This window comes from Oryctolagus cuniculus, chromosome 12, assembly GCF_051225735.1.
Source record: "Oryctolagus cuniculus isolate XC-2025 breed Fujian yellow rabbit chromosome 12, ASM5122573v1, whole genome shotgun sequence".
Classification (NCBI taxonomy): domain Eukaryota; kingdom Metazoa; phylum Chordata; class Mammalia; order Lagomorpha; family Leporidae; genus Oryctolagus; species Oryctolagus cuniculus.
Window position 1 is genome coordinate 19,947,403 of NC_142878.1, and position 141,967 is coordinate 20,089,369.

At 49.3% G+C, this 141,967-nt stretch overlaps 1 protein-coding gene and 2 long non-coding RNA genes across 12 annotated transcripts; all 3 read left to right on the top strand.

Annotated features, from left to right (window-relative positions):
- The first annotated feature begins 4,413 nt into the window (after positions 1–4,413).
- OTX2 (orthodenticle homeobox 2) lies at positions 4,414–13,737 on the top strand. 6 transcript variants are annotated; one of them, XM_002718264.6, is made up of 5 exons: positions 4,414–4,456; positions 4,626–4,698; positions 8,926–9,141; positions 10,024–10,175; positions 12,084–13,737. In XM_002718264.6, exons 3-5 carry the CDS (start codon positions 9,045–9,047, stop codon positions 12,702–12,704), a joined length of 870 nt encoding a protein of 289 aa, XP_002718310.1. In that variant the 5' UTR covers positions 4,414–4,456; positions 4,626–4,698; positions 8,926–9,044; the 3' UTR covers positions 12,705–13,737. The 6 variants fall into 6 exon arrangements, with proteins under 6 accessions (XP_002718310.1, XP_089165379.1, XP_051678880.1 ...); XM_089309253.1 differs by lacking the exons at positions 4,414–4,456; positions 4,626–4,698 and adding an exon at positions 6,330–6,347 and having other exon boundaries at positions 10,000–10,175; XM_051822920.3 differs by lacking the exons at positions 4,414–4,456; positions 4,626–4,698 and adding an exon at positions 6,459–6,616 and having other exon boundaries at positions 10,000–10,175.
- Positions 13,738–19,072: 5,335 nt separating this feature from the next.
- On the top strand, positions 19,073–92,117 carry LOC103351261 (uncharacterized). Of its 2 annotated transcripts, none has more exons than XR_007910574.3 (3): positions 19,073–19,351; positions 70,752–70,856; positions 80,136–80,318. It is a non-coding gene; the product is annotated as an uncharacterized LOC103351261 (long non-coding RNA). The 2 variants fall into 2 exon arrangements; XR_011380445.2 differs by lacking the exon at positions 80,136–80,318 and adding an exon at positions 91,096–92,117 and having other exon boundaries at positions 19,074–19,351.
- Positions 92,118–117,048: 24,931 nt separating this feature from the next.
- LOC149122963 (uncharacterized) lies at positions 117,049–120,110 on the top strand. 4 transcript variants are annotated; one of them, XR_016217299.1, is made up of 5 exons: positions 117,049–117,289; positions 117,465–117,543; positions 118,358–118,426; positions 119,641–119,804; positions 119,888–120,110. It is a non-coding gene; the product is annotated as an uncharacterized LOC149122963 (long non-coding RNA). The 4 variants fall into 4 exon arrangements; XR_016217301.1 differs by having other exon boundaries at positions 117,049–117,278; XR_016217302.1 differs by having other exon boundaries at positions 117,049–117,251.
- Positions 120,111–141,967: the final 21,857 nt, after the last annotated feature.

Consider the following 141,967-nt stretch of genomic DNA (forward strand, 5'->3'; position numbering starts at 1 on the left):
GGAAATAAAGCTTGTAAAAGGTTACAAATAAAAGATTAGAGATTTATCCAAACTAGTTTAAAGCTTCACTGTGGTTTTCTTTTCTTCTTTTTTTCCTTTCTCACAAAACCATTCCTGGGTCTTTTTTCCTCCAGTTTTAAATGAAGTTTGCAAACAGGCAAGATATTGGACTGTAATGGTTGTTTTATATCAGCTCTGTAAGCTCAAGGCTGCTGCCTGCAGTAGAATTGATTTCAAGGAAACTTCAGTGCCAGGAGATGAAAATTATGTAAACTGACAGTTACCACCCTTCATCAATCCATCCACATTCCCGTCCACACCCTCCAACACCACACACACACACACACACACACACACACACTCGGGAATCTCTCCCTCTCACACTCACACATGCCCTTCCTGCCCCTCACCCTAACCTTGCTCAGTACACACCCTAGGTCCCCACACTCCCAGGGACAGACACAGAGTTCCCAGCTCACACTCAGCTCATAAATGTCTCCCAGCCCCACATCTTGCACTTGTCACACAATCTTAATCCATTTCATTCCGGAGCTACGTGGTCCTCTTTTTTTTTTTTTTTCTCCCCCATTTGGAGTTTGCCTCCTACTCTTCTATGAAGACAGTACAACCCTATCTTTGAAGTTGTTTCTCCCTCACTCTTTTCTGAGGCATCTGTGATGCCTGAGGAATGAGTGACCCAAGCTTTAATTCCTAGGTGATCTCCCGCCTCACATTCTCTCCCCACCCCAAGTCCTGCCTGCATTGCCAAGCATAGACCCTCGTTAAAAAGATTAATCAAAGTGAGTCTTGTCAAAGTTTGTAATAAAGACATATCTAAAAACCAAATGAAAAATGACTCCTTTCTAAAAATCGTGGCAGTTCTGGGCAAAGCGTGCTCCCCGGCTGTCCACCGAGAAGACTGGAAATTAATCTTTATATTTCTGAAGTGAGGGGCTCCTTCCCCCCCAGAGGCTGGAAATTCTCAAGGAACATGGGTTTTGTTCTTCTTTTTAATTAGTCTGGAAGAATCCTGAGATCGCTCCCCTTCCACTCCCCCTCCCCCACTCCCCACAACCATAGTTAATAAACTTGGATGAAAGTTTGGAATATGTTAAACTGGTCTGGCATGTCGGGTAGAGAAAGGAAGCCCACTTAGTGCCAGACATGCATCTAGATTTCAAAACATGAACATCAGTGATATTCTGGATGCCGTACAAAAGCTCTGACAAATCATTTGATTCCCCGTGTATATCAGTTTATATCTGAACATTTATATCTCCTCTGCATGGCAAAATAATTCTACACATGACAATTTAAAAAACTTCTACCTGTCAGTGAAAATTATTTACAAACACAACGCATGCTACCCATGAGTCGGATTTACAGAAAGCAAAATTCAAGACACGGGACATACACACAAACAAGAAGTTAAGCACGGACAAAAGACATGCAGTGAGCAGATAGTGAGTATATTGGAAGTTCAAGAACTTACTGGAAATCAAGAGTTAGACTTTTCATCCAAGGAGTCTTTTTCTCCCACCAAGCCCGCAAGGTTCTCAGCAGAACAGCCCAGCCCCCTCCCCCAAAGCCAGTGGCTTTTGTCCTGACCTAAAGAAGGGTTTGTGGAAACTGTACCTGCACCCGGCTGTCTGCAATTTCCAAATTGACAAGAAGAGACTGGAAGATAAAGAGCGTGTTCTTACAGGTGAAGAGCAATTTTGCAACTTTTCCAGGCGACACCCAGGAGAGAGCTTGCCTGCTACCAACTGCTGCACAGTCTGGGTAGAATTCCTCTAGAAAGAAAAAGAAAGTCTTTTTCCCCCCCCTGTCTGCATCTCTCTGTCTCTAGTTCTCTTTCTCCTCTCTGTCTCTCTCTCTCCCCTCGCTCGCTCGCTCTCTCTCTCTCCCTCAGATCCAATCTTTTAAGAGCTTCAGCACATTGCTAAGCTAAAGGGAAATTCTCTTTGATAAAGCGGTGTTTCCAGCTTCTGGGTTTTAAAAGCTAAATCTATATTCAAATCTGGCTGAAGGTGTGTTCTGGGATTTATGAAAGCCTCTTAAAGGGGTAAATTTACCAAACCGTGACAAAATCATCACAATCTTACTTTAGACATCTGAAGTGGATGAGAATTTTAAAGAGACCCTTGTTTATTTAACACTGTCCATTTCCAACTCGTGCTTTGCGGCCCCGCGTGTCTGCGAAGTTGGTAGAGAGGTCACAGGCAAGGCGGGAGCGGGCTGCGGCCGGTCCGCACCCCAACACGCAGAAATCTGCCTCTGTCCAGCGCTGCCCCGGGCCGTCCCCGCCACTCGAGAGCACACCGCACACCTCCACGGGCGGGACCCCACGCTCCACGGACCTCCCAGTGCGGGAGTTTTCACTCACGCCGAGGCGCTCGCCAGCGCGGGTTCTGATACTTCTCCTCCCTGCCCACCCCCACCGGCCCCAAGGCCTGGCTCCGACCCTTTCCCTCCGCCAGCCCCCACAAAACCCACTTTTCCTCCTCGCTCTTGGAAGCTTTAAACCGCAGAGTGATCAAACTTGGGGCGGGGTGGGGGTGGGCGCACACGGTCCTCCCTCGGGGTGGGAAGGCGAAGCCGCGGCGCGGGACCGCGGTGGGCTTGCCCTTCCTTCACCCCAAGCGTGGGGACCCAGAGGCGGCGCGCGCGAGAGGCGCCTGGACCGCCAGCGCCCCGCAGGCCGGACCGCCTGGGGCATTCGTCCCCCGCCACCACCACCCCCCACCCAGGAAAGGCCCCAGGGGCGGTCGCCAGGTGTTTCGGTGCAGTGGAGGCGGGGTGATCGCCAAAGGTCCGTACTCACCCTCCCCCCAGCCCGGCCCCTAGAAAGTCGTGACTCCTGGGGACGGGACTGCCAGCGGCTCTCTGGCGACTGGTGCAGCGGCGGCGGGAGCGGGAGGAGCCGCGCGGGGGTCTCGGCAGGCCGCGGGGGCCCCCAAAGCCCTCGGAGACACCCGCGAGGGGGGCGGCGGCCGCCGAGGGCCCGGCCCCGGGCCGAGCCGCAGGAGCCGGAGCCCAGCCCGGCTGCCGAGAGCTCGCCGCCTCGTGCGCACTCCCGTAATTCGTTAATTGCTGTAAATCCCAAGGACGGCCACATTTGATTACACATACAGTATAAGAACCGACAACAAAGCGACGAATTAATTACCGACTTCATTAACATAGGTCCCCAAATTAAAGGCAGCGAGCTGTTTCCTTGGGCCCACTCGCCGTGGCGGCTGGGGGAGGGGAGGGGGCTGCGGCGCCTTTTCCTGCTCTGGGAGCAGGGGGACCGAGGTGTCCCCGGCTCCCGCCACGCTCACCCCACCCCCACCCGCGCAGCCCCAGCAGCTCCACCCGGAGCTCCCCAGTACTCCGCCCCGTTGGCGTCTGCATTTCTAGAGACTCAAACGCGCTGGAAGCCGTCCGTGCCGGGCGGAACACTTGGGCTGGGGTCCACTGCCTCCGGCCGGGGTCCCCTGGCGCCCGCACTTCGCAGTCTCGGGTCTCCCGCCCGAGGAGCCGCAGGCCCGCGCCGCGCCAGGTCGCCCGCAGACGCTGGGTGTGCGGGGCCGCCGCCCGAGTGGCGCACGCTCGCACTCCCACCAGGCCTGGTCTGTGTCTGGAGCCGGCCCCTGGGCTTCTCCATCCCCCCCACTCCCACCCCGCCTCCCCAGCCGCTTGCGGAGGAAGGCAGCGCGCCCCGGGCGCCGGCGCGGGGACCCGACGCGGGGAGGGGGGGTCTTGACCAAGGGCGTACAGCAGAGAGAGATTTGCAGAACAGTTTGCCCTTGGGGTGTGCGGCTCCCTTCCCCGCGGGCCCTGCGCTCCCTCGGGGCTCCCTTCCTAACCCCCCAGCCCGTGGGAGGCTCGGCGGCCGCGGTGCCAGGCCCGGCCCGGCCCGGCTCGGCCCGCTCCGGCCTCGGCCGCACCCCGCCCCCTTCCGCCTCGACGTGGGCATTTTCATCTCTGGCCCTAACGTTGTGTGGGTTTCCTCTCTCCCCTCAAACAACAAGAGAGAGGACAGGGGCCGAGGGAAGGAGTGACGGAAGACGGAGGCGAAGGAGGCGCGGGCCCTGCCTGTCCGTCATGTTCTTTATACACTTGGTTCACACGCCCCGGCCCGCAACGTGTGTTTTAAGCGGAGCCCGGTGTCTTTCAAGAACATTCTGGTAATGTCGGAGGCCTGGATTTGTTGCCTGCTCGTCCCCCCGTGCAGCAGCGGCCTGTTTTCCTCCCCCTGTTGTGTGTGTTTTTATTATTTTCCCTCTGGCTTAGATGTGTCAATCATTCTCTCCCTGCCATTGGTTGGATAGTTTGCGTCAAAAAGTTGCCAGAGAGGCGCTTTCTCAGCAAATCTCCCTGAGAGCGGAACCGGCCTCAGCTCCGACTCAGCCTGCACTGTTATGAAAAATAAAAAATCGCCAGCGCAGCCCTCACTCGCCACGTCCACTTTGTACGTATCGCACGGGGGCCCACGCGTGTTCCCAGCCCCGGCCACTGTCCGCATTTTCCGCTCTTTAAAAAAATTTTTTTTTTTGCTTCTGTTTGACTTTTTTTTGTGTGTATGTGGAAAGGGAAGACTGCACGGTTTCTAACGCAATACTCTTATTAATTTCTTTTAGGATAGCTGGCTACTTGGGATTTTGAAGGATAATTCGATTGCCCCCACCCCCTAACCTCCAATGCGGCTGTGAGGTAAGTGTGTCCGTCACCACCTGCCGGACCGGCCGGCGCGCCTCGGTCAGCGCGGAGCCCTTCTGAGGCTGATGCGGCTGTGTTGTTTTGTTTTGTTTTGTTTTTCCCTTACCAGTCTTGAGGTGTTACTCGTGAAGTGTTAGATCGCTGGGAAGATTTCGCCATCTGGAGAGGAAGGCGGGAGGGGAGGGAGAGAGCGTGTTCGCGGGGGTCGCCGGGGAGCCCCCGGGTCCGGTGTGGGGGCCTTCGCAGGGGTTTTTGTCCCCGATTCGGTTTTTATGTCCACGCGGCTTTGGTCTCCGCGCGATTGGGCGTTTTGGGCCCCAGTTTCCGGCTGATCCCAAGGACGTGTGTAGAGTCCGAGACAAAAAAAAAAAAAAAAAAATGCAGATGTAGCTTGAGGAATGGATTCAAACGATCCTGAGGAAAAGGTAGGCGCCCCTGCGGGCTGCGCCCCGAGGCTCGGCTCGCTCGCCGGTCGGCCCCGGCCTGCGGCGCGGCCCCGGCGCCCGCCTGCTCCGCAGAGAACGCGAGCCGGGGAGCCGAGCGGATAACCGGGCAGGCGGGCGGCGCGGGCGTGCTCTCCGCCCGGCCCGGAGCTGCCCCGTTCTCGGCCTCCTCCCAAGGCCTCCTGGTCTCCCCTTCCTTTTTAATCCCCTTCCCCTCCCCCCCAAGTCCTGGGAGTGCCCCCCCGCCCCCCAACACTCCATCGGCGGTCGCGGTGCCAGACCCGGGCCCCCAGGCCGAACGGAGGTGCCAGCATCGGTTTTCAAGGCGGCTGAGCTCGGGCCGGTCCCGGGCCAGCCGCGCCGACCCTCGGCGCGCACCTGGGGCGGGCGGAAGCGCCGGCGAGTGGCCCCTGCTCCGCCCGAGGCCGCCCCGGGGCCGGGAATCCTCCCGCTCGCCGCTCCCTCCCCAGGCTCGAGGCCGAAGTGGGGCCGGGGGCCGGCTGGGGCCGAGGGGTGCGCCGAGGCCCTCGCCGCCTCTGCTCGCGGGCTGCGGGGGAAAGATCCGCGGTCAGGGGGCGCCGCCAACTCCGACGAAGTCTTGGAGCGGATGGGTGGAGGGGCCGTCCCTTTTGGGGGGACCCTGCGTTGGAGCCCCAGGCTCCCTCCTCGGCGTGCGGGACTAGTGCGCTCTGCCGGGTGGGTGGCCGGGCAGTTGCCCCGTCCAGGCCGGAGCTGCGGGGCTCTGGGTTTCTGGTGCTCGCCCCGGGACTTTGTTGCAGGCACGGGAGAGGCACTGGCGAGGAAAGCCCTCCCTCCGCTCGCCGAGCCGCCCGGGGCTGGCTCCCAACCTCCGCGAATAGTCAAGGCCAAGCCCGCCGGCGCGCGGCTTCCCCTCCCTCGCGGGGGCAGCGTCGCTCGATTCCCTCAGGCCACAAACTTTCCCTCGAGTTGGCCCGGGAGAGGCGCGCGGCGCTGCCGTCTGCGCCGCCCGCTCCCGCCGCGTCCACGCGGGCCCCCCAGCCGCAGGCCACGGTGGCCCCGTCCGCCTGGTGGTGTCGCCCCTCCGTCAGGCAGGAAATTAATCAGCCCGGACGAGCCGCGGCGCTGAGCACGGCGGCCTGTAATTAAGGGACGTGTGCCCCTCGGATTATCTCGTTAGTTTATCAAGAAAACATTTATTATAATTAATTCTCGGACGAGGTAATTATTATTGAGCGAGGACACAGCAACTGGTAGACGGGCTTCTTGGAAGGAGAAAAAAAAAAACATACACACCCGAGGGGGGGAGGGAGAGGGGGGAGGCGACAGATTGCACGAATTGACCGTTAGATATAAGGCTGCGCGGCCCGGCGCGGGCAGTGGAGCGGGACCTCGGCGCCAGCGCTGCGGGCCAGGGACCCGGGACCCAGCCGCTCGCGCCTTGGAGGTGTGGGCGCCACCGGCGACGGGGACTCGGCGCGCGCTCCTAGGTACGCGTTCTGCAGAGGCCGCGGCGTCTCGGGAGCAGGAGGAGGGGGCTTGTGCTTTTGAACAGGGGCTTTTCTCCCACCCCGGCCTGGACTGGATCGGGAGGGGAAGGGATGGAGAGGCGTCCCTGCTGGTCTCCTAAGTTAGACGCGGGAGGCCCTCGGCCCCGTCCCTGGAGCAGTGCATCCCTGGCAGGCTGTGAGGGGACGTCGGGGTTTTGTGTTTGCTTTTCTTTCTCCCCTTTTCCTTTGAAAGGCGCATCCACGTGTAAAAGAGAACAGAGCCTATCCTGGGAATTTTAGCCATTTTGCCGGGGTTCTGGGCAAAGGAAGCCCAAGAAGGATCTTAGTGCTGTTGTTTACTGCTTGCTGTAGCTTTTTTTTTTTTTTTTTAATGTTGCATGTGCTACTTTATCGTAAAATGGCTCAGACATTTCTAATCGGGTAAGGGCTAAGGTGTCAGAGCGCTTCCACCTCTCTCGTGGGTACCGTCTGATGGGATTTTAGGTTTCTCTGTAGTACTTTGGAACTTTCCAAGGTTAGTAAGATTTTTATCCAACAAAAAGGGAACTCCGGCATAGAGGCTATTTAAATAAATAAATGACTATTTTAAAGCGATATTATTTTCTAAGGCTCCAAATCACGGCATCTTGAGAGGAAAACACAATATAATACCTTTGTTATAGGAGCAACTAGTTTTACCGATGAATAAACACGCACCCGCCCAAGAATGACATGTCTAAAATTACATTAATTAGATCCTAGGGTGGGGAAACATGACTTTTGTGCTCAGATTTAAATCAGGAAAAAGTTGTGGTTACCGAGCTCCATTTGTAGAACTCTGGGCCTTGATGTCTCCGGCTACGTAAATGGGAAAACCTGGGGTCCTTAAAACTCAGCAAGACCTTGGTAAAAAGTAAGAGAGAACCCCTAATCTTGTATCCGCCATTTTGAAGCAATCTCTCACAGTGTCAAAGTTCCAAAGTTAGAGATCCTTGCAGGCTGGGGCCACGGTTTTTTAGGAATATAAAGGCCAGGCTTGCAAACCACCAGCCTGCAGGAACATCTATTTTGGATCTCGGATCTCTTTGCTGAACAGGAGGGCGGGAGAACTCAGTGGAGGAAAGTCACTTTCTTTTTCTTCCTTTGTTTCCCTTGGAGTTCTTTTTCTTAATACAATTGTAGGAAACTTGGAAGGGAGGGAGAAAGCCTATCAGCTTTGCAACTTTGGGTGTTTGCGGGTAGGTACTTTCTTCTGAATTAAAACCTGCGGAGGACAGAGTTAACAGGGAACTGCGGCAGCTGCTGAGGACCCAAATGTCCGAAATGCTGCCCTCCTGCAGGAGCCCCCCCCCCCATCAAGCTCAACGTGGAAGCGGCGTGCAGCACAGATGCAAGTCCTTTCTACTTGCAAATGTGGGGTCCTGTCATTATCTGATTGGTGGGATTCTAACTTTACTTGAGAATTTCTGCCAATCTTGGAGACGTTTTTGCTGTACGTTTAAATATTTGAGGGGTGTCGATTAAAAGTCAAATACTTGTTTGTTTAGCTCTAGTTCTTTAGACACATATAATCAAGGTTCTCCAAAACCCTAATAAATCTGTTACTTACCTCGAAATCTAATTACCCACACTACTAATTAGGTGAAAATGATTACTGGAAATGACTTCCAATGTGGAATAATAGTGGTTGAGCAGTTTTCTCAAGTTTGTTGCTTAAGCAAGTTGGTATTTTAGATGTTAAATGCACTGACATTTTAGGTTCGCAGCAGTGGAAAGTGGTAAAAAGCTAAGATAATTAAAATCTCTGCCACGGAAAGGCAACAGTCTGGGGAGAGGTGGATTTCTTGAATTGTTTCTTTGTTTCTCACCAATGGGCTTTGTTATCAGCATTATTTATTTAGCCAAAGAGTTCTTTGTCTCTGCAAATGGCCCCAATCAAGTTTTGTTTGAGACAATTAGCTAGTGCCAGCCAACGAGTCCTATGCAAATGTTGGGGGTCGGAATGCAGCGAGTGCGTTTGAAGGCTGGGGTTTTGTTCCTGGGGAAGGCAGATTGTAATTGCTTTCCTCGCGTACTTTTTTTTTTTTTTTTTTTTTTGTAAGTTTAGGCTGGGGGTGGGGAAGACAGGTTTATCTGGTCTTCCTCCATCCCCTCTAGTTCCAGAGCAGCTGAGAGTGAGCGGGTGGGGGCTGCCTCTGCTGTGCCTGCCCCGGGTTCTTTCCAAGTTATTGGTGGTGAACGCAGGAGAGCTGCGGCCGCCAAAGGAGTAAACCAGCAACCTCTGTTTGTTTGTTTTGCTTTGCTCTTAGTTCCATCACTGCAAACCCACCCACTGAGGACCCTGAACCTGTCCTCCCCCGGCGAATCTAGACCTTCCGGCTGGGTGCCCCCGATCTGGGCCGACTTTGTGCCACCAAACAACCTTAGCATGATGTCTTATCTCAAGCAACCGCCTTACGCAGTCAATGGGCTGAGTCTGACCACTTCGGGAATGGATTTGCTGCACCCCTCCGTGGGCTACCCGGGTAAGTGCGCCCTGCGTCACGCCTGCTCTCCCCACCCCAGCTCCACGCGACGTCCCCTCTGGGTTTATTCTTCCGAAGCAGCAGCTTAGAGCCACCGGGCATTTGCTGACCCGGGAGAGAACAGGACTGGGGAAGAAGCGAATAGGTGGGACAGCAACAGTTACAGGAAAACACACCGTTCCCCTCTTACTTCGAATGAATGGGGAAAAGGCACGGAGATGGAGCAAGGAGGGGTTCTAGCCTTATCTCCCTGCCGGGTTCCTCCGCCGCGCGCTCCTGGAGGGGCCGGGTTTTCTCGCCCCCAGGCCTTTGCGGTTCTCCCCGCCGCGCCCAGGGATTCCCATCTGACATCCAGGCCCTGAGCCTTTAATCCCAGGGGGTGTGACTTTGCCCCGGTGCGGTGCTTTCCCTTCCGCCCAGATTTGTTTTTCTAAAATCCTCGTATCCGTAAGAACTATGTCCCCATTGTAAAGATGGAGGGAAGAGCCCTTGGAACGTTAAGAGCCTTGGGAGCCGGATGGAGGCGCGCGGTCATTCCCGGAATGACATTTTTGTTTGTGCTATGGGTTGGGGGTTGATTTTGGAGCTTGGGTTGGTTCGTGTCCCTTTGATTTCGTTGGTTTTGTAAGCTTTCGAAGTGAGGGTCTGCCGGGGGCGATTTCCAAAGTCAGGCGGAGAAGAGGCCGCTCCTGGAAGGGGCAGCGTGTCAAGGGCCTGGGGTGCCGAGGCCCGGCCAGGGCGGTGGAGAGCGTTGGTGGGCTCGGGGTTGACCGACTGGGAGGAGCGGGCGCTGGGGGCTGGGGGAGTCGGAGGGCCCCGCAGCCCCAGTGACTGAGAAACTGCTCCCCCACCCTAAAGGGCCCTGGGCTTCTTGTCCCGCAGCCACCCCCCGGAAGCAGCGCCGCGAGCGGACCACGTTCACCCGCGCGCAGCTGGATGTGCTGGAAGCGCTCTTCGCCAAGACTCGGTACCCAGACATCTTCATGCGCGAGGAGGTGGCGCTGAAAATCAACCTGCCCGAGTCCAGGGTACAGGTAGGGCAGATGCTGACGGCTCCCCTTCCTGCCCGCGCCGCCCCTCCCCCAAGCCTGGTGTGAGTGGAGGACCCAGGAGAGCCCCAGGTCTGGGCCTCGACAAAGGAAGGCTTGAAACACTAAACAGCCCGGGGAGGAGGGCGGGGCCTGGAGGCCTTTTTACCTTCCCTCCCACCCCCACCTAATCCTGTCAGCAAGGGTCTCCTGGCCCAGGTGGCCAGCAAGGTAAGAGGGGGCGATTTAGCTACAGAGATAAAGTCCCAGCGCCTCTGCTCTTCAGTTGACAGAGTCCCAGCCCTGGGCAGATTTCAAGGGTGGTCACAGGGTATTTAACTCTTGCCTTTCCCTAAGTGGAAATCTCCCCTATTCTCATGGACTTTTAAGGGTTGGAAAAATTTACCCCTAAATATTTTCACAGGTGGGAAATATTTTCATAGATGAAGAAATAGAGTGACTAGCTTGCTCAAGGTCAGACCTAGGTTTGGAAGCAGAGCCAGACTGTAGAAGTAGCTGGTGCTTTCCCAAATAAATGAACACCCTAAGAGTGTGTTTCCTTTGACTCCTTAGGGATTGAATAGAATTTGCTAGCTCTAGGTCATTTAACAGATGAAATAGCTACATAATATCCTTGGTGACATTCCACACCCGTTCTCTCCCAGTCAGTCTTCCTAAACTTTGACCCTAAGCTGGAGAGGAAAAGTCAATTCCAACTTGCCTCCGGAGCAAGTCCCACATGGAGTTCTTTTGAAAGAGCATTTAGCACCTAAGCCACATACACACCTGGGACACTTCTTCAGCTAGGACGTGTTGTTGGAAGTGTCAGAAGTGACAGACGCTGGTGTGAACTGTGAATCAGGAGAGAGGCTCTGGTAAAGTGGGCTGGAAGGAGTTTAGCACCTGTGAGGTTGAAGCAACATCCTCACTGGAAGAAAACACTTGGTTCTGAATGGTTGGCGTTGAACTTGGCCTTGGTGGCACGTCTTTTCCCATGGCCATGGCACCCATGTGGAGAGTTCATTCAGGAGTACAACTAAGGACCAGAAAATGCCAGAAGTTACTCCCATCAGCCCCCTCACCACCGAGCACAGCCTCTTCACAGAGCATGTAGATGGCTGCTCAAGAGAATTTTCCAAGTCACAGGCAGAGGAATCAGTTGACAAGCCGTCGAGCATAGGTCAGGGTACAGTCTACGTCCTGAGTGGCATGGTGTTGAAGGCACAGACTCATGTCTGGGAGACAGTAAAGAGGTCTGACTCCAGCCCAATGCAGGGGATGCGTACGCTATGCCATTTGCCACCAAGCAGCCTTTAGCAAATGATGGCTCCCAGACCTCTTAGCTCAGCGGGATCCTGTCTTCTCCTTGGTGCTTTCTGCTGTGAATCTTTCTAGAAGAGACGAAAAGTGGGGTGAGGGGATCAGCCTTGGTTTTGCCAGTTGCTCCCTGGAGGGTGGACTGTGTGCTATTTGGGTCTGGATCGTTCTTGTTAGCATGCAGTGATGGAATTGTTTCTCCTCACTTCTCTTGTGTTTCTCTCCAGAAGGCATTGATGCATTCTATTTCATTGGGAGAGTATTCCATAATAGAGTTGGATCACTGTGTGTATGTGCATTGGAGTTGAAAAAGGATAAGAAAGGGATGTGGAGAATTTTTAGCCATCTGATCTGGGGGATTGTCTTAAATTGTATTGTTCTGGGCTAGGATTAAAACAGGTTTCAGTGCTTGTAGACACAGCCTTTCCAACTTTCTTATAGTTCCAGGAGAACATATGGGAATGTCACATAACAGGTCTTCAGAGCCAGGGACACTGTCTGCCTAGCTCATCAAGGACAGATATATAAGCTGGGAGCCACTCTTATCCTTTAAGAATTATTGAAATCACGTTAAAAGAAGTTTCTTTCCCTTTCAAGGTGTGGTTTAAGAACCGAAGAGCTAAGTGTCGCCAACAACAGCAACAGCAACAGAATGGTGGTCAGAACAAAGTGAGACCTGCCAAAAAGAAGACCTCTCCGGCTCGGGAAGTGAGTTCAGAGAGTGGAGCAAGTGGCCAGTTCACTCCCCCCTCTAGCACCTCTGTCCCGACCATTGCGAGCAGCAGTGCTCCTGTGTCTATCTGGAGCCCAGCTTCCATCTCCCCACTGTCAGACCCCTTGTCCACCTCCTCCTCCTGCATGCAGAGGTCCTACCCCATGACCTATACTCAGGCTTCAGGTTATAGTCAAGGATATGCGGGCTCAACTTCCTACTTTGGGGGCATGGACTGTGGATCTTACTTGACCCCTATGCATCACCAGCTTCCTGGACCTGGGGCCGCCCTCAGTCCCATGGGTACCAATGCAGTTACCAGCCATCTCAATCAGTCCCCAGCTTCTCTTTCCACCCAGGGATATGGAGCTTCAAGCTTGGGTTTTAACTCAACCACTGATTGCTTGGATTATAAGGACCAAACTGCCTCCTGGAAGCTTAACTTCAATGCTGACTGCTTGGATTATAAAGATCAGACATCCTCGTGGAAATTCCAGGTTTTGTGAAGACCCATAGAACCTCTTTTTGTGGGTGATTTTTAAATATACTGGGCTGGACATTCCGGTTTTAGCCAGGCATTGGTTAAAAGAATTAGATGGAATGATGCTCAGACTCCTCTGATCAAAGTTCCAGGAGGCATAGAAGGAAAAATGGAGGGCCTTAGAGGGGCCTGCCAACCAGCAACCTGAAATGGACAAACCAATCTACTTAAGATCCTGTCATAGTTTTAGATTATTGGTTTTCCTGATTTGCAGAGTGATCAAAAGCATTCTAGCCATGTGCGACCAAACACCACCAAAAATAAACAAGATGAAACAAAACTAAGCTGTGAGAGAAGGGAGGCAAGGGCCTAGCCTTCTTAAACAGAGGTGTTCCAATGTTTTAGCCAATCCTTGGTTGAATCTTAGGAATGAACAGTGTCTCAAGCTCATTCACGTTTCATGACCAACTGGTAGTTGGCACTGAAAACCTTTTCAGGGCTGTGTGAATTGTGCGACTGATTGTCCTAGATGCACTACTTTATTTAAAAAAAAATAATGTTCATAAGGAGTCAATATGTAGTTTAAGAGACAATCAGTGTGTGTCTTATATAAATGGTACATCTGTGGTTTTTAATCTGTGCTAGACTTCAAAACTGTGATCTCCTGTTCTTGTATGCAACCATGAACTCCACCTCTGCAGGAGTTCTTCTGTGATTAAATAGGTAATAATTATAAGCAAAATTCAGAGCAACTGAGTGCTACCTAAAAAAGGATTACCTGTGGCTGGAGGTGAGCTGCACTGAAACTTCCTGGCGTCATGTCTCTGGACAAGGAGAGTAAGAAGAGAAGCAAGGACGCTAACTCCTCTGTACTTTACTGTTGGTAAGCCTAGCAGTGAAGAGACGTTGGTCAATTGCTCTGACCCTGATGCTTTTTTAAATTGAGATCGTTGTTGTTTATGCTTGCAGATGTTAACTGGAAAAGTTATATATGCATAAACCTTTTCTTCCTGGATTTGGCAGATCTGTATAATTATATTAAAATGGTTCTAGCACAATGTTGGGTCCCGTTTAATTTGCACCATTGTTTTTGAATGAGAAGCCTGCATTCGGCCTCTCCTCCCAAAACGTTTGTGTTAGGGCAGAGAGGCAATTAGCAGACTTTCTTTTTACTTTTAATTTTTTGGCTCATCTGTGGATGAACTAGCTGTGGGTGACAACGGTGTGTAAACTTCTCATGACTCATCAGGATGGCTCAGAAATGGCATTTCCATTTAGGATCCTGTTCCCCCTGTTTTTCCTTCCCTGCCACAAATCTGAACTATTTCTTAGGCATTTGGTTTTTAAAAATAGATCATTTCTTTTTCTTTCTTTCTTTCTTTCTTTCTTTCTTTCTTTCTTTCTTTCTTTCTTTCTTTCTAAGCAAGGGGGGAAGAACTGGCGTGTCTCCGAGAAACTGAGAATGACAAGAATTTCTTGTTTCCATTCTCTTATTTGGTTCAGGGGGTTTTCTTTTAACTTCCAAAAAAAATCTGAGGTAAACATGAGAGGGAGTGTAATCAGAATCTGAAAGCAATTCAGGCAGAAATGATTTCTGAACAAAAGAGTTTCAGAAAAGTTTTAAAACCTATAATTTTAGTAGTTGAACATAAGGTACCCTGGTCAGATTTTTTTTTTAAAACAGTGCTGCGGAGAAAGATTGGGTCCCCTTTCCCGGTGTTTTATTGAACTAGTGACCAGGAAAGACAAGGGACCCAGGACCATGGGCTCCTCCAGTAAAAGCAACATTTAATTTCCTTTTGCATTTCTCATGCCCTTAAACTGGATCCAAACTAAGTGACTTTTGCTTGGAACTTTAGCTGTGCTGGGTGAGCAGTCGGCGGCCTTTTGTTTTCTGGCTGTCGCCTGGCTGTGCCTGGCTGTGCCTGCCGCCTTGAGCCCGGTGTGACCTTGCCTCCTAAGGACATTGCAGTACTGCTAAGGAAATGCCATCCAAGGACCCACACGGATGGCAGACTTGCATGGCGAGACTGGCCATCACCTCCTGGTGATAACTCATCCATCACCTTAGGCTACCCGGGCGGGAGACCAGGACCCAGGGCCCAGAGACAGTCTTGGCTTGGTTTTCTCAGATTCAGGGGCTTGCTCTCCCTGGCTTTCCTCAGGCAATCATAAAGCCGATCCCAAAGAGCCGACCGCTCCCACAGTTCTCGGGATGCCTCCCCAAGGGCTGGGCAAGACGGTCGTTGCTCCGAAGGACAGTCAGGCAGAGGGGGCGCTGGGCCCTTCTGACATTTTTCCCCTAGTCTTGGCACAACGGCAGTGCCTCAGAAATGAATCCCCGTGACGGCGGGGAGCGAGGCGAGGCGGGCGGCCGGGCCCCCTGGCTTTCAGCCTATGCAGAGGTCCTGGTCCCCGCTCCTGGTCCAGGGGAAGAAGCCCCAACATGGCGAAGCCGGCCGCCGGTGGCGATGGAGCGGCCCCGGGTCGGCGCCTAGCACGGACAAGGGTGGGGTGGATCCGTGGCCCCAAACCTCTACCTTCCCACAGAGATTTTGTGTTTCACCCTGGGGAGTGCTTCTTCCTGTACGGATAACAGGAGAAATTCCAGGGAGCCTGTTCAGTGCGGGCCTTGGAGCCCTCCGGGCGTTAGGGGACGGTCAGTGTCCTCCACGCGCGCGCTCGCCCGAGGTCCCCACCCCACCCCACCCTGGCCCCTCGCAGCCGAGGCCCCCGGCGGGCGCCGCCGGCCCCAGCCCGCTCCGCGGTGCCCCGGGGAGCGAGTCGTGACGGAATTACCTGCGAGAGAGGCGCACTCCCGGCCGGGCCCAGGGATCCCGCCCAGCCCCGCGGCCCAGGCCCTGGCCCCGCCGGGTCCCGCGTTCTCTCTGGCATGGTGGGAGTCCAGGGTCTCCGCCTCGGGGCCTGGAGTCGCTGGACCGAGCTCCCCCGCCCGCAGCGCACCGCGTCCGGCCCGCGCGCCCCAGCCCACCCGGGCTTCTGAATTCTGGGCGGCCTGGCGGAGTTCAGGGGTCACTCGGGTTTTGGTGGTGAAGGGCGGCCGGGCGCGGGAAGCACTGAGAGCCGGCGAGCTGGGTCCCTGCGTCCATCGGACCGGGGACTAGGGGACTAGGACCGGCCAGAGAGGCCGATGAGAGCCGGGCGGTTCCACGACTCCCGCGGGGATGCGCCTCGGACAGCTGGGGAGGGGAGCGCTCCACGGGCGGGGACTCGGGCGTCCAGGGCCCACCAGGCCTCCCCTGGGCACCAGGAGCTCTCCCGGGAAAGCCGGGTGCTTGGGCTGTGGCGTCGGGGTTGGGGATCGGCCCTGCGCCGGGGACACCGGCCGGCCGTGGACCGAGGCTTTCCGGACGAGCCGGAAGGATTCTCGGTGACCCTGAGCTCATCCCGTTTCTTCCACTTCCCTGTATTTCGTTTTTAACCGAGGGCCTTCTCTTTCCCTTTTCGGATCCGGCACGGCACTCGGCGGCTCTGAGGGCCGGAGGCCGGTTCTGGGATGGGGAACGCGGTCCCCGCGGCGTCCGGGCAGCCCATTCCGGTTACCTGCAGGGCGGGGGCCGCAGCCAGTGCCCGCCTCCACTTAACCAGAAGCAGGCGCGCTGGCGGCGGCCGGGACGCGCACACCACAAGTTCAAACCCGCATTCTCACTCCTGGCGACAACCTCGCTGTTGCACAAAGCTGTAACCCAAAACCCCAAACCAGGCGTGCCAGTGCTGGGTGGTGGCTTAATGCATACAGAGACACGTTCTAAATCATGCCAGAGACAACGCAAAACAGTTGGGCGCATCCCACGAAAGTGGCAGGAAACAACCGGAAAGGGAAGATGTAAGGTCGGACTCTGCCGCGACCTCCGCCTGGCTGCTTCCAGACCTGTAGGGAGGACAGCCACCTCCCTTTCGTGCCACCAAATGGTCCAAGTCTCCCCCCACGCGTCTGCATGCCCAGATCTTCGACCAGTACCCTGAGCACCTCTCATGTTCCCTCCTGAACTGCCTGCCAAGGTGCCCTGATAAAGCCTGATTCTCCCAGCTGCCTCCTTTCCGCCTTGGGTTAGTGCAGATACAAAAGATGGGGAGCCCTGGGACTTCCTCCCGAGATGGGGAGAGCGCAAACCCCAAACAAAACCCACCCTGATGTTTTTCAGTAGTAGGCTCTGAAACTACACAGATTATGGGATTTGTCTCGGACAGAATTAACTTTACATGTGAAACCAGAGTGCGCCTGTGTATTGAGATGCGTTGTGTAGGATTGCTTGGAGCATCTCTTTCAAACTGCGTGTTAATAGCAACGTGAGATCTTAAATAATAATGATTTTTTTAACCTTATGAAAACAAAATCTAGACAGTGTTTGGGAAGAGTAGTTTCTCGGGGCGGTGGGGGGGGGGGGGGAGTAGTTCGAAGGAAAAGGAACCAAACCAGGCACTGGAGGGAGCTTCTATATGCAGAAGTGGCTGGAGAGGGGGAGGAAGCAGGCAGGCATTGGAGAGGGCTTCCCCAGGCACCAGTCCCCACAATCAAGGGCCAGACTTCCTGTCTTGCAAGCACTGTGTTTTAGGTTGAAAAACCAACCCGCTGCTGACTGCAAACAAACAACAAGCAAATTCAAATAAAGGAGCCCCAAGTCCAACCCATTTGATCAAAGACAACTGTAGGTGCCAGGGCAGCCTGGCTGTCACTGGGGGAGGGTCACTTCAAATTTTGTTTTTCTCCTAGAGGGAAAGTCAAACAGCATGAGGTCACTTTCATTCCTTAATCTTCTCCACCCTTTACCTTCAATTCTTAGTGGAAACATTATTTTTTTTTTTGGGTGGGGGCGGGGGAAGAATCCCACAGCAAATATAATGGGTGAAGTTGGAATTGACTTCAGTTTCTGCACCCCAAGGGAAAAAGGGCGTCCTAGAATCAGATGGGATCCTGCTTTCCTTTGTCTATTGCAGGATTGGGAAGGGGGCTTTACCCTTAGGGATTTCTTAGTCTACATCACAAGGAGGCATTTCCAGCCAAGGACTTGTTTAAAAATAAGATCCCAGCGTCTAGCAGTCATAGAGCTGTTATTTTGCCCCCTCTTGGACTGCCCATGAAAGGGACCAGCAAATGCCACCTTTGGGACCACCCAGGTCCCTCAGGTAAAGGCTGGGAAGTGCCTCTTAGAGATAGACCCCAAGTGGGGTGCAAGCGCCCTGCCCCCATCCTCCCAACGGGAAGAGTCAAAATCACTCATCACAGCCTTGAGTTGTTTAAAAAAAAAAATCTGTCCCTAGAACCAATAGTCACATTTTCGGATCGTGGACCATTAATAAAAATCTCCTTAACATTCAAATGGTTGTAAAATGCGTTGACAGCAGATTACGGGGGCCTAATGGACGTCGTGCGTGTGATAACGTGGTCCTTGCGAGCCGAGGTTCCAGAATGGCATCTGACCACAGCCACCTGATTATCAGCTTAGAGCCAAACCACACTTTAGCTGCGATGCTCTTAAGAGGGGCTCTCGCCGGCAGAGCGTTCTTCATCTAACCGGTTTAACAACCGCTCGGTGTCCTGGAAAAGGGAAAGCGAGGCCTGCCCGCCCGCAGGCGCCAGGTCACCGCCAGGTGTCAGAGGGGCAGGTCGGAGGCCTGGGCTCCTCCCCTCCCCGGCGCTGTGACCGGGCGATGTCCTCGGGGCGGTGGCTCTGGCACGTCGAGGTCCAGCCCCCGGCGCGTGGCCCGCGGTGCGCTGGACCTGCAGGCACCAGGAGGGAGCGGGTCCCGGGGTACCTCCGGAGAACTGGGCAGGCAACGGCCGGGTGTTTCCATTCTCCAACCCAGCTCCAGCCTCAGCCGCGGTCCCCGGGAGCTGTGCCTCCCCTGGCTGCAGGGTGCACACCGCATCGCCCTGGAGCTCCCCCTGGACCCCGCGCCGCCCTCCGGGGCTCCTGTCACAGGGTCCGGGGAGAGCACCGAGGGGTCGGGGGGCTGCTCGGGAAGCAGAGAGGCTGTTGTCTGGCCCGCTGCGTAGGACAAATGGGGTCGCCGCTCCTGCCCCGCATCTCCGATGGGCATCACCCGCGGGAGCAAGACTCGAACCCGCACGTGCCCCGGCCGCCAGGTCGCCTGCAGGGCTGCAGCCGGGGTCGCTCAGGCCTGGCGGGACGGAGGCTCGGGCCCAGAGGCGCGGAGCAGTCACGGGGCCGGGGAGCTCCACGCCTGCCTCCCGCCACCGCTTCTGTGGGCCCGCGACCAGCCGGTGTGAGAGTGGGGGGCCGCGATTCCGCCGTCCGTCGCCGGACAAACGAGCGGACTCCCTGTAGTTCCTCGTGTTGAAAAGGGCGGGAGGCGGACTTGGCTCCTGGCTCCTCGGCCTGGCCGGGCCTGCACCCCGGAACCGAGTGTGCCAGGGCCCGCAAGACGCAGCCGGCGCCGTCCCCGGGCGTCGCGGAAGTGCTCCCCGGGCACTCGGGGCCTGGGAGGCCGGCTGGCGGCCGCTTCCGGTTCCAATTCGAGGCCTCACCAGCTGGCGCGTGGAGCGGTCGCCACCCCGTGCCAGGGCCCGTTTAGACGGCTGGTTTAACGAATTGGCCTAATATGAATTTGACTTAGAGCTTTTGAACACTACGGGTGCGCATATAGAGCCCTCCCTCCCGCACAATTCCTTCTTGGCTTCGAATCCAAGTAAGTTTGATGACGTCTGAGTGATGTTGGGCTCTGGGCTTCCTGCCATGCTTGGTGTTACAGGAGGCAGAGGGTTGGACAAAAATGAAATAGAAATAAATATATTTGACTATCAAAAGATATATTTAACTAGACGTCTCCGGTGAAGAGGTAATTTTGGAAGGAGCAATCGCAGTTACTTTTAAATAGATGCAAGTGTGTCATGGAAATGCATCTTTCAATAGATCCTGTGATGGAATCGATTTTATTTTTACTAATAGCCTCAGCTGACCACTTGACGCTTTAGGAGCCTAAGAGGCACTGGGCCTGTCTGTTAATCACCTTCAACCAGAAGCCTTCGTCTGGTCTGGCAGCTGTGTCGCCAGGACCTGAGAAGTGGAAAACTTGGCACAGTCGTGCACGCACCAGTTTCAAGGACAGGCAGTTTGAACGGATTGAACTACTAATCTTGATCTTTCTTTTTTTATTTATTTATTGTAAAATGTATTTATTTATTTGAAAGGTAGAGTTACAGTGGGGGAGGGATCGTCCAGCCACTGGTTCACTCCCCCAGATGGCTGGGACTGGGCCAGACCTAAGCCAGCAGGGGGTAATCCCATCCAGGTCTCCCACCTGGGTCTTGGGCCGTCTTCCACTGCTTTCCCAGGTGCATTAGCAGAGAGCTGGATCAGATAGCAGCTGGGACTCGAATCTGCTCCTGCTCATTTTAAATAGGTGCATTGCATTGGTTCTATTTTTCTTTTCCTTCATATATATATATATTGGTTAGAGAGGAGAGTGGTAATAACACACATGCCTGAGTTGATATCTTTTTCTGAGATTCTTGGACTTGTGGTTCAGGTAGCTTTTGGGGACAGTTGTTGTTCATGGTTAGGTTTTATAGAATGAGTTAATTCCTTTGATTGTATGGAAAATTTTTTTTGTCTAGGTGTAGAATAGTTTTTCTGTCCTATAGAAGAGCCAAAGCTTTCACCAAATTCCCAAAAGGATCTGAAACCATCCATAATTAAGAGTCATTGGTGTTTATGATGCACATGTGGTTAAAAAGGGTGAACTTAGAAACTTATGTATTTTTTGGTGACAACTGGACACGATGGCAGCACGATAAAATTTAAATATAACTTTTTTTTTTAAAAATTCCCACTCATCTCTAAATTCTGCCCATTTAGGCCTAATTTGAATTATTGTTCATGAGGCTATTTATATATGACAAATTGTTAATTAACAGGAGAACTAGGTAAGCATGATTTTTTTTAAAGAATTATTTATTTATTTGAAAGGCAGCAGCAGTGGGAGGACTTTCATTCTCTGGTTCGCTCCCTGAATGCCGGTAACAGCTGGGAGTAGACCAGGCTGAAGCCAGGTGCTGGGAACTCCGTCTGGGTCTCCCACATGGGTGGCGGGGACCCAGACACTTGGGCCATCAGCTGCTGCCTTCCTGGATGTGTTAGCAGGAAACTGGATTGGAAACAGAGCAACAGGTGCTTGAGCTAATGCAGACATCCCAAGTAGCAGCTTAATCTTCTGCACCACAATGCCTGCTCCAAGAGGGATTTTTAATAGTGTTGACACAAGAAATGTAAAGTAGAAAATGTAAGCAGAATTTTAATTATTCAGATTAAAAAGTTTCTTTAACCAAAACAAACCAAACAACAATACCAAAAAAACCCAATTGTCTGGCCCTGATTAAACATTTTGGGACATTTAATCTGAATTGATTCTCTCTGTGCATGTGTGTGTGTTAATACATAAATTGACCAGCCATGCCTCAGTTTCCAAGTTTTTAAGTTTGATGTTTGTCAAAGGTGGATGAAACGATAGGCAAGGGAGGTGGGACCTGTGCCTTAGAAGGAGGACATGGCTATAGATCAGATGGCAGGATCAACTGCAGGGGACCCAGGGCTGAACTGAGACTAAATACTCAGAGGCCTGTCATTCAGGATACACAGACCTTGCCCATTCCCCCGACCCAGAACTCCCCGGCTTACTTCCAGCCTTGTCTGAGAGGATATCTTCCATTAGTGCAAGAGGGGGTATAATCTATGGGTTTATTTAGCATTTGATCCTTGTTCGGAGGCTTCCATTTAGAGGAACCATTGCAGCTAAGATTTGGATCTGGTCCCTAAAATAGCCTGAACCTGGTGACCTCAGGCAAGTAGACGCAAGATACTAGCAATTTATTTCATATCAGCTCCCAAGCCATCACCAGATGATAACAGCCCTTGGACACTGTTAATCTCTGCTTGATTCAAACTGGTGACCGCAAGGTGAAAGGCAAGGGTGTTATCTCTGAGCAATTCATGTGGCCTTCCACAGATTGCTAGTTGGACCAATACAGTTGAAGCCTCTTCTCCAGTGGTTACTTTAAAAATTTCATATCCAAAGTCTTTGGTCTTTGTTGGACTGGAAGGTAGGAGGGCTTTATCAAGGAAAATGCCCGAGGGCCAAGATGTGGGAGCTTAGAATCCAATACAAATTAGAAAGGTTGGAAAGGTAACTGTGTGTGTGCTGCCTAACATCACTGTGACCACGACTAGAAAAAGCCTCTGGAAAGAGATGTGTTCGCCAAGCAGCACAGGGAAAATACACCTTGAGAAATGAAAGGCCAAGTCTTGTCTTAGAATTGTTTTGTTTTGAAATTGGCTTTCTTTTCCCAATCAGTAAGGTCAGTACAGATCACTGTATGACCATTCAGCATCCGTCTGGGGTCAGATGGGGCTGGGGAAAGTGGGGAGAAGCATGGAAAATAAAGGAAAGGCATGCGCTGGTGAACATAAGCTGTCCTTTTGGTGCCCAGAGGAAAACCAGGCTAAGTGGCTTTTGGGGTTACTAATACTATTTGTACTTAGCAAATATGTAGGGTGAACATTTTAACCTTATATTCCAGGGTACTCATCTCTAGCCCAAAGTCCTAGAAATGTGCGTTTACTGCTTGGTAGAATTATTCTACCCTTGCTACCCAAATATCCTAGTTATGCTTCTGTTTGGTTTTGTTAGATCACACTAGAGAGTACTGTCAGATGAAAAATTAAAGAGGTTTCAAAAATACTGCAGATATTTTAATAATCTTTATTTTTAAGGTCTGGTCCATGCATTGGAAGCAGGTTATTGATAGTAAAAATATAAACAAATTACTTTAAGTCTTTTTAGCAATAAGCTCTTTTGGATAGGATCAAAAACCAACTTGACATACACAGAATTTAGAATTGTTTTAAACAAACAATGTCCTCAACAAACAATGTCACAGAGACATCCCATCATATTGTTCTATAACTTCATTCCTACATCCTTTGTTTGCTGCTCTACCTTTTTAATTAACTGGTATTTGCACACACTACTCCCATTGTTTGGTATCTTTTCCCCAAAAATGATACACTAAATAAACACTAAGAATAATTACTAATGGGGCAACAGTTGTTGCAGGGTGGATGCATTTATGACATTCCTAAAAAGTCACTGATAAAGTGGTGTGTTTTGTTATACTGTGTAATTGTCTAAGTGATTGTGGAGAAACAGGGTGTGGAATAAACACTGAAGTGTTGTTACTGCTTAAAGTCAGCTTGGCTCCATTGTCCTGCTGACACAAGCTTTAAACAGCATAAAGAGAGTTCAACATTTGCCTGGCCATGTAAACCATCATGGTTAGAGGGGTTGCAAGGGATTGCAATCTCAGGACTATCTTTCCATGGTAGTGTCTGTGTGCTCCATGAAATGGGAACCGAGTAGAACCTGGATTCTAGAAAGGGAGATCCGGCCTCTCTTCTCTTGGTCTAGTGCTGCCACATCTTGATTATGATGGTCTTCATGGTGGTGATGGGATTGATCACCCACATTGGAATTATTTACATGTATCTTAAACCAATCAGTAGAGCACTAGACTAGGTAATTTACTCAGCCTTTCAAGATCTATCTAGACTTGAACATTTACTACTTTCTAGAGCTCAGCTTTCATTTTAGATCTAGAGCTTTCACCAGTGTGCATTTCATTGATGCCAAGAGGAAACTGTGCCTTCCCTTGTAGAACTATGGTCTCTGCTCATCCTGCTCCTCTTTTCTGAATTGAACTTTTATTTATTTGAAAGGCAGAGAGAGAGAGAGAGAGAGAGAGAGAAGGAGAGATCTTTCATCCTCTGGTTCACTCTCTAAATGGGCACAACAGCTGGAGTTGAGCCAGGATAAAGCCAGGAACCAGGAACTCCATCTGGTTCTCCTACATGGGTGACAGGAACCCATGTAGCTGGCTATCATGTGCTGCTCCCAGGCTCATTAGCAGGGAGCTAGATTGGAAAGAAGGAGCTGGAGTTGGATTCCAGGCACTCCAATATGGGAAGCAGGTGTCTCAAGCAGTGCCTTAACCTGCCACACCACAATCCTCACCCCTAAAACATTTCTTAGGAAGGCGTTTAGACTTCCAGGTGCCTTAGAAAACCTAAATCAGGGGGCTGGCGCTGTGGCTTAGTGAGCTGAGTTTCTACCTGTGGCGCTGGAATCCCATGTGGGCACTGGTTCTAGTCCTGGCTGCTCTTATTCTGATCCAGCTTTCTGCTATGGTGTGGAAAGCGGTAGAAGATGGCCCAAATGCTTGGGTCCCTGCACCCACATGATCAGTGCAGATCACCTTCAGATCAGCGCAGCTGCGGCCATTGCGGCCATCTGGGGATTGAACTAGTGGGTGGAAGACCTCTCTCTCGCTCTCTCTCTGTCTCTTCCCCTGCCTCTCTTTAACTCTGCCTTCCAAATAAATTAATCTTTTTTTAAAAAGAAGATAGATTATATAACATTATCTACTATATATCAAACTATTGATGTGGCATAACCGCATGGCTAAATTCATTTTGTGTTTGTCTTTTGTTCAACACTCAAAGTAATCATAGGATTTTAGAAATCTGTGAATATGTTTGGAAAGAAGGAAATAAGAGCAAAGACAAGTTTGACAAGGGGATCAAGTTTTAACAACACAAATCATACTACTGTTTTTGTAGTCCTCTCCACTTAAGATCTAGAATATTTCTCTGGTTCTGTGTGTAGCTGTTTCCCAGTTCTGAGCACTCAGAACATCAGCCTGCTCTCACTGTAGTTAAGAATGACACGGGCATGTTTATTACCATATAATGTAGATCAATTCATGTCTAAAAACTCTGTGAAAACATGCTTTCATTTTCCTTTAAACGCAGTTCAAACAGAGCTGCCAACACATTTCACACTTTGCCTCCTAAATGCTGGCATTTCATAAGAAAAGTGAAGTCAAGCAATTTAGTAATAAAGTAATGAAGACCTTGTAAATTGGGCTTTTGGTTTAAAAAAGTCAGAAAATAATTGGGAATAAAAAAGACTTTATGCAAATCAACTAGTATAGATGATGGCAGAAGGAGAAGAGAACAGGGTAATGAATTTGTTCAAATGAATTTACTGAAGACAGCAATTCAGCTCTCTAAGGAATTACAAAGAAAATGAGCAAGTGGCTAGAGGGGCTGATATCTCAAGAAAGCCTGAATAGGCAGAATGGACCCCATTTGCAAAGAGCAAAGCTCTCTTTAGTCATCAGCTTCAGCAGTTCCTCAACACTCAGGTCTGTGCGCACAAGCAATTTAAAACTGCAAAAGCAAAATGTGTCTCAGAACACAGGCAGGGAGGTAAGACCTCCTTTGTGATGTCCGCAGTGGAGCAGGCACCTGGCAACCACCTGCAGGTGTCTGAAAAGGCATCACGCACCAGTCAGACTTGTCCAGGTCCCTCCATGGGGCTCATTTGCAAAGAGATGAAAATGAGGAATTGCCCTCTCACCAGCTATGGAAGTGCCCCTCAGGGAAGTGGCCGAGACTCCAGGTTAGAACATTGAAAGCTAGCAAGGACTGAACCCTTGGAATTAAGCCTTGGGGGATTGTCTGGCATTAGCAGAAGGGTGACTTACTACTAAATGACCTGGTAGGTGTGGGTTTCCATCTCTAATTTATCTGACTGTATGCTTATTAAACACTACTCTTTATTTTTCAATTCTCTCGACAGTTATGTCACTAATGGTGTTATTGCCAAAGGGATTTCTAGGTTCATGTGGATTTGCATTTGTTCCAGGAGGAAATGTGGTTACTTAATAGGAGTTAGTCAGTATTTGCCTAGAAGACAGCTTCAGATTTGACCTCCTCAGGAGACTGAATAACCAAGCACGGGGCCAGCTTCCCACGTCTGCTGTAGACTTCTCCCAACAGCAGACACTAACTATGTTACTAACAATTACACGAATAGTAAATTCATATGTTTTTCTGGCTCCAGAGATGTTAACATGTTAGAATGGCTAAAGGAAGGTGTTTCTCGGTGTCAGACTTCCTCAAAAATTGTTTCCACTTATGCTTTCTTTAGGGTATAAGAAAATTAGAGCTATCATAAAGATGTAGCTGTTCTTTCGGCAAATATTTGAGGGTCTTGTCCAAACCAGGCACCATTCTGGGTCTGGAACACACAAGGGTTCACATGTATTTTTAAGGCATGAGTGGTGATTAGGAGTCAAACATTTCTGCAACGGAGGGAGTGCATTGACTGCTGTGGCGTAGTGGGTAGAGCCGCTTCCTGCAGTGCTGCCATCCCATATGGGCACCAGTTCGAGTCCCGGCTGCTCCACTTCTGATCCAGCTCTCTACCATGGCCTGGGAAAAGCAGTAGAAGATGGCCCAAGTTCTTGGGCCCCTGCACCTGTGTGAGAAACCTGGAAGAAGCTCCTGGCTTCTGGCTTCAGATCGGCACAGCTATGGCCATTGAGGCCATCTGGGGAGTGAACCAGTGGATGGAAGACCTCTCTCTCTCTGCCTCTACCCTCTGTAACTCTGCCTTTCAAATAAATAAATAATAAATAAATATTTTTTAAAAAAATGTATATGGAAATGGGAATGACACCAGAGCCTAATGATTGTCAGCATCCTAAGGAAAAAAAAAACAAAAACAAAAACACATTGAACTAGAACTCAGTGATGAATTGATTAGGGAATGGCGATGCAGTTTGTGATAATCCTTGCCTGAGTCTCCAGGGCCCTCTCCGGGTATCCTCGGGGTGGGAGGTAGCAGGAGCACACGGGGCACTTTGCCCTGAGAACTCACATGGGTCTCACGTAAGGCTCCGTGGCTGCTGAGGCTCCATATGGTGTCCCTTATCGTGGCCCTGTTGTGTGACAGTTACTGCTAACAAAGCTTGGCTTTGCCTTGAATGTCTTTGAAACTACCCCTGCCCTCATCCTCTCCAATTGCCTCAATCAAACCAACTCCTAAAAAAACAAGGCTGTTAAAGGAATGGCCAAAGTGTCACTGGAATGGGCAAAAGCAATTACTTAGTGTTTTCGACAGGCATTCTGATTGTAAGTGAAAGAAAGGCCCTTTTGGAAAAGACAGTCCATTAAGAGACCACTTAATGTTTAATTACATGCGGTTGGAAACTCGGCAGAGCAGCAGCCCAGCCAAATAGGTCATCAGAGCATAAGACAGAAACAGTGCTGATGCCGAGTTTCCTTTTGAGTTCCAGGTACAAAAACTCAGCCCAGAGTGCTGTATTCTCACACCCGGGCCACGATAATGCTTAATTATCACTGTCCCTGTGGTGTAATGTGATCCTGGAAAATGTCATGAAAGAATTCCTCCAAATTGTTTGTTTCTTTGCCCTTCCTCCTCCTCCCCCCTCCCCCGTTTCTGTTTCTTGGCTCTGTTCTTGTTCTGTAGTTGCCTTTCCCCCTCTCCTTCCTCCCTCCAAGTGGTATTGTGAGGTTGAATTCACCAGGTGTGCAAACTTCCTCCCTCATCTGACACTTCTTTGGCAGAAAGCACAGGTAGCTCAGCAGGTATTGTCAGGGTCAAGTTAAAAAATAACAGAACCTGCCAATGCAGATTTCCTTCTTGTGGTGCCTGGCATCAATGCCTTCTCAAAAAGGCTGCCGTGGCTTTCACATTTCCCTTTTTACAGCTGGTGTGAACTTGGCAGTCCACCCACAACGCGTCACCTTCCTCCCACCCAGCCCTAGTCGGGACAGGAGGATGGCCAGCACTTCAAGTCACAAGGCCGGTGGAGACGTGGTTGGAAGCAGGATGGTGAACTACTTTATTCTATTTAGAAAAAAAAAAGCTAATTGGGAAAACTGCCATTGTTAGTTCCCAGCTCAGACCTCAGTAGTCATTCTTGGGCCCTTAGCTCGTTAGAACTGAGCTGTCTTGGTAAAATATTGAAGGTGTTTACATAAATCTGTGTTTGTCTTCATTCTGGTTTAAAACTAGAAGAAAACATGCTATATGTAGTGAGTTATGTGCCAGGTAATTGTCAAATTGCTAGTTCAACTTTGAGAAAAATAACAGGGTTGATTTTGAGAAAAATAACAGAAGGTATTTTTGTTTTTGTTTTATTTTTCATGTTCTAGTAGTTATCCTGTACCTTAGCAGTAATAGTCCTACTGGGGAGAAAAAAGTGAAAGTACATGTCTTAAAAGCTCAGACATGCTACTGGATGGACGTTTAGCCTAACAATGAAGCGTTCACGTCCCATATCAGACACCTGGGTTTGGCTTCTGGCTCCAGCTTCCTGCTAATGCAGACCCATGGAGGCAAAGGGCATAACTCCAGTATTTGGGTTCCCTGCCACCCATGTGGGAGACCTGGGTTGAGTTTTTGGTTCCCAGCTTCAGCCCAACCCAGTCCAGGCTGTTGTGGGCATTTGAGGAGTGACCCAGTGGATGGGAACTTTGTCTGTCTCTCTATCTCTCAAATAAATAAATAAAAAGGAATTTTTTTATTTTTTTTATTTTATTATTTTTTTGACAGGCAGAGTGGACAGTGAGAGAGAGAGACACAGAGAAAGGTCTTCCTTTGCCATTGGTTCACCCTCCAATGGCCGCCGCGGCTGGCGCGCTGCGGCCGGCGCACCGCGCTGATCCGATGGCAGGAGCCAGGAGCCAGGTGCTTTTCCTGGTCTCCCATGGGGTGCAGGGCCCAAGCACCTGGGCCATCCTCCACTGCACTCCCTGGCCACAGCAGAGGGCTGGCCTGGAAGAGGGGCAACCGGGACAGAATCCGGCGCCCCGACCGGGACTAGAACCCGGTGTGCCGGCGCCGCAAGGCGGAGGATTAGCCTAGTGAGCCGCGGCGCCGGCCAAAAAGGAATTTTTTTAAAAAGGAAAGGAAAGCTTTGTCTAGATTCCACAGCTCTTTCTGAGAGGGATGGCCCAAAATGTTCCCAAATCCCCAGAATGGTGTATCCGAAGTGACGCTCCTGAACCTTATCAATGGCCAATGCGCCCAACACACTGTTGAGTTGCAGTGAAGTGGAGTGTTCAAGTCAGTTGGTTTTCTACATCCATGTGATGCTGTCCTTCGTAGCACAGTGAGATTATATTTTGACACCTTCCTCAATGAGTGTGCAATTCCTCATTTCTTCTGCATCTGCCGTGGGGCTGAGCTTGTACACAGCTGACCAAGCGAAGTAATTCCTGAAAAAAGGAGACTGTGTGAGTGTGTGTGTGAGTAGTGGTGACGGCATGTTTAGAACTTACTGGTGTAGTGGTTAAGCTCTAATTCTATTCTCCTGCTTTTCCTGGGTTGGGTAGCTATTTGTGTGGCTGAACTTCTGTGGGTCTCCTTCTGGTGTTTCTCTGAAATAAAGCATGTGCAATTGTGGATACTTCCAAGACATCACTCTACTGCCCACACCAACAGTAAAGAAAGAACCCCTATGTGTGTGGAGTGGGGAGGAATAGATAGGCATTTGGCCTAGCAGTTAAGAATCCCAAATTCCATGTTGGAGAGCCTGCAGTTGAATTTCAGCTCTGCTGCTGATTCTAGCTTCCTGCTAATGTGCACTCAGGGAGGCAGCAGGTAATATTCCAAGTGGTTGGGTCCCAGCTGCCTGTGTGGGAGACCTGGATTGAGTCTAGGCTCTTGACTTTGGCCTGATACAACCCTGGGTGTTGTGAGCATTTGTGGAGTGAACTGGTAGATGAATGTCTGTCTTTCTGGCTTTCAAATAAATAAAATAGGGGCCAGTGCTTTGGCTCAGGGGGTTAAAGCTCCAGCCTATAGCACCAGCATCCCATATGAGCACTAGTTCAAATCCTGGCTGCTCAACTTCCAATCCAGTTCCTTGCTATTGCACCCCAGAAAACAGCGGAAGATGACTCAAGTCCTTGGGCCCCTGCACCCACATGGGAGACCCGGAAGAAGCTTCTGGCTTTGGATTGGCTCAGCTCCTGCTGTTGCAGCCATTTGGGGAGTAAACCAGCAGATGGAAGACCTCTCTCTCTCTATCTCTACCTCTCTCTGTAACTCTGTCTTCCAAATAAATAATCTTAAATTTTTTAAAAAAGAGAAACAACTGCAGCTATTCATTAGGATACAGTATTTTTTTAAAAAAAGATTTTCTTTATTTATTTGAGAAGTAGAGTTACAGACAGTGAGAGGGAGAGACAGAGAGAAAGGTCTTCCTTCTGCTGGTTCACTTCCCAAATGACCACAACAGCCCGAGCTGTGCTGATCTGACACCAGGAGCCAGAATCTTCCTCTGGGTCTCCCACGTAGGTGCAGGAGCCCAAGGACTTGGGCCATCTTCTACTGCTTTCCCAGGCCATAGCAGACAGCTGGATCGGAAGAGGAGCAGCTGGGACTAGAAATGGTGCCCATATGGGATGCCAACTCCGCAGGCAGAAAATTAACCAATTGTGCCACAGCGCTGGCCCCTGGGATACAGTATTGATCAAGAAAGAGGACTTTTATTTTTATTTATTTATTTTTAAAGATTCATTTATTTATTTGAAAGAGTTACAGAGAGAGAGGGAGGGAGGGAGAGAGACAGAGAGACAGAGAGACAGAGACCTTCCATTCACTTGTTCACTCCCCAGGTAGCCACAACAGCCAGGGCTAGGCCAGGCTAAAGCTAGGAGCCAGGAGCTTTATCCCCGTACTGGGCCATCTTTGCTGCTTTGGTCCCAGGCCATTAACAGGGAACTGGATCAGAAGTGGATCAGCCAGGACATGCACCGGCGTCCATATGGGCTGCCAGTGTCACAGGCAGCAGCTTTACCTGCTCTGCCACAATGCTGGCCCCAAGAAGGGGGACCTTTAGTATTCATTTTATTTTAAAAGAACAGATAAGCATTCTACTGAGAAACAAAACATTTGGAATGATTGCTATTTCTTATTAGATAGTATTATATGTTAGTTATTCATTGGATCATTAAATTTTTTTTTTTTTTTGACAGGCAGAGTGGACAGTGAGAGAGACAGAGAGAAAGGTCTTCCTTTGCCGTTGGTTCACCCTCCAATGGCCGCCGCTACAGCCGGCGCACCGCGCTGATCCGATGGCAGGAGCCAGGATCCAGGTGCTTTTCCTGGTCTCCCATGGGGTGCAGGGCCCAAGCACCTGGGCCATCCTCCACTGCACTCCCTGGCCATAGCAGAGAGCTGGCCTGGAAGAGGGGCAACCGGGACAGAAACCGGCGCCCCAACCGGGACTAGAACCCGGTGTGCCGGCGCCGCAAGGTGGAGGATTAGCCTATTGAGCCAAGGCGCCGGCCCTAAAATTTTTTAAAATATTTATTTATTTATTTGAAAGGCAGAGAGAGAGAGAGAGGGAGAGAGATCTTCCATCTGCTAGTTCACTCTGCAAATGGCCACATCAGCTGGGGCTGGGCCAGGACAAAGCCAGGAGCTTTTTCTGGGTCTTGCATGTATGTGCAGGGGCTGAAGCACTTGAGCCATCTTTCACTACTTTCCCAGGCACATTAGCAGGGAGCTGGATCAGAAGTGGAGCAGCCAGGACTCCAGCCAGGGCCCATATGGGATGCCAGCACTGCAGGCAGAGGCTCAACCCACTATGCCATAGCACCAGCCCCTAGATCATTAAAATTTACATGAAAAATCTAACAAATACATTCTAATATTAATGGAGAGAAAATAAACCATGTTGCAAAACCTTGTATTTTTTTAAAAAAGCCAAAAGAACACTGTTTATAAACAAAATATTACCTAGGTTGAACATTCCAGGCACAGGCAAGCAACAGTATCAGGGAAAGCCTGCCTCGGATCAAGTTGATGGTTAATATGATGGTGCTGTAAGGCTGGGTTAACTACCTGGCCCCATCCCTTCAGGTTAGCGAGCACAGCCCTGAAACTAGGCCTGGTTTGCCAGTTTCAATGGCCAGCAAACACTTTATCCTAGAGAAAAGCAGGGCCTGTTACTAATTCCCTTATTCTCTGCTGTCCACCTGCCAATTTCCTCATGTTCTGTTAGATTTTCTGGAAGCCAGATCTTACGAGGGTGCTTCTCAACATTTGTGGAAAAGTAGAATTCAAAGTTTATTTGGGTGCAGGAAAAATTTGAAACCCATGGATATTTTTTTTATTACGCATTTTGCATGAACGTTTTGAAGACCCCTTGTATAAAACATAAGGGCCATCAAAGGCTCAGCTGAGCCTGGCTTTTAAGTTCTTCAAACTGTGTTTTCCCAACTTTGATGTGCATACAATCACCTGGGAGTTTCCTTAATGCCGATCTCACCCAGTCCATCTAGAAGCAGAGCTCAGGAATGTGTGTTTTCCACAGTCTCCCAGGGCTGCAAAGGCTGCTGTCCTAGCTACTTGGAGTAGCAAGTTTTTACAACATTTGGCCTGGCCTCGATATTCAGTGACTTTTTAGCTTCATCTCTGTTTACTCCTCAGCCTGTGCTCCACATTCCAGCAAAACTGTTGTTCTTGGCATTCCCTGGCAGCTCTCTGGCTTGTGCTTTGGTTCATGTTATACTCTGAGCTGGCAATACCATTACCCGTTCTTTCAGACAGCTCAAATATCACCGTCTTGTGAAGCCTCCCAGCTCAGCCACCTCTCTCTCTGGCCAGCTAATCCTTCTGTCTACCAAGTTCTCACAGCACTTTGCAAGTCCTGATGCTTAGCACTTATTACACGTTATCATAATTGTTTGTTTACATAGTTGTCTTTCTAGCTAGGCCATGAGCTATGCAGGGCAGGGGGCCAGACCCTATCCATTTTATCATCTCAGCAGCCAGTATGCAGCCCTGCACACAATAGTTCCTTAATAAATATTGGTTGAGTTAAATTGTACTGAATTTCTCATCATTCTTTTGCAGAAGACTTTGTAATTTTAATTAATTTATTAATTGAAAAAGATTTTCCATCCTATGGTTTACTCTTCAAATGCTCACCACAGCCAACAGTGTTGGTGGAGTGGGCTGAAGCCAAGAGCCTCAACTCCATCTGGGTTTTCTCTATGGGTGGCAGCGACCAACCAGTTGCATCATCACTTGCTGCCTCCCAGGGTGTGCATTAGCAGGAAGCTGGACTTGAATTCATTATCAGGAACTGGGACTTGAATCCAGGCACTTCAATATGGAACTCAGATGTCCCAAGCAGCATTTTTTTTTCTTAACAATCCCAAAATACTTTATTATTATAATTATTTTAGATTTTATTATTTATTTGAGAGGCAGAGTTACAGACAGAGGGAGAGATGGAGAGAAAGATCTTCTATCCGCTGGCTCACTCCCCAGATGGCTGCCAACAGCTGGAGCTGGGCCTATCTGAAGCCAGGAGCCAGGAGCTTCTTCCAGGTCTCCCACGTGGGTGCAGGGGCCCAAGCACTTGAACCATCTTCTACTGGTTTCCCAGGCCATAGCATAGAGCTAGATTGGAAAAGGAGCAGCCAGGACTAGAACCGGCACCCATATAGGATGCAGGCTCCTGAGACGGAGGCTTAGCCCACTAAGCCACAGTTGCCTGTGATTTTATTATTTTTGAAAAAGCTCCAAAAGGCCTCTTCCTTCAGGCTCAGTTCCTGCCTGTGGGTTGAAGCCCGCTCTCTCCCGTGGCAGAGGCTCCTCTGTCTTCCTCCCAGGTATTGCTGTGGATGGCAGGGGCCCCTCTGTGTGTCTGATGCATTCCAGAAGGTGAGTACACTGCCTTTCACTCTTCCTTTTCATGATGCTTTCCTGCCTCTCTGCTTTTCAGTACGTCAGTACCTCATGTGTTCATAACTCTGGCGTTCTCATTCTGTTATGGGGAAATGATGGTGGAGAAATTGTCATTACCTCTGTTCTTTGTCTCACGTGGATGAAGAATTTCCAAGTGGACAAGCAGAGAGATTTAAAAAGCAAGATTGAGTCAAAGACCTTCAGCCAGAGCGGCATGGGTGGGGACTTCCAAGAGGGGAACCCCCCTCCCCCCTAGCAGTGTTTTAACTTCTGTGCCACAACACCCTTCCCTGAAGAAGGTTTTTAGTGATAAATGTGTAGACAAAAATGAATCTTGTGGCCGGTGGTGTGGCGTAGCAGGTTAAGCTGCCTACAGTGCTGGCACTTCATGTGGGTGCTGGTTCGAGTCCCTGCTGTTCCACTTTTGATCCAGCTCCCTGCTAATGTACCTGGGGAAGCAGTGGAAGATGGTCCAAGTCCTTGGGCCCCTGCACCCATGTGGGAGACCCAGGAGAAGCTCCTGGCTCTGTCCTTCAGCCTGGCACAGCCCTGGGGCCATTGCAGCCATTTGGAGAGTGAAACAGAGGATGGAAGACCTCTCTGGCTCTGTCTCTCCCTCTCCCTCTCGCTCTAACTGCCTTTCAAATAAATAAATATATATTTTTTTTTTTACAGGCAGAGTGGACAGTGAGAGAGAGAGAGACAGAGAGAAAGGTCTTCCTTTGCCGTTGGTTCACCCTCCAATGGCCATCGCGGCCGGCGTGCTGTGGCCGGCACACCGCGCTGATCCGAAGGCAGGAGCCAGGTGCTTCTCCTGGTCTCCCACGGGATGCAGGGCCCAAGCACTTGGGCCATCCTCCACTGCACTCCCTGGCCACAGCAGAGAGCTGGCCTGGAAGAGGGGCAACCGGGACAGAATCCGGCGCCCCGACCAAGACTGGAACCCAGTGTGCCGGTGCCGCTAGGTGGAGAATTAGTCTATTGAGCCTCGGCGCTGGCCCATAAATAAATCTTTAAAAAAAATGAATCTTGAGAGAAATCTCTGTACCTTCTACTCAATTTGCTATAATCTTAAGTCTGCTCTAAAAATAAATAAAGCCTATTAAAATTTTTTTTAAAACATAGGTTGATGAAGTTGAGAGGGAAGTGACAAAGGATCATAATTGCTGTTATACAGTTTGAGCATCCCAATCTGAAAATCCAAAATCAATAGTGTTCTAAATTCTGCCATTTTTTTTTTTTTTTTTTTGACAGGCAGAGTGGACAGTGGGAGAGAGAGACAGAGAGAAAGGCCTTGCTTTGCCGTTGGTTCACCCTCCAATGGCCGCCAACTGCACTCCCTGGCCATAGCAGAGAGCTGACCTGGAAGAGGGGCAACCGGGACAGAATCCCGGGCCCCGACCGGGACTAGAACACAGTGTGCTGGCGCCGCAAGGCGGAGGATTAGCCTGGTGAGCCGCAGCGCCAGCCTAAATTCTGCCATTTTTAGCAATAACTTGACACCACAGTAGAGAACTCTATATCATGAGACTTTATGTCATGCACAAAATAATATTGTATAAAATTATTTTAGGTTTTGTGTATAAAGAGTATATGAAATGTTAATGAATTTTGTGTTGAAACTTGGGTCCTATCCTGAAGATATCTCACTGTATATATGAAAATATTCCAAAATCTGAAAAGTAAGAACTCTGAAACACTTTTGGCCCCAGGCGTTTCAGATAAAGCATACAATGTGTAATATTATCATTGACTAAAATAATTAATTGTAATTATCATTGATAATTATACATGTAATATATAATGCCTATACAATAGGCATTGTGTGACTCACCTGAATGTAAGACTTCTTCCAGTGTTTATAACCTCTTTTTTTAAGGTAAAGACATAGACACAAAGTTCAGGGAGTTGATGCAATGCTGTATCCTCTGGAAATGATGGAGTTGGGCTTTGAAGCCTTACTCTCAGGTCCTGTGCATGCCCTCAACCATTTTGTTGATGCTGGAAGAATGGCCTCATTCTGGGGAGCTGCTAAAGTGTGTCTTGTGGCAAGAGATATTCACCAAGTGTGCACTCTGACTGCATCAGGGGCCCTGATCCCTGTCCATGCCTTGGAGTCTGGTGATGCTTTCAGACTCCTTAGACTTACATTCTTAAATGTAAACATGTAAAATGTATGTGTTATATATCTATACATATAACAAGAAATCAACTGTATTGAAATATAGTTAGCAAAATAATTAAAAAGCAGCATGATATAGTAATGTCTTTCTAAAAACAAATGCTTTAAATAGCAAGCTTTAGAAATAAGTCAAATAATGGCTTTAATTTTGAAGTATTGATAAGATACCTTCAACAACTGAAATATGATGAAAATAACTTTGATTTCTCTGTATTCAAGACAAAATCATAGGTAGTGTTTAAGACACTGTAGTGTGTCGTTACTGGCATTGGGGCTTAGTGGGTAGAGCTGCTGCCTGTGACACCAGCATCCCATATGGGTGCTGATTTGGGTCCTGGCTACTCCACCTCCAATTCAGCTCCCTGCTAATGGCCTGGGAAAAGTAGTGGAAGATGACCTAAGTATTTGGGCCCCTGCACCCACACGGGAGACCCAGATGAAGCTCCTGCCTCCTGGCTTCACCTGGCCCAGTCCTGACAGTTGTAGCCATTTGCAGAGTGATTGAGCAGCTGGAAAATCTCCCTCTGTGTCTCTAACTTTCAAAATGAATAAATCTTTTTTTATTTTTTAAAAACAGATACTTTAGTGTGTTTCCTATATTCACAGTAGAGGCAAATATTAAATCCCCATATGAAATTGATGTGATTATAGTTTTTTTTTTTCTCCACTTAGATTTGTGGAGCCCTAGAATTCTTAGGTGAGTAGGTGTGGAGGACAGCCCAGTGAACTGCAGGGCACATCCCAAATCCTAGGGAAAAGGAACTTGTTTGCCTTTTCAGAGACTTTAGAGCACTCACAGACAGAAACTGGGCAAGGAGGAGGAACAATCACATGCATAGAAATGCCACAATTTTGGGGCAAGAGGTATTTAGTGAAGGAGTACAGTGAAGGGGAGGAGGAGACGGGGAGAAATGGGTCGTATTAGAGACAAGCAACAGGTGCAAACTCTTTGTAGAGTGAATGCCGAGCTTTCCCCCAAGAGGTCACAGAAGCATACATTTACGGAGGAATCTTAGCGTGTACAGGAAAGTCTTAGCAATGGGCAGAAATTGTGCAGCTGTCTCCAGGAGGAAGAGACGCATTGTGACAGTTAGTGAGACTGTACTGAGGAATACACAGGGATCTGTGCCTGAAGTCATCATGTGATGGCAAATTTGGAGATGTCCCTACCCTCCCACTTTATAAACTGATATATGTCAAGAGTCATCAAACCTGCAAGTGGGAGGGAAGTTATGGGGGTGGGGAGCCATTGTAATCCATAAGCTGTGGATTTGGAAACTTATACTCATTAAATAAAAGTTAAAAAAAAAGTCATCAAACCCACTAGCCTCTACATATTTCAACTGATTCAACTGGGAACCAATGACACAGTTTAATCACAAGCCTAGTATATTCAAGGATACTTCAAAAAGTTCATGGAAAAGTGGAATTTTAAAAATTACACACAGAGGGGCCAGTGCTGTGGCACAGCGGGTTAACGCCCTGGCCTGAAGCGCTGGCATCCCATATGGGCACTGGTTCTAGTCCCAGCTGCTCCTCTTCTGATCCAGCTCTCTGCTGTGGCCTGGGAAAGCAGTAGAAGATGGCCCAGGTCCTTGGGCCCCTGCACCCGCATAGGAGACCCAGAAGAAGCTCCTGGCTCCTGGCTTCAGATTGGCGCAGTTCCAGCCATTGTGGCCAACTGGGGAGTGAACCATAGGATGGAAGACCTCTCTCTTACTCTCTCTCTCTCTCTCTCTCTGCCTCTCTTCTCTCTGTGTAACTCTGAATCTCAAGTGAAAAATAAATAAATCTTTAAAAAAAAAATTACACATAGGGCTGGCATTGTGGCATAGCAGGTTAAGCTCCGCTTGTGATGCCAGCATCCCATATGGTGCTGGTTCGAGACCTAGCTGCTCCACTTCCTATTTGGCTCCCTGCTGATGCTCCTGGGAAGGCAGCAGAGGATGGCTCAGGTGCTTGGGCCCCTGCAACCATGTGGGAGACCCAGAGGAGGCTCCAGGCTCCTGACTTTGGCCTGGCCCAGCCCTTGCTGTTGCAGCCATTTGGGGAGTGAACCAGCAGATGAAAGATTCTCTCTCTTCCTCTCTCTTTCTGTCTCTCCCTCCTCCTCTCTCTGTAACTCTACCTTTCAAGTAAAAAATAATAATAAAAATTAGACAAATTTCCATGAACTTTTTGAAGACTCCTTGTGCCTTTATTTATTTACTTTTTGACTCCTTGTGTCTTTATTGACTTCAAAGAGATAGGCAACCCAAAGCTAGGAGACACATATGCTATTTTGATCATACCAAACTGAAAATTTGCCAATCTAAGGCCATATAGGGTGTCTGTCAGAATTCAAGTTCACCATGATTGGATCTTTTTTTTTTTTTCCTTTTAGGCCCTTATCTCTCTTATCTCATTTTCACCTTATTTCTTGGCCATACAACCTAGCAAAATTTTCTGACCACTCCCAGTTTATCCTTATTAGCAAATCCCAATACCAATGATGGCCATTCTCTTATCCCAGTCCCCAGTTGTTACCATCACTATGGCTAAAGTCAAATTTTGCCTTTGCCATGAATATTTTCTTGGAGTTTCCCTCTCTCTGTCAGGGCTCCCAACCGAAGCCATGTCTTTCCTTCTAGATTTTCCATTGTACTTTGATTTTCTCTTTGTTACCACAAAGAACCACAGTTATAGTCTTTGAAGAAAAATCATACTGGAAAAAGTGCCCAGTAGTTGGAGGAAAAGAAAGACAGTAAAAACCATACTTATGGTCCTGGATAGTTATGTATCAATACATAGGATATGGGTGATAAACAAAATGAACTTGAAGTATTAACCAAGGTTGTAAATATGATTGTACAGATATTACCCAAATGGCATAAAAGTAGAATAGGATTTTTATTAATTAATAAAATATTTCTATTAATTAATAAAAAATGTGTAGATGTGTGTCTGTGTGGATAAGAAAAAAAGAATTTCCATTAGAAGTGCAGAGGAAGTGTAATACGATATTGTATGGGGTGTGCATTTGGCATCTCAGTAAAGATTCTGCTTGGGACTCCTGCACCCCATATCAGAGTGCCTTGGTTATAGACCCTACTCTGCTCCCACTCCAGCTTCCTGCTGATGTACATCCTGGGATGTAGCAGTAATGACTCAAGCAGTTGGGTTTCTGCCACCCCAGTGGAAGACCTAGATTGAGTTTCTGGCTCCTGGCTTTGGTCTGGCCTGGCCTGACCCATTGAGGGCAATTGGAGAGTGAATCAGCAGATGAGAGATCTCTGTCTCTTTCCTCTCTGCCTTTCCAATAAGTAAAAAGAAGTTATAGTATATACTAGCTTAGAGTGACATGATGAGAGTCTTCCTTATGAAGATGATTTCGGTGGCAGCTAAAGAATGGATTGTAGCAGAGAGATACAAGGTAGATATACCAGTTGGCAGCATTGAAATAGTCCAAGTGCAGTATAATAAATACCCACATGAGGTCTTCAAGTTTTCAATTCTAGGTGTCTGGGAGTTTGTTGACACCTTCAAGAGAGAGTGTATACTAAGAAGAGAAGATTGTGGGTGGTGTTGTAGGATAGAAATGGTTTGGGCTCTAAAAGTTAGGATTCAGGCCATGTGAGAGCTTCTAATCAAGAAACAAACATTAAATATGGTGGTAGACTGACTCAGTACAAATATGACGTCCTGATCGTCATTGCAGATTCGCGACTAGGTCTGGGTTCACAGTTTATGAAGGACTTTGACAAATATGGCAGCTTCTATAAAGAGTAAAGCAGACACAGGACAAAGTTTTGGTCATATATTTTATAGAAGGAATTTCTATCATCTATAGAAGGGAGGTTTAATTGCAGGATGTTTAAGGTATCTTCCTGGGGCAGGTATTTGGCATAGTAGTTAAGATGCTACTTGGGATGCCCACATCCCACATCAGAGTGCTTGGGTTCAGGACCCAGCTGTGTTTCCAACTCCAGCTTCCTGCTAATGCACTCTCTGGGAGGCAGAAAGTGATGGCTCAAGTAATCAGATTCCTGCCACCCTGATAGGAGACCTGGATTGCATTCTCCACTCCTGGCTTCAGCCTGGCCCAGCCCTGGCTGTTGAGGGCACTTGGGGAGTGAACCAGCAAATGGGAGCTTTCCCTCTCTTTCTTTCTCTCTGTGTTTTGAATAATAATAGCAACAATAATAATGATAATGATAATATCTTCCTACTCTAAAATCCTCAGCTCCTGTTCTCCAAGGAGTGCTTTCTTATTTCCATCCTGCTCTGGTCAGAGTGAATATACATTGTGTTACTCTCTGGCCTGTTCTCATTAATGTGCAATCTCTTTGAGGGCAGAGATTGTCTTTTATCTACAGACACGTATTGTTTAGTATAGGGTTCAGCGCAGAGTATGAGCATTCAGTAAATGTTTGTAGAATGTTGCATATGTATATAAATGAAGGTGATTTGGGTCCTGCAATATAATTTGGTGAAGCGGGGAAGTTTTAGTTTGCAAAATGTCCTCCAGTGGAAAACTCCCATTCTCATAAATCTTATGTTGTCTTTCCCTCTTCTTCCCTAGTGCAGACTCACTTATCAGAAGTGTGAGGGAGTTTGATCATAATTGAATGAAATCATCTTATCTGAAAAGGCAGAACATGTTTTCAGGGTAGCAGAAAATTAAGAGACTTCAAAGTTGTGTTTCCTTTTTGTTTAATTAATGAAAATTTAAAAGCATAAAAACACCACTGGCTGTTAAAAGTTCGATAGCTAGAAACACATCAAGGTGCATATGGAAAAGAACAGTATGGATGCACTTAACGTAGCTATGGAGCAGTTGAACATTGTGTGATCACACTCACATTCTTGGGAATCATCTGATATCACAGGTGCTTTTCCCAAAAGATCCGGTTTCTCACCTACCCTTTGATATTACTTGCACACCGAGAATAATACTTGTCAGTCTGTGTTCGCACAGACTGCTGCTGAAATCGTCATGAGGCTGCTGCTCGGGCAATAGTCTAAACATGGCGGTGCTGGTAGGTTCAGGAAACACTAGTTTACCTTTAGAACAACGTGGAGAGGAGCTGTACATCAGGTAAGAGAATGTGTCCTACGTGCAGCCATTCTCCAGATATGGAATTGCAGGGCACATTCTTTCCTTAGATTTATGCTGTAGTCAGTGAGAAACTGCTTTTGTCTACAGAGGAAAGAAAGGCAAAAGTCTGACTCCACGGGTTTCTCTCACACCGTGGGTGGCAGAGCAATACGGTGTCCCTCTGACTGCAGAACAGCCCGGATGCTCCCTGTTGCCTCCGTACATGCAGGTCAGCATGGAGCATGTTAATGAATGTTGCCCTAGAGATTAGCAGCTACCAGAAGAATTATTACATCAGAAGTGCATAGTTGTGACTGTAACGGGAGTGATTATAAAGGCAGAACAAGGTACCCACTGCAAATGTAAAGGTTTCTTATCCTAACACCGTAATAATTGTAACCACAACTGAGAGTGAAGGTAAACAGATCCCAACATCAGTGTTAGCACTGTTTCATAAGGCTGAGCGGAAGCAGGCTCTGCAGTCATCTAATTTTCCAGTAATAATTTAAAAACCTTACGTCTCTAAAATCCCTTCCCATGTTTGCATTATCAGTGTTGACGTTCCAGATGGAACAAACTACTCATTCGTATGATTCACCTTAAATCTCCCTTCATAGCTGACCAAGAGAGGATTTCTGTGGAGCACAGAACTGCGTGTGTATGTGTCTGTGTGCATGTGACCCTTGCCTACATGGCTATATTTAAGGCACTGTACTAACCAAACGGGACATGGTCTTAAAAGCTGGAATCTCAGGGCATGAACGGCTAGAGAATCAGCAGAGGGTAAGTGCTGTGGTAGAAACTAAAGCCTTTAGCATCCTGGACTTACTGGTCCCCACCTGAGTAGCCGGAACAAGCACATGTTGAATGTATTTATGGATCCTCTTCCACTCTTGCTTTTATTCCTCCACACCACCCCCTCCGTCTGATTCACTTTGAACCCAAGTGTGTGCAAAGGGTGCAAGGCAAATATCCACATCAAGGATTTTCCCTCCATGCGTGTTTTCTTGTACTTGGAGGAGTTTTGGAAGGCAGCAAGTGGAGCATTTCTTATTGGTCATCAGGGATGAGAATTCAGAGAACTGATAATGGCAAATTCTGAGAAGAGGTTTAATTCAGAAGGCCAAGGGATTTCAGCACAAGGGACTTCTTTCTCTAATAAAATTCCCACGGAAGACACTAGCGTCCAAATTTGACTCCTAATTAATTTTAAATTAATTGAAAATTTGGCCTGAGGGGATGCTGTAGAGGAATCCCGAGGGTGTGTTCCCACCACATTTGTCATGCTGAGTCCCTGAATGGACCAAGGAACTTGGGCTCTACCTTTCAGGAAAGGCTGCAGTGGAACACAGAGACCCGAGTCTATTTCGGAGTCTTCTGTGGTAGGCGTGTTAAGTTGCCACTTGACTCTTCATCCCATATTGGAGTGCCTGCTTTAAGTCTGCATTGTTCTGCTTTGGATCCAGCTTCCTGCCATTGCACTTGAGAGGCCCTGCCACTCACGTGAGAGACCCAGGTAGAGTTTCTGGCTCCTGCATTCAGCCAGGTCTGGCCCTATCTGTTGTGGGCAGTTGGGGAGAGAGTTAGCAAATGGAAGATCTCTCTCTGTCGCTCCCCCTCTTCGTGGAGGAGCAACACAGGACCCTGCGCTGTTCTTTTCGTCTGCTTGGCCCTCCCCGGGTTTGCTGCTGGTTCTTCCCGGGTTGGCTACTATCCCTTCCACCTCCGTGGAAGGGCAGTTCCCCCTGGCCACATTCCCCACTTCCGCAGGGGAGCGGCACACCGCCGGCCGGCTTTCTCGGGGGCTGCACAGGTGTTCCTTCAGCTAGATGTTCCCCTTAGATGTTCCTCGTGCATGCCGTCTCTCTCCTCCTTTATAGTCCTCCTCCGCCAATCCTAACTCGGCTGCCCACACGCCGAGTACGCTGCTCTCCAATCAGGAGCAAGTCCTACAGTTTATTGGTTGAACTGGAGGCAGCTGTGCGGAAGCTGTTTACTTCTCTCCCAGCGCCATATTGTGGGAGAGCAGATGCATAGAACAAGTCTTAATTCCAGTAACTTAGTCCAGTCCGGGCTGCTCCCCACAGATCCCCCTTTCTTTTTATTTTTTTGGCGTTGATACGCGCCTGTCTTCGGTGCCCCGCGGCACACACTCTGCTCTACTTGCTAGAGTTGCCACAGGTTCTTACAAGTCCTATCAATCAGGCAAACCGAATCCGGGTCCTCTCTTCGCCATGTTGTGAGGAGGTTTTTAGGCGCCGATGCGTGCCTGTGTTCGGTGCCCTGCAGCGCATGCTCTGGTCGAGCCCGCAGGGGCTTACAAGCCCTAACAATCAGGCAAACCGAATCCAAGCCTTCTCATTGCCGTATTGTGGGGGAGGCCTTACTGATGTTAATTCGTGCCTGTCTTCGGTGACCTGCGGCGCATAAGCTGCTAGCTGCCCGCAGGTGCTCATCGCCTCACTTAATCAGGCAGACCGAATCCAAGCTCTCTCATTGCCATGTTGAGGGGAGGCCTTTCTATTTCTCTATTTCTCTATCTCCGGGCATTCCTATTTCTCCCATTTTACTTCTATCTTCCAGCATTCCTATTTCTCTCACTTTACTTCTAAACTTCTGTTTCTCTTATCCCCGCAGCTTTCTGGCGCCTTGCCCTGCCGGCAGGCTCCGCCCCGAGGCTAGCCGCTTCAGCCCGCTTTGCACGCACACTCCGCAGTCTCGCACTTAACCCTTTCGCGTCTGAACCACGGCCTCGCACCAGCCCCGTTCCCTATCTATTCACGCCCCGTGCTCTCTCTGCACGCGGCGGCTTCCGCGAGTCACACAGCGTAGCTTACGTGTCCGCCACTAGCATTCAATCTAAGTTTCCCGGGCTAGCCTGGCGAATTCAACCCAGCTTACGTCTCCGCCCCACGGTTTGGCTTCCCGTCCTTTGCTCCCCGGGCTAATCAGACGGATCCCAATCTGGCTTACGTTTCAGCTTCTGGTTTCAACTTTTCGCCCCCTATTCCCGGGCTAACTTGAGAATCCCAAAGTGGCTTTCGTATCCGCCTCGGCCTGCCCCCCGCGGCTTCAATTTCCCTAACATTTTTCTCTACCCGGTATGTTTCCCCAAGCTTTCCTCCAACAATATTCCTCCCTCATTTCTCCTGGCCTCTCCCCACAGTCTGCATCCGAGTCTGTTTGTTCTAGCTTTCACTTTCGCTTTTCGACCTTAGAGATTTCTCCCAGCTTCCCCCCGTAGTCCGAATCCGAGTCTATGCCTAGGCTTTCAATAGCTTCTTCCGGCACCCTTTTCGTCCGGCTTTTCCCTAGGCTGTTTGCTAGTCTCTCTCTCTGGTATTTTCCTGCTTCTTCCCGTTTCTTCCCTCCTAAGTTTGCTATCCGTTCTAGGTTTCCTATCCGAGTCACGGCACCATTATGTCGCTCCCCCTCTTCGTGGAGGAACGACACAGGACCCTGCGCTGTTCTTTTCGTCTGCTTGGCCCTCCCCGGGTTTGCTGCTGGTTCTTCCCGGGTTGGCTACTATCCCTTCCACCTCCGTGGAAGGGCAGTTCCCCCTGGCCACATTCCCCACTTCCGCAGGGGAGCGGCACACCGCCGGCCGGCTTTCTCGGGGGCTGCACAGGTGTTCCTTCAGCTAGATGTTCCCCTTAGATGTTCCTCGTGCATGCCGTCTCTCTCCTCCTTTATAGTCCTCCTCCGCCAATCCTAACTCGGCTGCCCACACGCCGAGTACGCTGCTCTCCAATCAGGAGCAAGTCCTACAGTTTATTGGTTGAACTGGAGGCAGCTGTGCGGAAGCTGTTTACTTCTCTCCCAGCGCCATATTGTGGGAGAGCAGATGCATAGAACAAGTCTTAATTCCAGTAACTTAGTCCAGTCCGGGCTGCTCCCCACACTCTCATTTCTCTGTCTCTTTGCCTTTCAAAAATAATAACAGTTTTTCTTAAAATAGTCTTCTGGTAAATATTTGCATAACCTAGATTTGTGGTTCTCTTATTTTTCATTATGGGTCTAAGACAAGCATGCCCATAGCCAGCTTGCAGATTTCTCCCTATGGTTTGAATATGTCCCCAAAACAACATGTGTTGGAAACTTTGGAAACTTAATCCCCAGTGCAACAGTGTTGGGGGGATGTGGCCTCAGGGAGGTTTTTAGATCAGGAGTACCCCCCCATCACAAACAGATGAATGGCTGTTGTAAAAGGGCTTGAGGCTGGGCTCAGTCTCCTTCTCTCTCCCTTTCTTTGGCCCTCCCACCTTCTGCCATGGGATGAAGCAGCAAGAAGGCCCTGGCCAGATGCCGGAGCCATGCTCTTGGACATGCCAGCCTCCAGAACCGTGAGCCAAATAAACCTGTGCTCATTGTAAGTTCCCAGTCTCAGGTACTCTGCTATAGCAGTGGAAAACACACTAAGACAGTTTCTATGTAAGAACGTTGTAGAAATGACCAACCCATACTGGTACAGAAGCAGATGGATAGACCAATGGAACAGAATTGAAACACCAGAAATCAATCCAAACATCTATAGCCAACTTATATTTGATCAAGGATCTAAAACCAATTCCTGGAGCAAGGACAGTCTATTAAATAAATGGTGCTGGGATAACTGGATTTCCACGTGCAGAAGCATGAAGCAAGACCCCTACCTTACACCTTACACAAAAATCCACTCAACATGGATTAAAGACCTAAATCTACGACCTGATACCATCAAGTTATTAGAGAACATTGGAGAAACCCTTCAAGATATTGGCACAGGCAAAGAGTTTCTGGAAAAGACCCGAGAGGCACAGGCAGTCAAAGCCAAAATCAACTATTGGGATTGCATCAAATTGAGAAGTTTCTGTACTGCAAAAGAAACAGTCAGGAGAGTGAAGAGACAACCGACAGAATGGGAAAAAATATTTGCAAACTATGCAACAGATAAAGGGTTAATAACTAGAATCTACAAAGAGATCAAGAAACTCCACAAAAACAAAACAAACAACCCACTTAAGAGATGGGCCAAGAACCTCAATAGACATTTTTCAAAAGAGGAAATCCAAATGGCCAACAGGCACATGAAAAAATGTTCAAGATCACTAGCAATCAGGGAAATGCAAATCCAAACCACAATGAGGTTTCACCTCACCCCGGTTAGAATGGCTCACATACAGAAATCTACCAACAACAGATGCTGGCGAGGATGTGGGGAAAAAGGGACACTAACCCACTGTTGGTGGGAATGCAAACTGGTCAAGCCACTGTGGAAGTCAGTCTGGAGATTCCTCAGAAACCTGAATATAACCCTACCGTTCAACCCAGCCATCCCACTCCTTGGAATTTACCCAAAGGAATTTAAATTGGCAAACAAAAAAGTGGTCTGTACCCTAATGTTTATTGCAGCACAATTCACAATAGCCAAGACCTGGAACCAACCTAAATGCCCATCAACGGTAGACTGGATAAAGAAATTATGGGATATGTACTCTTTAGAATACTATACCGCAGTAAGAAACAATGAAATCCAGTCATTTGCAACAAAATGGAGGAATCTGGAACACATCATGCTGAGTGAAATAAGCCAGTCCCAAAGGGACAAATACCATATGTTCTCCCTGATCGGTGACAACTGACTGAACACCAAAAAGGAAACCTGTTGAAGTGAAATGGACACTATGAGAAATGGTGACTTGATCAGCATAGCCCTGACTGTTAATGAACAACTTAATACATTATCCCTCTTAGTAGTTTTTTTTGTCTGTTCTACTTAATATGACTGGTTTAATTCAGTAATTAATACACAGTTATTCTTAAGTGTTGAAAATTAACTGAAATGTGATCCCTGTTAAACATAAGAGTGGGAATAAGAGAGGGAAGAGAAGTACAATTTGGGACATGCTCAAGCTGACTTGCCCCAAATGGTAGAGTTAGAAACATACCAGGGGATTCCAATTCAATCCCATCAAGGTGGCATGTACCAATGCCATCTCACTAGTCCAAGTGATCAATTTCAGTTCACAATTGATCATAATGAAAGGACTAAGAGTCAAAGGGAGCACAAAAACAAGTCTAGTACCTGCTAATACTAACTGATAGAATAAATAAAGGGGAGAGAGATCCAACATGGGAAGCGAGATACTCAGCAGACTCATAGAATGGCAGATGTCCTAAACAGCACTCTGGCCTCAGAATCAGCCCTAAAGGCATTCCGATCTGGCTGAAAAGCCCATGAGAGTATTTCAGGCATGGAAAGCCAAGACACTCTGGCAAAACAAACAAACAAACAAACAAAACCCTAAGTGAAAGATCTCTGTGAGTGAGATCCCAGTGGAAAGAACAGGTCTTCAAAGAAGGAGGTACCTTTCTCCGAAGGGAGGAGAGAACCTCCACTTTGACTATGACCTTGTCTAAACAAGATAAGAGTCGGAGAACTCAAAAGGCTTCCATAGCCTTGGAAACTCATGACTGGAGCATAGGGAGATTACTGATGCCATAAACAGGAGTGTCAATTTGTAAAGTCAACAACAGGAGTCACTGTGCACTTACTCCTCATGTAGGATCTCTGTCCTTAATGTGCTGTACATTGAGATTTAATGCTATAACGAGTACTCAAACAGTATATTTCACTTTGTGTTTCTATGGGGGTGCAAACTGTTGAAATCTTTACTTAAAGTATACTAAACTGATCTTCTGTAAAAAAAAAAAAATTATCAATTCCCAACTTGACTCTCACTGGGATTAAACATGACAATAGGTCTGATCTGATTTCATCATCATTTAAAAAATCATCTATTATTTTTCACTTTATGTTTCTGTGTGGGAGCAAACTGTTGAAATCTTTACTTAATGTATGCTAAACTGATCTTCTGTATATAAAGAGAATCGAAAATGAATCTTGATGTGAATGGAAGGGGAGAGGGAGTGGGAAAGGGGAGGGTTGCGGGTGGGAGGGACGTTATGGGGGGGAAGCCATTGTAATCCATAAGCCGTACTTTGGAAATTTATATTCATTAAATAAAAGTTAAAAAAAATAAAGAAAGAAAAAGAAATGACCAACCCAAGCAGAGTGAATTGTGAACTATCACAAACATTAAAAAAGCTTTTGAGGGAGGCTGTAAGTCAACACCCAAGAACTTAAAAGCAAGGAAAGAGAAAAGCTACCGTGATGATCTCAGAAACTGAGGTGACCAGAAGAAACCAGGCTGCCTTCCCACCATTTGTCCAGACCGGCAAGAGCCTGCAAGATGCTTAGGGCTCTGCTAGGGCCGCTCAGCCCTCAAGAGCTGACTCCAGCCCCACCCCTGGCAAATTCCCCTAGAGAGAGCAGAGGACAGAAAGGAAACGGCAAATGCACCTGTTGGCAGTTTCCCCCAAGCAATATTTTTGTCTTTGAAAAAAGCCAAAGTGAGGCTGAACCTTAGAGACCAGGCTTCCCTTGTTGGAAACAGAGCGGGCTGATAGCACCTTTAAACACTTGCCTGTTTTTCAAGCAGCCGAGGGAGGCAAAACCTGCCGAGAGCTCGGCGAGGCTGGCCTTAGGAAGGCCCTGCAGAGGTGCTTCATTAACCCGATTAAGCAGGTGGATGGAGAGGGCCTCGCTGATCATTTACACCTTGCTAATGAAGCGTGTGACTCTTAATCTCCTCCAAACAAGATACACTCATGAAACTCTGGTTCAAGGAAAGGGGAAATTAATTAGGTGAAAAAACTATGAGATTATAGCAGAGGGATTCCTGCAAGGCAACTATAACCTGGGTGGTTATTCGTTTCAGTCTTTCTGAAACTAATGGCTGAGTTGTCAAGTAAACAACTGGTGGCACCTTTTGGGCTTCTAAGAAGTTCAAAAGCAACGCGTCATTGTGCGTCTGATTTTACTTTTCATGTGATATCTTAGAAAATCACTTTCATGGAAATGGTTGCGGCTCCCAGTCCAGTATTTATAGTGAGACTCCTAAGAAGAGTCAGTGATATACTGTCTGTAATTTATTTTTAAAAAATTGAACTGCAAAACAATTCTAACGTATCTAATGCAAACTGTGAAGCATTTTGGGTTCAAAAGAGAATATTTAAATAGATTTATTACATGAATGGTACTATCAGCTTAGTAAAATAAATATAACAGTATGTAATATTTCTCAGATATTGATATCTGTCGAATACCAGCTAAGTGCTATAAATTTACTAACTCGTTAGTCCATATGACAACTCAGTGAGGTAATCAATTCATTTGTTTATCAGTTAATTCATTAAAGAAGTTAAATAAGTAAACATGTACTTTCTTTTTTTTAAGATTTATTTATTTATTTGAAAATCAGAGTTAGAGAGAGAGGGAGAGACACAGAGAGAAAGGTCTCCATCTGGTTCACTCCCCAGATGGCTGCAACAGCCAGCGCTGAGGCAGGCAGAAGCCAGAAGGCAGGAGCTTCCTCCAGGTCTCCCCCTTGGATGGCAGGGGCCCAAATATTTTTGCCATCTTCTGCTTTTTTAATGGCTTTTCCCAGGCCATTAGCAAGGATTGGAGCAGCTGGAACTTAACCTGTACATGGTGGGATGCTGGTATTGCTGGTGGTGGCTTTACTTGCTACGCCACAGCGCCAGCCCAGCATGTGCTTTCTTACTTGTCAGTGAAATAAACGAGATGGTAAAGCCGGAAATTAATTTTTTTAAAGATTTAGTTATTTAGGCCAGTGCCGCAGCTCACTAGGCTAATCCTCCGCCTTGCGGCGCCGGCATACCGGGTTCTAGTCCCAGTCGGGGTGCCGGATTCTGTCCCGGTTGCCCCTCTTCCAGGCCAGCTCTCTGCTGTGGCCAGGGAGTGCAGTGGAGGATGGCCCAAGTGCTTGGGCCCTGCACCCCATGGGAGACCAGGAGAAGCACCTGGCTCCTGCGCGGTGCACTGGCTGCAGCACGCTGGCCGCGGCGGCCATTGGAGGGTGAACCATCGGCAAAGGAAGACCTTTCTCTCTCTCTCTCTCTCTCTCTCTCTCTCACTGTCCACTCTGCCTGTAAAAAAAAAAAAAAGATTTAGTTATTTATTTGAAATGCAAAGTTACATAGCAGGAGAGAGAGAGAAAGATCTTCTGTCTACTGGTTCACCAAAAGACCACAATAGCCAGAGCTGTGCCAGGTGGAAGCAGGAGCCAGGAGCTTCAACCAGGACTCCCACAGGGGTGCAGGGGTCAAAATACTTGGGCCATCTTCTGCTGCTTTAACAGGCACATTAACAGGGAGCTGGATCGTTAGTGGAACACCCAGGACTGGAACTGGCGCTCGTATGGAATGCCGGCATCGCAGAAGGTAACCTGCTATGCCACATGTTGGCCCCCAGAAATTAATATAAATTGTATTTAATTTGGAAGATTTTTCTGATTTTTTTTGTCAAGCATGTAAATGAGATAGAAAAAATAACTTTTTAAAAATTAATTATGTATTTGAGAGGCAGAGAGACAGAGAAAGAAGGAAAGAGAAAAGGCTCCCATCTGCTGGTTTGTCCCCCAAATGCCTGCGGTAGTTGGGGATGGGCCGAGGGCTGGCTGGGCTAGAGCCAGGAACAGGGAACACAATCCAGGCCTCCCTTGAAGGTGCCAGGAACTCAGTTATTGAGCCATCACCTGCTGCTTCCCAGGGTCTGCACTGGCAGGAAGCTGGAATCGGGAGCTGGTGCTGGGATTTGAACTTGGGCGCTCTGATGTGTTTAACCACTGGGCTAAGTGCCTGCCCCAGCATACATTTTTATACCAGTAAGAGCATAGAAAGAGTATGAGCTTCATGGAAAGCTCAGTGGGTGAGCTGGATCTGGAGCTAAATTTACTGTGATATTGAGCAAGCTGCTTAACCTCTCTTTAGTTCCTTCCCCTTTAAACTGCGCATGATGATTCCTACCTCCTCGAATTGAGGCAAGTCTGACCTGAGACACTGTGTGAAGCCCCAAGTCACACACAGTAGGGCTTCATCCCCATTGCTCTCCCTGCACTTCACATCTTACACTTGGATCCACACTGGACTTCATGACAAACTTTTGGTCTAACTCATTTCCTAATGTCTTAAAGACCTACAAACCATTAACTTTAAAATGGCCTCCTGTTTTCTGCCAAACTGAACCAGATGCCCTGCTCCTGAGACTCCGTGGCCCAGGCCTGTGTTCCAGGAAGGGTGATGTTTTCACTGTCTCTGCACTCATTGCTCCCTGTTTGGAATGCTTCCATCTTTTCTTTCTGCAAGTCTAGTCCCTGCTCATCCCATCAGAGCTAGCTCAGTTCCAAACTTCACTCCTTTACCGGCCTGTTCATCAGATCACACACACACGCGTGCGTGCGCGCACATACACACACACACAGAGGGGAGAGTGAGAGAGATCTTTCATCCACTGGTTCATTCCCCAAATGGCTGTAATGGCCAGGGCTAGGCCAGGCCCAAACCAGGAGCCTGGAACTCCAGCTAGATTCTCCCATGTGGGTGGCCAGACCCCAAGCACTTGGGCCAGCATGTGCTTCTTTCCAAGGCACATCAGCAGGGAGCTGAATCAGAAGTGGAGCAGCCAGGACTCAAGTCAGCACCCATATGGGATGTCAGCATCACAGATGGTGGCTTATCCCACTGCACAACAACACCAGCCCCATTCACAGACCTTTCTCTGCCAGATATTGAGCCCTGGACTAAGACATAAGAATCCAAAGGATGGGGCAGGTGTTTTTTGTGGCATAGTAGGTTAAGCTGCCTCTTGTGACTCCAGCATTCAGTACATCAAAGCAGAAGTTCACGGGGCCGACACTGTGGCACAGTGGGTTAAAGCCCCATCCTGCAGTACCCGCACCCCATGTGGGTGCTGGTTCTAGTCCTGGCTGTTCCACTTCCAATCCAGCTCCCTGCTAATGTGCCTGGGAAAGCAGTGGAAGATGGCCCAAGTACTGGGATGGCCCAAGTAGTTGGGCCCCTACACCTGTGTGGGAGACCCAGAAGAAGCTCTTGGCTTCAGATCGGCTCAGCTCTGTGTGTAGTGGTCATTTGGGGAGTGAACCAGTGGATGGAAGACCTCTCTCTATATATCTACCTCTCTCTGTAACTGCCTTTCAAATAAATAAAATAAATATTAAAAAAGTTCAAGTCCCAGTTCTTCTGCTTTATGTTTTAATATTTATTTTATTTATTTGAAAAGTAAAGTCACACACACACACACACACACACACACACACGGGGAGGGCAGTAAGAGGAGAGAGAAATCTCTTCTATCCACTGGTTCACTCCCCAAATGGCTGGAATGGCCAGGGCTGGGCCAGACTGAAGCCAGGAGCCAGGAGTTTCATTCAGGTCTCCCACATGTGTTCAGGAGCCCAATGACTTGGGCCATCCTCCCCTGCTTTCCCAGGCACAGTAGCAGGGAGCTGGATTGGAAGTGGAGCAGCCGGGACTCAAACTGGCACCCATATGGTGGGCTGGCATAAGACTGCAACTTTACCAGCTACACAAAATTGCTGGACCCCTCTCCGTTTCTGATCCAACTCCCTGCTAATATGCCTGGGAGGCCGTGAGTGATGGCCTAAGCAAGTACTTGGGTTCCTGCCACCCACATCAGAGACCCAGGAGGGGTTCTGGGCTCCTAACTTTGACTTGACTCAGCCTCAGCTGTTGTGGGCATTGGGGAGTGAACCAACAGATGGAAGCGCTCTCTCTCTCTCTCTCTCTCTCTCTCTGCCTTTTAAAGATAAATAAATATTTTAAAAAAGAATCCAAGGACAAGTGATATAGGCTTCAAGTGTGTGTTGTTGCAGAGACAACAGACATGTAAACCTGTGACAGAGAACAAGCACCAGGTGAAAGGTACAGAGGCCGTGAGGGGCAGTGCTGCCTGGTGGTAGGGAGGATGAGCAGAGGTCTCTCAAAGCAAGGCTTGAAGGACAGAGAAGCTTGGGAAGGTGACATCAGGTGGAGGAACTCAAAGGCATGGGACTGTGAAATCTCAAAGATGTTGGGGCGAGGTTGTGGCATAGTCCTGTCTGCAGTGCCGGCATCCTGTGTGGGCACCGGTTCAACTCCTGGCTGCTTCACTTCCAATCCAGCTCCCTGCTAATGTCCCTGGGAAGGCAGAAGAAGATGACACAGGTGCTTGGACCCCTGCACCCATGTGGAAGACCTGGAAGAAGCTCCTGGCTGTAATGGCCATTTGGGGAGTGAATCAGCAGATGGAAGTCTTCTCTTTCTCGCTCTCTCTCTGTAACTCTGCTTTTCAAATAAATAAGATAAATTTTAAAAAAAGAATGTTACACTACTAAAGTTTTTAAAAAAAGATGTTGAGGGACTGCAAATGCTTTGGTGTGGTTGAGTTGGGGAGAGGGGCTGGTAATTGAGGCTTATGTGGCTACAGAGGCCCAATAGGGGTTGTAAGTGCAAAGCCAAGGCCTCTGTGCTCTTTGGCCAGTGCAGAGCCCATGGATCCTGGGATTTTACATCCTAAGTGTAAATGGTGGGTTCTAGAAGAACAAGACTTGGGGCAGGTTTAGAAGCCAGCTGCTGCCATTCAACTGAACACTGATTATGGCTGCTCGAGGGCTATTAGGGGTGGTGGGTAGGCAGCCGGCCAATTAGAGAGCAAGTTAGGAGGTGAAACTAGGATGAGATCACTCGAAGAGTGTCTGGTACCTGCTTAATAAATAATTGTTGAATGAACAATTTTTCAGTTGTTTTTGCTCTGTGGTTGTACTTTTTCCACTTGGCTCTCTAAAGATGTTAATTTTTTAAGTCCCTCCTACTGCTACCACTTCATTTTCTGCCTTATCTCTGTTTCCTCCAAGTTCTGATTTTTTAATAAAAAGATTTATTTATTTGAAAGGCAGAGTTACAGAGAAGCAGAGGCAAAGAAAGAGAGGTCTTCCACCCTCTGGTTCATTCCCGAAATGCCCACAACAGTCGGAGCTGAGCCATTCTGAAGCCAGGAACCAGTATCTTCTTTTGGGTCTCCCACATGGGTGCGGGGCCCAAGCACTTGGGCCATCTTGCACTGCTTTCTCAGGCACATTGGCGGGGAGCTGGGTTGGAAGTGAAGCAGCTGAGACTTGAACTGCTGCCCATATGGGATGCTGGTGCTGCAGACAGTGGCTTTACCTGTTATGCCACAGCGCTGGCCCTGAGTTCTGAATTTTTGTTATTTGTTTCATCTCCATCCTCCAAAACAGAGTGAATCTTGGATGCCCATTTACATGAGGGGTTAAAAGCCGCTCGGAAGTTCTATGTGTATGGGTTGAGTTTTGCAAACTACTGGGGTTCCTTTACACTGGGGGAGTCTAAATTTTTGATAGTTGTTCTCTGGGCCTATTCAGTTTCTCAGAACATAATTCTCCAACCTCCCGCCTCTGGTATAGGAACAGGGGTGATACTGCACTGGGTTACACTGGGTGATAACAGTGAAACTCTTGTTACCAGTGGCACACAGCCACTGCCCTCAGCTCCCAGACTGCCCTGAGCTCCAGATACACTGACCTTTCTTGGCCTCCACTCACCCACAATCTAGCAACAAAGGGGCTAAGGCCTGGGGGACCCTGCCTCATTTCTACTGCCAGTGTCCAATCCATGGGTTTGTGCCCAGGCTCTGCTGGCTGTATATAATGTGGCAAAAACAAGACATGTACAGAGCAGGAAAGGGGCTGGGTAGTCCTGACTCAGTATGTAAACTAGTAATCATCCCTCCATCTTCTCAAAAGTTAGTTTTATTTTTTATTAATTGAAGGAGGGGGAGAGAGAGAGAATGAATAAATCTTCCATCCTCTGTTCACTCCCCAAATGCCTTAGTAACTAGGCTGGGTCAGCCCAAAGGCAGGAGGCCAGAACTCAGTCCGGGTCTATCGCATCTTGAGCCATCACCTGCTGCCTCCTGGGGTGTGCATTACTGGGAAGCTAGACATGGAAGTGGAGCCAGAACTCAAACTCAGGCACTGCAAAATAAGATGTAGATGTCCAAACAGTGCCGTAACTGCTGTGCCAGACTCCTACCCCACTCCTCCCGTGCTTTAAGCACCTTGCCCTCTTTGCTTAGTGAACCCATGTCCAAGTCCCTAATTCAAGGTCCTCAGAGAGTAACTCTCTGTGTCCTGCTGGTGTGAGGTGCAGTTGGTCACTTGCTCCTGGATGGGCAGCTACAGGTAGGGTTGCATCCTTTGGTATGCAAGTCCCACTCATGGTTCATATATATACATATTCCATCCATGATTCACTCCCCAAATGGTCATGATAGCCAGGTCTGGGCCGGGCCAAAGCCAAGAAGTAGGAACTCCATCCTGGTAGGGACCTCAGTACGTAGGCCATCCTCTGCTGACTTCCTAGGCACATTAGCAGGAAGTGGACGGGAAGAGTGGAGCAGCCAGGGCTCTGATATGGGGTACAGGTGTTGCAAGGGTGGCTCCACCCACTGAGCCACAAGGCCTACCCCAGCACATTCTTTTCTGTAATATCTGGTGTCCCTGAATCCTGAGCCCTCTGTGGCACTTGCCTTGGTTTTGCTTGGTTTTGGTTTTGGTATTTCTCCTCTGTGGGTGCTAACATTTTTATTTGCTCTGCTGAGACCATTCCTGCTTGGCCAGCTGCCTTCCATCTCCCAGGTTTTTGTGGACATCTTGGCACCAGCTTGTCAGGGTTCTCAGATTTTATGAGACTCTTTGAGCTGCTTGGAAGAAAATTGTTGGATTAATTAGTCCAGACCCATTGATCACATGAAAAAGAAAACCACTTAAATTGGTTTAAGCAAAAGTGGGAAAGAAACCTCGAGGTCTGGGGATTTTCTTTTAGACTGAACTCCTGAGGCTGAAGTGCCTAGCCCCAGCGTTCTCTGTGTTTCTTTTCTCATCCTGGTATTGATGCTGCCATCCATTCTTGTTTGCCTACTCTCTGAGCAGCACCCTTTCTCTCTCTGTGGTCTCTGGGAAGAGATACAGCTTCCTCACAGTTCCCAAGCGCACCTGCTATGATTCGAGGACCAGGGGCATTTAGCATGCTGCCTCTCCAACCCAGGTCCAAATTCTGAGGAAGGAATTAAATTGACGGGCTTGATACAGGTGCCCTTGGTTCTGCACCTGCTGCTCTGAATACAGTCAGTGAAGATCCTGGCGAGTAGTGGTGCAGACCACATTCCTGGGTAGGTACATAGGCAGGCAGGAGAACTGTTTCCAGAAGCAAGGGTGCTCTTGTGAGCTGGGCACACTGCAGTGGAGGGGAAGTAGTCAACCTTTTGCTCACCTGATTTCTTTTCCTCCAATTTTGTTTAGTGGAAGGGAGAGGCAGAGTTTGGGAGGTATTTCCAGCTCCTCTGCAGTGAGAAACTAGGCCCGGAGCACAGGCAGCTGCGGCAGAGGGCAGGGCTCCCCCTTGGCTTGTGCCAAGGTCTCCTGCAAGGAGTTCGCCTTGGCTCCTGGGTCTCTCTCCAGTTGAGCTCTGGTCTGTTGCTCAAGGATCCTGGTCAGCTGCTCTTCACAGCCTGGCCCCAGGACCTCACAAAATTTGTCTTTTCTACTCTCCCTATTCTAAAAGGGAAATATGGACCAACATTTACTTGGGAGGATTTTTGAAACAAATGCAGTGGCACACAAACCGTAAACAGTCAGGCTCCTCTGTATCACATGCCAAATAAGAACTTTGTGAGTTAGAGCCCCACATCCCAAGTGACAGAATTCATTTTTCTAATGAAATGTTTATTGAATAGGGCAAGAGAAAGCAAGCACATGTGCTACTTATGCTAATCAGCATTTGATAAGTAGAATGCAATTTTCTCTTTAATCAACCTAGTGCCCATCATGTTCAATTAGCAATGCACCGATGACGGTCGGTGCAGGGCTGGGTGGAGGGGAATCGCCAAGCACTGTTCAGGGATCAGCAGCACCTAACACCATGCAAATGACTGCAGCATTACAAGGGGCAGAGCTCACAGACCTATAATTCATTTTTAGTTCCTTCCACTGGTGCAGGGGCCACACCGCATGTGTCGTGATAGTCCTTTGGGAATGAAGGCCCTTTGAAATGAAATTGTGTCTACACTACTTAAATTTGAACAGCTTTATAATAGCTATGAATCCCTGAAATAGAAAGTACTTTTCGAATGATACTTAACCGTTGTATATATGCTCAAAGCAAAATTAAACCTTCAGAATCATCTCTGGTGCAACTATGCAGAGTAAGAGAAGGCGCTGTCTGCATGTGCCTCCACTGGCAGGAGTCGCATCCCCACCTGCTGAGTCACTCCCCTTCAGGTGTACTCTGAACCCAGCCCTGAAGGACAGACTGAAGTTTTCATTCTGGCTGTTAGTTTTTTCAAGATTCAGTTTCCCTCTATCAGTTCTACAAAACAGACTCTCTGAGAAAATACTTTATTTTTTTTTTAAGATTTATTTGCTTATTTGAAAGGCAGAGTTACAAGGGGGAGAGAGAGAGAGAGAAGGAGAGAGAGAGAGAGAAGGATCTTCCATCAGCTGGTTCACTCCCCAAATGGCTGCAACGGCTGGAGCTGACCTACACCACAGTACCGGCCCCAAGAAATACTTTAAACGGGGGGGCCGGCACTGTGGCGCAGTAGGTTAATCCTCCTCCTGCAACGCCGGCATCCCATATGGGTGCCAGTTCTAGTCCCGGCTGCTCCACTTCCCATCCAGCTCTCTGCCATGGCCTGGGAAAGCACTAGAAGATGGCCCAAGTGCTTGGACCCCTGCACCCACATGGGAGACCTGAAAGAAGCTCCTGGCGCCTGGCTTCGGATCAGCGCAGCTCCGGCCGTTGCTGCCATTTGAGGAGTGAACCAACGGATGGAAGACCTTTCTCTCTATCTCTCCCTCTATCTGTAACTCTACCTCTTGAATAAGTAAATAAAATCTTAAAAAAAAAAATACTTAAGATGCCTAGATTCACTCCTTTGGGCACGCTCAATTTCTGAGGCAGTAGGGGTTATCTATCTTTCAGAATGTTAGTTTCTAGATAAAAAACTACATTGACCATTTAAGAAATTTTAAATATATTTTTATTTTCTTTGACAGAGACCTTCCATCTGCTGGTTCTCTCTCCGAATGCTCATAATAGCCAGCCAGGGCTGGGCCATGCTGAAGACAGGGCTCAATCTGGGTCTCCCGTGTGAGTGGCGGGGAAGCCCGGTGGTTGAGTTGTCACTGATGCCTTGCAGGATGCACCTTCGGAGGAAGCTGGATGAGGCCTGACCCAGGCACTCTCCTGTAGGATGTAGTGACTCATCCACTGCGCCACACACCCAGCCCCAAAACGATCATTTTAATTTTTACAGGGCGCCTTTTCTTGCTCAGCTTGACATATTTATTTACAAGTTTATTTTATTTTTAACCTCACCTGCAAGCAGTTCATGTTACACCATCATCATCCTCAACCTGATTCCCAGGCATCCCCTCATATCTGTAGGCACCTTCGCTGGTTCTGATATCAGATTTTCCCTTGGATATGTGTGCATCTGTGGGAGATATTCAGTGAGGGGATTGGTATATGTGTGATTTTATGTAAATAAGTGATATTGTACCGGAGGTCTTACTCCACTTGAAAATTTTCCCTCCACACTATTTCTAGGATCTGTCAATGTTGCTGTAAATGTTTATAACTCCTTGCCTTTGATCACCGCAGAATATTATATTACACTCATCTACCTTGTTTTGGTCCGTCCTGTTCCGACTTTGCACTGTTACGAAAATGATGTCATGAACATCCTTGTATGAGACTTTGTCAAAAACTTTGTCGAAAAAAACAGAATTAAAAGGTAAGTTAATATGGTGCAAAAGAGTTTTGAAATCTATGCATGACTTTTTTAAAGGACATATTTTCAATAACTTTTGAAGACCCCCTCATAGGCCCAGATTTTAATTTTTTGCACCGTATTAAACATATTTTAATTCTATCTTCCATGAGCTTTCTGAGGTACTCTTGTGTGTAGTCATTCTGTGAGAACTTTCCCCAGGGTATACATCAGGTCATATGTCTGACTTGACCGTATCGGCTATACTCCCACCAGCAGTACTTGTCTGTCCCATCAATTTTCCCTCTTATGGTTGGTGCCTTTAAGTTTTAAAAACTAAATCCTTCCTCTCCTGGAGTTCACAAAGACACTCTACCACATTTCTCTTATAGTAGCTTTTCAGTGTCATCTTTCAAATCAAGAGCTCTCGTTTTCTCTGAAGTTCATCGTTTTGGGTAGAAAGACAATTTGGTTTTTCTTCATACAGTGCGTAGGTTTTCCGACACTGTTTGATGTTCTAAATGCTCCTCAACACTCTGTCATATTTTAAGTGAATCTTTTGTTCTCTCTGTAATGTTCTTGGTATATACAAGAACTATTTAATTTTTCATTAATTATTTTTTATTTGAAAGGCAGAAACACAGAGAGACAGAAACAGATCCTCAGTCCACCAGTTTACTCCCTAAATGACCAAAACAGCCAGGGGTAGGCCATGCCAAAGCAGGAGCCCAGATCTCAAACCGGGTCTCCCACAAGGGTGGCAGGGCTCCAGGTACTTGAGTCGTCACATGCTGCTTCCTAGGAGTGTGCATCAGCAGGAAGCTAGATCAGAAGAGGAGGAGCTAGGATTCAAACACGGCCCTTCAGTATGGGACACGGGCATCCCTGTAATGACCTAACTGCTTAGCCAAATGGCTACCCCGTAACTATTTTTAGACTCTGTTCTGATCATTGGTCTACTCTGGTATCCTGCAACTATGGTTGAAAACAAAAAATGGGATTAGCAAGCCTCATTGCCTATTGCATAATGCAGAGTGAACCACGCACCTCCCTCTTTGCTATTCTTTTTCAAAAATATCCCAGCCATTCAGAGATCCCTATTCTCCCATTGGCAAGTTAGAGTACATTTGTTAAAGATTTTTCTGGGGCTGGGGCTGGAGCTGGGGCTGGGGCTGGGGCTGCGGTGTGGTGGGTTAAGCTGCTGCCTGCAGCACTGGCATCCTATATGGGCTCCAGTTTGAGTCCCAGATGCTCTGCTTCCAGTCCAGTTCCCTGCTGATGTGCCTGAGAAGGCAGTGGAGTCCTTGGTCCCTTGCACGCATGTGGGAGACTCAGAGGAGGCCCCTGGCTCTTGGCTCCTGGCTTTGACCTGGCCCAGCCCCGGCCATTGCAGCTAACTGGGGAGTGGACCAGGGGATGGATGTCTTTCTCTCTGTAACTCTGCCTTTCAAATTAATAAATAAAATCTTTAAAAATATATATTTAAGGCCGGCGCCGTGGCTCACTAGGCTAATCCTCTGCCTTGCGGCGCCGGCACACCGGGTTCTAGTCCCGGTCGGGGCGCCGGATTCTGTCCCGGTTGCCCCTCTTCCAGGCCAGCTCTCTGCTGTGGCCAGGGAGTGCAGTGGAAGATGGCCCAGGTGCTTGAGCCCTGCACCCCATGGGAGACCAGGATAAGTACCTGGCTCCTGCCATCGGATCAGCGCGGTACACCGGCCGCAGTGCGCCAGCCGCGGCGGCCATTGGTGGGTGAACCAACGGCAAAAGGAAGACCTTTCTCTCTGTCTCTCTCTCTCTCACTGTCCACTCTGCCTGTCAGAAAAAGAGTTTTCAAAGTCCTCCTAGAGTTTTGATTGGGATTTCAAGTAACTTATAGATGAAGGGGTGTTACCAGCCCTTACTGCAACTGGATTGCAAGGCTTCCATGAGGTTGCCCCGTTGTCTCCAGCTCCTTCGTGTCTGGTCTGGATGGTTTCTGCCCTGTGTAGTTGGTGACAGCCATGCAGTCTCCAGGGTTCAGTGGGGAGCGGAAATGGCCTTCTTCCAGGGCCTGTCACGTGTCTGTGATCCCTCCCCTGTCTACCTTCCGGATTATCAAGGGGAAAACTGGGGGCTTTAAGTTCTGGATTCACCCACATGCCTCTCACTTCAGTAGGCCCCCAAGGTTTGAGACTGTAAGCCAGAAGCCCATGCCAAGTTCTTTGCTGTCTTCTTGGGAACTAGACATCTCTCAGTTGCAAGGTTTCAACTCTATTTTCCTCTACACTCCCCACAAAAAGCTCTTTAGAGATTTTTAAAGTGCTAGGGATCTTCAGAAAGTTCACAGAAAGTATGTATTATGAAAAAAACTATGTATGGGTTTCAAACTTTATTGCACCAACATAAATTTGCCTATTAATTTCACATTTTCATGGATTTTTTGAGGCACCCTCCTATTTCCTGTGTAGTAATTCTGTGACACAGAGAAGGCAGGTATTCTTGTCCTGGGCTTGGAAAGAGTTGGGGGACTCTCCTAAAAAATGCAATGTCAGCTGGGAGCGAAGCTAGAACTGGAATTCTTAGTGCAGAAGAGAGGATCAGTCACGAGGCAGAGGCTGGTGGGCTAACTGTCCACTGTTGCACACAGGAGCACTGTGTCCTCCACGGGAGTCACCCGGGCCTCTGTTTCCCCATGTGTGATATGGACTGGGTGATCCCTAAGCCAAATCCAATTCCATAGTGATGAGATCCTGAATACACAGGGGAGGAACAAAGGCTGCCTCGTGGGCATTTCCACCTTCTGTTGTTCTTGTTCCTTTTCTGCTGAAAGTGCTAATGCAGAGTGAAGTGACCAAAAAAGTTAATAGCCTGGAGGGTTGCTGCACCACTGTGTAATTAACAAGCTGCAAATATGGCTTCTGGATACGTTGAGTGGGTTTTATTGTAATAGTTGCTCTTAGCAACTGAAGGATGACATCACTCCTCGTGTTTGGTTCCCGCTCCTGAAAATTAAGCCCACTCTTGAGGGAAGGGGGCTAAGAATCATCAATGAACTTTTTAAACGGAAACAAAGCCTGGAGGATTGATCTGCTGCCACCAGGGCTAGTGCTGAAGAGATGAGCCAAAGGGACAGGCGTTGCTGTTCCAAAAACAAAGAGGAAGAATGCTGCCTTTATACAAAAGTGGTGTTTGTCTCAGGAGAAAAAATAAACACTCTTTATTTATTTAATGAAGAGGGCAAGTGAAAGAGGATGGAATATAAAGATAATTCATTAAAAATCCAGAAAATGCCTCTGTTACTAAGGCAGAGTGAACAATGAAAGACCCCAATCTCAGAAAGAACTGGGAGAGCTTAGGAAAGGCCTCGAAGACACAGTGACATGCGAAGAGTCAGTGCATTGGAGAAATGACAGAATTTAGCGCTGAATGCTGTCTGGTACGTGAGTAGTGTCTATATCTAATTAGGCTAAGACAACCAAAGATGTTTTCTTTAAAAAAAAAAAAAATACACACACACACATATGAGGGCCGCTGCTGCGGTGTAGCCAGTAAAGCCACTGCCTGCAACGCCGACATCCCATGTGGGCACCTATTTGAGTCCTGGCTTCTCCACTTCCAATCCAGCTCCCTGCTAATGGCCTGGGAAAACAGCTGAATAAGTGCTTGGGCCCCCACACCCACATGGGAGACCTGGAGGAAGCTCCTGACTCCTGGCTTCTGGCTTCAGCCTGGCCCAGTTCTGGCTCTTGCGGGCATTTGGGGAGTGAACCAGCAGATGGAAGACCTCTCTCTCTGTTTTTTTTTTCTCTCTCTCTCTCTCTCTTTCTCTGTCTCTCTCTCTCAATCTCTAACTCTGCCTTTCAAATAAACAAATAAATCTTTATAAAAAAATATAAAGTTTATGTGTTTATTTGAAAGGAAGAATGACAGAGGGAGAGAGATCTTCCACATTAGCTGGGACTGGGCCAAGCTGACACCAGGAGCCAGGAACTCTATCCTGGTCTCCTGTGGTTGGCAGGGAATCAAGGTACCTGAGCCATTGTCTGCTGCCGTGCAGGGTGTACATTAGCAGGAAGCTGGAATTGGAATTAGAGCCACGTCTTGAACCTGGGCACTCAAATATGGGATGTGAGCATCTCAAGTAGCATCTTAATTGCTGCACCCCACATTTTATTCTTAAAGGCCAACCTTCCATTGAATGCAGGCCAACTATAAAGGAGTATGTTCATCCAAATGCTTGTGAACTCCCTAACCCAGGGACTAGCCTGCTGTTCACGTGCACGCATGGGAAACATTTGGGGTACAGCTTCTTAAGCCTGGATGTCTGAAAACTCAGACTGTAAACCTAGGGTTCTATAGTCTATATTATTTGTGAGTGTGTGTATGCGTTGGGGGGGTAGGGGGTAGTTAAATCTTTGAAAGCTTGAAAAGTGAGATTGTACACTCTGATTTGTTCATAATGTGATTGAAGGCTCTACAAGAGTAGAAAGCGAGAAAGAAGGCTTGGAGTTCTGTGGTTATTTAAGACCCTGTAGTTGGACCCCTGCCTATATTTGTCCCCTCTTCTAGCACCAGGGCCTCCTCACTTCTAGCATCCCAGGCTCCTTTCGGTTCCTTGAAAGAATTTGCCTTCTCTCTCTTGGGTACCTGTCTGTGCTATGCTCTTCCCACAGAGAGGGTGATTTTAAGTCTCTTCTGCTTCATCTAAGTAAGTCCCAGGGGGACTTTCTCCAGTCCCCAGAGCAGTCTGGTGTCCTTTCTCTTCTGGTGTCCCTGAAGGCAAGAACCCCAGGGTTTTTGCACACCCTTGCACCCTCAGTCCCAGTGCAGTGGCCCATATGTTGTAGCTACCCAAGGAATTTGCAAACGAATACACACAAAGATACCCTTCGTACAGTCAGCCTGCTTCAGTAAAATATCTTCAGCGTTGAAAAGTGGGACTGGAAGGAATCTAAAGGAATCATTTGACCCCTTCCCGTCATTAGAAGTAGATGGCATTCATTGACATTCTTAAAACAATAAGTTGGTTAAGGATCTATGAGGATGCCTTAAAAGTTTGTGGAAAATGGAATTAATAGAAAAGCTTACTTTGTTGGAAAAAGTTTTCTGAAATTCATGCATCCATGGCACCTTCAGTAAGTTTGTGGAAAATACTTTAAAACCATTCATGGATCTCAAAAATTTTTTTGCACCAAAGTGAAATTATCATTCAATTCCATTCTTACATGAACTTAGTGAAGTAGCCTTGTATTAGGTGAACACATCTTCCTGAGAGACTGGGATGAGGAATTCCATACCCAGATGGGAAACTGCAGGGAACACAGAGAGGTGTATTATTGTCAGTGGCTTCTCTGTCTGTGGGCAGAGACCTCAATCCTGCAAGTATTTATCATGGCAAAGCAATGTGTCCTGGACACACCATGAGTTTCCACAGGTCCCTGTTTGCGAAACCACTGACCGTGGAGCCCCAGGCTGCTGCTGGAACCGCCATTGTGATGATGGGTTTTTGGGTTTGTTTTGTTTCCTTGTTGCTTTAACAACTACTGAGTCTCTGTAGAGGCGGGGACAAGTGCCTTTTAAATTTGCTCTACTAAGAGGAAAACGATAAATAAAAGTGAGCGAGCAAGCATTTAGAAATGCCATTTCCTGGGTGGGTAATATTTTACCAAGGTGCTCTAATAATGGGGGTGGTTTCATCGTTAATTCTGCCGTTTCACACTGGCGTCCGGTGCATGCGGGCTCTGGTCCCTCTCTAACCTCAGAAGGCCTGTTTTTTCCTCTTGCCAACTCGTCTATGGGGCTTATCAAGGAGAGAGGATTGCTACTGCTGTCTAGTGCCCATAATTAATCCCGGAGACAGCGAGGATTTAGGACCACTGATTGTGGCTGACTTCAAATTAAAAAGTCACTGTTAGCATGTGAAACAGACACCATATGTTATAAACAAATGCTCTGAACGAAGTGGAGTGTCAAGATAAGTCACGTGTAAGCGCAGGTCGCACGTAGAGTGGGCGTTACTACATCCACTCATTCATACTTTTCCATGATGCTAGGGATACACAAATACAGGTGACACTGTTTTTCCTTCCGTTGGTCCCCAGAAAATGTGTCTGATTTTTAAACATGAATCTAGTGCAAACCTCAAATTACTAGTTATGGAAGCTGTCTCTCTCTTTACCATCAACGTGGTGAGTACAAACAAAGGCAGACACCGGTCTGATTGGTTAGTGTAATCCAATTGCCGACTTGAGCTTCTTTTCTTGTTCCTGCCATGACTAATTTGTGGTTTCACCCAGTGTTTCTGACTGTCAGGCACATCAATTATAAGAGATGGGCAAGATGCGAAAGGAGAACTGTCGGGAGGAGGGGGGACTTAAGAAATTGTTTACAAGGGGCTAACTCAGTGATTATTGGCAAAGGTCTTCCCATGTGTTCACAAGAGCGGTTCTCTTCTTTAAGGGAAGCAGCCGGCTTATTTCCCAAATAAAGAACAAACTGGCACTGCCCGTCAGAACGACTGGCTGTGCAGTTGCCGGCCCCATCCCTCCTTACTAATTGGCGCGCCCCTTTCCGACGGCCCTCTGCTCTGAACGCGACAATGGCGCTCTGTAGACACTGCTGCTTTACGGGAAGGCTGGGCTAGGTGTTTATTTTCCATGGCTGTAGTGATTTTTTTTTCCCTACTGAAACTCTATTATACACTCTTTTGTTGTCCTGGCTGAAGCCTGTTGTTTCTGCAAAAACAATAATAGGCCTGGAGATTAGGGTTGCATTTTATGGGCTGAGCAGCCCAGCAGGGCACCGTATTTGTATCAATCCTATAAATTCCTGGCATCAGGCCTCCTTACTCCTGGTAATTAATCTTTTTCATAAATGCTGTCATGTTTAGAGCTGTTTTATTAAGTTTCTGGATCCTGAATTTCCTATGCATCCTTCCCTGATGTCAGAAATGAAAATAGAAAAGCCACGACCACAAAGCAGCCACATAGATGTAACCTGCCAGTCATGGCCCTTTTGTAAAGGAAATCTCCGTGCAGAGGGCACCATTTCCATCTGTACTAATACTGGCCCTCAATGCTAGACTTTGGGCCTCGCATGTGGGCTATTCCTCTGGTGTGAGAAGTCTAGGAAGGAAGGAGGAGTCACTTTGCGTTTCTCTCTCCCTTGTTGAAATACCAGAGCTCGAGAGGGAGACCTACTCGGAAGGAAGTTTGTTCACTGCCTTTGGACTTGGCCTTTCCAGGGCAGCCGATAGAGCTGAATCCTGCCCCTTCTGTCTCAGCTGGGCTTGCAGTTGCCTTGGCATGTGATGGTGTGAGCAGCTTTTCACTGTGGCCCACTGACCTAATTGCAATAGGGGAGGTAAAATATTTTCATTACCCTCTCCCCCAGAATAGAGAAATCTTCAAAGGGAACGCAGGGAGGGAGGTTAGCCTCTTAACCCTAATTTCCCTACCACTACCTTAGCTTGCCTGGCATCACAAAATTAGTCTTTAGTCTCTGAATGTAGTGGCACAAAGATTGTTGTTGGTTTTGCTTTTAAAAATCATTTCATATTGCAAACCCAGCGATTATTTCATGCTGTTTAAACTATATTTGTAGTCTTTGATCATGCATAAGTAGACTCAACTTAACTGCTGATAGAATGATGATATTGTTCTCTGGGTTTTTTCTTTTTCTTCTTTTCTGTCTTTCAAGGACCCTGGACCCAAAAGCTGGGCTCCAGAAATTTTCATTACTATATTGCAATGCGCCTTTGTTTCTTAATTGGTTCAGGACTACCTATTTGCATGACAAGCAACATAATTCAGTTAGAAAAATCTGTTGTGTGTATGGTATGTATAATCTATATTTATTGCATTTTATAAATTGCTGATTATTTAAAAAATTGAAAGACGCCGGATTGGCAAAGAATGCCAGAGAGAGGGAGAGGGCAGCAGTTGTTGCTGATTATTGTTATTTGAACACAGGCTGGTTTCTCTGCGCTGCCTCCCCTCCACTTTTCTTCAGGAGATCCCGTCTGTCAGCACCTCCACTCCCAGCAGGAGATACTGTGCCGCCACGAGTGGGGGCTGAAAATGGGGCGAAATAGGTTTTGAACAGCAGCGTCAAATAAATTCAAGTGCCTTTCTAAATATATTTCAAGATTAAGTAATTAAGGATTGTAAAGCACTTGGAAAAAATAAAGTGCCGTGTAAGTGCTAAGTAATAAAGAGTAATCATAACAGTCATAAAAGGGCGAGCTGCTCAATCTTTCTCCCTTCCTTCCCTCGGAGGGTTTCCATCCTTGCAGATTGGGCTCCTGAATACAAGCTCCTTTATTTCTAATGAAGAACCTAGGCTGTAAATAATAATGGTAATTAATAAGGAGGATGTTTTTTTAATAATAATGAGGACATTCCTTTTTTTAAAAAAAAAAGTTTTGTTTGGTGACTTAAAGAGATCATGCCCTACCCTCATTCTCCTCCCACTGCTGCCCACCCAGGAGAGGTTTGTGCTTCCTCTAATGGCTGCAGAGTAGCCTAGACCCACAACTCTCTCCCAAGAAACCCTTGTCCCTGTTGGTTCCAGCAGCACCAAACATGGCCACTTCGTCAACCCGATAATCAACTTAATGATGGGTGTTTAAGATTTGTTTGGTGTTGTTGATGATTTCTATCATCTTTTCAATAAACCAGGCCACCTGCAGTGATGGCTACAATTTCCCTGGATAGGTGGGGTATTCCATTCCCAGATTCTTTCAGTTCCTTGAACACATTTTACAACAGTCTGACTACCCTGGGCGTCCGGGTGCTGTGTGTGACCAGCCTTATCAGTAGTGGCCGGGTGCGGGTGTAGGGCAGGACGTACACATCAGTTACTTTTCACGTTTCCTTTCCACTTTCTCCAGCCTCCCGGAGGGAAGCACATTTCCTCGTGTGCACTTCCTTGTTGCTGATGGACTGGAGGTGTCGCTGCCTCGCACAGGGAAGGACACAGTCCTGATGGGTTTTGTGCCCACAGCGCACGATGACACTCGTGACTTGGATGAACCCCGAAGCTGATTTGAACACCTGGCCCTGGAGGAGGCAGGTTTTCAGCCTGATGTGTAGATATACAAAATAAGGGCTCAGAGACAGGTTCCAAACTGCCATTTCTTTCTCTTTCAGACGAGGGCGTCTGCTACCCTACGGTAAGCGTGGCCTGTTACAGAATTTAGTGTTCTTTACTGCACTGGCACACAGCACATACAGCCAATACTCATGCTTGTTTGGCAGCCCTCCTGGAAATGGGCAGAAAAGGGATTCAGCAGAAACTTTGATTAAACAACAGTGACAGAACAATTGCTTATGACACTACTTTTTTTTAGTTTTTCCTTTCTTTAAAGCGTGACGCCAGGAAATCTCTGACTGAGGCACGTAGTCATTTGTGCGTGGCCTCAGTAGCGCTTGCCCTCAAAGGATTCTGTATCTGTCCCAGACACGGAGGAGGACACGTTCCAAGATGCTTCAGGTGGAAAGCAGGAATTGACTTATGGCCACCTCCTGAGAATTTGAACTTCTCCAATAAATCCTCGAAAAAAAACACCATTAGATTGGTAGGTAAGACTCCACTGTTGAGAGAATGACCCAGGCGCTGCTGTCTCAGGGGGCCCGAAGCGGTCCAGGAGTCTGGCCTCGGTCTTCTCCTTAAGCATAGTTGGCCTTTCCTTTATTTGTGGGCGTCTCCACGGTGCTTCTGAGGTCGCCGTCACATGTAGGAGTGTGGTAGACCTGGAGGGAAAGAGACAGGAATTTCAAACCCCCTGAGAAAGTGTTGAGTCTATAATAAAGGTCCAAAAGGCAGAAGAAGAAGTTCTTGAATCGTAACTCCTCGGAAGATTTTCCCGCGTCTGACCTTGGTCGAGTTGTTTATTCCTTTTGGTGCTTTGTAACATTAATCCGTGTAGTATTCAGAATACTGTGAGGGTTAAGAATAATCCCGAAGCAAATTTTATTTTGCTATAGTGTTGTAATAATTTTAAATAGTCTTTTAAATTTTTCTTTAGCTTAAAAAACTTCCTAAGTTATTTTATCTATTAAAATATCCAATTGATTTATAAAGTAATTATGTAGGGAGCAAATGATTATAAACATTCAGAACTATGCAGGTACAACTCTTGTGTGGATTTCATGAGAAGAAAATAAAATATTTTACAGAGATGTGACAAGCAACTCAAGAAGCAAAACTTCTATTTTTTGATGAGTTTTATTAAAATCTGAGTTGAAGCAAATGTGTCCATGAAACAGTCACCACAAATCCTTTTGAAATGCATTAGCTCAAGGGAAAAGAGTAGAAGTGGTAAAATAAAAATTAAATCTGCAAAAATAGATGACATCTCTATACGGTTTTGGGGAGAAACACAATTTAGGAAATCCTTTATCATGAAAAAGTACCTAAATCAAATCTTCAGACAAATGAATCAAAGAATATTTGTAATTTCTCTCAAAGGACCCAGACATCTGAAATAGTAGAAGTGACACTCACATGAGAGTTCTCGAGTATGGTGTTCTTGTTTTTATGAAAGCATGTAAAAAATGTATTAGCAATAAAACCTACAGACTGCAGATGGAGGGAGCGAGACAGTAAGGGATTTAGTCCAGCCGGGCCCAATGCACTTCCTTGTTGGCCTTTTTTCTCCTCCTTCCAATACTCAGACCCTGTGTCAGTTTGGATTAGGTCAATTGGAAACATCACTAAACTTTGCCATTTTTGTGGGTGGGGACCTGAGTGCTTTTATTTGCCTTTGAGTCCTTTTGAGTTCCACCCCTGCGCAGAGCAGGGACTGTTTCCCTGGCGAGGCCAGCTCCGGGTGCCTCGTCAGGACTGTGTCTTGCAGGCCTAGTGGCCGAGCCCATGAGGGGTCTCGAACAGATTGTGTAACTGTTGCACCACCAATGTGTACACGTGTGTCACTAATTTAATTTTAATTTTACTGTATGCATTTGTATAAGATCCTGCAGCTGTCATGTGCTCATCATCTGTCACTGAACTATCACTAAGCCATGCTGGGCTAAGACAGGATTATAAACGATGAACTGCCATGTGCTCCAAATCTTCTTATTTGCCTAGCTTGGAAGGTATGCCCTGTAAAATGTGATTGGCACTGTGCTCGGTGCTGGCCATTGACTCTGCAAGGCTTCTTCTGTTGGTTCTTTGAGGAGTTCTCCGGGGCCGCATTGCCTGTCACCTGCTGATTCCTGCACTTGCCTGACCTTCCAACCTCCACCTCTCTTCTCTTCCCCCGCTCGTTTGGCTCCTAGCTCAGGGGCTGCAAAACAGGCCCCGAGGCTCTGGTGGCACGTGCAGTATCTAGGGCATATGGCTGACTGGTTGTGTGCAGAAGAGGATAACTGAAGCCAAGCAGGCCCAGCACTGTTATTACAGCAGATGGGGGAAGCGTGGCATTCAATATTTAGACAGATGCCACCTCCTTATTCCACCTGTCTGGAAGTTGGACATCGTACAGAACGAATGTCTGCCTAATGACGAAGGAAACAAAGGGCACATTTATGAAGCGCAGCGGAGCGGCGTGTTTACTGAGCACGCACAATGCAATTGTTGACCGTCACAACAAACGTGGACCGCTCCTGGTCACGTGCACACAGCGACAGGCCGAGCAAGGGCCTGCGACTTCGGGCCAGCTGCTTGGGTGTCTTTAATTTTGTGGGTTGGGAGCAACAGATCGGACTCTAAGTTTGTGGTGTTGCCTGAAAGAATTCCATTGTCTCAGATGATAGCCCGTGCTCCTTTTGGTTAACATCCTCCAAACAAGTGTCATTGCCCTTCTGTTTTTGCATGTTTCTAGAAAAATCCAGTCCTTCATTTTCTCATCTGTGAGTGGTTTCTAACCAGGCAGAAAAGAAAAGGAATTATCTCTGTAACTGCTCCTGGTTTGATGTGTTTGGCTTCAAAGTGAATATCTTTTTTTTTCCGCTTAAATTGAAAATATTGATAATGCTGAACAAGAAGCAATTTAAAGATGTAGTTAGAAATGAAAAATAATAGTGTGTATTATTTGGCAGAGTGGATTTTTCTCTAGTAGTAGAGCGTGTGGTCTTTTATATGGTTTAATATGGAATTGTGTCACTCCTTCTTTACAAGTTAATTTTTTTTGGTCAATACTAGTCTTTATTTATGTATAAGGCTATTGCATGTTTTATCAGCAAGGAGTAACTGCACAATTTGTGAACTGGCTATAGATTTCTTACAAGACTAGAAGTTGGCTAGCTTGTTAAGAAGCAAAATAATCTTTGATTTCATGCTTCTAGTATTTACTTACTATAACTATCCGCACAAAATGGAAACCTCCTTTCACAGGGAAACTAGAAATGGAATACTCTAAGCCAAAAATGTTGAAGGCAATAATTTGTCAAAAGCAGTCAAAGGTTAAGCATTTCCAGAAGCCCAGCCAATGCCGTTTAAGAATTGGCCTGTGTGACAAGACAAAACTCTGTTTTTGAAAAGACCTCCTGATATCTATTTCCAGGAGCATTGCTGATCCGAAGGCCAGAATCATTACTAGTTAGCAACACCAGCACCGAAGGACCAGCCGCGCTGGAGTAAGTGACCAAGCAGCACTTGGCGTGGACAGGTTTGTTCCTCTTCCCACTGTTTTCACCCAGGTCCGGGTTTTGGGAAGCAGCCTTTTCCTTCCTTTTTCTCCAGTGCTGTTGCACGTGAACCCCCATCTGAGGAAAGGCATATGGGTGGGAAGGGGGGTCACTCCTAATTGAACAACCTGGGACTCACGAGGTTAATTACAGATATTAGCGCTGCTGTTCTTCAGCTTCTTGCCCTCAAGAAGCCTCTAGCTTCCAAGTGACCTGGCTCCAACAAAGACACTCGCTTTAGCCCATTAACTAATTGATAAAAACGTGAGTGTTTAGAATGAGTCTAATTAAATCACCGAGCCTTACAATTACTAGTCCATTTGGTAGCTGTTGGGAGATGGGTAACCTCAGCTGGCATTGTCGGGGAATAAAAGATACAAATAAAAGGGAGCTTAACTAAGATCATTTTGAAAGCTGTTCATTTGAAGACGAAGTACACATTTGCCCAAAATGTCTACATTTGCTACTTCAAATGCATTCCCTCTCTCGGGTCGCAGTCTCTGAAAAAAGAAAATAATGTCTTTTTTTCCTTCTTCTTTAAGAGCAGGCGTGCTCCACTTTACTTTGTCTGAGAAAGTTAGATGAGTGTCTTGGGGAATTTTTCTGTGTTAGCATTAAGCTAAATTCCTTCAGAGCTTGGAACACTGAAGTTTGTCACTGAGCTTTTGTTTAAGGGCCAGGAAACGTCTTGAGTAACAGACGTGTTAAAACCCGGGTGGGCTCTCGGGACTTCTCACCCTGCCCCGGGCCTGCTCTGCCTGGCTGTGCCGGCAGCAGCCCTGGTGCCCGGCTTGGCTCGTGGCTGGGCGGAGGGATGAGACCCATCGACGGGTAGTGGCAGGTCCCACAGAGTGCGTGCACGGGCCTCAGCCACCCAGCCCACCATGACGTTCGTCCGCAGAGACATTCGTGAAGCTGCTAAGTGGAGGCTAACGTAGATACCATGATACTTCTCAAATCAATTTATTGATTTAAGAGCTGAGGAATTTGAGAAAGAGGAAACGTAATTTCTAAAGTTCTCTTGAATATTTTTCTGGATTTATTTAGAAAAGTACTCTATAATTTTTTAAAAAGGCTGTTTATCCTGAGGTCTCAGCTAATCTAGGCCAACATCGGACTCTTGAAAAGGTCACATAGTGGATCAGAGAGAGAGTGGGTGAAAGTGCTCTATTTTCCAGGGTATCTTTGTGGTTGATGGTCATACAAACAAAACCATGGCTTTTTGAACGAGTGCACCTCTACCTAATCCAAGGTTAGTGCCTTCACTCTTAGCTTTGAGCAATGGTTGCCTCTCTTGGAAGCATTCAGACAGGGGCTAAGCAACAGTTACTTTTCAAAGTCTCTGTGCTGTTGGAGGATGGATGTGAACATCAGCCCGTGTCAGTCCTCCCTAGGCATGTTAATTGCCGGAGACATTTATATCAGTGAACAGGGAGCCCATCCACTCTGTATTAATATAAACCCAAGCAAAAAAGCGCATTCCACTTCTTCATCATTTAATCTTAGTCGCCAAGAGGAGGTGTTTTCTTTCTGATTATCCTGTCATTCAACTCATGCTAATTAGCGAGTGTAACACAACTTTAGCCGACAGTTTGGTTGCAGGTGTATTCAGACCTAGGGAGATTTAATTACTTGCTAATTGCCTGGTGTCCAAGGTAACATAATATTATAGTTGCAAATGCTATGGTATTAATCCATTTTAAAGAAGTGTGATGTGGCTTAGAGTCCATGTTCAGAGACTCCTGGAGGACGCTGTTGGCATTGCTACAAGTACAGAGAGGGTGGGGGATTGTGGCTTTTGTCTGACTGAATACCCAGTGTCTGGCATAGGGTGGAACGCATAGTAGACACTCAGTAAATATTTATTAAGTAAATACGAATGAAAGTAAACCCAATACCAGTACAGTGTGAATTATCTGAGCACAGGAAGGAAAGCTGTGTCTTAGGAAGTTAAAAACCAATGCCAGGAGTGGGCATTTAGCCCAGTAGTTAAGATGCCTGCAACCCATAGCCGAGTGCCTGGGTTCAGTTCCTGGCTCCCACTCCTGAGGTCAGCTTCCTGCTAATATTCACCCTGGGAAGCAGCAGTGATGCTCCAAGTGACTGGGTTCCTGCCACACTTGTGGGAGACCTGGATTGAGTTCCCAGTTCCCAGCTTGGGCCCCAGTCCAGCCTTGGCCATTGCAGGAGTGAACTAGGCAGGCAACAGGAGCTCTCTCTCTTTATTTGTCAGTCTGCCTGCCTGTCAAATAAAGAAATAATTTTGTAAGTGGATGGAAAAAATTGAAAAAAAAAAAACAAACCAGCATTTAGGGCCAGTGCCATGGCGCAGTAGGTTGATCCTTTGCCTGCGGCGCTGGCATCCCATATGGGTGCCAGTTCTAGTCTCGGCTGCTCCTCTTCCAATCCAGCTCTCTAATGTGGCCTGGGAAAGCAGTAGAAGATGGCCCAAGTCCTTGGGCCCCTGCACCCACATGGGAGACTGGGAAGAAGCACCTGGCTCCTGGCTTTGGATTGGCACAGCTCCAGCTATTGCGGCCACCTGGGGAGTGAACCAACGGATAGAAGACCCTCCTCTCTGTCTCTCTCTCTCACTGTCTGTAACTCTACCTCTCAAATAAAACCTTTAAAAAATAGCATTTCTTAGATACCTCTGAAGGCCAAATACTATACATTTACCTAAATTATTTCATTTTACCTTCTTGAAATGATAATGTAGTAATTAAGACTGAAGACTTTGAATAAGAAAACTGAATCTAAATCACAGTTCTGCCTGTTATCAGTGCTGTGTCCTTTGTCCAGCCATCTAACTCTCATAGGCCTCAGTTTTGTCATCTATGAAATGAAGCATATGCAGGAATAACATTTAAAATATCTAGTATATAGTCAACAAAACAGTTACTGCTTTTTTATTTTGTAATGAAACATAAGTACCATATATAGAGCTCATAGAAAGCAGTATAATTGACATACTATGGTGGATACTTGAGACTAAGGTTAAATAATTTGGCTAAGCTCACAGAGCTGGCAAGTGGCAGACCAAGCAGCCTGATTCCAAGTCCCAAGCCTTCCCCATTGTATCAGACTACTCAAAGGATACACTGCCTGAATAGTTGTGGCTGGATGACACTGGCTCTGTAGCGCTGAAATCAGCTTCTAAAAGTAAGCTTGCTGGGTTTTGGCAGCTACAATAAACTTTGGAGCCCAGCAAATTGTATGACAATAATTGCATCTCCAACCATGTTTCAGGCTGCAGGTTGCCAGCATTGCCAGCACCGAGATGTCACTTAGTGTCTCAACCTGATCCTGGGGTTGACACGTGGGGATAGGGGCAATAAAGGCACCAGGAAAGTGAAGCCAACTGGCCACAAATAAGATCAACAAAAGTTACAAGGACACACTGAATTAAAAATCAAATTTCACCACCTTTTAGTAGATGAATAGAAGAATGCACTTGATAAGAAACCATCGTCGTTCATCTTTTTTGGCCAAAGGTTATATAGTTATATATATAATTTTGTATATATAACTACAGTTATATAGTTCTGTAGCTGAGCTTCAGGCCAGTCTGCAATATCTGTCGCACATGAAGTGAACAAGTGTTGACTGGTTAATCTGCCTGGCCGTCCCCAGAACCCCCTGGGGCTGTCTTTGCTTGTGAAGGGCGGTGGCTCCTTTAGCTTGCGGGATGACTTCTTGGGAGTGAAGACACCTAAATTTCTCTCCGCGGTGTCTCTGGCCCTGGCCTAGCAGCTGTACACACTGAGGTTGACCAGCTTCACCCTTCCTTTCTGAGATAACTCTGCAAGGACGTCAGTTTTGTGATCTTTGCCACAGCTGTCGCTGAGTCACTGCGCTCATCACTCTGTGTGGGCCAAATAGATCTGTTCCCTGCCCCTCCCCTGTTGGCCATCATACTGTTGGTCATGAGCAGGACCTTGCCAGACTGTAACTGGCTCAGAGTGACATCCTGCTGCTGGGAAGACATCTCACTGAGCATGGTGGACCCTCACCCATTCCTTGCCGCCTTACCACCACCTCCATCTGGAGTGCTGCTCTTCCAGCTTCCTCCTCAGATTTCTAGTGCCTCTCCCCTTTCCTTCCCCAAACGTGATGTCAGTCACTTTGCCCAGGGTTCCTGCCCACTCTTCACCAAGAATCTGCTGCTGTTCTTCCTGGTGTCCTGCTAGTCTGCTTTTTCTAGCCTCCCTTGCAGTGAGTTGTACGTGACCATGGTTTGGAACAACTGAGTTTTAGACAATTGAATATGGATGACTTGGCTCATACATCTGCCGCACCAGTGAGTGATACAGGAGACATCCAAGCTTCTCTACATCTGTTCTGCCACCCCCTCACCCACACCGTTCTGGATGCCTGGGATGGTTGTGCTCAAGGTGACTTTGGAAGTTATGTGGTAAACAGGGCAGAACCTCCATCAGCCTGGGTCCATAAGTGGCCACTTAGACCAGAGCTGCCTTTGACATGCCTGGAGGATGAGAAAAAAGAAAAAAACATTTGCTGTTTATTTGTTACCAGTATAAAACGAATACCAGGAACCTCCACGCAGTTGGTGGGAACACTGAGGTACAGGATTGGCTTCCTTCTGTTTGCCCACTGTGTAGGTGATTTCCCTTCCTGCAGAAGTATCTGGAGTTTGATGGCATTTGGGAACAATTAAAATGACAGTGTTCTCCTGAGAGCCTACCCCGTGGACCAGAGGACACTGCCGTCGCTGGTACAGGGAGAAGGTGCAGCATTTTGTAGGTCACTAACGATCCTCTTTTTCCTGCCATTGGAATCATCTGTCATCATCTAGACTATGACATTGACTTTTTCTCCATCCACAAGGCACAAGTGAAAGATGACCGTATTATTTGTCAGCAGGCAAATGTACTTCAGCCAGGCTGGCCAGTATGCCCCATCCTAACCCGCTGCCACCAATGGACTGTATGAGGGGGCTTTCAATTTCGTCAAAATCAATAGGACACTTATTCTACTGGTTCACGGTTGAGAAAATCACCTAAGTGCCTGAATTGCCTCGGAGGACAACAAACCAATGAATTCGGACTTGGGGAAAATGTCATGTGGGCATCTGCTGTCTAAACAGGCTGGTGCTGTAAGGTCAGGGAACCATTTTTATAGTAGCAGCTGTAAATCTCAGGACTTGGACTCGGCTCCCCACACATATCCTTTCTCGGTCCTAGACAAGCTCCCTTCTCAGACTCTAGAACACTCAGAAGGACTCAGCATGGTGGGATTCGGAGTTCTCATGACACGTTCTGAGAGAGGTTAGGGACTTCAGTCCTCGCCCAAAGCAACGAGACAGCCATCTGCCAGAGAGGACCAAGTGTCTAAGGGAGCAACTGCATTAGAATTTGAGAATCAAACAAGTGCCCCAGACTGGAATAAACCCCCTCCAGTCAGCACGTTCTCTATCACAGCACAGTTGAGGAGCATAATCTGAAGCCAGGAAGAGAAGCAGCAGGTGCCTAAAGAGATGGATCAGCCCGCTCACTTGTAGGCCACAGTACACACTGTGCATTGATGGTGATAGCAAAGAGATTATACATCATAGTGGGCATTTCATATCTTATTCAAATCCCACAGATGAGACATTCACAGGTCTTGGCAAATAGAAAATTCAACATCAACTCAAGTGGCTGATAAAATCGCAGTCACCATTGTTGGGTATCCCCCAGCCTCAAAGCCCAGTTTTCCAAGGATGAATTCAAACACCTCACAGTTCTCCTTCGGTGGTCATTTCATTCAGTGTTAAGTCCCAGGAATATTTTCCCCCCTAGGAATGTTTGCCACTAAAATTCAGAGCCCATGACATTGTATTAAATAAATCCTTTGAGTATGTCTCTAACGAACATTTAGCCAGGCAATATATCTTGATAGAACAATTGTTCTTCAAAGTAGTGTGGCCTATAAGAGTCTTCTCCCTGCTTGCCAGCTCAATTCTTATTTTTGTTTGAAAAGCAGAGAGAGAGAGAGAGAGCAAGAGGGATGCAGAGAGAGATTTTCCATTTACTAGTTCACTCCTCAAATGTTTGCAGTAGCCAAGGCTGGGCCACCTGGGACTCTGTCACGGTCTCCCACATGTAGGCAGGGACCCAAGTACTTGAGCCATCATTGCTGCCTCCCAGGGTGCATATTAGCGAGAAGCCGGAATCAGGAGTGCAGTTGAGACTTGAAGCAGGCACAGTAACAAGGGCTGTGAGCATCCTCAGGGGCATCTTAATTGCTGCACCCAGTGCTCACCCTGTGGGCCCCATTCTTTTTTTTTTTTTTTTTTAACAGGCAGAGTGGACAGTGAGAGAGAGAGAGAGAGAGAAACGTCTTCCTTTTGCCGTTGGTTCACCCTCCAATGGCCGCCGCGGCCGGCGCGCTGCGGCCGGCGCACCACGCCTATCCGAAGGCAGGAGCCAGGAGCCAGGTGCTTCTCCTGGTCTCCCATGGGGTACAGGGCCCAGGCACTTGGGCCATCATCCACTGCACTCCCAGGCCACAGCAGAGAGCTGGCCTGGAAGAGGGGCAACCGGGACAGAATCCGGTATGGGCCCCATTCTTATACTGCAGATAAGTCAGTCAACAGAGAGCTAGCTATATGAACAAACGCATAGCTGGATGGAGTATGACAGTTTCCACAAGGTGCAGATGACTGACCCTTGCTCTTTCGTTTTGAAGAGACGAGGGAAAGGCTGTATGTGAACAGGTGGCTTCTTCAAGCTGAAGGTAGATGGGCGGTAGGTTTCTCCAGCGTGGGGCAGTGCCTGTGAAAGTGGATAGCACACTGTGCGGGTGGTGAGCAGAGCCCCAGGCTGGTGCTGGGAGAGCAGCCCATGCCATATGTACTGGGAGCCTCGCTTCAAAGGCTCCCTTAGTCCTTGCACTGGCCACAGGGAGTGAATCTGTGGGAGCTGAGGGTCCACTGTGCCACTGAAGCTGCCCATAACCTGGGAAAGAGAAAAATGAGAAAGGAAGTGACTTGATACCCAACAGCTGTTCCCTTCTGGCATCAAACCTGCTAAGGAGCCAGTGATTCCTAAGGTTTATAAAGACACAATGTCTGTTATCGTTTGCAGTTTTATTTATTTATTTTTTGAAGATTTATTTATTTATTTGAAAGGCAGAGTTAGAAAGAGAAGGAGAGGGGCCGCACTGTGGTGTAGCAGATAGAGCTGCGGCCCACAGTGCTGGCATCCCATATGGGCGCCAGTTCGAGTCCACTTCCGATCCAGCTCTCTGCTATGGCCTGGGAAAGCAGTGGAAGATGGCCCAAGTCCTTGGGCCCTGCACCCATGTGGGAGACCTGCAAGAAGCTCCTGGCTTCTGCTTCAGACCAGCGCAACTCCAGCCGTTGCGGCCAACTGGGGAGTGAACCAGTGAATGGAAGATCTCTCTCTCTCTTTGCCTCTGCCTCTCTGTAACTCTGTCTTTTAAGCAAATAAACAAATCTTAAAGAAAAAAAAAAAGGAGACACATACATACACACACACACACACACACACACACAGATCATCTGCCTGTTGGTTCACTTCCCAAATGTCCATAACAACCAGAGATGGGCTGATCCAAAGCCAGGAGCCAGGAGCTTCTTCCGGGTCTCCCACGTGGGTGCAGGGGCCCAAGCACTTGAGCTGTCCTCTGCTGCTTTCCCAGGAGCATTTGCAGGGAACTCAATCAGAAGTTGAGCAGCCAGTACTCAAATTGGTGCCCATATGGGATGCCAGTGCCACAGACGGCAGCCCTACCCACTATGCCACAGCGTCAGCTCCTATTTTTTTCTTTTTAAATTAAAGTGAATCGAAACTATTCCTGGAAATGTTTTGGGTGTGCGGGAGTATCATAGACACTACAGCAATCGATCATCCCAGAGATTTACCCTCTCCAAGGATGCTCAGCCCTCCCAAAGACTCCATCTTTTAGTGGATCCTTCTGCCCAGAGGAGAAGGAAACTCTTCCCACTAACTAAAGCACAGCTGAGAATCACATCTGTCATTTGTAAGAGGAACTCGGAGAGACATCCTCTGCACGTCTTGTTTGAAACTGAGGCAGCGTGGAAGAGTGTGCCTCGGGTACAGGAGGGCAGTTACTGGAGGACCTGGTAGTCAGACGTGTGGTGTTTTATCACAGCTGCGATTCTGAGGATCCTGACTCTGGCGAACAGAGCAGGGGCATGGTGTGCCAAAAATCTACGAAGGGGTGTCAAAAAGGTGGTAGAAAACGGAATTGAAAATTTACAAAAAAATCCATGCATCTGTATTAATGGTCTTCAAAAAGTCCATGGAAAAGGTGTATTATGGAAAACTATGCATAGATTTCAGCATCATTTTGCACCAAAATAAACATCTGTTCATTCTGTTTTCCACAGGCTTTTTTTAAAGATTTATTTATTTATTTGAAAGTCAGAGTCACACAGAGAGAGGAGTGAGAGAGAGAGAAGTCTTCCATCCGCTTGTTCACTCCCCAATTGGCCGCAATTCCTGGAGCTGTGCCAATTCAAAGCCAGGAGCCAGGAGCTTCCTCTGGGTCTCCCACGTGGGTGCAGGGGCCTAAGAACTTGGGCCATCTTCCACTGCTTTCCCAGGCCATAGCAGAGAGCTAGACAGGAAGTGGAATAGCTGGGACTTGAACCGGTGCCCATATAGGAAGCCAGCACTGCAGGCGGTGTCTTTACCTACTCTGCCACAGCGCCGGCCTCTCCATGGACTTTTTGGAGGACCTTCACATATATGGGTTTCTCCTGCTGGGAGGTTTGTCCTGGACATCACCCTCATCACCATAACACACTTCCCCCGCCTCCTCAGTGTAGTTAGCTGGCACCATGCCTCCTCTGCACCAAGCCCTATCACAGGTACTTCATTGTATCACTGAGAGTAATAATCCGCACACAAATCCCACGAGATGGTTTCCTTCCCACTCTTAGGGTGAGGCCACAGAGGCTCAGAGAGGTGAAGTGACTTCCTCGAGCAAACACAGAGAGTCAGCAGCTGACCTTGCGTTGAAATCCAGGTGTGTGGCGGCCCTGGGTTCTCAGCAAGGTGTTCAGGCCCCACCTGCCGATGGGAAGTCTGAGGCCTACCTGTGTCGCGGTGGAACCAACTTTTCTGGCAGACGGTTTCTTTTTAGAGAATTTTTGTTTTCATGTGTTCAGCAGGGCCTGTGCCTTTCTCTCACCCCAAATTGCTTCCCGGAGTAAGCTGAGCATTGGGGAGAAAAGGAACTAAAAATTATGTGCTGTGAATCTCTCCCAGGAGGAAATGTCATGCTGATTCCGCACAGGCCAAAAGCTCAGGTGTATTTTACGCGGATTTTCTCAACTGGTGACTTCAGCCTTTCTGCATTTGGCACCTATTAGGGGCTCTCCAGGGGCCTCCTGCTCCACAGACCCTCCTCCCCGAAGATACTGCCGTCCAGTCAGGAGGCAAAACAGACACACAAAGTAAGCAATTAGGACAGGGAAGTGTCAAATTGTGTGGCGCCGCTGCTGGAAGTAAATACTGTGGTCGCGAAGAAGAAACACTTTCCTAGGGGTGCGGGGCCGGGCGCATTAACGGGCTTATTTGGGGAGATGTTGAATTTAAGGAGATGAGGTCTTCCCAGCCTCTGACACGTGGACGTAGCTGGCAGTGGAGAATCAGAGTTAGGGGAGTGGGCAGGCATGGAGAGGGCTTCTGAGTTCTATGTGGGGACAGCAGGAAGGGCTTGGGGTTTCAGCTGACAGGGAGACCAACAGGCTGAGGATGAAGGGGCCCCACAGCCCGAGGCCTGGAAGAGAGAGAGCCAGGGATGGCTGCAGGACAGAAGCCGAGACTGTGTGAGGGGGAGGGAGCATCTGTAGTGTCACCAGCCAGAGGGTGAGCAGGATGAGGGTGGCACCTGAGCTCTCTCTCGTAGGGGCCTGGCTATGATTCCATGATTCTGAGTTCCTCACAGGGGAGAAGGCCGTTCCTGCCCCCAGCCTGGCCCGGGGAAGACTTGTGACTTCACAGCCTCAGTTTACCCACCTCAACGACACCGACACAACCTATTTGGGAGCCAGAAGACTGTAAACTTAGAGATCTGTGCAGAGTCCAAGGTTTATGACGTGATGAAATCAAGGAGTTTCCTTACAAACAGCGAATTGATACTGCTTGTTTGAGTACGTGATGTCTTCTCATTTCGCCAGCATTTCAGATGTTTGCAGGCAGTGCTCGGGGGACACAGAAATGCCCCCAAGGGAGCTGAGAAGCCAGCACCACCCTTTAGGGCTGGCCTTGCACTGGGAGCCAGTGCTGCGCCAATCAGCAAAGCCAGGTAACTGTTCAGAGAAGTAATTGCATCTTTGGCAAGGGACTCACTGGTCACATCAGTATTGGTCTGTAGGAACCGAAATGCTGAAAGACTCAATATAACAAAATCATCAAAAGCCCACGGACCAAAGTAATTTTTGAGAAATTTATGAGCATCGTAATTCACTCTGAAAAGGTCAATCAGAAAACTCAAAGGGCATTAGGATGTGCTGTAGACAAAGAATTTGCCCAAGGCTAATGTATCAGGGCATTAAAACGTGTTAGCCCTGCGACTCATTTTTTACCCATCTACCCTTTGGAATGGCAGGGACAAGGAATGCATGTACACCTACACCTGGGCCAGATGTGGCCCAGGCAAGTGCGAAAGTCTTTCCAAGTAGCCCAGCCACAGGAGGTTCAGGATCCAACCCGAGCCAGTCCTCCCCTAACCCTGGCACACACACCATCTTAATTACTGTCCTAACAAACATACCTCATCCTGTGCCTGATCCTTTAACAAACATTGGCTTGTATAATGAATAAGAGCCCCACACTGAAATGGCCCCACTGTGGAACTAAATAGGATACAGCTGTCAGAGCTGCTGATGTGAACTCCACGGGGTGGTGCATCTGAGAGCATCCCCAAAGCCTGAGGGAAGGGGTTCTGGGGAGGGCACCTGTGTAACAGCCACATCGTGCTGTGTTTCACTCTCAGCCAGAGAAGGACAAGGAGAGCCAAGCTGTAGATTTAATTCAGGACAACCCCGTCGGTGTCGGCAAAGATGGGATACACGGTGCCGGCTAGTTAGGGACTGGGACTGTGCCCTGATGGAGGACGTTGAAGACAGCCACTGCCATTTCAAGTGGTTTTGCCCCAGCTGACAGCGTGCAGGGGTGGCCTGTGGCTCCTCTGCAGATTCTGGTACAAACTGACATTCATAACTCACGAATTCTTAGCAACTCTGCTAGCTAACTTGTTTAACATCATTGCCGCTTCTCTTGTTTTAATTTTTTAAGATTTATTTATTTGGAAGGCAGTGGGACAAAAAAGAAGAACGGTAGGAAAGATCTTCCATCCACTGGTTCACTCCTCAAATGACTATAACAACCAGGGCAGGGCCAGGCCAAAATCAGGAGCCAGGAGCTCCATCCTGGGCTCACACATGGGTGACAGGGACTCAAGCACTTGCGCCATCATCATCTGCTGCCTCCCAGGCGCATTAGCAGGAGGCTGAATCAACTGGAGGAGCCAGGACTGGAGGCAGGCAGTCTGGTCTGGGATGCAGGCATCCCAAGCAGCGGCTTACCCTGCTGTACCACAACACCCACCCCCAGCCTCTTCTCATTTGAAAGTTGAAACTCGGGGCTGGCACTTTGGCGTAGCGGGTAAAGCCACCTCCTCCAAGTGCCGGCATCCCATATGGGCACTGGTTCGAGTCCTAGCTGCTCCACTTCCTGTCCAGCTCTCTGCTATGGCCTGGGAAAGCAGTTGAAGATGGCCCAAGGACTTGGGCCCCTGCACCCACATGGGAGACCTGGAAGAAGCTCCTGGCTCCTGGCTTTGGATTGGCGCAGCTCCGGCCGTTGGGGCCAACTGGGGAGTGAACCAGTGGATGGAAGACCTCTCTCTCTCTCTCTCTCTCTCTCTCTTTCTCCTTCTATCTCTGTGTAACTCTTTCAAATAAATAAATAACTCTTTTTTTTAAAAAAAGTTAAAACTTATCATTTGTCCCTCTCACCTTCAGGGCTATTTGTGGAGAGTTTGATGAAGAGTTGAGGACAAGAATCACTGAGTGTTTATTCACTGTCCCTTGTGGGTTACACACAAGAAAAAGACATGGATTTACCCTCCAGGGGATGTGTACTTGATTGCACAGATGAAGTACACAGACACAACATAGTGAGCAGATAACGGCTGATTAGTGCGACCGGAACAAGAGCCAGATGTTGGGGTCTTGGCTTTAAGTGGCAACAGGAATTCAGAAAACAAGGGGACTAGCTAACCAATGGAGGCTTCATCGTTTCTAAGTCGAGTGCACTTGGTTAATTCTCAAGAGATCTTCATGTGGCCGGTGCTGTGGCGGAGCAGGTTAAAGCCCCAGCCTGGGCGCCAGTTTGAGTCCTGGCTGCTCCACTTCCAATCCAGCTCCCTGCTAATGTGCCTAGGAAAGCAGCAGAGGATGGCCCAAGTCCTTGGTACCCTGTACACACATGGGAGACCTGGAAGAAGCTCTTGGATCCTGACTTCAGATTGGCTCAGCTTTGGCTGTTACAGTCATTTGGGGAGTGAACCAGTGGATGGAAGATCTGTGGGTGTCTCTACCTCTCTCTATAACTCTTTCAAATAAAATAAAATCTATTTTTTTATAGACATCTTTATGTGATGGGCACCATCTCACCAAGGATCAGCTGGAATCTCAAAGAGGTTAAGTGACTGATGAACTGCAGGACCCGAGTTCTCACTGGAGTCTCTAGGGCTTCAGGACCCAGCACTCATAACCGTGGCACATGAGTGGGTTCTCGTTTGGGGATCGTGGGTCCAAGCATCCCCACTCCTCAGTGGTTGGATTTCTGGATCGGGGTCAGGAGTGTTTTCCTCGGAGTGTGATTTGTTCTTGGCAGAAGGCAGCAGCAGGTTGAGAGTGGCTTAGCGAGGCTTCACGACACAAGGGGAGGGTCTCGTGCCGCTCCTCGGTTCAGAGCCTCCCACAGTGTCCCCCACCCTCTGATGTCCAAGACAGCTTTCGCAGGTGAGCGGGTCTCTGCAGCCTGCTGCGCCGCCGCTTCATTACCGGAGCTGAGAAGAACAAGATGGATCGGAAGCAGAGGGGGAACGAGCACTCGGCTACCTAATTGGTCACTGCCGCGCGTGTGTCCTCAGGGGACAGAGCGCACAACCAGAGGTAATAGTTTACACACGTACTCTTGAGCTGTGCAATAGACGGAAAAGGGTCCCAGATGGATTGGGCACGGGCTTAGTTCCGGGATTAGGATGAGACAGTGGGTAATTATTGAGTGGCAGGGCCTCCGCCGTGATTAGGATCTGCAAGCCTGTCCCCTCCTTCAGAGGAGAGCATTGATAAAGATAAACCGCGCTGCTCCGTGCCCCTCCTGCGGCACACAACAACACATTTCAATCTAACAGGATCAGGTCTCCACTTTGATCACAATCTGTTACCTAGATGTCTCTGCAAATTAATCAGTCCTGCTTGTTTAGCTCCAGTCAGTTTGTACTGCTAAATTAATAAATGTACCAGGAGCAACAGAACACGTAATTAAATTCTACAGTTTAATCTCCACATAATAATTTTGACCTCAGTCTGGGTCCTCCGCTGTCGCCAGTAGACAGAGAGAACCCCAACCTTCCACGGCTGGTTTCCACCACAAGCCACCCTCCAGGTGAACTCCTGGGCTCCGAAAGCTGCAGACATCCTGTTACCAAAAAACATGAAAAGCAACCCAAAAACCGCATGCTGCACTTCCAGGCAGAGGAAGTCGGTGAGCTGAGCGGTTGGTAGCTTGAGCCAGTTTGGGAAAGTGCCATTTTGGCAAAAAAAAGTACAGGAAAACCCTTGTTTCAGAAACAAAGGATGCAGGCTTGCCAGGGTGAGCGCCCTAGGATACTGAGAAGAGCGCCCCGCTGGCAACCGGGGAGCTCCCTGGGAGAGAGCGGAGCCTGGGCGCGGGCCCCTCCCTGCCCGAGGGCCTGATGGACAAGTTCCGCTTTGATGCAGGGTCCTCAGCTGATCCCCGCACCTGACGCTGAGCCCGACTCAAAACCCAACTTGGATTTTCCCGTAGGTCTACAGGGTGTTTGCTGTACCGGTACCTGTTAGGAATGGTGAAAACGTTTGTTGTTTGTTTTGTGAAGGCTTCTATTTACTCTTCAAAGCTGGCTACTTTAGTGTTGGCGAACACATAGACAGTTATCTGATAATCAAGGTGAACTGTTGCGTATGACTGGGGTGGCATTTTTGCTGTCTTCATGGGCAGTTCATTGTGCTGGCACCCCTCTCCTGGTTTCTGGAAGCAATGGAACCAGGACAAGAAGTCATCATTACTGTGTCTGGGAAAGCAGCGGAAGGTGACTCAAGTCCTTGGACCCCTGCCACCCACGTGGGAGATCCTGAGGGAGATCCTGGCTCCTGGCATCTGCCTGGCCCCTGCCACTGTAGCCATTTGGGGAGTGAAACAGCAGATGGAAGATCTCTCTCTCTCTCTCTCTCCCTCTCTCTCTCTCTCCTCCCCTCCCCCCAAGTCCACCCCTTTCAAATAGATAAAGAAGTCTGTGGGGCCAGCATGGTGGCACAGCGGGTTAAGAAGCCATCAGTTGGGTGAGAGCTGGGAGATGTGGCCCAGCCTGGGCTCTGCCACTCCCCACTGGTGACCCGCTCAGGGCACCTAACTTCCGCGGATCTCCGTTTTCCCATCCCCCACATCAGAAGGTTTGGACTGCATCATCTCCAAGAGACCCAAGTTCTGTGTGTCTGTGTTTCCACTTCCACCGACTCAAGTGGGAATCAAGGCCGTTCCGGGAATAACGCGAACCCAAGCGACTGTTTTTTCTCCCTCTCTCGCTCCGTGATTAGGGTATTTCAGGCAAAGCTGGTTCTGGAGTTGAGTTTTTAACCTGAATTCATAGATAATTGCCTCAGTTGTGTCACTTAATTGTGTGTCTGTCAGCACAGGCTTGATGTTGCTGCCAGACAACCAATGATTAAAGTATTTGATTAAATATTCAGCAGCGTGGGATTCTCATTCAGTACAGGGCTGTGTGTGAGAGAGGGTGGCAGGGGTAGGGGAAGGATTAGACATAATTTGAGAGCGTGTGATATTTGGGTCACCAATGTTTTACCTAGAATGAATTGATTTCATTTAAAAAATAACTTGGTCTTGTCACAAAAGAACTCCAACATAAATTAAACATGAGGGATGCAGCTGTGCAGTAAGATGTTAAAATACAGATGATTTCTGGGTAAAAAAAAAAAAAAGGAAGGCTTAAAGGAAAGGTTTTAACCTGAAATTAATTCAAGTATTATTTACTTAAATACTCTGGCATGCATTTGTGTAAATACAACATCTATCTTTAGAAGAATGACTTTATTTCAGCACTCTCAATTATAGATTACAAACAGCTACTGGAGAAAGGAAGGGTAGTGTGTGTACCTTCCTGGGTCTCATCTGAAAAGGTGGAGAGATTAAAAAAAATGGATTTCATGTTTATAATAGAATAACTCATCGCTGCTTATATGAGACAATTTGTATTGTGAGTCCCCTTTAAGACTTTCCTAAAAGTGCCATCAGTATCATTTAAGATGTGGAATTCCCTGAGGAAAACCTATTAAAGGGTCCGTATGTCACCAATGCGAATAACAAATGAATTAATTATGACTTGTGCAATTACAAGGAATGGTTAATGAAGCCATAATGACCAGACTCTGGTGGTTAATTTTCAAAGCACAGTGAGAGGGAAATGTGGCAAAAGGTCCCCAAAGAAAACAATGAGCTCTGTGTACCCACCTTGGAGGCAGGGTCTTTGCGCGCGCCGTGGGACAGGGTTTAGAAGCACACTTACTACTGGGCTGGAGCTCTTCCTCCTGTCTGTCCCCAGCTGGCCATGGCTCCAGATGTCCCAGCAGCAGCAGTGTGGCCACACCAGCAGCAGCGATCTCTCAGTTCCAGTTGACTAGGGTTCCAGAACTCGTAGTTTCTTACTTGAAGGTCATGGCAAGAGGGGAAAGTTGGCAGAAACCAAGTTTCAGTGACGACGTGGATTTTATTTAGCAAGAAAAATAAAGGGCATAGCAGGTAAAGCCGGTATCCCATATGGGCACCAGTTCAAGTCCTGGCTGCTCCACTTCCGGCCCAGCTCCCTGCTGTGGCCTGGGAAAGCAGTAGAAGATGGCCCAAGTGCTTGGACCCCTGCACTCGCATGGGAGACCTGGAGGAAGCTCTTGGCTCTTGGCTTCGGATCAGTGCTGCTCCGGCTGTTTCAGCCATCTGGGGAATGAACCAGCAGATGGAAGATCTTTCTTTCTCTGCCTCTGCCTCTCTCTAACTCTGCCTTTCAAATAAATAAATAAATAGATAAATCTTTTTTTTAAAAGGGAAAGAGAGAGAGAGAGAAATTAAAAAATAAGTGAGCAGGGGCCAGCATTGTGGCACAGCAGTTTAAGCCACCACCGGTAACTCTGGTATCCCATATGGGCTCCACTTCCTATCCAGCTCCCTGCTAATGGAATGCAATGCAGTGGCGGATGGCCCAACTACTTGGGTCCCTGTACCCACATGGGAGACCTGGATGGCGTTCCTGGCTCCAGGCTTTGGCCTGGCCCAGCCCCAGCCATTGCAGTCATTTGGGGAATAAACCAGCGGGTGCTAGATCTCTCTCTCTCTCTCTCTCTCTCTCTCTAACTCTGCCTTTAAAATAAGTAAGTAAATATTTTCTTTAAAAATGAACAAAGTGAGATACAGTAGAAGAGTAAGGGGATGGGTATTTAGCCTCCATATATAAGGTACCCCTGTCCCATATTGGATCAGAATGGCGGGGCAAACACCCACCTGTGGCTCCTGACGCCAGCTGCATGCTAAGGCAGGAGGCATGGTGATGGCTCATGTGTCTGAGTCTCCACCACCCACCTGAGAGACTGGATGGAGTTCCCAGCTCCTGGCTTCAGCCCTGGCCCCGCCCAGGCTGCTCATTGCAGGTATCTTGGGAGTAAAACGGTGAACGGAAGCTCGCTCTTGGTCTACCTGTCTCCCAAATAAATAAAACAACAAAGAAAAGTCAGGAAGTAGGAGGGAGTCGGAGGGGAGGCTGGTGCTCAAACCCCAGGCCATGCCTGGGCCTCTGACTTCCTCAGCCGGGTCAGTTTTCTCATCTGAACAAGAAGGGGGTGGGCCAAGCTTCTGTGAGTATGTCACAGACGAGTGTCCATGACATCCGTGTTCAACAGCCTGAAAAGCAGTTGCAACGAGGGAAGAGCCGTGCTGACTTCTTTTGCTGGTGACTAGAGTGGGAAGGGAACGGCGACGTGTTTGTGACTGAGAAAGGAAAGCAAACCAGGAACTTAGGAGAAATATGAGCGCCGATACTCCTCATAGTGAAGCTGTAGTAAGATTTTAATCTGGCGTCCTGCTGATTGCCCAGACATCTACCGTCTTATAAAACACAGACACACACACACACACACACACACAGCCCCAGCTACGGCAGACATATGTATAAGATTGGGGATGCAAAACCACCCTGTTGTATTGTTAGTGAATGAGAGGCCTGTTTGTAGGGTTTTTTTTTTCTTTTTTCCTAATGTTGGAGGAGAGAGCTTGAATTCTCACAACAGTGAGGAAACTCGCATCTAGATCTGTGGCAGGCTCCTGCCAAGCCTTTCTTCCTGGTGGAGCAGGCGCTGGAGGCCAGTCAAGGTGGAAGGGACGCTTATGAGGGCAAGGTCACGGTGCGGAAACCCAGGGGCCAGGTTCTAATGGCACCACCCCTTTCACCACCAATGAATGCATTTATTCACCTCTGAGGATTGGGAATTAGTTGATATCTGTCAAAATAACAATGAGCAGCATCCAAAACACACAGAGGACTAAGTACTTGCTAGCTGGGTATTTTGATAGTGCTTTATCTGTGCAATCTACATTCACAGTTTTCCAAGTCTTAAATCCATGTCGAGGTTATATTAGCTGTCCATCTCTGATTGGTTCACCTTTTTTGAATGTCAAGGGATTTTCCAATAGGAAGCTGTCTTCAAAGACATCCACTGGGCCCCCTCAAGGGAGGTTCTTGTGCATTCTATTAAGTGCAGATATTGATGACCTACTGTGTGCCGAGCCCTTGACTAGATGCTGCCAACGTAGTGAAGAACCCACAGCCTACTCTCGTGAAATCAGCAATACAATGGGGCAGCCAGACAACTGATGCAGATGCGTGTAGTTTGTCTTCCATCAGGGCTGGAAGGGGCCGGGGAAGCCCAGAGGCAGGGCACCTACTGTCGGTTGGGCTGAGAGGGGTTCTGAGAGAGAGCTTCCTGGAGGAAATTGACTTTGAACCTGAGATCCGAAGGATGAGGGAGAGGCAGAAGGGTGTAGATGTTCCAGGTGCAGGACAGGGGGGCGGAACCTCAGAGTGCATATGATGGCGACAGCAAATACAAGGGCACCTCGGAGAGACCATGGAAACACAGTGCGACAATGAGCTTCTTTTGGTGCCAAAATATTTGAAATCCGTGCATAGTTTTTTTTCACAGTATACGTTCTCCACAAACTTCCTAAAGACCCCTGTCTGCACTGAGTGCTTGCTATTTGCACAGCACTCTTCTAAGTACTTTTGATTTTTCATTTAGAATTCCAGAATGGGACCGAAGGTAGCGTCAGTGAGAGATGCCATCGAACCAACTGTAGAGGCTGTGTTGACTCTGTATCTGAAACTGCTTCAGAAATAAAATACAGAAATGCTCATTGCAGTCGAAAATTGTGTCTGTCCTGCTTGTGGCAAGCAGTCCAAGCAAATATAAGCTAATTTCCCAGAAAGCTCAACTCAAAACACAGCAAGAGGGCACAGAAAGAAGCCCACCATCTACACAATGTTCCCCAGACTCCCAGTTCCCCTCACTAAGGACACACGATGCTAACTGTTGCTTCATTGTCACTCCAGAGTCATTTTACATCCATTTACACCTGTTTGGATGGTTCTGCATGATGTCACGTGGTAGCACTCGGCACACGCGGTTCTAACTGACCAATGGGAAGGGCACAGATCCATATAAAGCATCCTTGTTTTTTATGGCCCTACTGGTAATTCATTTAACCTATTTTCTATTGAAATATAGAAAGAATTCCATAACCAACTAGTATGAGAGTACTTCCAAGAGTTTGTGGGGAAATGGAATTAAAAGGTAGTTTATTTTGGTGCAGAAAGTTTTGAAATCCATATTATGCATTTCCCATGAACTTTTTTTTTTATTTGACAGATAGAGTTAGACAGTGAGAGAGACAAAGGTCTTCCTTCCATTGGTTCACCCCCTAAATGGCTACTACGGCCAGAACTATGGCAATCCAAAGCCAGGGGCCAGGTGCTTCCTCCTCGTCTCCCATGCGGGTGCAGGACCCAAGCACCTGGGCCATCCTCCACTGCCTTCCTGGGCCACTGCAGAGAGCTGGACTGGAAGAGGAGCAACTGGGACCAGAACCCAGCGCCCATATGGGATGCCAGAGCCGCAGGCAGAGGATTAGCCAAGTGAGCCATGGCGCCAGCCCCTTCCGTGAACTTTTTCAAGACTTCTCATGTGCATGGATTTCAAATTTCTTTTGCAACAAATTAAAATTCTCTGAAAATTTTTAATTTGTTTTTTATTTGAAAGGCAGAGACAGAGACAGAGAGGTATCTCCCATCTGCTGGTTCACTTCCTAAATGCCCACAACAGCTGGAGGTGGGCCAAGCAGATGGTAGGAGCCTGGAAATCAACCCAGGTCTCTCAAGTAGGTGGCAGGGGCCCAGGCACTTGAGCCATCACCTTCCTCCTCCCAGAGTGCACATTAGCAGGAAGCTGGAATCTGGAGTGGAGCCAGGACTCAAACTCAGCCATTCCGACAGGGGATGTGGGTATCCCAAATGACCTCTTAACTGCTAGGCCAGATCCCTGCCCCCAAAACTTATCTTTTAATTCTACGTTCTATAATCTTTTGGAGTACCCTTGTATGTCCTTAGGAAGAATTCCCGGAAGTGGGATTGTTGGGTCAGCACGTGACAGCGATCTCCAAACTGCTTCCCAGAGAGGCTGCGCTGACGTCAGTGCCTAGCTCCGTGCTCACTACTCAGCCCCATGCCCTTTCTTGGTGTGTGCTAATCAGATGGGTGAAAACAGATATCACGGTGTAGTTTTAAGTTGCATTTCTCTTCTCAGGAGTGACGCTTCACTGGTGTTTCTCTTCTCAGTGTCTCTGTGATGCACATGGGACTCAGGAGTGGACTTCAGGAGTGGAGGATCACTGAAGGACTGACACAGGCGCACTCACGTGCTCTGAGTTGTGAGACCCTGGAAAAGAAAGGGGCAGAGTCCACGGCAAGACTCTCCGCAGACTGAAGGAAATGAATTAACAGCAAAGAAAGGCATTTGCAAAATGTGAGGACTCAAGTTGCCCAAGTTATGTTTCTCTGCCTCGCTACTGAGGTTTTTCTACAGGGACCAAAGTCCATCAGAGAATCGCGATTCCATCAGGAGAGGTTTAGCTGCCAGGCTGCCACCTCCACAAATCTCTGACGAATTCCTGCTTGGAGGATCCTGAGAAAAGACTTCACTTTCCTTCAAAAGGGTCGACAGTAAATCCCAGTTGCTCCTAATTAGGCCTCCTGTTTTGTTAATTGCTCTGGGAACTCCCTGGAGAGGGTAGAATGCCTGGGCCCACAGTGGTTTGGCTTCAAGTGTTAGCGATGGCCCCTTAAGAGCCAGGTCCACGGAGCCGCTGCAAGGGGCCAGCCTCCAGAGCCGCCCTGGAGGGTGTGGGAGCCGGCTGGGCTTGGGGACAGTCAAGCTAAGAGCCGCTGCACACCTGGCTTCCTCCTTGCATAGAAAGGAATCTGTAAAAAGTTGCGGGTAACCACAGCCCCGTGAAATAGTCTTCTGAAAGGTTGCATTGGCTTACTGGGTTTCAGCACCGCTGTCCAGTCGCGTGCCTCATTTAGGAATCGTCCGCACGTGAGTGTTACCACCACCATCTTCATCTGCACTGCCGTCCGACTGAGGGCTTCTAAGCCACTTCCATGTGTGCTAATATGCTGTAGCACATTCGCTTCGCCCCTGGTAGGCACAGCTGGGGCCGTTGTCCTGGAGTCACTTGAAGCTCAGGGGGAGGAGTCCACCGGACAGGAGACATGAAGAGTCAGTGCTGGAACTGAAACCCATGTTATTGTGTTAGCTCCTTAATGCTATTCTGAGCTCAGAAATCTCACTCACTGAAGATATATGAGAAATAATTATGTAGATCATATTCATATTATTAAAGTATTAAATAATATGTTATTTACATTAAGTCTATAGAGAATATTTATATTGCATATTTCCTAATTCAACACATATTTATTGAACACCTACTGCGTGTCGGCACCATTCAAAGTGTGGATGGTGAAGCACTGAACGCAACAGCAAGGTCTCTGCCACTGAGGAGCTGACCCTCTGCTGGGGGACAAATTATAAAATTATTATCGTAAATTATAAAAAATAAGCTGTGATTTATCATGCAATTTTTATCATCCAAACCATTTCCCTTTTGAGTATGAAAGAGTTTTAATAATTACTCTGGGACAACAGATACAGACTGGCACTGTCCTGAGCAAAAGTGGACATCTGGTCACCCTAGGAATGAAGAAAAACAAGGCTAATGAAATCACAGAGGCTGGTGACACAGAAGCAAGAGCCAGAGGCCTGGATTCCTGTTACCTTGGTTACCTGTTACCTTGGTTAATCACTTCAGTTGTCTATGGACCAATTTTCTCCAACCCCAAAGCAGTTATCAGCAACCTCGCCTGAGTCACTTGGGGAAATTCAAGTTCTATCTGCCGAGTGCAAGGTCTCTGTAGTGATGCACAGTCTAGAAACTGGGTTCCGGTTCTTGCTCTTCCAGGAAGCCGCAGCATGTCCCTAGGGAGGTCGTCCTTGGGCCCGAGTTCCAGTCTCTCCAGCCCTTACTGTCATTCAGCGTTGCCTGAATTCTGCAGCCGGCGCCTTCTCAGCAGGAATCCATTTCCTCGGCTGTGTGGGGTGAGAGGAGTAGCAGCCCCTCTGCCTGTCTCATCCAGGGGCTGCAAGTGTGATCACGGCTCTTCAGGCCGAACTATCCCCCAAGAAAATACTTGATCCAGCCTGGGCTTCTCAGGGCAGGGAGGGGAAACACAGTATTCCTTGCATTTTACACAATGAGGTGCGCGGGGCTCACCCAGAGGAGGGGACGCACACCTCTGGTTGGCAGTGCTGAGCTACCAAAATGAGGTGCGGTGGGAAGGGTGCTCCCCGAGCCGTGCGCACAGCTGCCTCTCCCACCTCTTAGGGCTGCCTTTTAGACTGATAAAGCCGACAGTCCCTAAAGGTAGAACAATCGGGGAAGACATTGTGGTCTTCCCTTATTACACCTTCAAATGGGAAAGCCACACCCGTTCCACCACCTCGTGCAGCTACATTCTGATTCCAAAGGCACCTGGACTGCCGCAAAGTAGCAAAGTACGTGGGCAAAAGCAAAGCATTTTCCCAGCAGGAGGGGCTACCAACAAGAGAGGGAGGGACAAAGAGGAGAGGCCTCTCTGGCTGAGGGTGAACCTGCCCACCCGGACTCCCCCTGAGCTCCTGTCCCCCCAACAGGTCCTTTTTTCTCAGTTATTGGGAGGTGCTAATGTGCTCCACATATGAAATTCATATCATTTGTGTTTGGCCTCCTCTGCCGTTGGAAGGGTTGCGAGGGGCACCATTTTAGAAATTAATTTGCTGGGTGTCCTGTCTATCTGTGAGGTGCAGGAGGAGGCCGGCCCGCCCGAGTATTTATCAGACACATGCCGCCCATCTGCCAGAGCCCGCTCCAGGAGGATTTGCGGTTAATCCTTCAGCCCCATCTGTAGGGGGTTCAAAATGCTGACCAGGAAGCTAGACAAGATGAGGTTTATTTAATTAGAAAAACGGCTCTGGAGGTTACTAGGAATCACTGGGAGGAAGGAAGGGCCTCTGGCCGCAGCGCTCTCTGGCCAGGGCGGAGCTGAAGGTGGGGAGCAGCGGGCAGAGGTGGTTTTGAGTTGGGCCTGGGGCAGTTTGTTTTGATTTTTCAGGTGGCTGTGGCCTCCCCCGTGGGGGACGAAAGCTTCCTCCTTGGTCATGCGTGAACCAGAATCAGCAGCAGCTTGGACAATTCCATGGGAAGTTCAAGGTCACGGGTACAAGAGGTGATGCGGAGCCACAGATGACTGCTCTCGGGTTTTCAAGTTTGGATCCAGACGCACAATGGTTTAGGAGCTTGGTGAGGCCTGGGCAAGAGGTGGGGCGGCTGAATCCCTGGCACTTAGGCTCACCTGCCCAGAGGCCAAAAGCAGCTTGGGGCTAACACCGTGAACCTACACTTTAGTCCTCAGAATTCACCAGAAGAGTCTTGTAACTGGGACTTATTGCCATTTGAGATCCATTTTTAAGGAAAGGGAAAACAGCAAAATTGCATTTCAATTTTGCTCCAGATGGAAGAAGCTGTTCCAAACAAACTAACCAGCAATGGCAGATTTTCTTTTATCGTGAAAATATCATCAGCGTCATTGGTTGCCGCAGGGCTGCCATTTGGGAGGACGGGGCAGGGGGCCTGTGCGTCTCCCCCTCAGCTGCGGCGGTCATTTCCTGGCCACATAAAGCAGGCGATTTCACTGGAGTGCTCGGAGACCAATGGTCCCCGCTTGCCTGGGGCGCTCTGCAGTGGTGTCCCTGCTGCCGCCCAGATTCCGGGACACTGGTCTCCCAGGGATCCTATTTTGGAGGCTTGAGCGTTTCCTTTTATTTTCTTTAAAGGTTATTGTTAGGGACCAAACACTCACCTGGGAATAGGTGTTCAATAAAAACAGTCGTTTGCTAGACTGAACAAAACATTTATTTTTTAGAAATTGACAGCCACTCAGGAGTATGAAGCCCTGGCCTGGTCTCCAAATACACTCTGAGTCTCTCCCTCACACTGGGGGACACGTGGTTTGGAGCAGCGTGGGCTCCACGTAGCCTCAACCTTGCCGATTCGGCTCCCATTCAGAATTTCCCAGCATTCCTTTCTCCTGCCACCGTGGGAACTCCGGCTGACAAAGGACACCAGCAGGCCCAGAAAGGCAAGAGGAAAATGGCCCTCAGCTGTTTGAACTCATCAGGGAAAGAGAGCAAGCAGCAGTCACTGCGGAGGGCATTTGGGGAGACGGCGCCCCTGCTGTATACAGAGGTGTGCAATGCGCCCTGCACCAATGGCCTGACCGCATTTTAATTTTAACAGTGGACCAAGAGTCCATGGAGCCGGCGCCGCGGCTCACTAGGCTAATCCTCTGCCTTGCGGAGCCGGCACACCGGGTTCTAGTCCGGGTCGGGGCGCCGGATTCTGTCCCGGTTGCCCCTCTTCCAGGCCAGCTCTCTGCTGTAGCCAGGGAGTGCAGTGGAGGATGGCCCAAGTGCTTGGGCCCTGCACCCCATGGGAGACCAGGAGAAGTACCTGGCTCCTGCCATCGGATCAGCACGGTGCACCGGCCGCGGCGGCCATTGGAGGGTGAACCAACGGCAAAGGAAGACCTTTCTCTCTGTCTCTCTCTCTCACTGTCCACTCTGCCTGTCAAAAAATTAAAAAAAAAAAAAGTGTTCAGAAATAAAATTGCATCTAGTTTAAAAAAAAAAAAAAGTCCATGGAGACTGGGCCTCAGGTAGAACCTCTGACCACCTCGCTGCCTGCACGTCTCCTTCTGTGCCGGCCAACTGGCTACACTGGAATGCTGAAAGAAAAATAAAGAAAAGCCCAAAGACTCAGAATTAAATTCTAAAAGAGAAGCTACTCAGTTGCCGCTTTGCTTTCCCCATTCAGGGAGATGTGTACTTTGTTTCTCTTCCGATCTATAGGAAGGACGGTCGTATTGGTAAACCAAAAAATGGATGTTTTCTCCTAACTGTGGATGACTTATTTTACCTTGTAAGTAACAGTCTAAAATACCTCTGAAATTTGGTTATACGGATGTGCTATGCAGGGGCCAGCGTTGGAGCACTGTGGGTTGAGCTGCTGCCTGTGACAACCTGCATCCCATACGGGCGCTGATTCAAGTCCTGGCTATTCCACTTCCCATCCAGCTTCCCGCTGATCCGCCGGGGATGGCTGTAGATGATGGCCCAAGTACTTGGGTCCCTGCCACCCACATGGGAGACCCAGATGGAGTTTCAGGATCCTGGCTTCGGCTTGGCCCAGCACTGACCATTGTGGTCGTTTGTGGAGTCAACTCAATCCAGCTCTCCCACTTCCGTTACCACTGCCTGCCAGGATGCACACTAGCAGGAAGCTGGAACCAGGCATTGAACCCAGGGACTCCATTCAATATGGGATGGGAGCGTCTTAGAGGGAGAGAGAGAGAGAGGAATAGAGAGAGAGAGAGAGTTCTTCCATCCACTGGTTCACTCCCCAAATGGCCACAATGTCTGGGGCTGGGCCAGGCTGAAGCTGGAAGCCAGGAGCTTCTCCCAGGTCTCCCACATGGATGCAGAGGCCCAAGCACTTGGGCCATCTTCCACTGCTTTCCCAGGCCATAGCAGAGAGCTGGATCGAAAGTGGAGCAGCTGGGACTTGAACAGGCACCCATATGGGATGCTGACATCTTCTACACTATAGCACCAGTCCTGGGGGCATCTTAACAGAATCTTAACCACCAGACCAAATGCCTTCTCCAGATGTTTTTTAAATGCTAAGTTAACTATGAATCCTGTGAAATCACAAAAGTCGCCATCTTGTCACCAGAGAGCACAGTCGTTGTGTCCTCTCTGCTCACCCCCAGACCTGCAGGACTGAGCCCCCTTTACCTTATGGAGCCTGGGGCTGAAGGACAACACACGCGGAGGTTCCTGGAGAAAGTGTTGTTTCTAACCTGATTGCGGGCTTCCTCCTCTTCCTCTGAGGACCCTCGGGCCTGGCCTCACTGCAGCGAGCCTGGCTCTCAGCAGCTGTGCCTCGGTGGGAGGACTCCTAGGTGCCCTGCGTTGCTGAAGGTTTGGATGTAGACCAGGAAGGCTCCTGATGTGGATCTGCAGTGGGGTCAGGAGGCCTGGGCTCAGCGGTTAACACCGCAGGCAGGCACAGGTGTATTTGTAGGCTCCTAGGTTCTCATAGCAAACTCCCCACGATTGAAACGATGAGTTTTAGAGCAAGGGAGGCACCAACCCCATCCTGCACGGGGAGCTCTTGAGAACCAGGTGTGGCCTTCTGGGGGCCAGACCTGGCTTTATCTCACTTCCAGACCTTTATCAGCACGTCCTAGATCCCATGTTTACCTCTGAGTGTGTTCTTTGTCTCTACTATCTCACCCCCCCTGAGTGGCTGTTTTTTAGTGAGATAATACCTTTACATTTCCTGCCCTTGGCTAGTTCTGATGTTTGGTGCTGATAATAGTCAAAGCCTCATTAACTCATTCATTCATTCTGGAGAATTCCTAAGAGAATCAGGCTGTTTGTGTTCACCTTTAGATCTGCCAGGTACTAGCTGTGTGCCCTTGGGTAAGTTAGCTCTCCTACACCTCGTCTGAAAAGCAGAGCTGGTACTGTAATTCTACTGGCCTCGTGGCTTTATTGCGAGGATTGGGTACGATGATGCGTGTGAAGTACTTGGCTTAGTGTTGAGAATGTTGTATGTAGTTATCAGTAAAAGGCAAAAAAATTCGTTGCACAAATATTTATTAAGGACACACTGGTGGTAGGCCTAGTGCTAGCTGGGATTAAGGCTGGCCCAGTAGCAGACTGAAGGCTTTGTTCCTCTTGGGCCCAGTCTTCCCAGTGAAACCCATTATCTTTAGCAGGAGGAGATAAAGTTCACTTGCAGCATTTAATTAACACCTTTTCCTCTGTCCTTCTACCAATAATCATAATACAGCCACAACCAAGAGGGCTAAGAGCAAACATTCCACCACCCAGTGGGGCAAGAGAGGAGTCCCAGCACCAAACACAAGAGAAGAAAGATAAGGAAGTAGAAAGGCCACTTGCCTGGTGTGGTCAGTTTACAGTGGAGATTTATATATGTATGCAACAAAGATTGCAGTGTCTCCCACCAAAACATGCAAATATCACATGTTAATAAAAAGTGATTGAAGGGTGAGCATTTGGCACAGTAGCTACACCACCACATGGGACACCCACGTGCCATATCAGAGTGCCAGGCTTTGAGTCTCAGCTTTGCTTCCAATTCCAGCTTCGGGCTGATGTGCACCCTGGACGGTGATGGCTCAAGTACTGGGTCCTTGCCATCCCCATGAGAGACCAAGATTGAGTTCCAGGCTGTGGCCTGACCCAGCCCTAGCTGTTGGGGGCATTCGAAGAGTGCAATAGTGGATGAGAGATTCCTCTCTCTCTCTTTCTCCCCCTCCCTCCCTCCCTCCCTCCCTCCCTCTCTGGCTCTTTGCCTTTCAAATAAGTAACAGTAAATAAATAAATATTTTTAAATACAAAGAATTATAATAAAATAAAAAACAGTTAAAAATAGCAACGAGGACGTGTATGCAGTGTCCCTCCATGCCAGGCATCATGCTAAGAGTGTCCCACATGTCGCCTGGTTTATCCTCACGCTATCTCCTTGGTGTGGAACTGTTTGTCCATCTGTGGATGAGGAAATTAAGACACAGGGAAGGGGAGTCACTTGTCCCAAGATCTCACAAGCTGAAAACTATGGGCTGGGAGCTCCACCTCATTAGCAGGAGGCTGGATGGGAAGCGGAGGTGGGACTTGACCCCAGGCCCTTGGCTGTGAACATCTGAACATCTCGGCTGCATCACCTGCTGCACCACGACACCTGCCCCTGGCTGGAGTCCGGCAGGGCGGGTCCAAAAATGATGCCCTGCAGGGACTCAGCCTGAATGCAGGGCAGGCCGACTGGGAAGACTGGGGAAGCTGTGCCCCTGCCCTGCTTTAACCCTGCCTCTTAAAACCTGCCTCAAAACTGCACGCCTGCACGAAACACCCTCCCTACCATAAGTCATCAGGTGCTCATTGATCTTGCAACCCCTGCTGCCTCTGCGATTGTGGGTACAGCCCTGCCCTGCCCTGCCCTGCCCTGCCCTGCAGCCAGGTGGTTTGTAAGAGCTCACCTGTTCCTCCCTGGCTAGACACTCACCGTCCTCACACACAAAGACGGCAGCTTTGGCTCCCCTGGAGACCCGCAGGGTGCCTTTAGGAGACAAGGTAGACAACCTTGGTGACAGGCAGCTGTCCTGGGGCTCTGCCTTCATTCCAAGGAGTATGCTTGAAGCATCTGCAGCAGGGCCAGCTTGTGGGTAAAGACAAGCGCAGCGCTCAAGAAGCTGACATGGTGCTGCGCGGCTGCAGTGGTCACAGCCTCGCGGGGCCTGTTGACTCTGTCAGGGCATGTGTTTATCCAAAGAACAAGGGAAATTTCTGTGGATTTGCAGCCAGGGGAGAGGAAGACAGCCTGCCTGGAACGGTGGTATTGAAGGGAAGAGCAGGTAGACTGGGTGCATAAAGCGGAGGGAAAACACAGTAGGGTTCAGCGATCGGCGGATGGGGAGCTGGGAAGAAGCGTTGTTCATAGAGCCCTTTTGTGCACCTGGTATCACTCTCAGTGCTTTACAGGGAACACACACGCTAGCCCTGTTGGCAGCGAAGCAGCCACACAGAGGTGGAGCCCAGAACACAGCAGAGCCGGCACTGAGCCCCAGGGCTCACTCTCCACCATTCTGCTCCTGCCTTCCCCGCGGTGCCTCAGTTTCTCACCTGCGCTGCGCTGATGAATGGTGACGCCGCCCACTGAGATGGTAACAGTGGAGAACGGTGGGCAGGGGTGGGGGTGATGTGAGGATGGTTGGAGATGCAGTCCACGTCCACGGGAAGCCCCCGCTGTCTGCCGGTCCTCCACACCTGCCTCGTGTCTGTCAGGTCTTAGCTTGCGTGTCCACCCCGCAACAATGTCTGTCTAACCACTCTACCCTGCCCTGTCCCCTGACCCACCATGTCCCCATGCTTTCCTCCAGCCCACCCCGTTGATCACCTCCCGCTGCCTTGTTAGTGGACTGTCCCTGTCTGCCACCCCTTGGAGAATGCAGCTATTCCCTGTTGCCTCCCAAGGACCTCAAACAGTGCCCAGGGCATGGCAGACCCTAATAATGATAATGCAAGTGTTTGTCGAGTGGAAGAATGGAAATTGTGTTTTAGCAAGCCCAGGTATAGACTCCTGGATGTGTCCAGAAGATGGGAATCCATGCTTACCTTTCACAGTGATTGCCATGATTAACCAGAAGAGCTCCAGGAATAACTTCCCTGACTGATTTGCTTGCTTGGTGGTTGCCATTACATGGCTTGATTAGATCCACTGGTACCCTTTGTTTTCAGCTTTGTAGGGAATGGCTGCTGTTTCCTGATTGGTAGGATCTGTGGAGTAAACAGAAAGATTGTGACCATGTTTTTCCTTTTGCTCCCTATTTTATCATGTTTGTTGGTTTACCTGTATGGTACCGATGCACTAAACCCTTAACCTATTCTACTACATACGGGAAGCGTGACGGGGCGGGCGGCTCACTTCCTTAGTGCCCTCACATTCAGTGAGTGACACACGCGGCTGTCGCTCTAACTACAACCCCCAGACGTCATCACCGCCTGCACTGGCAGGTTCTGTTGTGAACGGGCAGCGATGTGGTCCCAGCCCGAGACCTGCAGAGGGCCATGTTCATTCTCCAGGCTCCTAGAGCCTCTGCATCCTCTCACTGTGTGAAGGAAAATCAGGAGAAAACAAGATATTCATTGCTGCGTTCTCTCTGCTGCTGCTCCCCTACCCCAGGATTTAGATACAAGATCGTGAGTCCTCAGCGAAGAAGGGTGGGCAGGAGAGACCCCCTTGGACATTCCAAGCCACGGCAGCAAGCGTTATCCTGGGGCCCACAACACTGTGCTCAAGAAATCACACCATCACTGTTTCCGGAAGTCGGTTCTCAGAGAAGAATTTCTCCTGGTGAATGTGTGTGTGCGTGCGCACATGTGTGTCTCCACGTGGGCAGAGAGGGCACCGCATAACCCTGCGTATTCCCCTGCTCGCCTTAGTTACCTACAGAGGCAAAGGCCGCAATCAGTCCCCAACAGCACCAATTAACTCCTCTTAGCGAGTTCTGCCTCTGCTTCCCAGATGGTCTCCGCCCTGTTGCTGTCTCTAATGGTTCCCTGGGATGCTGTCCGTGACGTGCTGGGTCCCCCGGAGTCCCTTCTCCACCGTGTCCATCGGTTCTTGTCCAGGCCCACGTTGCAGGGGTGGCAACGTGAGACTCCCTGGAGGCAACAAGAGCAGGAACAGGGGGTGTTTGCCTCCTGGTGCTGACAGCTAAAGCAAAACACGTTCCAGACGTCACCTCCTCCAGTCCTCCACGGCTGCCTCCATTTCCTGCACACAGCTTTCCACTCACCATCCTTAAGTGGCAACGTCGGCTTCCAGCCCCAGCCTGCCAGCTTCCCAAGGCTGTGCACCCTGGGACGGGACAGTGCACTGGCCGCAGCCCCCGGCGCACCTAGCCACACTGCCCCAGGCTCAGGCTCAGCTGCCCTGCACAGCGTCTTCCTTTGTCCTGGGTGACCCAATGCCCAGGCATGGATCAGGCACGTGGGCTCTGAGGCCAAGGCTCAGCATGGCGGCCTCCACAGGACACCCGCTGTCTGTCCCCCTCCACGCCCCAGTAAAAGGAGATGAGAAATGACCCTGCCCAGTGAGGATCGCCCTGCAGGCCAAAGGCAGCCCCAGGACTCTCCTCCTCTCTCCAGACTTGCCTGGTCCGGGGCCATTGGCTGGCAGGCAGGGCTGGGGCCTCTCTGCAGTTCTTTATCTTCCATCTCTGTTAGGACTTCCAGTAGAGCAGGCCCTAGAACCGACAGCCTCCACGCTCCAGCCTCTCCCCAAACAGCCCACCCTCTGACTTGGTTTAAATCTTCCCTTTGCTGTTATTATTTTTTTTAATTATTTATTTGAAAGGCAGAGAGACAGAACCAGACTAAAAGATCTTCCATCTGCTGTTTCACTCCCCAAATGCCTATAATAGCCAGAAGTGGGCCAGGTTGAAGCCAGGAGCCCTGAAGTTGAACCAGGTCTCCCAGTCTGCGTCCCAGGAAACTGGGATTGGAAGCAGAGCAGGGAACTGAAGCCAGGGCCTCTAACATGGGATGTGGGCATCCCAAGTGGCATCTCTTTCTTCCTTCCTTCCTTCCTTCCTTTTTTTTTTTTTTTTACAAATTTATTTATTTATTTGAAAGACAGAGTTACAGAGAGCCAGAGGGAGAGAGAGAGAGAGGTCTTCCATCCGCTGGTTCACTCCCCAGATGGCCACAACAGCTGGAGCTGAGCTGATCTGAAGCCAGGAGCCAGGAGCTTCTTCTGGGTCTCCCCCGCAGGTGCAGGGGCCCAAGGACTTGGCCTGTCTTCACTGCTTTCCCAGGCCACAGCAAAGAGCTGGATTGGAAGTGGAGCAGCCGGCACATGAACCATCACTCAGATGAGGGTGCCAGCACCCCAGGTGACACAGCTTAACTGGCCTCACTGTAACACAGCCCCTTTGTTCTTCCTGTCCCCTGAACGACCCCATGTCACCTCCAGCCTCCCATCCCACCCTTCAGCTAGCAAGTTGTTGGCTTGGTTACGCAGTGGGCTTAGGTTCGGCTCAGTTAGAGCTAAGAGCAGTTTTCAGGAAACTGTTACCCAAACACACACAAAAGTCACTCGTGTGGCTCCATCCTCGCCTTCAACAGGATTAAGCGAGTTAGCTGTTTAACTTTCCCTCACTCAGTGTTTTCCCACCTCTTGCTCCAAATAAGAAAATGACACTAAATTCATTTAATACAAATTCCTATTATTGTCTGAGGTATTTTAAACAATGCCTGATTCAGTTTCCTTGTTTGGAGTGTGGTATTGGGGACCAGGACCGCAGCGTCCCATAAGCACGGGATTCGCACAGCCACGAGGCACCAGCCGCACTCTCCTGAGACTCAAGGGGCCTTGGATGGCAGTTCACGTGCACCAAGGCTTCTCTGTCCCGCAGCGGTGCAGCGGGTTGAGGCGCCAGCTGCCACGTGGGCAGCTGGTATCGGAGTGCTGGTTCTGATCCAGCTCCCTGCTAATGAGCCTGGGAAAGCAGCAGAAGATGGCCCAAGTGCTTGTGTCCCCACCACCCGTGTGGAGACCTGGGAGGCGTTCTGGGCCTGTGTGTTCGCCCTCTAGCGTGGGGCAGTATCTTAGCCAGGGGTTGTGAAGGATGAGCCTCAGCAGGGCCCCAAAGACTTCCTGGGGGTGGGGGTGGGGGTGGGGTGGGGGGTCCACAGCTTCCCTCTGTTCTGAAAACACTCTGTGATTTCTCATAACCAACACCGCTGCCCTGGACTCCCACGAGGAGCAGTGACTGGCAGCAGGGTCGTGCTCTCATTCTGCCCTTGCACTTGGCCAGACGCTTGAGCACCAGTTATGTGTCAACACCCACCCTCTGCTGAGCAGGGCCCTCCGTGTGCCTGCTCTGCCAGGCACTCTCACCCATTGTAAGGGCCTGAGTGAGGGCTGGGGAAAGACAGTGGCTTTCCTTCTAGAAGCTTCTGTAGCTATTCACCATGGAGTCTCCAGGCTGCTTCCATTCCCACCTCCCCTAGTGATCCAGGTCTCTGACTAGAATAACCCCAGCCAAGGCCAAGGTCTCCACACACACGGAGCAGGGCACTGAGAATGCTCTTGCCACGACACCATCTCTATCACCAAAATGAAATTACCACCTGGCCCCTGCACCCGCTTGTTTGCAAATCAACAAAACCAAGCTTTAAAATGCAGGTAGGTCCTCTTTAAGAGTAGGAAGCTAATGAGGGCTCCACATACCTAATGCAATTCAGATTCATGCATTTCGCTGACATCTTGGAATACTGTTCCCAAAGCATCATGCTGGGGGGAAGGAGGGGTTAAAATAATGACAGGCACAGTCCTGGCCTCAGAGAGTCACAGGAGCTACGCACAGAAAAGCAGGTGCCTAACACAACTGTACTCAGGGCAGGAGGCTGTGAATGACCTGCTGGGAGGTTAAGGAACCAAGATGAGTCCATCTGCCCGAGCGAGCGAGCAAGCAAGCGCATCAGAAACCAAGACACTGAAGCTGCGGTCTTCAGAGAGAGAGATTGTATTACAGGGTGGCCGGGGAAGGAGTCGGGGGTCGTGCTCCCATCTGCCTCCCTGACAAGGGGTGTGGGGGAAGTGTTTGTGGCTTAGGAAGGAGGGAGCTGGCATGCAGAAATGCCGGCAGGGCAAATTGGGGCTTGAAACCGGGCGAGCACGGTGCTGTCAGGGTCGCCCCCCTAAGAGAGAAGGAGCCCCAACATGTGCATATGATCAGATGCATCGGTAAAGCATGACCTGGAGGAGCTGGCAGGAAAATAACGGGGAAACACAAGAAGAGGTTTTCGAGTTTGGGCATCTCAGGGAAAGCTGGCAGAGGGAGCAGTCCCCCAAGGCGAGGTGCAGTCCTGTATCAGGATGAGAGGGAAGGAGGTGTTGTTTGGGTGGCCTGGGGTGGGTGGGAATCAGGGAAGGCATGGTGCAGGAGGTGGCATTTGAAGCCTTGGAAGGATTGCAGCAGGCAGGGGACCTTTCTGAAGGTGTGAAGAGCATGTGTAAGGGCCCGGGGCGCCAGGGGCACACGCGGACATTCGAGAGCAGCTGAGGTTGCCTGGAAGGTGGGGCCCCTGTAAGGTCAGTGGACAAGGCAACTGCCAGGCTGGGGCCCGGCCATGTCCCCCTGCAGAGACGCCCATCCGAAGGCCTCCCTTGGTGACTTCTAATGAGCAGCCAGGGCCAGGAACCCCTGGGATAGACTTCCATGTCCCCATCAGCCTCTGATAAGAGAATCGTGCCGTTTCGGTTTGAAAATATGGGCGGCTGCTTCTGCCTCTAACGGTCTCTGCAAAGCCCACTGTCCTCGGGCAGTGGCTCCGCGAACAACCCCAGTGTTCTGTTCTGAGACCGGAATCAAAGCCCCAGGGCCCAGGCTGTTTCTGTGGGGTTGCGTGGGCCAGGCAGGGACTGGCGGTAGAGGAGCTCTGCCCCAACCCAACAGGGCGCCACCGCTCAGCTCCCGTCCTGCGCTGCTGAGTGGGAGTGTGGGCCCCTGCAGGGTCGCCCAATCTGGGGCTTTTCCAGAGGAGCCAGGAATCCGACCAAACACCTTGATGTGAATGCCAATAGCCAACTCAAATTTCTGATAAGACATCGTGCAGCCCAAACCCAACACAAGGAAAAGCCAGATCCAAACCAGGTGTTCGCTTTGGTCCCTCTCATTTAGAGTTCTCACCGATGAAAGGAATTGGCTTTCTTTCTTTTTTGTGGGTTTTTTCTTAAATAAGATTTTATTTATTTGAGAGGTAGAGTTACAGACAGAGAGGGAGAGACAGAGAGAGAGGTCTTCCATCTGCTGGTTCACTCCCTAAATAGTCACAATGGCCAGAACTGATCCGAAGCCAGGAGCCAGGAGCTTCTTCCAGGTCTCCCACGTGGGTACAGGGGCCCAAGCACTTGAGCCGTCTTCTACTGCTTTCTCAGGCCAAAACAGAGTGCTGGATCAAAAGAAGAGCAGCTGGGACTCGAACCATGGACCATTTGGCAGGGGCTTAGCTCACTACACCACAGCACTGACCCCTTGGCTTTCGTTTTTATAAAGCAATTGCTACCTGAGAAATAATCATTAGAGAATAAAATGCTTAGGCTTAATGTGTGTGTCTATTTTATTTATTTATCTATTTTTACACTAATATTTGGCTGAGAAAACACATAAAAAGCATGTATGTGCATTAACTAATGGCCACTACTGTTTTATCTATATCTTCACTCCTCTTCCTACATTATTCTGGAGCAAATCTTACAAATCACCTCTTCCATAATATTTAAATGTAACCATAATACAATGACAACACCCTTTAAATTAATAAACGTGCCTTAATAGCAAATACCCAGTGTTGAAATTCCAATCATCTTTAAAATGTCATAAACGTAAAAACAGTTCGTTGGATTGCAGCTGGTGGATGCGTTTGTATTTGCTTCTGATACCATTGTTTGCCACACTGATTTTGCCGAAATGGCTATTACTAATCTACATAAACTTCCGCTAAAAGATTTGTTAAAGCTGTAATGAAGGCTTGCACTGCCAAACTCTGCGATTACATGAGAAGTTAGTTTGATATAGTAAGTCTTACAAACAGCTAAATTCTGTCAAAGAAAAATCCATTTTTAATGCATGATTGAATATTGATAATTAATGGGAACTACGAGGAAGTCATATGCGAAGATTAATTACCAACTGAGCTCCAGGAACGCTTTGCTTCCTTTGCAATCCTACCTCCTGAGAGAAACAGTCTATACTGGTCCGAGAATGAATTGACAGACAGTTCCAGAAAGAAAAGCCACGGACGTTAATCTTTATTGGTCGTGCTTAATTGGATGTACTATGATTTTTTTATTTGCAGAGACACCATTTTCCAGCTAATTCTTTCTGTACTGCTGGTGGGGAACGTGGGGATGCTGAGGCCTGCCCCTTCCCACGAGCTCTCGGGATATTGGAAGTGTGGGAGCCCATCCCTACCTGCGGTTTTGTTTTCTACGGCTTCAGCTATTCTCGGTCAACTGCAGTATGAAGATACTACATGGAACATTCCAGAAATAGATAGCTCATAGGTGTTAGGTGTGGGGAGCAACTGGGAGCAACTTGGACTAGACTAAGTTACTGGAATTAAGACTTATTCTATGCATTTGCTCTCCCACAATATGGCGCTGGGAGAGGAGGAAACAGCTTCTACGCAGCTGCCTCTTGCCAACTTGAGTGATGACCTCCAGGAGCTGATCCTGCTCCTGATTGGAGGAGAGCAGCGTACTCGGCGTGTGGGTAGCAGAGTTGGGATTGGCGGAAGAGGACTATAAAGGAGGAGAGAGACAACATGCACCAGGAACATCTATCTGAAAGAACACCTGTGCAGCCCCCGAGAGAGCCGGCCGGCGGTGTGCCGCTCCCCCGTGGAAGTGGGGAAAGTGGCAGGGGGAACCGCCCTTCCACGGAGGTGGAAGGGTCGGTAGCCAACCCGGGAAGAACCAGCAGCAAACCCGGGGAGGGCCGAGCAGACGAAAGAACAACGCAGGGTCCTGTGTCGTTCCTCCACGAAGACGGGGAGCGACATAATGGTGCCGTGACTCGGATATGAAGCCTAGGCAGGGCTTAGTGTCGTTCCTCCATGAAGACAGGGAGCGACATTAGGTTACACACAGTTCTGGATAACATGAGGAAGCCTGCCTCTGGCCTTCCCGGGACAGGAATCGTCCTTTTGCCCCATGTAGCCACGCAGTATATATCCCGCCAACCCTCGATTTTACTTACTGGCGGCCCCAAAGTGTAAGAGTGGTGATGTGGCATTTCCGAGGTGCCACGGAGAAGCTGCAAAGTCCTTCCTTCTGACACTGTCACAGGAAGGAGGGTGAGACAGCACAGTAAGATCTGAGAGAGAGAGGGACCACACTCACATAGCTGGTGTAGTCTATCATTACAACTGCTCTCTTTTCTTACTGTTGTCATTTTTTAAATTATTTATTTATTTTATTTGAAAGGCAGAGTTACAGAGAGACAGAGAGAGAGTGAGAAAGAGAGAGGGTTTCCATCTGCTGGTTCACTCCCCAGACGGCCAAAACGGCCAGAGGGAGCTGCATCGATCCGAAGCCAGGAGCGTCTTCCAGATCTCCCATGCAGGTGCAGGGGCCCAAGGACTTGGGCCATCTTCTGCTTTCCAGGGCCACAGTAGAGAACTGGATCGGAAGTGGAGCATCTGGGACTAGAACCGGCGCCCATATGGAACGCAGGCACTGAAGGCGGCGGCTTTATCTGCCACGCCATAGCTCCTGCCTGTCATTGTTACTCTTACTCTGCCTAACCAACTCAAAGTTTATTACAGGTATGTATGTGTAGGCAAGTCCATAGTATATGTAGGATGCGTTTCTATTCCCAGCATCCCCTGGGGTCCTGGAACATACCTCCTTCCCCTGCAGGTAAGGAGGGGCTCCCGGACTTGAAATCAACTGCGGACAGTGAGAAATCCCACGTCTGACTCGAGGTCATTCTCTACGGGCGACCATCTTCATTGCTGTCACTGAGCTTGTAAAGACATGCTCTGGGCTTCTTGCTTCAGAAACTCACTTGGGTGGGACTTCCCCCTGAAGTCCAAGCTCATAAAAACAAGGGCAAACACTGGGATCCGTGAAATACAAAGCCAGAGAGGCATGGCCGTTCGCCCGCACTGGAGCGCGCGCACGGGCTCTGCACGTCCACCTGAGCTCCTGTGCAGAATCGGTTCCAGCTAAGAGTCTCCGCCAGCCGAGCTGTGACTGGCAGTAGCTCAGCTCAGCTTCGGTCTGCAAAGGTGGCTGCTGGCCGCTGGCTAATTACACGTTTGATGACCATGTTGTTAAGACAATGCCGCACGTGTCCTGCCCCGGCTGCAAATTGCCAGATTACTGGCGAGTTTCCTGTATGGATGCTAATTACGCCTAATTTGGTCCTAAGATGTCTGCATTTGTCTTTCTGTCGCAAAGTTTGTGATTCCGGATGGCTCCTGTGGGTGAGGAGCGAGCCGGGACGGGTGATGGCCCACACATGTAATAAGACCCATCGGGAGCCCAGCGGTGCTCGGCCGTCTTTCCAAAACACCGCACATCCACGGCCGTTGGCATCCCCAAGAAAAGTTTGCTTTCTCCATGTATTTGCTTTCACGGGGAACTAATTAGCTGAAATGCAAAGGCCAAGCTTCCAAAGAGCCATCGTGGGAAGGGAGACCGCCCCGTGCTACCTGCCAGGGTGCTGTGGGGGGGGGGGTGAGCTTACCCCAGCTGGGGGGCAGGGCGGGCAACCCCACTCTTCATGGCTGAGGGGGCCCCATTACCCCTGCAGAAGAGGCGTTTGCCTGCACACAGCAGATGATGGACAGCTTCATGACCCTGCAGCCTCTGAGGTTCTCATGGGCCAGGGGTCCAACCATCGGTTCCTGGGTTCCTATGTGTGGAGGTTGGGGGAGCCCCAACCACAGCTTAGGCTTTTTGTTAGTTTTCACACGAAGTGAAAAGGTTTTTGCAAGTGACTGGGACACGGGTCCTCAAATAAGCAGTGCAGGTGCCACCATGGGGTCAGAGTGGGCACAGGGAACAGAGGCTGGAGTCAGGTGACTGGCATTTCCAGGGCTGACTGGCTGCAGGGACCGTGGGACATAAGATCCCTTGGGGGGCAAAACTGGAAACGGAAGTGCACCCAGCCAGGCCCTGCGGCCAGCTCCGTCTCTGTGTCCTGTCTCCGGGCTGAGCCTCGACTTTGCCATCTTTAACCACACTTCAGGGAGCTACCGCTGCCTGGAGCCTGAGCCACGGACTGGAGCTCTGCCCTCGGGAAGAGCCCTGGGTGCCCCCTCGCCGTCTGCTGCGTCCGCAGGTGTTTCCGGGAGACACTTGAGGTGGTGAAGTCCTCGCTGTCCAGTTGCTCTCCAGAGGTCGGATTCGGACGCACAGGACGACCTGCTCGCCTGGAGCCCGAGGCCCCCCTCTACTCTATGTCAAAAACTCTCCCACGTGGACCGCAAGAATCCCACTGACAAGAACACATAGGGCAAATCCCACGCGGGCTGCTCTGACCAATGCATTGCGTGACAGTTGCAAGCGTGATTTAGCAAAGCCTTTCCTTTTAGGTCAGATTTCCATCGAGCGCCCTGTTTCTTCCTTCGTCTCGTGTTGCACAATGTCCGTGACGTGCGGCGTTGTCATTTGGGAAATGGTACTGGTTCCCTCCTGACATTCTCCCTTCACACTCGTTATGTTATTCTGTGAAGAATCACTTTTAAAAATGCACTTCTTACCATGAAAATGCATTCTCTGCCACTCGCGACTGTTTTCTTTGGAGCTAAGCCAGAGGAGCTCAAGAGAACCCGCAAAGCCTGAAGCGAGTTTGCGTTACTAAAACCAGAGCTGGGGGCCAGCGCTGTGGCATCGCGGGGAAAGCCATCGCCTGCAGTGCCGGCATCCCATACAGGTGCCAGTTCGAGACCCGGATGCTCCACTTCCGATCCAGCTCTCTGCTATGGCCTGGGAAAGCAGTGGAAGATGGCCCAAGTCCTTGGGCCCCTGCACCCACATGGGAGACCCAGAAGAAGCTCCTGGCTCCTGGCTTCGGGTCAGCACAGCTCCAGCCGTTGCAGCCAACTGGGGAGTGAACCAGCTGATGGAAGACCTCTTGACCTCTCTCTCTCTGTCTCTGCCTTTCAAATAAATAAATAAATCTAAAAAAAAAAAAAAAAAAAAAAAGATAAAACCAGAGCTGGAACTCCTATCCGGATGCCCTCGGATCACCGTGGAGGATGGGTAACACCCTCCACTGCTTTCCCAGGGGCGTTAGCAGGGAGCTGGATTGGACGTGGAGCTGCTGGGGCTCATGCCAGTACTCCTATAGGATGCCGGCACTGCAGGCGGTGTCTTAACCCACTCTGCCACAACGCTGGCTCCTCCTGTTCGTATTCCCACACATGGGGAGATGGGAATCTGGACTAAGTCTAGCTGTAGGTCTTCCTGGGTCCAGCCGGGGCTCCTGATACCCATGACATAATTTGGGGACCCCCATCCCCACAACAATGATTTCCACTTCGTAGCCCAAAAAACTGAGACGGGGAGAAGTGATGAAATTTGTAGTAGGTGTTGGCATCACGAACCCTTCCCTCTTTTTGGCACATCATCTGTTTGTTCAACTTTATTGAGCACCTACTGTGTACTAGGCACAGTTCCAAGGACAAAGTCAGAGCATGAGGTCTCCATCTGGTGGTAAGGAAAGCAGTGCCCGAATCCGTGCCGGGCTGGGCGGCGGTGAGAGATGACAGGAAGGGAAGCAAGGGTAGGGGAGGAGCAGGAGAGGGTGGCTGCTGGTGCCGCTCCCAGGCGTTTGTCCGTTTGTCCATGAGTCACTGCTTTCCTGGGTGAGGAGAAGGGGGCGGGGCCAGGAGTGCAGGCAGGAGAACAGAAGAGGGTGAGGAGGAGCACGCAGGAGTCAAACCCACGGAGCCGGCGTTGTTCCTTGGTCTTTGGTCTGTGCCTCTTTCCTGTCCGCCCAGCATCCTGACCGCGGCCTCTGCTTCCGAGTGATCCTGCTCTGGGCGGGACCAGTACCACCTCTCTTCCTGCCCATCCTGCCTGCTGCCAGCACTTCCGGTGACCTTGTCTGGTCTCCTTTGGACTTCTCAGTTCTCAGGGGCCTTTTAAAGTAACCGGATGCAAGAAGATAGGTTTTTTTTTTTTCCTAGACAAAATTATCTGAGTTGACATTGTATTTACATTTCGGTAGCCTCAGGGCCTCTTCTTATCTCTACTTTCTCTCCTTGATGATCTCCTCTGGCTTGGAGAATTGAGTGCACCTGTAGATAGGTAACTGCCGACTTGGTATTCCATTGTACAGGTCTATCTCATTCTCCACTGGGAAGTCTAAAAAGAGATAGCACACAAAGAATCTCTGCCAAACCCTGGGCCCCCTCCTCTTCATCTAAGTGAATGGTGACATCATTGTTCCAGCTACTCGGGACAACAAATTTGGGAACCTTTTACTCCTTTATTCTCAGACCCAGGAAGGGTTGGCTCCCTTCAAAAAAAAAAAAAAAAAAATCCAGAATTAACAATCTTTTCTCACCCATTTTAAAAGAACAAATTTACCTTTTCATCTCATTTTTTTCCATAAATGTTTTTAATGTTGATTATTTTCAAGCACTTTAAAGGCAGAGCAAGAGGGGCTGGTGCTGTGGTGTAGCAGACTCAGCCTCCACCTGTGGCGCCAGCATCCCAGATGGGCACCAGCTCGGTCCCGGCTGCTCCTCTTCTGATCCAGCTCCCTGCTAATAGCCTGGGAAAGCAGTGAAGAATGGCCCAAGTGCTTGGGCTCCTGCACGCATGTGGGAGACCCAGAAGAAGCTCCTGGCTCCTGGCTTTAGATCAGCACAGCTCTGGCCATTGTGGCCATTTGGGGAGTGAACCTGTGGACAGAAGACCTTTCTCTCTCTCTCCCTCTCTCTCTCTTTCTCTCTCTCTCTGCCTCTCCTTCTCTCTCTGTCAACTCTGACTTTCAAATAGATAAATAAATCTTTAAAAGAGAGAGAGAGGAGAGAGAGAGAAAGAAAGAAACCAGGAACCTGGAGGGAGCTGGAACTCCATCTGGGTCTCCTGTGTGGATGACAGGACCCAAGCAGGTTTTCCTGGTATAACCCTGGTTCAAGCCTCAATCTCCTTTGGCTTTGTTTATTCCAACCTTGTTACTCTTCCTTTGGTCTATGAGAGGGACTTCAGTTTATGGAAAGATTGACTCATTTTGGAGCCAAAAATTTTTGAAATCCATGCAAGAGACAGGGTCTTTTTAAAGGTAGTAGAAATTGTGTATTATGGAAAAGCTTTGCACGGATTTCCAAAATTGGGGACACCAAAATACTAATCTTTTAATTCCATTTTCAAAAAATTTTTTTAGTTTTTAAAAACTTAAAAAAAAAAAAAAAAACTTCCATTCACTGGTTCTTTTCCCAAATAGCCACACAGCTAGAGCCAGGCCAGGCTGAAGCCAGGAGCCTGGAGCTCCATTTGGGTCTCCCGCCTGGGCAGCGAGGGCTCAAGGACTTGGGCCATCTTCCCACTGCTTTCCCAGGTGCATTAGCAGGGAGTTGAACCAGAAGCAGAGCAGCCAGGGCTCCACCTGGCGCTCCAGTATGTGATGCCAGTGTCATAGGTGGTAGCTTAACCTGCTGCACCACAATGCCAGCCACACTGTTTTTTATTTTATTTATTTATGTATTTATTTGGAAGCAGAGAAAATGCTCCCACCCGCTAGTTCACTCTCCAAATGCCTGCAGTGGGTTGACAGAGCTGGAGCCAGGAGCTGGAACTGAATCCAGGTGTCTCTCATAGGCAGCAGGAAGCCAGTTACCTGAGCCATCTCCACTGCCTCACAGGGGCTGCAGTTAGCAGGAAGCTGGAGTCAGGAGCGGAGCCGGGAATTGAACCCAGGTACCTCCCGTCCAACAAACTGCGACGTCCTTTTTTTTAAGATTATTTATTGATTGATTCATTTATTTGAAAGTGCAAAAGAGACAGAAAGAACTCTTTCATCCACTGGTTCACTCCCCAAATGGCCACAACAGCCAAGGCTGGGCCAAGCCAAAGCTCCACATGGGTGACAGGCTCCCAAGTACTGGGGCCATCGTTTGCTACATTAGCAGGGGGCTGGATCAACTCAAACCAGCGCTCCCATATGGGACACCGATATTGCAAGGGACAGCTTAACCGGCAGTGCCGCCATGCCAACCGCCACCCTCATTCTGGTAACTCAGCAGCCAGAGTTCTTATTAACAAGTAAATCAGACCATGTCACTCCTTAGCTTACATGCCACCGCCCTCAGAGGAGTTAAGCTGGAAACTCAGCCCTATTCTCTGCTTTTCTGGAATAAAAAAAAAATTAAATAAATAAACCCAAGAAACCAACCCAAGCTGTCTCTAGACAGCAGAGTCCACAGACCCCTGATGGGTTTGAGGCCCCGCCCTGTCTACCTCCAGAGTATCTTTGCGTGCTAATCGGTGGGAAAATGTCAGATTAGTTGGGGAGCAGATTTGCTAAGAAACGCAGTCCCCCAGGTCTGAGAACTCTCCCCACTAGCACTCCAAGACCGGAAGCCAAAGTGACCATATCTAAGGAGAGGTTGTCCCCTCTGTCCCCCGCCCACACCTATAGGAAATGCTTGTTTGTTTCAAGTCTTGTTCCACCCAGGATCTTTCTTCCACCTGGCTCTCCCACCATTTTTTCCACATGTTTTGCTCCTTTAAGAAAATGAAGTCCATTTTAATTTTATAGGCTTGACAGAACTAGGACAATAGGACAATGTTTGCTCGGATCAAATTTTTTGTGCACGATTTTTTTTTTTTTTTTTTTTTTTGGCAGATTCAGTGTTTGCAAGAAGCAGATAAAACTTGACTGTTGGAGAACCCTGCCGTAGCAAGCAGCTGCCTGCCAGCAAATCTCCAGCTAACAGAGCCGGAGTCATTGTTAGCCAGGTAGGGGAGAAAGCTCGCGAGCTTCCTGGTTAGGCTCTAAATGAATCGGTTGTTTAGCAATTACTGCAAGACAGCGGATCCGGGTACATGAGCTCCCTGAGATAACATCTCAGCTCCTGGTGCCCCCTTTCCTCACACAGGCGTTGTGTGCACCGGGGAAGCCCCACGGCCCCGTGATATTTTATTCGCCTCACACTCCTAGGAGTTCACTGACTGGAATTCAATAGGAACTGTTCTCTGTGTGAAAGTAATTTCAGAAAGTAATCTAGTTTATGGAAATGAAAGGCATCAAAACACAAAAAAACACTGTTTCTCTACAAGTGCTTTGCCTCAAATATTTGACATGGAAATTTGTATAATCCCTCTGGGGGCGCGTGGGTTTCACCAGTGTTAACATCTTTTGAAATGAATTTCACAAATGTTTATTTGCCGTGCTGGGCTGACAAATAATTTAGAATATCGAGGCATCTTTCCGGATTCAGACTTAATGATAGGGATCTCTGATGACAGTGGACGTTAAAAGATGTGAATTTTAATTGGGTATCAGGGGGTGATGTCATTTTCAACTACCACCCCTGGGAGCAGAGGTGTCCCTTAGCTGTCTGGGTCCCCAGACTTCCTTCTGCATAGGTAATACCCCAAAGCAATAATAGTGCGTTGTCCACGGCCATGCTCTGCTTGGCTCTGTCACCCACATGGCAAGCAGGTCACACTGCACCGCCTGGAGGTGGGGAGAGGGTCCGCTGTCTGTTCCGCAGCAGGGCCAGCAGCCGGCCTGCAGACCGAGGCTTGCTGCTACCTGATCCAGCATCTTTCCAGCCCCACAATCAACTTCCTGTCCTGAATGAGGACTGAATGCTGAGGGCGGGACCCAGCCCCGAGAGGGTCTGCTGGAGCAGAGGGCCCTGCGCCTGCCCAGACCTAACGCACAGGGCACTCCCGTCCCGGCCGACTTCTGGAAACTCCTCCCATAGGCGGAGCCTGTGCTCCCTCCCCTGGGTCTGGGCATTCCTGCTCCGTTCCTGCTGGGGAGGACACGGTGGGGGTGGGGGAGCGGCTGGGGGACTGCACAGAGCAGCAGGGGCACCTGTGGAGCACTGAAAGCAAAAACAAACAGGTGCAATTAATATCTTTTTAAAAATATTTGCTTATGAAATTCATAATTACAGAGAAAGAGAGAAAGAGAGAGAAGTTCTTCCATCCATTGGTTCACTCCCCAAATGACCACAATGGCCAGGGCTTGGCCAGGCTAAAACCAGGAGCCAGGAGCTCCTTCCGGTCTCTCACATGGATTCAGGGGCCCAAGCACTTGAATCATCTTGCACTGCTTTCCCAGGCCACTAGCAGGGAGCTGGATGGGAAGCGGAACAGCCGGGACTTGAACCTGCACCCATATGGGATGCAGGCACTACAGGTGGCGGCGGCCTTACCCACTATGCTACAGCGCCAGCCCCGAAAATTAATGTATTTTATTTGAGCCAATATATGAAAAAAACTTCAACATGTAACTGATAATAAAATTATTGAGATATTTCTTTTCATGATGCTTGATTTCTTGAACATTTTAAAATTTTTATTTATTTTAGGATTTATTTATTTATTTGAAAGGCAGAATGATGGAAAGACAAAGAGAGAATCTTCCAGCTGCTGGGTCACTCCCCAAACGGCCTACAGGGCAAGGCCAGGCTGAAGCCAGGAGCTCGAAACTCCGTCCATATTTCCCACGTGCGTGCAGAGGCCCAAGCGCTTGAGCCGTCATTCACTGCTCTACCAGACGTGTTAGTGGGGGCTGGATCAGAAATGGAGCAGCCAGGCGACAACCAGGGCTAGGCCAGGACAAAGCCAGGAGCCCAGTACTCAGTCCGAGTCTCCCTCACATGTGGCAGGGACCCAAGGGCCTGAGCCTTTGTCTGCCGCCCAGCACAGTGAGCGTGAGTGGGAAGCTGGATGGGAATTGGAGTAGCTGGGACTCAAACTGGGCACTCCAGGAAGCTGGATGGGAACTGGAGTAGCTGGGACTCAAACTGGGCACTCCGGCATGGGATGTGGGTGTCCCAAGTGGCATCTTAGCTGCTGTGTCAAATGGCAGACCCTACATTCCTTTTCCTATGAAGTCTTCCAAATCCCCACCAGGCTGGCATTTGTCCTAGCATGTAAGGCACCGGTTAGGACACCTGCTTCCCCCATCAGACGGCCTGGGGTTGACTACTGGTTCCAGCTCCCGACTCCAGCTTCCTGGGAGGCAGTGGCAATGGCTCCCGTCGTCGGGCCCCTGCCATCCAAGTGAGAGACCCAGCTGGAGCCCCCAGCTCCTGACTTTGGCCTGGAATGGTCCCAGCTGTTGAGGACATTTGGAGAATGCACCTGCAGATGGGACTGAGTTCTGTCTGTCTCTTTGCCTCCCAAATTAAGAACAAGAAGTAAAGAAGCAAAATCCAGGCGCATTTTCTATTGCACATCGCTTCTCAGGTCAGTGCGGACAGGCTGCAGGTGCACAGGGAGCCTCAGGTGCCTAATGGCTGTGGGGCAGTGGATCAACAGCTCTGGCCCTGGTATTGGCCGACCCCACCCCAAAAGGGACAGTTCCTCTACAAGTGGGCTCATGGAAATAAGCAGGCAGGCATCCTCCCAGGAGAGACACCACAGGAGGGTGTCCCAGAGAAGGAAGCTCCTCCCTTGCTGCCTGCGGGGTGGGGGTGGGGGTGCAGATGGAGGCCTGTGGACGGATTCTTCTCCACCTCGCAGCTCCGGTGCCTTCCTCGGTGGTCGCCTTTCAAAGGCGGACTTGGGCTGTCTCCCCAAAGCAAAGCACTTTGGACAAACTCCTATCTGTGAAGGAGCCCAGGGGCCATTCAAGTGAGAGAAGAGCCTGCTTTACTGCTTCAGGATTGCTCAGCCCAGAGCATTCCTCCTGTTCGTGTGTCCAAAAATAAACCCATTTATCTTTGAGAGATTGAATCACATTTCATCAGCATCTCTTGAATGTAAATCGTCCCTACATGCAAAGGCTTCCTTACAGTGGGAGAGGAACAGAGCTCAGAGTGGAAATCCTCATAGGTGAGGGCTGTGGGAGAGAGCTGAGCTCAGACGCCAGCCCTGGGACCGCAAACACAGGCCGCCCCCTCCGGAGGGCTCCTCCCCACAGTGCAGTGGGATCCCAGGCCTTGCCTGCATTGCACCCGTAGGCAGATGCCAGGGACAGCCCCGTAGCAGCCGTGAGAAGAATCTGCCATCCCTGTTCGGATCCCAGCGAGGGCACCAGTAGGGCTGTCGGCCAGCCTTGCCCCAGTACCTGTTCAGTAATTCACCCGGGGCGGGGCGGGGCGGGGTGGGGCGGGGTGGTGGTGGTGGTGTGGGTGGGTCCTGCCCTCTACGGTCGATTTGGTGGGGACTGGGCACCTGACCTATTCGGAAGGGAGAACCCCCCCCACCTTCACCCGGGGGTTTTGTTTGCCTTTTTTTTTCTTCACTTAGGAGACCAAGAACAAGTCAATGAATGAGTGTCTGGTAGCTGAGGCTGGAAGGCAGGAGCCTGGGCAGTTCCGTCCTCAGGGTAGGTCTGAGGCCGGAGGAGAGAGGAGAGAACCAGGACCCAGAGACACTGAGCTCATCGCCACAGCGCACAGCCCTGTCCCCTGGGGTGCTGAGCTCTGCCTCAGATTCCACATCCCAGGTGCAGGTCCCTAAACATCTGGTGGGATGCCTGAGACTTGACCCCACCCCCACCCCCACCCCACCCCCGCCGTAAAAACTGCAGTCATAAGGAACACAGAGACCTGGCCTCGGGGCCCCCGAGCCGTGCACTCAGCGCCCTGTGTTCAGCAGGGCACTGCGCCAGCTCCCATGCTCCGCTGTGGTCTTGGATTTCTGGACGAGTTTTGAATTTGAGGCTCACATTGGGCCCTGCAGATGGTGGAGCCCCTCCTGCGGATTTGTTTTTATTCTCTAAGAAGAGACACTGAAGTTAGTCATTCATTTGTTTAATGCCCCAGAGCTGTGATCTCACAGAATCCACTTCCAGCCAGGCTACCACAAGGCAGGCCACGGGTGGAAGGGGTCCTGCGGGCTCACCTTGTTTCTGTTCCTCCAGTGACCCAGGAGCTCCCTAACACGGAACCCTAATGGCCATTGTTCTGCTCCTCCCTTTTCCCATCAGTAATCAGAAGAGAGGGCAGGTGGGCCCAGGCTGACTGGTGTCACAGACCAGTCGTTCTGAGAGAAGGAAACACTGGCCCCGTTGCCAAAGCTGACCTCATTTCCCAATTTCCCCAGCTGCTTTGTTGACATAGCAACAGCAAACTCTGCAAAAGGGCTGTTATAATATTAATATGTATTTCATGGGGGGTTTACCCTGTGTTCTTCTCTAGCCTCACAAGCCAGGTCTGAAAAGAGGTGATTCTGGCTTCTGACCACAGAGGAGAAGTCGGCTGCGAGGGGTAAGTGAGGAGCAGGTGCTGGGGACCAGCGCATTCCCACGGCTGGGTGGAGCCCGGCCTTGGCCCCCCCAGGCTTCGCAGCCTCCCCTGGGGAGAAGGAGCTGACTAGGTAGATATTTTAAGTAATAGCTGCACCTTGGGATGCATTTCCATCCTCCTACTACTCAGGGTGTTAAATGCAGCACCTGGGAGCCATTGTGTAGAAAATCAATTATACCTTGGGCCCAGTGATAAGAATTCATCCCCCCTGAGCTCAATTTTCAAAAGGCTTCAAAAGGCCTCCCACCTCTTTCCCTTTTTCCAATGCAAATGAGCAACACTTGGGAAATTTGCATGCCAAATTCCAGCATGGGTTTCAAGCGAGTAAATGGTCATATTTATTAGTAATAGCAGTAGTAGATGAGTAAGAGGTATTTAATAAATGTACGTTGAATGTGTTAGTGGTTCTATAGCACTTAACTTTTCAAAGCCTTTTTTTCCCTCTCCTCTACATCATTTATTTGATTCTTAAACAAGCAAACAAACCCCCAAAACCCTGCCAGGGGGAGAAAGGGGAATGACTGTTGACTGTCCTCGGGTGTTTTTGTTTTTTTTTTTTTTTTCTGGGGAGGGAAATAAGACTTCAGAAAGAGTTCGCCTTGCCCGGTGTCACCACTGATTGTAAGTGTCAGAGTTATGGTGAGAACTCCTAGCTAGCACTGCCTCTCCTCTGTGCCGCATCACCTCATGGTTTTAGAGCAGGGCTGGGGGGTGTAGGGCACCGGGGTCAAGATGCTGCTCAGGACGCCTGCATCCCAGAGCTGGCTGCCTGGGTTGGGTCCCCATTCTGCTTCCGAATCCAGCTTCCTGCTCACGGGCACCTGGCAGGCAGCAGGGAGTTGGGTCCCTGACACCTGTGTGGGGACCCAGATTGAGTTCCATGCTCCTGGTTCCAGGCCCTAGCCCTGGCTGTTGTGGATATTTGGAGAGCCAGTGAACGGAGGATCTCTCTGCTGGTTCACTCCCCAAATGGCCCCAAGTGCCAGGGCTGGTCCAGGCCACAGCCAGGAGGCAGGAGCTTCATCCCACCATTCCAAGTACTTAAGCAAGCTGGATGAGAAGCAGAGTAGCTGGGACTCCAGTGGGCGCGCTGATATGGAATGGCTAGGTCAGCAAGCCATAGCTTAACTTGCTGTGCCACAATGCCTGCCCCTCACTTAATTTTCTAAATTCAGCCTTTGCATTTGAGCTGGGTGTAGATGCACGTGCAATTGTGGAAACAGAAGAGCGCCACGCATCCGCAGGATTCCTCGTGCACACCTTCTCTCACCGCAGCCCTCCTTAAGCCCCAGCACCCACTCATCTGTTCTCTCCATCTCATCAAGATGGCTGCTGTGAGGTTAGTATTGTGGAACACCACTTGGGGGGGTGGCCCATGTTAGAATGCCTGTGACTGACACCTGCTTCTGCGCTCTCATCCAGTTTCCTGCTGATGAGCCTGGGAGGCCGCAAACTATGACCTAAGTACTTGGATCCCCGCCACTCCCATCGGAGACTAGGCTGGAGTTCCTGGATCTTGGCTTTGGCCTGGCTCAGCCCTGGCTGTTGCAGGCACCTGGGGAGTGAACCAGCTGATGGCAGATTCTCTCTCTCTCTCTCCCTTTCTCTCCTATCACTCTGCCTTTCAAACAAACAAACAAATAAATAAATCTTTTTACAGAAGGATTGTTGTATCAGTGGGTCACTGCTGCCTGGTAGGCGTGTTAGCAGGAAGCTGCGGTAGCCTGGACTTGAACCAGCACTCTGGTGGGAGTTTTGGGTGTGGCACGCAGTAGGTGCTGGACACCTGCCCCTGCAGGTTCAGTTTCTTGATCGACTGCTGGACTGTCTCCCAGGAACAGAGGAGGGAGCCACTCTTCCAGAGCCTCATCAACATTTGCTATTGCTACAGTTTTCTTTTAGTCATCCGGGTAGATGTGCGCTGCTGTTTCACTTTGGCTCGTGATGTGGCGCTCCTCTATCATATCTCTGTCCTCTTTAATGAAATGTTTCTTTGTGTCTTTCGCTCATTTTCCCCTTGAATTGTTGTGATGTTTTCCATTTTGGGATATGCAATACTGTGGATTTTTTTTTTTGGCAGGCAGAGTTAGACAGTGAGAGAGAGAGAGAGAGAGATAGAGAGAAAGGGCTTCCTTTTTCTGTTGGTTCACCCTCCAGATGGCCATTATAGCCAGCACACTGCGCCGATCCGAAAGCAGGAGCCAGGTGCTTCTCCTGGTCTCCCATGGGGTGCAGGGCCCAAGCACTTGGGCCATCCTCCACTGCACTCCCGGGCCACAGCAGAGAGCTGGCCTGGAAGAGGGGCAACTGGGACAGAATCCGGCGCCCCAACCAGGACTAGAACCCCGGGTGCCGGCGCCGCAGGCAGAGGATTAGCCAAGTGAGCCGTGGTGCCGGCCCACTACTATGGAATTTTGAGAGTTTTTTAATATTCTAAATACTAGCCCTTTATATGATATGATTTGTAATATTTTCTCCCCTTTTATTAAAGGCTTATGTGGTTGTTTTTTTCCTTGAAAAATCAAAAATTTTAAATTTTTATTAAATCCAACTTATTTTTCCTTTTAGGAATCATGCTGCTGTTGTCAAATGTGAGAACCCATGCCTGGTCCTAGTTCCTAAAAGTTTGCTCTGTTTGCTTCTAAAAGCTTTTTAGTTTTCCTCTTTACATTTAACACTGCGATCCATTCTGCATTAATTTCCGTATCAGGAGTGAGACTACGGTCAAGGCTTGTTTTGTTTTGTGTATTTTGGGGGAGGGGAGCTGCTGCTGGATGTCCATTTGGTCCAGCAGCATTTGTTGAAAAGGCTCTCTTTTCTCCTCTTGATTATTTTTTTGCAACTTTGTCAGAATTCAGTTGGGCATTCTTGTCTGTTTCCAGGTGCTTTCAGCTATCTTGTTCAATTTCTCAGAGTCCTTAGGGACAGGTGCTCTTGTCGCTCCTTTGCCAGGGACTAAGCTAAGGTACAAAGAGCAGAAGCAAGGTTTTCCTCACCCGGTGTTTGCTACTGTCAGAGGCCAGCCAGAAGCACCAGCAAGCCCTTCTGCTTATCAGGAGAAATCGTCAGGTTACAGTGGACTCAGCAACATTAAAACCCAACCCAGGAAGTCAGAAAGATTTGAGACAGCTTCATCCCTCTCATCAGAAAAGCTGATGAAGCAAAGTAACCCAGTTAAGGGACTGTCACTGGATTTATCATCCTGTTACTGCAATAAAGATCACTTTGTTGCCTAATGACCCGGGGAGAGCCCGAGCTTGTTAAATAAACGGTCAGGTGAAGCAGCAGACTGTCAGTGGGGACCCTTTACCTGTCGACAGAGAGACGCGACTGCGACGTGAAACGGGCATCGCATCACGATTCCTTGGGAGGATTTAAAAAACAAATCCTGAGCCCTAAGTGTTAGCTGGAGCTTCTATTTATATTTATTTATGAGGGAGGTCTTCAAAAATGCAGGTTGGGAGAAAACTATAGGCGGATTTCAGAAGATGTTTCTTGCACCAAAATAAACGTCTGATTGCATTTTCCCGGGAGTTTTTGGAGTCCGCCCCACCACCTCCCCTTTCTGTAGGAAGTGGAGGGGGCAGGGGGAACCTCCCGGGAATCTTGACGCAGCGGGGCATTGCATGGGCACAAGGACCCAGGGAAGTTTGAAAAAATGTGGCGGAAGCTACGTTTTAGAAAAGAACCCAGGCTCCACATTGAGAAATTCCAGAGGCTGTGGAAATCGCTTAAAGTGCCCCGTGCTTGGTTTTATAGGAAAAGTGGGTTTCCAAAAGTTGTCCAGTAGCTGCTGGTGCTGCTGCTTTTTAAATATTTATTTATTTATTTATTTGAAAGGCTGAAATACAGAGAGAAGGCCCATGACAACCAGGGCTGGGCCAGGCTGAAGCCAGGAGCCAGGAGCTTCATCCGGTCTCCAGCATGGGTGCAGGGGCCCAAGCACTTGGACAATCTTCCACTGCTTTCGCAAGTGCCTTAGCAGGGGGCTGGATCAGAAGTGAAGCAGGGGAGACTTGAACCGGTGCCCCTATGGGATGCTGGCGCTATGGGCGAAAGCTTAACCTTCTGTACCACAGCGCCAGCCCCCAGGAGCTTCTTATTATTCAGGACTGAATTTGATTGTTAGAGTTTTTGTTTTTTTTGACAGGCAGAGTGGACAGTGAGAGAGAGAGAGACAGAGAAAGGTCTTCCTTCTGTTGGTTCACCCCACAATGGCCACTGCGGCCGGCGCACCACGCTGATCCGAAGCCAGGAGCCAGGTGCTTCTCCTGGTCTCCCATGCAGGTGCAGAGCCCGAGGACTTGGGCCATCCTCCACTGCACTCCCTGGCCACAGCAGAGAGCTGGCCTGGAAGAGGAGCAACCGGGACAGAATCCGGCGCCCCAACTGGGACTAGAACCTGGTGTGCCGGCGCCACAGGTGGAGGATTAGCTTATTGATCTGCGGCGGCAGCCTTGTTAGAGATTTAAAAGATTGCCAGGCAGGGTCAAAAACCATTTGAGGAGCCCTTAAACATTTAACTGTAATGTACAAGACATCTATCTCCAAATTCAAATTGTTTAGGTGGGGGGACCAGCGCTGTGGCTAGTGGGTGAAGCCGCCGCCTGCAGGGCCAGCATCCCATATGGGCACTGGTTTGAGTCTCGGCTGCTCCACTTCCGATCCAGCTCTGTGCTATGGCCTGGGAAAGCAGTGGTCCTAACTGATCCCTCACGGCTGTGAATTGGCAAGACCGAACGCATTTCAGTTCTCTCCATTGCTGCTCCTAAAGCAGAGATGGCTCCCAGAGCCCAGTGTCTCCTCTAGCTAAATGGGAAGCTAAAGTGAAAACGGGGTGATGCACAAACTTGCAGTTTCCCGAATGCTTTGCAACAGCCGGCTCTTCAAGGCTCTAGTGAAGGCACTGACAGAATCTGTCACCCAGCTGTCGGGACAACACGGAGGGCTGAGCTCCTCCACGGCCCTGATCTCCCAGCGAGGCCCTGCTTCCAGTCCACCGTGGAAAAAAGTCACCCCAGTTGTCTGTGAGAGAGCTATCTGCTGGTTTACTCCCCAGAGGCAGGCACTAGCCAAGGCTGGGCGGGGCCGAGCCTGGGAGCTTGGAATGTGAGAGCTTCCCAGTGCGTGGCAGGAATGCCGTCGACAGAGCCCAGGGTCTGCAGCAGCAGGAACGTGGACTCGGGAGACGAGCGGAAACGCAAACCCAGGCACTCTGGTAACTGCTGCGGGCATCTTGACTGCCAGGCTGAGCACCCACTCTGATTTCTCAACTTTTATTAATGTGACCAGAACCATAATGTATGTGTGTCTGAGGGTTACCCGTGACATTTTGTGTTTCCTCTTTCTCTGAAATTTTCTTCATTCTGTTATTTTTACGTTGTATTATGTTTCCATCATTTCAGTTTAGAGATGGGGCTTAAATAGCTATGATATCTGATATGGAGACAACTGTCATTCATTTGCATATATGTAACTCATTCATCAAAAATACGTTTCTTTAGGGATAGGCACTGCGGTACTGTGGCTTTGGGACGCCTGCATCCCGAATATTGACGAGCCGGTTGAAGGCCCACTCTGCTTGAGATCCAGCTTCCAACTGATGTGCACCCTGGGAGGCAGCAGGTGATGGCTCAAGTGCCACCCACATGGGAAACCTGGATGGAGTTCCAGGCTCCGGGCTTCGGCTTGGCCCAGCCCTGGATGTTGAGCATCTGGGGAATGAAACAGTGGATATAATTAAGATCTCTCTGTCATTCCGTCTGTCTTTCAAAAGTAGATGGAAATAATTTTTTAAAAGATAAAATAAAAATGCATTTATTTGAAAACTACATGTTTTTTCTTTTTTTTTTTTAAGATTTATTTGAAAGGCAGAGTTACGGGGAGGCAGAGAGAGAGAGAGAAGAAGAGGTCTTCTATCCGCTGGTGGTTCACTCCCCCAGATGGCTACAACAGCTGGAGCTGGGTTTATCTCAAGCCAGGAGCCAGGAGCTTCTTTCAGGTCTCCCACGCAGGTGCAGGGGCCCAAGGACTTGGGCCATCTTCTACTGCTTTCCCAGGCCATAGCAGAGAGCAGGGTCAGAAGTAGAACAGCTGGGACTCGAACCGGTGCCCATATGAGATGCCGGCACTGCAGGCAGCGGCTTTACCCATGATGCCACAGCGCCAGCCCCCAACACTACATGTTTTCTTAAGTCTCTTTTGCATTCTAGATAGCGTAGTAGACCCAGGAATACAAAAGAAGAGATCCTATCCGTGAATTCAGTGTAGGGAAGCAGACAAACAAGCAGGCCATGCCGGTCTAATAGGACCAGAGCATAGGACCTTGTGCCTTGGTTACCGGGGCTTAGAGGAAGGCTGCTGCCCACATCGGCAGCCTGCCCATGGGTGGTATTGTCTTGGATGAAGGAGTCTCCTTAAACGTTCCCTGTGAGGAAGGATGACCTAGTTTTGGGTCTCCCAAAAGGGATAAGGCCCTAGGGTGCAGGTGGCTTGTTTAAGTGGCCCAAAGGATCTAGAGTGGGGGACCCAGGAGGGTGCAGACAAAGAGGGAGGGAGAGTGTGGTGTGCACGATGGAGCTGCCCGTCACTGTGGGCACGCTTTCAAGGAGCCATCCAGAAAGGCAGGGGAGAGGGAGTTTGTACCCGACAACTCTTGGATCCATCATCAAAGTTTGCTCCTGGGCACCCACTCGCGTGCCCTTCCGGGTGTTTGTGAGCATGCGCCAGGGCAGAAAGCCAGAGGCAGCGGACGCCCTGAGTAGCCGCGCTGCGGGGCTCCACGGGCACGGTGGGTGAGCTGGGCGGTGGCCAGTGGAGGGGCCGAAGGGCTTCGGACAGGACTGGCACAAAGGCCTGGCACGTGCGGCCAGCGCCCGCCGCCGCCCGTGCGTGTTCAGTTCTGACCTAGCATTCGCTGAGTCTCCCACTGCGGAAACGGAGAAGAGGGCAGGAGGATGAGTGCTGACGAGTGAACCGGGCCCAGCTGGGACAGAAGGCGGTGGTGGAGAGGGATAGCCGCGGCCCGCCCAGGGAGAAGGCTGAGGAAGGAGGAGAAAGGTGCCCACGGCGGGACGGCTGGACGGGTGGGGTGTCAGGGAGACGCAGAAGGGTGGGCATCCGAGCACACTTGCTGCACTGCAAACCCAGGCCATTCCACCCGCTTGAAACACAAGACCCACTTCCCCAGAAGGCGAGGCCCGTTTCTGTACGGATTGGTCCCGATGAATAGTCCTCTCATAGCTCCACCAAACTTGGGTTTCATTGGCATCGAGTTACTCGGTGCTGCTTTGAACACACAATACCGCTCAGCCAGGAGCTGGGGTCCCCGCTCCGTGGCCGTAATTCTGCACTCTAACAGGAGCTGTCAGAACCACTAGCCATCAACTCCGACTCCTCTTTCCTTACTGGTGTTGGGAAACACCAACTCAGACGTGTTGAAAACTGATTGCCCGAGTGTTCTACCCCAGATGCCCAGAAGTAGCCGCAGAATTCCTTAGGAAACCTGGCCCCCCCAGAGCCCCCACCTGGCTTGTTTTTTGCACGTGCAAACCTACAGCTACAAAGACGCCCATGCATGGGCTGTAATTCCCAAACCAGGAGAGGATGAAAGAGAGAAACTTAGCCCCAAACAGAAAAGAACAGGACCTCCAGTCGCTAAAGCCATACATTTATTATCAATTTGAGCTTGGACTTCCTGTGTGGTTCCTGTGTGCCAGGCCCCGCCCCGGACGAGTGGCAGTTATCTCCTTGTATCCCCACAACAACACCGCGAAACAGGTATTGGTTTTCCCATTTTATAAGCAAGGAAACTCGATCAAGTAGCTTGCCCAAGAGCAAATGGCATGAAGGAAAAGAACCAGATCCAAATCGGGTCTAGAAGCCCAAGCTTTGGATCCCAAGTTAGAAAAAACTGTTTATAATGAAGAATAAAAATCCTGGGCTGGACATTTGGCCTAGTGAGGAGGATGCTTGGGAGACCCGTATCCCACATTAGCGTGCCTGGGTTCAGGTCCTGACTCCCTCCTGATTCCAGCTTCCTCGCTAACGCGTGCCCTGGGAGGGAAGCAGCGTGACGTCTCCAGTAGTTGGGTCCTTGGCACAAACATGGATTGATCTCTAGCCTCCTGGATTTGGCCTGTCCCCAGCCTGGCTATTGCATCCGGGAGTGAACCAGTCGATGGAAGAGAAACTCCCTGTCTGCCTCTCTGCTTTTTAACTGAGTTCAGTAAGTAAATGAAATGTTTTCTAACAGAGTGAAAAATATCCCCCATGAGAACAAACACTTGGGCTGGCATTGTGGCGTCGCAGGCTAAGTTGCTGTTTGTGATGCCAGCGTCCCGTATCCCGTATCAGAGTGCCCGGTCGAGTCTGGTCTGCTCTGCTTGGGATCCAGCTTTTCGCTAAAGTTCCTGGGAAGAAGGTGGAGGAGGGTCCACATGCCTGGGCCCCAGCCATCCATGTGGGAGACCTGAGTGGAGTTCCTGGCTCCTGGCTCTTGGCTCCTGGCTCCTGGCTCCTGGCTCCTGGCTCCAGGCTCCAGCCCAGCCCAGCCCTAGCCATTGTGGGAGTGAACAAGCAGACACAAGGGAGTGAACCAGAAGATGGAAGCTCTCTCTCCCTCTCCCTCTTCCTCTGATGCCCTCCTTTCATATCAATCAAGTTTTATTTTTTTCTTTTTTTAAGAAAACAGCCACACCTTCTCTGCCAAAGGGTAGGTATCCACATGTTTCTAAAAATGTGTCCTCACTACCCCCAGCCCCTTGGCTTCATGAGCAGACATTGCTGGCTCCTCCTCTGTAAAGCCAGCCCTGCAGCTATGCCCCTCCCCACACAGCAGCCAGTTGTTCCTGAACAACCGATAATCAGGCGTTTTTGCAGGCTGAGGGCATGGTGGGGTCAAAGCCCCATACGGGCGCCAGTTCGTGTCCCAGCTGCTCCTCTTCCAACCCAGCTCCCTGCTAATGGCCTGGGAAAGCAGTGGAGATGGCCCACATGCAGGGGCCCCTGCACCTGCGTAGGAAACCAGGAAGAAGCTCCTGACTCCTGGCTTTGGATTGGCTCAGCTCTGGCTGTTTCGACTATTTGGGAAAGTGAACCAGTGGATGGAAGACTTTTTTCTCTGTCTCTCCCTCCCTCTTATGTCTGTAACTTTCCTTCCTGGGTCATTCCTCTGAGGGGCTAAAGAGTCTTAGTCACCCCGAGCTGGGAACAGGGGGGTCCCAGGACAGTGGAGAGCTGCCCCTGGGTTTTGGCTGCAGCACATCTTTGACTGCACCGTGGTGCCGAGAGCAGAGGGCACTGGGTGTTGGCCGCCGGTTTTGGCTCTCCTCCCTGGCTGCTTGGGGGAATGAATGATCCACCTTTTTATCAAGGGGACCCCTCCCCCCATGCGGATGCCCACTGAACACTTCCAAGCCCACTTGTCAAGCAAAATGTACATTTAAGAGATCAGGACGAACAAACTTCCTCTTTTTACGATTTATTTATTTATTTATTTGAAAGGCAGAGTGACACAGAGAGAGGGAGAGAGAGAGAGAGAGAATGAATGGATCTTCCACCACAGGTTTTCTCCCTAAATGGCCACAACAGCCAAGGCTGGTCCAGGCTGAAGTCAGGAGCCTGGAACTCCTGCATCTCCTACGTGGGTGCAGGAACCCAAGTGTTCGAGCCATCTTCCGCTGCTTTCCCAGAAGCATTAGCAGGGAGCTGGCTAGGAAGCTGAGCAGCCGGAGTGTGAACCAGTACCCATATGGGATGCCCAGGATCACAAGAGGCAGCTTAAACTGCCGCACCACAAGGCCGGCCCCAAACTCCTTCTTTTTACGATTGTATTTGATTCTGCGGTCTTGCTGTAGCTTTCAGAAGGCGGCTGCACACTGGCAGTGCCTACCTCTCCTGCTGGTGCCCTCGTGCCTGCCCGTGACGGGCTCCCCATCAGTATCCCTCTGTTCTCTGTCATCTGGACGCCACTGTGTGCGGAGTCGTTTTCAGAGAGAGAATACCAGGAGCTCTGCTGTCCACACGAATCCACAACACCGAGAAACAAGAAGTGGATTACTACTGAAATCCTTTTTGTTCTAAATTGTAATCAACTATATTGGATGCGCCGTTTGTCCATTTTAAAAATTTAATAATGGGTTTTGGTCCTCTTGGTTCTATCAAAAGGGCATTTATAAATATTAATATGGAATGCCAGGGAAAGAACAATACATAACAATAATGAGAATCACAAAATCCCATCACATTTGACACTGTCATGTCCCCAGCTTAAGGATTAGCAGGTTAACCTTAGAGTTAAAAATATTGCTTTATGATTAAAAAAAATCTCAGAATAAAAAAAAGCTCCTTGTGACATTATACATGCCTTTTGGCTTCCTCGTTTCTCTTCAGGTTATGGGCTCACTGCTTCGATTGACATTTTTGGGGAGAGCAGGCTTAGCAGAAGGTGGTGCCTCACTTATCTGCGCTCTTGCTTGCCCAAGTCGCGCGGAGCTTGGCTTTTGTCTGATTCTAACCCCTGACATTGCTCAAGTCAAAGGCCAGGCAACTAATATCCCCACCTTCCACCCGAAGCTCCGTTTTAAATGGGAGGGTTTTTTCTTTTCTTTTTTTTTTTTTTATCCACCCGATGCTCCGTTTGAAATGATAAAGTTACCCAAGGTGTCAGTTTTCACCCGTATTTCTGAATACATCTAGTGAAAATGCAGCAATTTCATAGAAAATCCAAGCTATTGAGATCTAATCACTGCTTAAGCTGTGGCTTTATTCAAATCTGGATCACCAATATGGCTTAAGATGTAAATGAAGTGCAGAGAGAAATACAGCAAGAAAATCTCCGATGGCCTTTCTCTCTGCTATTTGATGCTCGGCCCTTATCAGTCAATTAATGCAGCTAAACTTCAGCGGCAGCCTCCGAGTAACGGCACCAATAGCGCCTGTCCTGCAGCCCAACAAAACGCACTTGCGGGGGAGCCTTAATATGAAACGGGGGAGGAAAAAGGTCAAAATAGACAGGCTTTGCCAAATAAATCCCGAAGATCCATTCTAATTTCCACCCAAGGATCTTTTAAGTCCTCCCGGATGCTCTTTGTGATACGTTGATCCACACTTACTTTCATTAAAACTTTGTGACTTGGTATTTTTCAACCTGATAGCTTCACTAAACTAGTTCTCAAAGTGTTCGCTAAGCCGCTATGCATAAAACTACTTTGCTGTCATGGTGGCTTCTAATATCACCTAAACGCAGGCGGCGGCCGTGCTGGAAATGAACCTGATCTACATGCATTGCGTCTGAGCTTGGGAATTACTCTGCTTTTGCTCTTACTGGATGTCTTAGCAGGGAGAGGTGCTGTCCTCTGCAGCCCCCACCCGAAGCCCTCCTGCAAGCAAACGCTGAGTTATCTACCCCCACCCTGTTTTTGTTCCGGAAGCAATCTGCTCGGGAACTCGACTTTATCAGCTAGGGTTTCCAACTGGGATTAACAGATGCTAAAACATTTGGGGAGGAGAGAAGGACCCACACAGAAGAGAAAAGAATTACAATTTAGGTCTCCTCCAGCATGGCATGGCAAATACAGAGAAGATTGGAACTAAGCTGAAAGAGGGGGGAGGTTTCTCCCAGGGGCACACGGAGAACCTAGCTTTATTGAAGTGAATTGCAAAATGGTACAAGGGAAAAAAAAAAAGCAAAAAGGCCCCCTGGGCTCTGGGCTCTCCTCTTCCCAGCTGGCTGGGATCCGATGGAAGCGTCATCCCTCCTCTACCAACGGCTGTGGTCAGCATACATTGCTATAGTTAACACAACTCTGGGCAGAGGACTGCCAGTGAGGCAGAGATCACTTTTCTAGGGGGAAAGGGAATTAGACTTGAAATAAATAAGTGAGCAAGGCAGGATAACAGATTGTGCAGGTAACATGCCATCCCCAAGGTTCTACCCAACACAACAGGTGGACCGCCTTGCTCAGTGTCCAGTGGCTGGGGGAGGTGGGCAGAGTGACCCGTCCTCATGTTAGCTGACCTTGCCTTTCCCATACCCATAAACTTAGTCTCTGGGTGCAGGAAATGCAGAGTAAGATTTGACTCTGTTGATGTTTATCAGCTCTCAAGCTCTGCAAAATCAAGTCAGCTTAGACTGAGGGTTTGAGCTTACCTACAAGTGGCTGAGTGGCCTTCTGTGCAACCTTGCATGATTTCCCTCAGTCTCAATATCCACTGGTTCACTCCCCCAAATGCCTGTAACAGCCAGGGCTGAGCCAGGCCAAAGTCAGGAGCCTGGAAGTCCATTTGCATCTCCCTTGTGAGTGGCAGAGATGCAGGTGCTTGAACCATCACTACTGCCTCCCAGGATGCGCATTAGCAGGAAGCTGGATAAGAAGCAGAGCTGCTGGCCGGTGCCGCGGCTCACTAGGCTAATCCTCTGCCTTGCGGCGCCAGCACACCCGGTTCTAGTCCCGGTTGGGGCGCCGGATGCTGTCCTGGTTGCCCCTCTTCCAGGCCAGCTCTCTGCTGTGGCCCGGGAGTGCAGTGGAGGATGGCCCATGTCCTTGGGCCCTGCACCCCATGGGAGACCAGGATAAGTACCTGGCTCTTGCTATCGGATCAGCACGGTGTGCTGGCTGCAGTGCACCGGCCGTGGCAGCCATTGGAGGGTGAACCAACAGCAAAAGGAAGACCTTTCTCTCTGTCTCTCTCTCTCACTGTCCACTCTGCCTGTCAAAAAAAAAAAAAAAAAAAAAAAAAAAGCAGAGCTGGGACTTGAACCAGGCCCTGGGATATGGGTGCAGGAGTCCCATGGTGCACGAAACAGCCACCCCTTTGAGTTGCAGTTTCCTCCTCTATAAACCGGAGAAGAAAACGACACCCACTGCTGCAGCGGGTCTGATGGTTTATGTGAGTGGCCCTCCCTGGTGGCGGGCGCTGGTGTGATGCGTCATAAATGCACGGGTTGTGATCCTGTGACTTTGCAGGTACTAAGAAGAGGGCTGAGCAGGACTCTTCACGGGGTCCCTTGCACAAAACAGAACACCTCCCGAGGCTGAAGGCCTCATCTCTGGTGGCTTTGCTGAAAGTGCCCATGGTGACGGACAGCTGGGGAGTCCAGGAGATTCAATTCTACAGGCCAACCTGCTCGCCACCCCATCTGCAGGTTGTATGCTGTAGAAAGATATGACAGCCAGGGGTAGGCTTGAGTCCCAGGGAACGCTGGGGAGAAAGCAAAGCCTCTAGGACGAGGGCCTCCCGTTGCCCAGCCTGGCTTACCCTCTCGGCTCTTCTAAGTCATCTTCCAAGAGGGCCGCTGTTGCCCTGTCCCTCGCCCCAGCTGTCCGGCAGTCCAGGATGTGGTCAGTTCTGTCTTCCACAAGGAGAATCTGTCCTTGGGAACTGGGGTTAGAAAAGTGGAGCCTTGTGGTGAAAAACGGGTGGGTGCAGAGGCCCCCGCGGTGCTGCCTGGGATGCGGGAGGGAGCGTGGATTTGAGGGAGCGGCTTCACACTTCCAGAGCAGCGGGTGGGTCACCTTCACTGACGCAGGAGCTCAGGCTGGACAGCTCCTGGCTGAGGGCATCGGAGGACCCCTGACAGCCTGGGGCGCTGGGCAGGGCCTTGCGCACGGAAGAGTGGGTAGAAAAAGTACCAGGCAGAGGGTCAGAACCCCCCGTCTTTGCTTTGCCACAGGACCCTTGTCCCACTTCACTTCTCTGAACCCTAAAAGCCACATCTTCCAAATGAGGTAGATGACACCACTAAAAGGGAGTGAGCCGAGGCGGGCATTCGGTGTAGCAATTACAACACCACTTGGGACACCTGCAGCTCACATCCCGAGTGCCTGGGTTAGGGTCCCAGTGCCACTCCCCACTCCCCACTCCAGCTTCATGCTAAAGTGCACCCTGGGAGGGAGCAGGTGATGACTCAAGTGATTGGGTCCCTGCCACCCACGTGGGAGACCCGGATTGAGTTCCTGGCCCCTGACTTTGGCTTGACCCAGCCATGGCTGTTGGGAGCATTTGGCGAATGAAGCACTTGAGAGTTCTTTGTTTGCTTCTTTCTCATTCTCTATCTCTGCCTTAAAAATAAAAATTAAAAAAAGATTTTAACTGGGCATGATCTTTGAAGGGTGAGCCTAATAGGGATAAAGCTGCAGCCTGCAGTGTCAGCATCCCATATGGGCACCAGTTCAAGTCCCAGCTGCTCTACTTCTGATCCAGCTCCCTGCTAATGTGCCTGGGAAAGCAGTGGAGGATGGCCCAAGTGCGTGGGCCCCTGCACTCACATGGGAGACCCAGAAGAAGCTCTTGGCTCCCAGCTTCAGCCTGGCCCAGCCCTGGCTGTTGGGGAGTGAACAAGCAAATGGAAGGTGTCGCTCCCCCTCTTCGTGGAGGAACGACACTAAACCCTGCCTAGGCTTCATATCCGAGTCACGGCACCATTATGTCGCTCCCCGTCTTCGTGGAGGAACGACACAGGACCCTGCGCTGTTCTTTTGTCTGCTTGGCCCTCCCCGGGTTTGCTGCTGGTTCTTCCCGGGTTGGCTACCGACCCCTCCACCTCCGTGGAAGGGCGGTTCCCCCTAGCCACTTTCTCCACTTCCGCAGGGGAGCGGCACACCGCCGGCCGGCTCTCTCGGGGGCTGCACAGGTGTTCCTTCAGATAGATGTTCCTGGTGCATGCCGTCTCTCTCCTCCTTTATAGTCCTCTTCCACCAATCCCAACTCTGCTACCCACATGCTGAGTACGCTGCTCTCCTCCAATCAGGAGCAGGTCCTGCAGCTCAGTCAATCAAATTGGCGAGAGGCAGCTGCATAGAAGTTGTTACTCCCTTCTCAGCGCCATATTGTGGGAGAGCAGATGCATAGAATAAGTCTTAATTCCAGTAACTTAGTCTAGTCCGAGTTGCTCCCCACAGGAAGGTCTCTGTCTCTCCTTCTCTCTCTGTAACTCTGCCTCTCAAAAGCAAAAACAGGGCTGGCACTGCAGCGTAGCAGGTTAAGCTGCTGCCTGCAGTGCGGGCATCCCATATGGATACCGATTTGAGACCTGGCTGTTCCACTTCCGATCCAGCTCTCTGCTGTGGCCTGGGAAAGCAGTGGAAGATGGCCCAAGTCTTTGGGCGCCCGCACTCACATGAGAGTGAAGAAGCTCCTGGCTCCTGGCTTCAGATCGGCACAGCTCTGGCCGTTGTGGCCAATTGGGGAATGAACCAGTGGATGGAAGACCTCTCTCTCTCTCTCTCTCTCTCTCTCTCTCTGCCTCTCCTCTCTCTGTGTAACTCTCACTTTCAAATAAATAAGTCTTTAAAAAAAGGCAAAACAAATTTTAAAAAATACCAGAAAACTTGTATTACTTTTACAATATAAACTTTCATGGACTAGAACTAGATCTCCTGTGAGACCCAGAGAAGCGTGGACGCGGCTGCACGGCCAGGTAAAGACGCACCGAGGGAGGTGTCTCTGAGCTCGTCACGGCCAGCACGAGGCAGGGCCTGGAGAGGCGGCAGCGAGAGAACTGGATGGCAGTGGGCCCGTGAATGAAGCCCAGACCCCGCCCGGCCCTGCTCCTCACAAGGTGGGCAATGAAGTGATGGGCTTCTTTGCAACGGGTCTGAGTCTGCTGCTGCTTTGGAATGGGACCCCTGCGGGAGGACCAGCAGGGGGCTGGCAGCGCCCTGAGGCCTCTCTTGGCTTGGAGGATGGTCACTGCGGCTCAGTCCAGGAAGATCCTTCAAGGCGGGAGTTTGCTGGGTTTTGCCAAGCAGCCCTGACTTGGGCAGCTTTAGTCTGTGGTCAGAGGCCCTGGGCCTAAAATACAGAAAGCAGGCTTTTCTGGTCCAAGGTAACCTCCCTAGGGACCCCAATTCCTACTCACTCCTTTTCCCAGGAGGTCACCAAATGGTAGAGGCCAGTAGCTCCCCATCTGAAGTGCCCAGGGAGCGAGTGACAGATTCCCGAGCCCCGTGCTGGCAGCTCCTAGACATGAGTGCTTATTTGGAAGCACCCAGTGTTTCTTGTGCTCCTGGGCCCGTACAGCGACACCCTGTCACAATCGAGACAAACGGTGACATTTTACCAGATGATTTCATTAGGGCTGCCCAGGTGCAGTGGTCCAGGCCCAAAAAGCAGTCACCCGTGGACCCACCATCCAGACGGAGGACCGTAGACATGAATCCTGGCCTGCCAGTGGGCCGGCCCAGGTGGGTGATTAGCTGTGGGAACCGTGCATGGGGCCCAGGGTGTTTTGACAATACTGAACACGCCTCGCCTCGCCCCTACCCCCTTGCACAATGCACCAATCCCCTCCCTCCCCGCCCCACCCCCACTCCCACCCCACCGCTCCCCTCCACCCAGCCACAAGTTAGCACGCGGATGGGGCAAACCTCAGACAACAAGAGAAGTCCTGCAGGGAGCATTCTCGGCTTGTGGAGAATTCCAGTCCAGTTTGCCACCAGTATCAATGCCTGCATTGGATGATGTTGATGATAAAAACTGTAAACAACACAGCCTTTCTCCGCTAATTAATTCCCTTCGAAGGACCCTAAAGATCTTTAATTACACAGTTTGAAAAGCAGCGGTTACCCGATCGGGCGGCTCGCACGGCACTCCCGCGCTCTGCCCACCTGAACGAAGTATTTTCTTGTTTTCCCTGCTTTGCACACCTCGGATGGGCTTGCAGTAAATCCTGTCAGCTGAACGCCTGACAAAAGTGCTCTGATGTCAGGTACAAAGAATGCCACCTACAGCTTAATGTCTGAAAGAAAAAATTCTGAGGACTGCAAACAATGGAGGGTTTTGTCTTCTTAATGCCCAGGATGCAATCGAGTGGAAATGCTACTTCCATCCGTAATCTACAAATGAAATTAAAGTTGTTGAAAGATGCGGGGTAAAGCAAAAGCCTTTGTTTCATTGCGGAACGGGACAAATTTAAACCACTAAATGTTTTAGCAGATTTACTAAATTTCCAATTAAATCATGAAATCTATGATGGCCGGGCTCTGAGCAGGCAGTTGCTCCGTGCCCGCCCGCCCTCTCTCTCTGCCTGCCTCTCCCCTGCAGACACGGATGCACAGAGCACACATTTTCCATGAACTTTCTGAAGCCCCTTCCCATAGCCGCAACCTGTGGGGAATCCGGGGTGCAGGCAGGGGGCGCACCCAAGCTTGAAGGCCAGCTAGCTGAGCGGCAGTTCTGGGCAGGGCCTCCACCCGCTTTGGGGAAGAAAAACACAGCGGTTTGTCCCCCTGCAAGCGTGCCCAAGTCCAAGGCCCTCGGCGGGTCCAGGTGGCAGGCTGGAGCCGTGCAGCACCGGCTGGGTGGTGGGGAGGGAGTCCGATCTGCTGTACAAGAGCACCCTCTGCCAGTTGGCACAGAGGGCTGGCTGGAGAGGCCTGGGGGCCGGAGCCGGGGGAGAGGGCACCGGACCCCACAGACAAAGCGTGCAGGGCTGGGGGCCGGGCAGGAGAAAGATCCTCTCTGCAGAACTAGACGGAACGCTCCCCTCCGGAACAATGGCTGCTGCAGGCGGGGGCAATGCTGATTTTCCAAGGGCTCTCCATGTTAATCCTCCCCACCAAATCCAGCCACTAGGAGCCTGAATGGTCCTCCAGACCCCCATTCAGGAGAAAATGACGGGTGATTTTTGCCCTTGTCTCCCGAGATCTCCGGTGAGCACCGCTGCTCCGGCTGACATGTGTTTGTAAAGATAAAGCACCAGGCTACTTTGGGGGCCCTCCCAGGCTATTACAAAGAGCAAGTGGTGCCAACTCGGGCTCTGCATGGCTTTTTAGAATTGAGCTGTTAATTTTTTTTATATGCACCTCTCTCTGAAAAGGATTTGAAGCAACTTACAATAAAGGCAAACACAATAAGGTCATTCAACTAAAATTAGAAAAGCAAAGCCATGGAAAGGAGAAAGAAGCAAGCATTGACTACGAAGTGTAATAGAGTTCCTGTGATTTAGCATCAGATTAGGCTCTGAGCTTCCTGGCAGCCAGGGCAAAAAAGGATACCCAATTAGTCCATTCACCCTACTAGAAGGAGGCAGTACAATTCTCCAGGAGAAGTTTTGTTTTGTCTTCTATTTAAGTTTATTTTAGGAAACTTTGTAGAGAGAACATTGAAAACATCACACAGTGTCTTCCACGATCTCTCCAGGCTACTGTGATATAGCTATTTCTTGCTACAGTCTGGCATTTGTCATGGTCATAGATCAATCATAGTTCAATGGTGATAAATCTTTTTCTAAAATGTATTTTTTTAAATTAATTTATTTAAGATATAGAATGAGAGACCGAGAACTCCTGTCCAAGGGTTCACTCCCAAAATGCCCACAATGGCTGAGGCTGGGCCAAGCTTGAAGCCAAGAGCTGAGAATTCAATCCTGGTTTCCCACCTGGGTGGCAGGGACCCCATTTGCTTGAGCCATCATCTGCTGCCTCCCCGGGGGTGCAGTAACAGGAAGCTGGAACTCAAACCCAGGCATATGGGATGCAGCCGCCCCAAGCAGCATCTTAACCCCTAAGCCAAACTCCCACCCCAGCGATGGTAAATTTTAACGGAAGAAAATAGAGGCGAAGAGTAGCTAGCCAAATATGGTTGACTTTTAGTTCTCAGAGTTTCGAATAATTCATTGACTTTGTTATGTGCCTCCTAAAAGTCAAATTCTAGATGTAGAGGACAGAGCAGGGAACAGATAGGCAAAGTCTTACTCTCCAGGCGTGAGCTAGCCTGATACTAAGGAAGAACCTAGCATCCCCCGAGGGGAAGTGGCTAGCAGGTGAGCTTTCTGTAGCTTAGTTGGTAGGAGCTGGCACAAAGTGCCTTAAGCAATAAAGAACTGGGGCCGGGGTGTTGTTTTTGCTGCTCAACAATGCTTTCCCTGTGCTGTGCCGTCGCACCTGGCGGCTGCATCCTTGAGCTGGTAGCCAGTGGCTGCAGCAGTCGGGAGTTGCACGGAGACTGGACGACTTCCAGAACAAGGCAGGAGATGATTTCTTTCCGTGTCTTTCTCTATGGCTGGAGGAGAGCTTTTCTAGCCCATGCCGCCGCCCCATTCAGCAGACCTTCCCTTCTGTGTCATTGGCTGTGCCCATTCCTGACCTAGTTCAAGAAAAGGGAGATAGGTTCAGCTTTAGATTCATCAGGGTACCCCCAGAGTCAGCTTCCCTATAGCACTTGGCCACGTGATGAAGGAGGATACTTAAACAAAATCCAGGTTGTGCTAAGCAGTAAGAAGGGGCGGGGGATAAATGGGTACTGGGTAGGCAGCCAGCACCGCTGTGTCAGCCTTTAAATACCAACTCCCTGGAATGTGAAGATGAGTGGAGTTGAAGACTCATCAGGCTTTTGGAAAGTCCATCTGTTTGGTTTCTTGAAGTAGTCTTACTGTTTTCTAAGCCTTCTGCCACTAATATTTTTGTGACATAAACAGAAGGAGGGGGGAGAGAGAGAGAGAGAGCGTGAATGAGCGAGCTTCCATCAACTGGTTCACAAATGGCCACAGCATCTGGGGCTGGACCAGGCCAAAGCCGGGAACCTGGAACTCCATCCAGGTCTCCCACATGGGTGCAGGGGCCCAAGGTCTTGGGCCATCTTCTACTGCTTCGCAGGTGCATTAGCAGGGAGCTGGATTGAAGTGGAGCAGCCGGGACTTGGCACTGCAGGTGCTTGATCCACTGTACCACCGCACGACAATGCTGGCCCCTGCCACTTCTTCTGCTTAGGCCGTTATATTTCTTTTGCACTCATTAACAAAAATCTTCTTAGCTTGTTTTCCTATGTCCAATTTTATCATCTTCTTAAAATATATATATATATATTATTCTGGTTAGCACACTTTTTGGCTTGCTATCACTGATATAAAGTTTAAAATCTGTTTATTAGCACAAAAACATGAAATATTCAGGTATACAGCTAGAAAAAAAGGTACAAAATATATGTGATGAAAAACTAAAACTCTGAAGGAAATCAGGACACCTAAGTCATGGGAGAGAGATTCCACACTCGTGGATATGAAGACTCCGTGCTACTAAGCTGTCAGTTCTTCCAACTTCATTCCTGGATTTAGCGCAACCTCAATCAAAATCTCAACAAGAAACTGTGTAGGTGTTAACAAATTCACTAGAAAGTTTGCATGGAAAGGTAGAAGCCCCCAGAAGAGCCAACGCAAAATTGAAGAACAAAGTCAGAAGACTGAAACTACCCAACACTAAGACTTAAACATCATAAATGAGACAGTGTGGCATTGGTGAGAGCAGACAAACATTAATGGAACAGAGTAGACTCTCAGAAACAGACTGACACAGACACCCAACCGAACTTTGCCAGGGGAAGCAAAAGCACTTCAGTGGCGCAAGGGCAGTTCTTCCAAGTGGTGATGGAAGAATTGTACGGCCACATGCACAAACATGAACACAGACATAAACATTACACCTGCCACGACAATTAACTCAAAATAGACCTTAATACTAAAAGCAGGGGCCGGCGCCATGGCTCACTTGGTTAATCCTCCGCCTGCAGTGCCGGCATCCCTTATGGGCACCGGGTTCTAGTCCCGGTTGCCCGTCTTCCAGTCCAGCTCTCTGCTGTGGCCCGGGAAGGCAGTGGAGGATGGCCCAAGTGCTTGGGCTCCTGCATCCGCATGGGAGAGCAGGAGGAAGCACCTGGCTCCTGGCTTCAGATTGGCTCAGTGCCAGCTGTAGCAGCCATTTGGGGAGTGAACCAACGGAAGGAAGACCTTTCTCTCTGTCTCTCTCTCTCACTGTCTATAACTCTACCTGTCAAATAAAAAAAAAATACTAAATGCAAAACTGTAAAACCTCTGGAAAGTAACACAGAAGGTCATCTAGGCGGCCTTGGGTTGGGTGATGACTTGTGTCTAAACAACACAAAAAGCATACATAATCCATGAGAGAAAAAAATCAGGAAGCTGAATTTTAAAATTAAAAACTTCTGCTCTGCAAAAGATAGTTAAGAGAGAGAAAAGACAAGCTGAAGACTGGTAGGATATATTTACAAAACACTTATCTGGCGAAGCCCTCGGCATATACAAAGACTTCTTTAAAAGTCAACAATAAAACAGGCATCCCAATTTAAAAATGGGTACAAGATCTGAACAGATACCTTACAGGAAGATGACATACGATGACAAAGAAGCCTATAAGAAGATTCTCAATACCAAAAGTTCTCAAGGGATTGCAAATGGCAACGATAATGAGATACCATTACATACCTATTAGAATGACTAAAATCTAAACACACCCGGAACATCAAAATGCTGGTGAGGCCGTGGGGGCACAGGAATGCCCATTCATTGCTGGTGGGAGTGCAAAACGTTTTAGCCACTTTGGAAGACAGTGAGGCAGCTTCTTGCAAAGCTAACACAGCCTTCGTGCAAGATCAGCCATCACACTTCTTGGCATTTTACTCAAATGAGCTGAAAATTTTCATCCACACTAAAACCTGACTTGCTGGGGTTTGCATTGTGGCACGGCAGGTTAAGCTGCTGCTGTGACATTGGCAAACCATGCTGGAGCGCCAGTTCAAGTCCTGGTCGCTCCACTTCCGCCCTGGGCCTGGGAAGCCAGTAGAAGATGACACCACTGCATGAGGGAGGGCAGTCTGGAGTTTGTGGCTCCTGGTTTCAGTCTCACCCAGACCTGGCAGAGGCAGGCGTTTGGGGAGTGAACCAACCGATGGAAGATCTCTCTCATTCTCTCCCTCTCTTTCTGTCACTCTGCTTTTTTAATAAATAGCTAAATAAATAAATAAATAACTCTTTAAAAAAACTGGCTTGTTCACAATTGCCAAGAACTTGGAAAAAAACCAGAAAGCCTTCAATAGTGAGTGATGGATAAACAAACTGAGATACATCCATACAATAGGATATTATTCTGTGATTAAAAAAAAAAAATGAGCTACCAAACCATGAAAAGACTTGAAGGAACCTTAAGTGTATATTGCTGAGTAAAAAAAGTCAGTCTAAAAAGGCTACATCCTGTATGACTCCACTGTACGGTATTGAGGAAAAGGCAAAATACGAGACAGGAGAAAGACGGGGAGTTGCCAGGGGCTCCAGGGAGGTGGGGAAGGATGCAGAGGGAGCACAGGGGATTTTCAGGGCAGTGAAACGCTTTCGTGGACACACGACATTCTATATTTGTTGACATGCATACAAGTCTACAACACAAAGAGTGAATGAACCCTAATATCAATGATGGATGGTAGTTAATAACAGCTTATCAATATTGGTTCATCAACCGTAACACAGGTTCCCCACTAATGCATAGTGTTAATAAGAGAGGGAGGGAGGAGTCAGAGAGAGTATATATAGAAACTCTGTATGCCCTCTGCCCAATTTTCCCATAAACCTAAACTTACGAAACAAAGTCTACCAATCTAAAGATAAATCCTTGTGATGACATGAAAGATTCTTCGCCCAGGGTAGTACCACCCAACCAGTCTTAGCTCCACAGTCTCCCCATTCACCATTGCTTTTTTTTTTTTTTTGGCAGGCAGAGTGGACAGTGAGAGAGAGAGACAGAGAGAAAGGTCTTCCTTTTGCCGTTGGTTCACCCTCCAATGGCCGCCGCGGCCAGCGCACCACGATGATCTGAAGGCAGGAGCCAGGTGCTTCTCCTGGTCTCCCATGGGGTGCAGGGCCCAAGCACTTGGGCCATCCTCCACTGCACTCCCTGGCCACAGCAGAGAGCTGGCCTGGAAGAGGGGCAACTGGGACAGAATCTGGCGCCCCAACAGGGACTAGAACCCGGGGTGCCGGCGCTGCAGGCGGAGGATTAGCCTAGTGAGCCGTGGCGCCAGCCTCACCATTGCATTTTAAAGCTTCTCGTTGCTCCTGAACACGCTGTGCCACTCTGGGGGACCCAGACCGTGGCAGTTTGCTGAGAACATTGCTTGTGTGCTTTACTGATTGGCAAACTCCTACTCATCAAAGTGGGCATTGCCTGCACTGTGATGCCAGACCCAGCGCAATCCCTGCTTTGGGGAAGCCCCTGGACGGCTGGAGAGACAACAGCTCAGGCTCATCCCCTTGCTGTTTGCAGTCCACACTGTCAGAATTATCCTCATCATTTTCAGATGGCTTCTGGAAGCTTCTCTTTTCCTTCAAATGTAACATTTCCCAATGGTGGAGGGATGACATGGAGCTGACGTGCCAACTACCAGGGACACCACCCATGTGCATCCCCAGGTGGGTCACGCTTCCATTCTACAGGGGAGCGGATGAGGCCGGGGGAGTTCAGGCACTGGAGTGAGGTTGCTCAGCTGGGAGGTGGAGGTGTTGTGAATGAGGCACTGGAGGAAGGGAACTCCTACCTCCTGCTGTGGCTTCCTCAGGGACAGCCTAGAAAGTAGCCCCAGCGGGAAGCCCATTGCAGACACCTAGCTGGGCTTGTCCATGAAGAGAAGGGTTGCAAAGGTCCCCTAACCCCATAGACAAGTGGAGGCTCTCGCTCCAGCCTCCGCAAGCCCCGTTGTGGTAGAGCAGAGACTGAC

Excerpts from the sequence above, each read along its gene's own strand:
- OTX2 (XM_089309253.1), top strand. The coding sequence starts at position 9,045 with ATGATGTCTTATCTCAAGCAACCGCCTTACGCAGTCAATGGGCTGAGT. Across the intron at positions 9,142-9,999 it reads CCCCTCCGTGGGCTACCCGG|GGCCCTGGGCTTCTTGTCCC; the intron begins GTAAGTGCGCCC and ends CCCACCCTAAAG. Across the intron at positions 10,176-12,083 it reads TGCCCGAGTCCAGGGTACAG|GTGTGGTTTAAGAACCGAAG; the intron begins GTAGGGCAGATG and ends TTCCCTTTCAAG.